Below are 112,942 nucleotides of genomic sequence, written 5' to 3' on the forward strand. Positions count from 1 at the left end.
CACGTTCATTTGAGGTTTCATGTTGGAAGACCCAAGGAAAACAAAATCCAATCCATGGTAAGATATCACCTGCCACCAACACCTTCAGACCCATCAAGTCTCGTTCTCAGCTCATGAGAGTCCCACACTTGACTCCCATGTGCCTCTTTCTGCTGATTCCCAGCTAATGCTAGACCTTGCACAAAGGCCTTGGAAGGCTATGGGATCTCTCTGGTGCTCCTAGGCACATGCTGAAGGAGATGGCTCTCCTGACAGCTGTGTGTCTATATGCTACATGTGCTCAGAGAGTGAGAGCACAGTTGGGGTGCTCTGCCAGGATGGAGGAACAAAAGCTGGTTACCAGGGGCCCATGCCCACTTGTAGATATGACCATTAGCTGCTGCTTGCCTCTGTCTGTCATATCATCTGACACCCACATGACTGACACTGTGTGACCCCATGCAAAGGCACACTAAGGAGAGTCACGTATCAAGGGGGAAGTAAGCTGAGAGCTCTGCATCTTATTCTAGCTCTCCCTGCATTATAATTCCAACACTAAAAAGTTGGACGAAGAACATGGAGGTTCCCTGATGAGCACACATACTAAATTGGCACTGTATTCTTCCTTAAAAAAGACAGCACATCAGCTTTAAACAACCTGCCCAGAAACCAAACCTCTAGGCTATTCATATCATGAATATCAGACATGAACAGTTGGACTCATTCTTTGCAACACAGACTGAAAGTCTAAAAAGGAAATAAAGGGCTTTGTGAGAGGGGCCAGTGCTGTCCCTTGTTGTGTTTTCGAAACCTCTGGTCATATCCTGCAGCTTGGCTTTACAGACAGTATCACCACCACATGCGGCAAAACAGAGGAACATAGGCAACCAGGCTTTTTGAGCAGGAGCTTCCGTTACCCAGTTACAGAGACAGCCGTCTGTCAGAAATCACCCTTGGGGCTGGGACATGGTGGCAACAGCTGTGAGGGGAGCTGTACAGAATGACTGATCACTCAAGAAGAACATATCTGTAAGCAGATCTTCCACTTCAGATTTGTACCTTGGATAGCAAACATTATTCAAAGGCAAGCACATGACAATAAAGCTCTGAGAAAAATTAGAACAGTTGCGTCCAAGGGCTACATTAACTGGTAGTTTTTCACATTAAGTTGTCTGTCATCAAAATAAAATCCAACATGCCTATCGCTGGAGGAGAACACCCTTCCACAGCAACAGATGCTGCTGCAGACGTAAGAGGACTAATGATATCCCAGCTCAGGAATACACACGGAAATTTGCAGGTGAATTATTTGACAGAAAAAAATGCATACAATGAGACTTGTTTGCTCAATTCTTTTAAAAGTTCTTTTACTCTGCAGTGGGAATAAAAGACTACAAAAATTGTCTCTTCTTAAAAACAGATCATTCCTTTTATACGGCTGTTCTTAACTGAATATACTTGTACAGTCTTCATGTCTACAGAATACATGTTTCTCAGATGAACTTTAAGTTTGACAAAAACCAACCCAGTTTTCATTTCAACCTGTCTTACCAACAGAGCTATCAACACTTTATCTCCAAGTAATGTACAATTCCTTTATTTGCTAACTTGGTATCTAGCAAGGCCACGTGCATTTTTTTTCAGCAAGATAATGCTTCAAATTACATTCGCTGTAGTAAATATGTTAGACATTGCTCACAGCAAAGCAGACACGGAAGAGAATGCAGATCCTTTCCAGCTGTAGCAATGACTTACTAACACCGGAAATAATGAAAAAAACAACCATAAATGCATGACTGAGAAGAGACTGCTCAACCAAACCAATTCATAGCAAAGCCCAAATGTCACAAAGTCCTCAGGTCAGGGCTGTACACACTGTAGGGGAGCCCTCTGACTTGGTGTCTTTACATTACGCTGGCAACAGTTCTAATACCAGAGGAGTGGATATTGCTACTTCTGGGTATGACAGGGATCACAGTGTTTATCACAGAGTAACAGAGATCTGTGCAGTTTGGAGTGTCAAAGGAAAAAATCTGCCACTAACCCAGCAGTGGAGAACTACTAATTTGGGACAATTTACACCCAGTAAGCTAGAGCAAACCTTATCCTCTCCTGAGCCACATGTACCAGAGTTCAGGAAGGAGGGACAGGCCATATACTGGTATGGGAGATGACCATAACAAAGAGAAAGCAACACCATGAAGGGCAGAAAATAAGAATTAAGAGATTCAGCCTGTGCCTATGCCTCCAGGAAGAACAGAGGTGCAGGGACCAGACAGGGCTAGGAAGGAGTACAGTACAGTCACTTAACCCTGGCTCTGCTGTGTCTATGTAAAGATCCACTAGGCTGTTGCAAGAAAAGCACAATCCTGAACTGGAAACAGCATCTGTAAGGAGCAACAATCATTTGCACTCTCTGTCCTGTTGCAGTATCTACTTCTACTCTGTTTTCTGTAAGCACATTTAAAAGGAAAAAAATTGTTCTTAATGTCTTATTTTTTGTAGCCATCCTTCCTTCCCAAAGAATGCCAAATGTCAATCTGATTGCCACTGTCTGTTTAAGGAATTTCCTGATCCCAGAAACTGATCCTTGAAGCCTGGACAAATCTTACTTTTCTGTGGCTTAGGACAAGATCTACCATCTTTCAACTCTGTTATAGTGCATAGGTGTATATGTGATGGGATATGTCCTGGCAGATTTTCTTGCTACAACAAGCTACCAAGACTGTAAATTGAGTGACCTGGCATCCCTGGGAATGCAAATCTCCCTGTCAGCCTCCTGCTTGCTAACAGACCTATGACCAAGACGCTGGCCTTACCCAGGAGCCTACACCAGCTGAAGGAAGGCACTTTCCAGGAGGCTCTACCTGACAGGACCTCACAAGCATAGCCAAATTTTACCTCTGGACATCCAAGTTCAGTAATTCCCAACAATCTCCTTTTTACTTCTTCCCTGTCAACTGCTCCTGCATGGTTCTTTCCTGCCTACTCTGATATAATGAGATCAGACTCCCAAATGAAAAAGCAGGACAAGTTTCCAGGCTGCAACTGGTTTTGTAATGCAGATGCTTCTCTCTGTAAGTACAGACAGCTCTGTGTTTTGCCAATGTGTCACACTGAAAACATCGTCCCTTGTCTAGACGCATTGCTGCTTTCAGACAGGTTCATCCATAGGAATAGCTATTCCTGTAGTGCCATCTCCTGGCTTATGGTGTAGGAACACAATAGCTGAAAATATTTTTTATATATGTTAAAAAACTTTACAGCAGGTTTGGACTATGGATCAATATAAAAAAAGCCACCCAAACCACAGACATTCTTTCAATGGATTTTGTACAATTCACTCCCAATAAAGTATTAGTTTAAAATGATGAAGGTTTGAAAAATATCTTCTGGTCCAATCTGCTTTGCAATTTGAGCCTTTTCAGCATTTGTTTTATTTCTCAACAAACATCAAGGTTCAAAATTTCCTTTTTGCTTAATTTTTTTGTGTCATCTTATGACTCCAGAGAGTAATTCCTGAGAGTTCAACAACATTACACAGGAAGTGAGGGAAGTATGTAAAACCCCAATTATGAGAACTGTATATCATTTTAACCCCATACTTAATAATGATTGGTAACATGTTATATTCTAGATATCAGATCTAGTTATCAGATCTCTGTAGCATATCTAGTCATATGTATCAGTTTTTAGGTCAGGGTATTGTTGGTAAAAGGAGCTCCTTTCTTGGTGAAAGATGCCCATTTATGGCTCAAAAATCTCCCAAAAGGGCTGACATGGGAGAGTATCCCCTGTCAAGACTATGCCCATGCAGCAGGGTGACCTCAGGGGCCAAAGGGATGAAGAACTACGAGCAGACTATTAAATCTTTATCCTTCTCCCCATCTCCAGTGGTTTGCTCTTCCTTAAAGTAACGCCTGCTCTGATATTGAGCCCCCCAAGATGTGAATAACTGAGTAAAACTTTGAGTGTTGTGGGTTTTTTAGTTGTTAATCAGCACAGTTTATGAGCATTGCAGTAACTGGAGGAAAGGTAATTCTGGCAGTGGGAGATTGTGACCACTGACTCAATGACCACCTACTCAAAATAAGACTCCAGACTAAAAGGGAGGGAAGAACTGCACATGAGGACTAATTTGCATGAGAAGTGAGAGATATAACTAGCAAATAGGGGGTTGAGTACTAATTAATAAAGAGGTTATGTAACAAAATGTATGCCCTTGTTAAAGACGATAGATAGTGTAAAGTGTTGATGAATGGGGAGCTAGCCTTTTATGGGTTACCACCTAGCCACCTACTTTGTGCAAACTAGAATAAAAAAAATAGAAATACCTTGCCTCTGTGTGTGAATTGGTGCTGTGCGATGGGTAACATTCAGAACAACACCTCCATCCTTTGGAAAGCCCCTGCACACGATAATCATAAACCGCCTAGTTTAGAGAACCAGCACTCAAAATAAAAAAGGAAAGTGTGAGAAACGAAGCCCACCCTTCTTTTTGGGTTTTTTTAAATGTAATAAGGGACAACAGGGGACAAAGGTCACTTAAAGCAAAATCACAGCACTGCGTGTGTGGCTCATAGCCAGAGGCACACACACACAAATTTCCCGTTTATATGCTTTAACATTATGCATATTTAATAAACCACAATGCATATGCATAGTTTTTCTGAGAACTAATTTACATTTCATTTTAGAAGGTAGTAACATAGTTCTTCCTCCGATCCACCTATTAGAGCATGCGTATTATGATCGTGAGGATCTTCAGGGGTCTTCTTCGACGAAGGCTCAGGTCTCCCTCACACCTTGAACTTTTCAATTTCGTCTTTGGAGCATGCACAGTCATGGTGGTCCTGGGTCTTTCTGGATCCAACCGGTTTAAATTCTTTACTTTGTGGCTAATTGGCTTCATTGTTGCCAACTCCTCATTAGTACATCCTGCTGCTTCCCTATCTAGCTATACTTGTCTATTCTTGAGATTATTCACCTGGCGAGTTTCCCTCTATTTAAACATTAAGCAATTAGTTAACCATATACTAGCTATTACATTGTATAGAAAGTTATAATTCAGGTTATATTGGTATCTTATAACTCAAGCTATATCAGCATCTTGTAACTTTGACCCCAGTTATAATGTTAACTAGTTAATACCCGCATAGCAAAGTTATTCTTAACATATTTGCACATGATATTTTCTAATGTATTCTAATACATAATATTTCTTACATTTTACTACCTGCGAAAGCCAATGCTATAACAGCTTTTTATCACAGAAAGAAAAAGGGAAAAAGAAAAAGCACACACACACACATACACCCCCCCCCCCCCCCCCCTAAAAAGCGTGCTAAATTATTTTGGTGAGCAGATTCTGCAAATCAAGACCCATTGACACCAGGAGGACCAGCCCCACGAAGGCAAAATAGCCAAAAGGCCCAGTGAGGGGCAGCCCTCAGGGGAGGGGGCTCAGGTTCCAGCCATGCCACCCCAGGGGATGACAGCCTCTTTCCTGAAGGCTCTGAAAGGAGGACGGAGCCATGGCCAGGAAGGTCGTCCCTCATGCCGGGTGCCATCACACGAGCTGCCTTCAGAGCACAACCCCTTCGTCCGGCTGTCACCTTTGCTCCCGCTCCACTCCATGACGTGATTGCAAAGCTACATTAGAAAATTATTAATGATACAGCTGTTTCACGATACTGCCGTCTCCAGCCCGGAAGAGATTTACAGCCGTAGGTGGGCGGGCACAGGGATAACTCGCGGGGCTCCAGCGGCAGTGCCGCCCCGTCCTGTCCCGCCCTGTCCCGTAAAATGGCGGCGTGGCTGCTCCGCCTGCGTGGTCTTCTGCGGGTCGCCGGCTCCAGACCCTTCTCTGCCCAGCCCAGGTGAGCGGGACCGGCCATGGTGGGCAGCGCTGGGGCGGAAGGCACCGATCCGTGAGGGTGGGTGAGCGCCCCTCAGCTTGGGTTCCGTAAAGAGCGGGGTGGATGTCTTTGCCCCCCTGCTTGGGGGGTATCTGTGTGCGGGCTGATGGGGCTGTCTGTGTGTGCTATCCATTCTGTGTGGATGTATGTACGCATCTCTGTGTGTGTTTGGACGGTGTGGATGCGTGTGGTCTGTATACGCGTAGCGGAGGGGTTACAGGTGCTATATGTGCACATACGCGTGTGTGTGTGTGTGTGTGCGCGGCCGTGCCCCCATCGCAGGAGACAGCTGGGGCTGGGCGAGCCCCCCGAGCCGCGCCGGCCCGGGAGCCCCAGCGCATCCACCCCCGTGATCTCCCGACCTTTGCTCCACTTCCCGGGGACAGCGAGTCCTGTGCTGGCAGCAGGTGACAGCCGGGCGTGTCCTTTCCCGGGCACCGCGTTCCCCCTTGGCAGCAGTGCTCGGGCTTGGGGGCTGGGGGGAGCAGAAAGGCAGGAGTGGGATCACACCTTCCCAGACCTTCGAGTTGTCTCTCCCAGGACTGTCGTTGAGAGTAAGGGAGTAGCCAGGCCTTTCCCTGTGTGACATGTGCAGCGTCAGCCACAATTAAACGGGTGGGCTTAAATGAAGCTCAACATCATCTTAGACAGCTTTAAAAATAAGGTAGAGCTTTTGAGAGAGTCACTGTGTGCCTAGCTTTGAGGGTACAAAATACTCAACCAGCAAGTTGCTGTATCCCATTTTTCCCAAATATTATTAGAAGTAAATATAGTCTGTTTCAGGGGGATTATTTCACTGGCAGAGCCTGAGTAACTACATGTGGTAGTAAATAAAGACTTGTGTCTCTACAGCAGAGTAAATAAGCGTAGGCTCAGCTGAGTTCTGTAGGACTACACACAGTTGATGTGCAGAGGAACTGAGAGATTAACAAAACAGTTTGAGAAAGGAAGAGCGAATGCCTCTTCCATGTACTCAGCTCTGTATTTAAAATTTCTGATGTTTCATGGCAATACAATAAAAGCAAGCCTTGAAGTACTATGTCATTCTTGATGTTCCAAACCCCTACAAAAGCTTTATAAACCCTTCTTTCTTATTTCATAATTATACTTTCCTTGTGTGGTTTCTATTACTGACATTTACCACTATTTCAGTTTTTATTTTTTTTGTTAAAGCATCATTTTGTTTTTACATATGTTTTCATTGGGGTAACTTTATTCTTTTACCTATATATGTATTGTTACTGATTTTAATTTATTTGAAGTGTTAAGGACAAACCAGCCTTGCTTTACCTCCATTAATAGACCGGTGGAGTGCAGTGTATGTTAGTTCTTTGTATTTATCATGGGTATCCTTGAGACCTAATGGTGTGCCAGAGTTGGGATGTGAACTATGTTTAGTAACATGGGTGTTTCTTCCCTTTTAAAAGGGTTATGCAAATAGGGTGCCTGTATCCTAACAGATGCATTAATTTGTCTTTTTTTAGTCCTCTGCAAACAGAACAGCATGGCACAAAGCGCCTGGAACCATCTTCTGCTAAGACTTTGACTGATATAGGCATTCGGAGGATCTTCTCATCAGAGCATGATATCTTCAGGGAGAGTGCCAGGAAGTTCTTTCAGGAAGAAGTACTGCCTTTTCACACAGAGTAAGATAACCTCTTAAACATTTTGGTTTGCCAATATTAATTTTTCCCCAAAATGCTTTTTGCAGTGTTACTCCTGATACAATAGGATATACAAATTTACCAAATTAAAACAAAGTCATGCATGAAGGAAAATCACACATAATCAAATTGAATGCATCCTTTGAGCTCCAGTGTATGTTATCTGGCGTCCTCAGCTTGGGCCCATGAGCAGACAAATGCAGTTTGAAGAGTTGCAGCAAAGTTTCCCTGCCTGTAGGATTAACTGACACGGATGCTTTTGGGAGAGTTGGTGGACAGTTCAGTTCCCACACTATTGGGAAATAGTTACTGAAAAAGGCTTTGATTATGTGTCTAGGTTACTGTCTCTTGCAGTAGATTTTGTAGCTACATACAAGTACATATAGCATGGTGAGGTGAATCATGTATTACCAAGAAACTTGCACAAAACCTCTCTGTTTGAATTTCTTTATTTTTTGTTTCTGTGGAAATATGTGCATTTTCTGTACAGGGTAGAGTTGTAATTCCACTGAACTAGAGCTGGAGGGTGATTTTAGCCGTTATTTTAGCCATATCCAATCACATTATAGTGGTGGATAGGAAAGAAATTAACTCAGGATATGGTTTTGAACCAAAAGTGTCAAGCTGTAGTAGTGTCTTAAGCAATTTCTAGTTTACTTGAAGTAAAAACAGCAAGTGGTACTGAAGGACTTATTCTGAAATTGCCCTGCTAGATAGGAATATCCTAATACAGCTCGTGTGTATCCACCAACAGCTGAGGTGCCTCAGTTGAGTGTATGAAGCATCATGACTGGGGCAAGAATGAGCAGCAGGAGGCTTACAGTAGGGTTGGTGACAGCTATTTTTTTTTTTATCCTCTAACAACCTCATAGTAGTATGCTTTTCCACTGTACAGTCATATTCTGTCCATAAAACCAGATGTTGTCCCTCATTTTGTGTTAGAAGGACTTTCAGGGCAGGTCTGTGTACATGTATTGGCTCTGCTTGAGGTTGCTGAAGATCCTATTTGCCGTCTTGCTGACACAACAACTTCTTAGGGAAGCTGAATCAAGTTGAACTTGTGTTCTTGCATCACTTCAATGACCAATGAACCACTCTGTTCTCACACTTCTGAAGTAAACAAGGAGGCTTCAGGCACAGTGTATTAATTGTCTGGGCTGAGATGAAGAGACAAATGTAGCATCAGTGAATGCAATTGTGGATTATTTTGAGGAGGAGAAGCTTTCATGCTGGGTGAAGTAGGGACAGGAATGTCCCTGAAAGTGGGGATCAGAGGCAAAGCAAAGATGGTAAAAAGAGATCTAAGACTTCCAGTGTAGGAGCAAAAGCTCTGTGAATCAGCTGAAATACTGGCACAGGTTGCCCAGAGAAACTGTGGCTGCCCCATCCCTGGGAGTGTCCAAGGCCAGATTGGATGGGGCTTGGAGCAACCTGGGCTAGTGAAACCCCTGCCCATGGTAAAGGGTCAGAACTGGGTGAGCTTTAAGGTCCCTTCCAATCCAAACCATTCTGCGTTTCTATGGTTCTGTTTTATATGTAGGATAAGATACTTGATTAAATGTAGGTAAACAGCTCTGATACAGCTCTGCTGCACACATGTGCATCAGAGGAAAGTCATTTACCATGTAATTTAAAAATTGTGGCATTAGAAAAAAAGAGCTTTAAAAAAAGAAAACGTGGAGCATTAATGACCATCCAACCTTCTATTGAGTTGACAAACCCCATAAAGAGGCACTAATTTTCCAAGAATAGATTATTGCTGTGGTGTTAAAGTTTGCAAACTATCAGCAGATAAGCCTCAACTATCTATTTACAGAAACTTGAAAGTATCTTAAAGCAGTAATTTACCAAGATACGGTACTGATTTGTAAGAAGTGCACAGAGACAGATTTTTATACAAAACTGACTAATATGGTATCATTTGATTCTGATAAAGCATTTTTCACTGGTAGAGTTTTCACTGGTGAAGTCTTTCACAAAAGATACTGATGTGTTATACTCATTTTGTATGTGGCTAAATGTACATTTGTAAATGGAATGTCAGGAGGATAAAGACCTGCCTGTGATGATCCAGATGGCTGGGGCTAAATTGCCTAAATCCCAGTCTGGTATAAGAGTCATAAGAAGTCTTAATGAAATCCTGTCAGGTTACACATTGGAAGCAGGAGTTCAAACTTGTTTTACAGTTGGTGTCTCTGTAGTGCCAGTGGCATCTGTGGACTTGAAGATGAGAAACTCTGTGATGAAGCTGCTGCTTCTTGGCTGTGACATATAGTTGTCTGTGTACCTTCACACTGTCTGTTGGTGTTCCAGTGTGAGGCAGCAGCCATGACAGATAAACAGTAGCATATGAGGCGTTCAGTGCTGGTTTTGTGTTCGTTTCGCAGATGGGAGAAGAATGGCCAGGTGAGCAGGGAGCTCTGGGAAAAAGCTGGACAGCAGGGTTTGCTGGGTGTTGCTATTGCTGAAAAACATGGAGGCATCGGAGCGGATATTCTCTCTTCAGCCATCGTCTGGGAGGAGCAGTGAGTACTGGATGCTTCAGGAAGAATTTCAGTGATCATATTGTTTGTGCCTGTATTTTTTTTCCATGAGTTATCCTCATTATGGACTACATTTGCTTACAGAAAATGACCTTATCTTTCCTGTGGAAAGGATGGTTTAGATATATGTAAATCCCTTGTGTTTTAAGTATTCTGGATCACTGTTCGAGTAACAAGTGTCATTGTGCTCCACTGGCTTTGTAACTCGGGAAAGCATTTTTATTTAGCCTTGTAGGTTATGTACCCATTTGGCTGTGAAATTACATTCTATAAATAATGGTAAAAGTGCCAGAAGATCTCTGAGACTTCTGTGTAGTGGGGTTTTCTTTGTTATTGGGTCTGTGTTGTAACAGTGCAAGTTCAGTGTTCAAATCTTGGTAGTACTTTTTTCTGAACTTCCCCCTTATTTTTTTTCCAGGATGTATGTTAACTGTACAGGCCCAGGGTTCAGCCTTCATTCAGATATTGTCATGCCCTACATTGCAAACTATGGCTCTGAAGAACAGATTAAACACTTTATCCCCCAAATGATTACAGGCAAGTGCATTGGAGCTATTGCCATGACAGAACCTGGGGCTGGCAGGTAAGCCAAATATTAAAACAATGGTCTTAACATTATTTGCTGTCTATTGATTTGTCAGTGAAAAACATTCTGAACCTCCTGGTTAGTTACTGTACGGACAAGACTATCCTGCATTATAGGTAAAACTCAAAAAACCTATTATGGATTACTTTATTACAGCTTTGTCATTTCAAGATAGTAGCTCAGAATCCGTTTCTGTGTTTGTCCTACTGTGGGCAATTATGCTTTGTATTTGCTTTTGCAGTCTGAGTTTATAGTTACCAACTTGCTTGTCCTGTGAACATACTTATGAAGCATAGTCAGTGTAAAAATAATATACATAGTGTGCCGGTTTGGCCAAATTTAGAAATTGAGAGAAGGCATGTTACAAACCACCCCTCTCCTCACCAGGTTCAGGAAAAAAAACTTTTACCTTGAAGGAAAGTGAAGGAGATAAAAACTATTTATTTAACAAACACACGGGAAAAGGAAAATAATGCTAAATAATGACACTTCTCGCTGTGGAGAGAAAACCTGGGAAAATTTCAGAGTCCTTCCGTTGTCTCTCTCTCTCCCCCTCCTTGGAGCTAGGATGGGGTGGTGGGCCCACCTCCAGGGCCAAGGCCTCGGTGGAAGGTCCTCCCAATGTATTCTGATGTTGAAACTGTCCAGCAGAGAAGAAGGGAAAAAATCGGAGTCCCAGGAAAACAAAGTTCAACTCTCTGGAGGAAAAGGAGCTGAAAACTGGCCGAAAGCTGGCTGGAAAAAAAACAAGCCAGGTGCTTGGCTCAGCTCTCGCTCTTCTCCCACAGCTGAATGCAGAGAGCCATCTCTATCTCTGTGTGACCTTGAACAAGCTGCTAACTGCTTTGAAGAAGTTTTGCTCAGTTTTTCCTTCCCCCTCTCAGGCTCAGTTTAAAGGCATAGAAAGGCACAAAATTAATTTCTGGGCATGGGGCAGTGATAGGGGATACATGTCATAAAGTCACCCTAAGACACATTGTTAAAGAAGGCTTGGCTTTACTATTAGCTTTTTCTGTGGAACAGAACACCTTGATTTTCTTTCCTCTGAATCCTTTCAGAGAAATGTTCCTCCTTGCCCTGCACCCAGTGTTTTAGAGTAGACACTGCTGATCTGACCAGTTTCCAAAAGAGAGAGGGACACATGAAGTGCAAAACCTGTTGGTGTCATGTTTCTACAAATGGTAGATGCTGCTCATGGCTTTTCACACAGCCTCCTGATCAGGATTGAGCCTGTTTAGAGGATGTGGTTTTGTGTGGCATTTATCATCTGAGGCATACTGGTGTAAGTGCATGCTGACCTGTTGATGTCAGTGCTTATTATTACACCACCTTCCACAAGCAGAGATGAGGAAATGGGACCTCACACGCCTGTATGGTTGCATAGATTTATCATCCTTTTCCACAGCATGCTTGTGGCTTCTGTTGCACTCAGCTATTTCATGATGTCTCACTATCCTCATCTGTTTTCACTGAGTCCATGCCTGGATGGTATAAGATCTATCTTATTTTGTACTGGATAGAATTCAATATACAAATTGCAGCTTCCAGAATGGTTTTTTGAAGGACCTTTTGAATTTCGTTGTAGTGACTTGCAGGGAATACGGACATATGCAAAAAAGGATGGAAGTGACTGGATTCTTAATGGGAGTAAGGTAAGTGCACTGACATACGTACTGCTCATAGGCTCTAGGAACTGAATGCATTTAGCTGAATGCAGCAGGATGTGCACCACTCTCAGCATCTCCTCGCAATCCTTTTGGTTTGGGGTTTTTGTGTGGGCTGTGTTGTGGGTGGGGTTTTTTGTTCCAGTTACTTTTTTAATAGTTCTTGAGATAGGTCTGTTTCAGGCAATTTACAAACTGATTTATGGAAGGGCTTGTATAGGCTCTTTTTGTAGTTTTTAAATAACCCTATTAAAAGGCTTATTTTCCCTTAAACTGTGAAGAAAAGGGGGAAAAATGTGCTGTGTAGTATGAGCAGGATGGTTGTTAGTAATGATGTTTAACAATAAAATATATACACTACTGCCATGAAATCTTCTGTGGCCTGAGTAAAAACTTGTGTTGCCACAATGCAAGCTGTGGAATCTTTGTTCAGGAGCTTGGTGGTCATGTTACAAAAAAAACAAAACAGCTGCATCAGATGCTCTGACTGTCTTGCCAAGCTGTGGCAAAGCACTCTTTGCATTACCATAATGAAAAACAAGAAGGCAGAAATAGTGTTGAAGTGGGAGTGTGGGTTCAACAGACCATTTTTTTAAAAGCTATGAAATGTCCTAATCTTTTTTACTGCTGTTGATAACATAGTACTGATAGAGACTTCTGGTCTTAGCAGAATTTCAGTGGTGAGAATGTGTGCAAGCAAATACATATGCATAGGTGCTAAAAAAGATGCTTATGCTGCTCATTTGAAGCCAAGCAGGACAGAAAGCTTTCTTTTGCTGGACTTAAGATAGATCCATTTGACAGGCTCATGAGTTGTTCTACAGGATCATAGCAAGCAGTTGTGACAAGAAGCATTGATAGTTTTGAGTGTTATGCCTCACTAATTTAATTTCTAGAAAAGAGAACCTCTGTGTTTATTTACATTTGATACTGTATTCCTTCTTTATCATGGGACAGACAAAAGAAACAAATCTGTGCATTCTTTAACTTCACACTTCCCCCCCTCACGATACTTCTCAAATTAATGTCTGCCTTGTTCCAACACACTTAATATCAAAAGCTTAAAATTCTTCTGGACACTTGAACCTTGCCTTTCAGTTCACCTGTGAAAGTGTCAATGTAATTTTTCTTTCTGCTACTTGGTGATCTCTTCTAACCTCTATCCACCTTGTTTTATATTGCCTTTTTTTACAGGTGTTCATCACTAATGGTTGGATGAGCGACGTAGTGATCGTGGTTGCAGTTACAGACCGGGAGGCCCGATCCCCTGCTCATGGGATCAGCCTTTTTCTGGTGGAAAATGGAACAAAAGGTTTCATCAAAGGACGCAAACTGAACAAAATTGGCCTGAAAGCTCAAGTGAGTTCATACAACCTCTAATGCAATAGAATCGGAGAAAGTCTAAACCCACTTAATGCCTGGCAACTGCTAAATAAATATAAGATGGAGCCATGGTGCTATTGTAGCTGTTAGACTTCAGAGCACAAACATGCAACATATGTATCCTGATTTTGCCTGTGGAAGTCTGAAGCATGTGATGTGCAAGGAGAGGCTGAGGAAGCTGAATGTGTTTACTTTGAAGAAGCCTGGAAGGACAGGATCTTACTTATGCCGTTAGCTATAGAGATGGTGGGGCCTGATTCTTCTTTGAGGAGCAGAGTGAAGGGGAGAGTGGCAAAGGAGACAAGTTACATTAAGGAAAATTCTTCGTAGGTAGTAGGGAAAAAAGTCCACCGGGAAAGAGAGTGGTTACTTGCACAGGGGCTGAGAGAGGTCCTGGAGCCTTCATCTTTTGAGCTTTGGAAAGCTTAACTAGACAAGGTCCTCAACTGATTGTTTTTCTGGAGCTGCTCTGAGTAGGATGTAAGCTAGATGACTTCTGGAGGATCCTTCCAGGCTAGATAATTTTGGGATTTCAAGTTAAAGTGCACAATAGCAAGAAAAAAATAGGACAAAATTAGTGTAATGAGATGAGAATGTCAGACTCTCAATTCTTGCATTTCAAATCCTCTTAGGACACAGCAGAGCTGTTTTTTGAAGATGTGCGGTTGCCAGCTAGTGCCTTGCTTGGAAAAGAAAACAAAGGATTCTACTATCTGATGGCAGAGCTCCCTCAGGTAAAAGGAATGTGAGTGTTTGCTGTCAGCAGGAAGAATACAGAGACAGGTTTTGTCATTAGTCCTGAAGTTTATGTATTGTGGTGAGCCACCTGGGTTGCCAAAGCAGGATGCATTTGTAACACCCCAAAACATTTCTGTGGGTTAAGCTCACAGGAGAAGTAGCAACCAGATTCTCAAGAGTCACAATTACATAGGTTTACTGGCAAAATATAGAAAATCAAGGAGCTTTGGTAAAAGATGTAGTGCAACATCCAACTAACATAGAAAGCACTTAGCATTAAATTAGTTGTTTTAACTTAGCGACATTTACACCCGTCCCATGTGTCATCACCCAAAATGTTCCATGGAAAGAGAATTAGAAGAAGAAAAGGAGAAAGATAGATAGGAAAAATACAGAAAACCACACATACAACTACCAGCTCCTGAGTTCCAGTGATGATGAGTGTCTTGGGGTGACTGTGTGATGTGTATCCCATATTGCTGGCCCATGCCCAGAAATTAATTTTGTGCCTTTCTGTGCATTTAAGCTGAGCCTGAGAGGGGGGAGGAAAACCTGAGCAAAACTTTTTCAAAGCAGTTTGCAGCTTGTTCAAGGTCACACAGAGAGAGAGACTTTTTTTTTTTTCAGCTGTGGCAACAGAGCGAGAGGGGGGAAGGTACCCGGCTTGCTTTTGGCCAGTTTTCAGCTCCTTTTTCTTTCTCTGGAGAGAGACGGAGAGTTTTGTTTTTCCTGGGACTTTGTTTTTTCTTTTTTTTCCCCTCTGCTGGACTGTTTCAACATCAGAATACATCAGGAGGAATTTCCACTGAGGCCTTGGCCCTGGAGGTGGGCCTATCACCCCATCCCAGCTCCAAGGAGGGGGAGAGAGAGACTCTGAAGTTTTCCCAGGTTTCTCTCAGCAGAGCGAGAGGTTTTGTTATTTAAGATTATTATCCTTTTCCTGTGTGTTTGTTAAATAAATAGTTTTTATCTCTTTCACTTTCCTTCGAGGAAAATTTATTTTTTCCCAAACCTGGTGGGGGAGGGCTGGTTGTAACCTGCCTTCTCTCAGAGGATATATTTCTAAATTTGGCCAAACCAGAACAATGAGGTAGAAACTCCAAGAGGCTGATAGGGTCAAGACATGCTCCCCTTGTGGTCAGCCTTTTAAACCCCAGAGCTACCCTGGCCCTCCTCCGATGGGACTTTAGTCACTCAGCCATTCAGGAGCTGGCTTAGGCAAGACTGGGGCACTGCCTCCAGTGTGCCACAGACGCTGAAGGGCTGGGATGCTCTAGGGCTGGGCTGGGGGTGTGGTGTGCAGAGCAGGGCACACCTCATCAGAGCAGGGCCCGACCTGCCCCCTTACCCCCACACGTGCATCCCAAAATGTCTTGAGGCATCAAGCTTTTCCAGTCTTTGACAGTCTTGTGTGCAATGTTTTGTTGATACTGCTGATTTTTAACTGAAGTACACAGTGCTAGGTGTAGAATTCTTTGGGCATTGCTAAAAATGTTGATATCCCAGCAGCTCAAAGCCAGATCTCTTAATCAACAGCCCAGCTATTGAAGAACCTGAGGGTAGTGTATTAAAAAGAACATACCACATATTTCTTGTGTACTTCTAGTTTGGAAGCACTTTGCTTAGTAAATTAAGTGCAGCTTGGACGTGTCTGATTCATTTGGCATTCTCTTCCAAGAAACAAGCACTGCTGTTCTAGCTCTTCTGCAAGTAGAAGCATATTAAAGTTACATGGAACTCTGTTCATTTAACAAAGTAAAGAAATTGTTTAGCTGCCAAAATACTTTGCCAGTTTACAACTTACTTTATGAAGTTTTGGGATTATTTGGGAGGACAAAGAGGCAATGTGGTTTTTCAAAATGTGTCTGTGCTTTTTCAAAGCTCTGATGTTGTATTTACCTCATTTGGTAGGGATCATGTTTTTTAATTTTATACTGTGAGTAAATAAAAAACCTGATCAAAGGAAATCTTTTACTGCTTTAAATAGATGCGTTCATGAACAGGTTCAATGCAATGCATCAGACTGTTTCAATTCTTCCAGAAACAATTGTTCTGCATGTAGTTTTTGTTTTTCACTGTGCAGTGAGGAAAGAAAAGCCAATTTTTGTAGGTTTTTTTTCCCCCTAGAGTTGAACTATTGAAATTGTTAAATAGTTGTATTAGTGTCCCTGGGTTAATTTACTCTTTTTACTGTTTCTATTCTTTTTTGCTTCTATTTCATGAGTTCTTTTACTCAGAGTTTGAATTAAAATGCAGGAGACTGGGAATTTCTTCAGACTTAGTTGTTTATTATATCTTATCTATAACACAGCTGCACAGAGTGTGCCTCCAAGGTAACAAGGTGGGAAAATGGCCATGAGTTCTAACTTCCAAGGCTTTTTAAGGTCTAAATTACCCAACCAAGTAACTTGCTTTTATTTATAATTCAATAACTAGCTGTTCACAACCCGCAGTGCGGGTTTTTTAATCCAACACCAGAACCCCTAGACTTGTGAAGAAGAAGGAGAAAGGAAGAAGAAGATCCACACCCAAAATCCTCCATATTGTTGCCTATATCCCCTAAACCTAATTTTTCTACACCTCTACATATTCTACCCAATGATATAACTTTTAATTACACAGCAACAACCACAGTGTTATCACACAATTTAGGGAGCCTTTCCCAGGGTTTCAGATCAAATACACTGTGCTTCTGAGGATCACTGCTTGCCAGCGCTGAAAGGCTGAAATTCTCAGAACCCGGGGTTCCAACACAGTTGTTGTTTAAGCTGAGTAGTGAAAGCCAATAATTGAAACAGAATCTGATGTGAATTTTTCAGTTGGTAAGATTCCTGTGGTCAATCTGTAACTATTTTTTGAGTCACTGTGATGCAATACTATCCCAGTAAAGACTTAAAAGTGAGCTTTAGACAGCAAGGCATTTGTCCCACTTGTTAATGTCAGTAATGCAGTATGTCTGGTTTGGTATTTTATGTGACTTCTGCTCCCACTCCCTTAATGAACAACACTGAACATCTGTGTCCTAATTGTGCATCTGATGCGGAGGAATGTAGAACTAACTCAACTGGATTCTGTAATTTGTGTTTCAAAAGGAAAGACTGCTAATTGCTGATATGGCTCTTGCTGGCTGTGAATTCATGTTTGAAGAAACAAGGAATTATGTGAAGCAAAGAAAAGCTTTTGGGAAGACAATTGCGCATTTGCAGGTGAGTTAGAACTGAGCCACTTGGGTACAAATTCTAGCGTGTGGTTGCTATACATCTGTGTATGTGAAATAGTTACTAAATGAAAATCACTGGGCTGTTTTGAAAGGATTATTTTCACAGGTTTCACTGTTGTATTGTGTCTGTTTTTTGCCTCCATGACCATCGTTCGTCTTTGAAATGCAAAAATAATAATTTTTAAAAAGCACCAGAGAAGCCTTAATGTTTGTGCTTTATAACTTGGGTAGGTAACCTCCCAGCAGCACTACTTCTGAGAGGGAAATAGGTAGCCAGGAAGTATACTGGCTCCTTGCTGCTGCTAAAGAGCAATTCCCTTGTTGATGTTAGGTTTGCATTTTACAGCCAGAGGTCCTAATCACAGGGTCCATCACACCTGCATGTATTTGTCTGTGCCTGGAATCCTGGGGACTGCCTGTGCAGGTATTGTGTTCCTCTGCACACAGAGCATTGCAAAAAAATTACTTTGGAGGTTGCTGGAGGTGGGGACTCCCAGGAGTGACCTTGCTGCCCGGGTGCTGTGGAGGTGTTTCATGAATGTTGTAATGAGAATCCTCGGACAGCAGCACTCTGGGTGTTTGTGTGACTGCATGTGAAACTGTTGGGTCATGCTCTGTGAGCAGAGCTCACTCCTGACAGGGGTAGGTAGTTGAGTTTTGAGATGTTTGTGCCTACAGTCTTTAGCTGCAGTCATAAAACATACATTGCTTTCCACAGGATTGCTATACTACAGTGTTCCTGACAATGACATTAACTGTTAGGGCTGAGGCAGGCCAAGTTCCTGCATATTTGGTTTTTAGGATAGAACTGACTCATATGGGCTAAAGATGTTGGCTGCCTCTTTTTTTTATATACTTTTGAAATTTTGATTTTTTTTTTTTTAATAACTAACAAAAAAAATCCATTTCTATGTCTTGAGACTTCGTTTGTCAAACTCAAATCTTTAGTTGTGAAGAACACCAGAACTGGAACTTTTAGAGGCTGGAATGCTAGGTATCCTTCAGGAGACTATGATCTTCATCTGTTTTTAAAGTTAACTTTCATGAATCCATAATTGCAGATGGAATTTAGTATGCACACTATGCTACTGTAAAGCAAAACAACTATATTTTAACTTTTTAATGTAGGTAGGGGATGCCTCCTATTTATAGTAGTTCACTGTGCAGAGATCTCCAAAATAATCTCCTTTTTTAGGCTAGGCTACCAGTAGGTGGACAGTAAATTTCATAAAGTATATTATTTTTGCCAAAATAATGAATTTCTGCATATCTCTTCAATTTTCTTTTTTTTTGTTGCTGATGACTCGAGTGTGCATATTATAAATAATCCCTTCCAATCAGAGCTCTGTCTTGGGCTAATTAATTTAGTCATGCCACATTACAGCATTTGCAATTAATTCTTTCCTTGTAGTAGTACACTGGTCCAGTATATTTATTGTCAAAGGAAGCAAGATTTTTTATATACATTTCTAGAACTGAAATAAGAAAGAACTTCTATTTGTGGGTGATGTTTTTATCCCCTCCCTACCAAAATTACAAGAAGGTGGTCGAATGCCTGCCTGGTCTGGTTTTACATAACCTTATGATGGATTTTACCTCTTCTCTGTAGACCTATTTTCCAATGTGACAGAACTCGGTGCTGAAAAACTTTCTGATAGTCTAAAAGTTATTTTATTTTTTGCTTCGGTCTCTTTGCATGTAGCTTAAACTCTGAAGAATACATAGAAAAAGCATTGAATAGATGGTTATGAATTGGGAAAATTCATGGCTCTACAGAGTGAAAGGATGTTCCTTCACAAGAGGGAGCCAAGAGTGACAGAGCACTCTGGGCCTCCTGCTCTTTAGGAATTTGTTTTCCCTTTTTCCTGTGCTTTTTCTCTTAATTTCGTGTTTTGAGTTGACCGTGAGAAATAAAGAGCAATCTAATTTTGTCTAATAGGACTGGTGAAGACATTATTATCTGGAAATAATGTCAAATAATCAAAATCTCTTTTGACATACAGAGCCAAAGTTGTTTGAAATAGTGATTTCTAACAGCAGTCCTTTCGGAAAATGCTGCATTTTCTACCTGAAGTATTAAACTGCACTATACTTCTTTCCTCTACCCTCTCTATCCACTTCCAAAACAAGACAGTACAGCACAAGTTGGCCGAAATAAAAACACAGATTTGTGTGGCCCGAGCTTTTATGGACAACTGTTTGCAGCTCCATGCAGATAAACGCCTGGACTCCGCAACAGCCTCTATGGCAAAGTATTGGTACGTGCTAACAGTCATCTAGAAGTGTTACTTGCATGTTCTTAACTCTAATGATGTGGTCAACAAAAATCACAGTTGCATTGAATACCAGGGTTGGTTAACCAGATCAATTTCAAAATAAAGGCATACTTTTAAAATAGGCTTCCATTAATAACAAGATCATGCCTCAGCTTTAGCTTAAGTAAAAGTGAGTGCTCCATTGGTATTTAGACAAAAATTTACATTTTACTGTTAGCAATTTGTTGTTGGGTGTTTTTTCTGTTTTCTTTGTTGTTTTTTTAATGGGGTATATGGCTTGGTTTGATTTCTTTAAAAGCAAAATGTGAATATTTGGAGCAAAATTTTAATATTTTTGAAGCTCTGTGATACTATTTCGTTAATGTTACTTAACAATAGCTGTTAGGCCCAGCCAGTTTTCAAAGCTATCTTGTTTTAGGAAGAAATAGTTGGCTATGGCTGTTGTTGTAACTGAGACTGAACAGTGTTTTCCTTTATTGTCCAGAACTTCTTTTCCCTCATCCTGTACTTGATGGTATTATTTGTTAACTTAGTTTTACGAGAGAAAAACAACTGGAAACATCTAAGATCATGGTACATGAATTTGTATAGTTTTAGCTTGTTGCAAAGATGGGAGTAAAAAAGCACATGAGACATGAGCAAAGACATTTATGGAAGATACACAGGTTTACAGTTTTTAGGCTTTTCAAAATAAGTATAGATGAAATGAGCAGAAATATTTACAATGGAAGGAAGGGTTTTGAGTGTTATTCCTGGCAGTGATTACCTAGAAGTACCCGGTACAGAGGCAGAGGCATTCAGTTTTGAGGAGGATGAAACAACTAATGCCAGCTGAGATATGCAGACTCACTTGCTCAACAAATTTCCCAAAGCAAGGCATTTGAAACACCCTCACTTTCCCAGCTGTTTACCATCATGATTTGTTGTGGATTTCCTCTTTCCCCAGTGGTGTCCCTGTGACCCTTCCATAAGACTCTCTTAAATGGCTTAGAAAATACTTGAATGTAGAATTGCTTTATTCCCCAATGTATTAGGAGATTCGGTCTAGTTTCATTTTCCTTCAAACCTTTTGTATAGCCAATGACTCAGGTTAGAGCTTTGAAAGATTTTAAAACCTGGTTTGTGCATCTCTTTTTTCATATCTGGAGAAAGGTCTGTAGGGTTGTTTTGGTCTGGTTTTTCTTGTGGTCAGAGGTTGTGTTACGTACCTAAAAGAACTTGAGAATATATTTGGGAAAGATAGTTGCAGTAACTCACTGCAGAATTAAAGTTGGCGTAATAAACAATAAGGATTTAACTGAATGAGGGGATGGTTTGGGGAAAACGCCATTATTCAACGAGAAGCAATTGACTTGTCATTTTCATTTCTTCTGTGCCCACTGAAAGCTGTACGGTTAGAAAGTGTTTTTTTTCATGAGTTCTAACTTCAGCTTGAGCTTCCAGTGCAGTTAAATTTTTTTTTGCTATTAAGTCCAAATTTTGCAGTCAACAAATGCTGTTGAAGAATTACAGTATGTTTTAGAATTGAAGGCTATAAAGTTTGTGGAAAATAAATTATGCCCAGGTGATCGTTATGCTCAAAGAGCATCCTGGTGTGTTGCTAATGGGAATGATGGGGGGGGAAGCCTGGTTTACTGTTAATTTCTGACAAAGCTGAGGGTTTTCGTAAGAAAAGAGACTGTATCAACTTGCTTCACAAAAGGATTCTCTTGGCCTATGAGAAAGGTAAACAAGCCTGTCTGTTTTGAAACCTTTCATTTTCTGAAAGCTGTCCCGTAAAGGGAACAAAACTTAAATGCATTAAATTGAACAGTATTTATTTCTTACTAATCATGTTATGGATTTGTCTCGTTAACATATCTTTATCTTTTGTAAGGTTTTGCAACATAATATCCTTCTAAAAGCAAATTTCCTTTTGGCCATTTAAGGTGTTCTGATCTCCAAAACAGCATAGCTACTCAGTGTGTACAAATGCATGGAGGATGGGGGTACATGTGGGAGTATCCAATTGCAAAGTAAGTGTAACATTTCAGATTGTATGATGAAAGATTACCAGCAAAGTCAAATGAGGCACTTCTTTATGTCTATGTGTCACTTGTTTAGTGTTAGTAGTGATTTACTGTTCCTTTTCTTATCATGTTTAATTGAAAGGGAATCTACTGTACAGATGTCTGCAGGAAAGCTTTGTTTTGATTCTCCAAATAACTCATAAGCTGTTCACCAATTTTTGTCTGTTTTTTTCACAAAAGAGAAGTTGTTTTTTTAGAAGAAAATGTTAATTGAAAAACAGAAGGAAAATTGTAAAAGTAGAAATGAGAGAGGAGCTAGTTTGTTTTATCTGAAATTAATTGCATATGTATGAAGAAAACATATTGATCAGATACTACTGAGTATCAAATTGTCAAATCAAGAGCATAACTGCCTACATTCAGCATTTTTATACCTTTTTAAATGAAAAAATTGAGAGATTTATATGTAGAAAAGGAATTTGTCATTCCCATTATTTTTTCTGACTTTATGAATTGAGGCATTTATGGAGCTTTTGTATATATCCTTGTGTATTATCTGTGAAGTTTGTGTATAAGCCATGTGACACACACTAAGTAGAGATTTTGGTACTGTTTTTATTAAAAAAAGAGGCAGTAATCTGACAGTAGAAATAGCACAAACAGGACTGCTGTGCCATTGTCATAAATGAGTAAGCTGATTTTTTAACTGAGTAGGTTTAGATTTTTTTTAAATTTTAAGTACATTAAGTATGAAATGTTGATTTAAAATAACTTGTTCCTCGATGTTTGGAATGAGTGTAATTTGTGAGTGTTCTGCACTGTCTTACACGAAGGCCAGTAAGCCCTATTCAGGGTGTCCCCCTGCTTGTCTGTGTGTACAGTATATAGATTTCCAGAGAATGCCACATTGCTCCTGGGCTGCTCTCTTGTATGATGAAGCAGAATGAAGGTGGAAAAGTTCTCTGTCATCGTCCTGTGTGTTGTCACCAGGAACAAGAGTTGGGAGTGGAGTAGTAGCAGGAGTCTGGGTTTATAGGGCTTTATTTTTTTGTTTAATTAGAGGCAATAGTGGAGACTTTACGCTGTAAGCAAACAGGGAAGAGACACTGACCCAGTTCCTGGTTTGGCACACAGCACCCTGGGAAGTTGTAATATTCTAGGTAGTTGAAGCTTCTTAGAAAATAAGAACTACTTTATCAATGGGAATAGTATACTTTGAAAAGAGGGGTCTCTAAAGATAAAACACTCTTTTTTTTTTTTTTTTAATTGTATGTTCATTCTAAGATGTTGTTTGTAATGTTTCCTTGTTTTGTTTTGTTTTTTTCCTCCCTCAGAGCTTTTGTGGATGCCCGTGTTCAGCCAATCTATGGTGGTACCAATGAAATAATGAAAGAACTTATTGCTAGAGACATTGTCAGTGACAAGTAGGGCAGATGCTTACTCCTTTGCAGAGTCTTGCAGAATCCTTTTATATATTAATCTATGGCATAAAATCAGACATCAGAATGTAAGTAAAATAAATGTGCTGTATCATGTTCTTTAAAGCAAGTGACACTTAAAGCATGTGTTAGTAGTAACAGTGTGCTCATATGCAGGATATCTAATATTTAACCAACTTAAATTTTAAATATCTTTGTAGAACGGAGTAATTCTCTGGGTGTCGAGAGTTCTGGTAGTGAAAGGCATTTTTAGGTCTGGAACGTTGGGGAGCTTGGTCTGCCAGACTTGAACCCATTGTGTTGAATCCAAACCTCGCTTTTCAGAACCAAATCTTGAGAGAAGCCCTATTCTTAACAAATAAACAAAATTAAATATTAATTTAAAGTAATTAATACTTAAATTAATATTTAATTTATAAATAACTTTGTATTTCCCCTTGACAAGTAGAACTTGACACTGTTACTGTTGCTGCCATACACCTGCTCGCTGTGCAGCAGCCACCTGCTGTGCAGCTGATGTCTATGTTTACATCTAACCTGGAATGCCTTATTTTAATTACTTTGGTCAAATAAACATAATAAAGCATTTCTATGCAATCTCATGCTTGTCTGCGGTTACTTCAAAGCCCGCGGGGGAAAGGGGTTTCTTCCTCTGTGCCCGTGTTCACTTCAGGGCGCTGAGGGGGAGTTCGGAGGGAGGGAATGTGGTGCAGGTGAACTTGAGGGGTTTTATTTGCTATAATAACTTGGAATGTATGTGTTTATGGTGTTTTTTTAGCTCTTTACCCATGCAGGGCGTTAAGAGTGAACCTGTCCGGAGCGGGGAGCGGCTGTGACCCCTCCCCTCCCACACGGCCTCGGCGCGGGCGGGCGGTGTCCTCGCGTCAGGCGGGGCCCCGCCAATGGCGGGTGGCCACGCCCCCGCAAGGGGCCACGCCCCTCGGCGCCCCGGATTGGCCGCGCTCCTCCCTCTGAGGAACGGGGGAGGCCCCGCCCCGTCGCGCTGTGCTTTAGCTGGGCGCGGACTCGTCTAGAGCGGCAGTGTGAGCCGCGGTGGGCGCGGGGCTGTGCGGGCTTGAGCGGCGGCGCCGGCGCCCCTGTGGAGATCCCGGCGGACGCGGAGGCAAGCGCGGGGCGCGGCGCGGCGGGGCGCCGTGAGGCAGCGGGGGCAGGGAGGGGCCGCGCGGCGGTTGGTTCCCGCGGCGGGAGTGGCGGGGGCGCATGCGCGGGGTGGGGGCGGGGTGGGGGGGTAACGGTCCCTGCGCGCGGCGAGGCGGGGCCGGCGGCTCTGAGGCGGGGGCGGGGCCCGCGCGCGTGCAGGGGCGGGGCCGCTCCGCGGCCGCCCCGCCTGTCCCACCCGGGATTTAAACACTGGATCGAAACTTCCCTCTGGTAATCAACGTGTGCCTACGGTGACATATTCCTTTGCCTCGGAGTAACCCTGGGCGAGACTTCTCGGACTGTGGACCGCTTACAGAGCTGGATACTTAAGACTGAAGTAGTTAGAAAAGCTCTGGGGAGCAGCTCAGAGTCAGGTCCTTCAACCTGCCCTGAGAGTTCTTCTGTGCTCCTGAGCTAGTCTTTCCATCCACTTTTCGCAAGCTTCCTGCTTCCAAAATGCTGAAGTATCTCTCCCCCCAAAAATGTAGCAGTGACTGAAGTATTCCGTACCTACCCCTCTCTAATGGGAAACAAATTAAAAATGGGAATTTTCAATTTCCAATTTGCAATGTGAGCCAATTTTAAAAAATCCAAATTATTAAAGTACGCCTTTTGTCAAAGGGTAAATACTTCCTTTTTGTGCTTATTTTTATAAAAAGGATATATTAAAAATTACATTGGATAAAGCCTGGTGGATGTACCAGCTCAGAAAGCAGTCTGTGTGCCCTAGGACTCTCCTGTATTGGTCCATGGTTTGAAATCCTGGGAAATGGTGTGAGCAGCTTAAAGTCGAGTTATCTTAATTAGTATCTTAAGAGCTGAGTGGGTCTCATTTAAGACCAGGTTTTATGGCCCTCTCTTCAAAGGCTGAAATTCAAAAGTATCAGGGAAATGTTGATATGGACTTTACTATGGATCAGAAAGTTTTGCAGATTTTTATGTTAGAGACATATGTATGACCTGCTTACAGAGGCATCTGTTGTACTACGAAAAGTGTTTAACATATATTAAAAATTACTTCAGATGTTGCTTTGCAAATATGCTGCTATAGACTGAACAAGAACTAGTTGTTGATGTGGTAGTAAACTTGGAAATTATATCGATTTTCTGTTCAGAAGCAGATCTGAACAAGGAGGAAAACACGCCTGTTGAGAGATTTTAATGAGTCATGGATTTTAAGATAAATTAATGCTAATGAGTTCCACTTGAAATGACTCCTTGGTGATGTTTTTTATGATTGAAACTTCGGGTGGTCTGTCTTAAATGGAGTTCTCTTAGTGTTCAGGGAGAGATCCTCTTTGGGTCGGGGGGTTGTGCTGTTTTTTGGTGGTGTTTTTTTTTCAGATAGGAGGACTTTGTGCTTATATCTTCTGAGGTGTACAAAACACTGGAGTTGCAGTTTTATGTGGATAGTTGTGCCTGCACAGTGAGCGCTACTGAAAGTTGAGACTCCCCACATAATCCTGTTTGCGTTTATGGGGTTTTTTCCAAGCTATTAATAGAACAAAATACTAAAATGCTTAAATACACATCATGAGTAACTGGTCTGCTTTTGAAGTGAAAACAAAAGCTGCCTGCTGAAATGATCTTTTTTTTCTCTCTTAAAGGCTAGGCCCAGGTGTATTAAATATGGACTTCTTTCCTTTTTCTTTCATACTACTAAGCAGGACATGCCCAGTGGGACCAATATCCTTTTTGTGGTCGTTGCTCCAGACTTTTCCATGAGAAAATGCAGACTATGCTATTGAGCTGTTCTTGCTATTCTCAGAAATCACTATGATCCTGTAGATTTTCTGAAAATTGGGAGCGGTAGTTAAAGCCTGAGGGATGCCTCCCAGGCAAGGCTTGAAGAAGCTGGCCAGGGTCAGATCCTGTCCAGTGCACTTAGCTGAGGCAGTGCCACAGTGGTGCCTGTCTGCCAGAGCACTTTATTTTTGTCCAGTGGTTATCAGGAAGGCTGCCCAGGAGGAGCTGGGGATTACAGGACAAACAGCACAAAGCAGTAGGAAACCAGGTTTTGGCAGTTGTGTTGTAGTTTGGTTTTGTAGCTGCCCTCTCTTCTGCAGGTTTTCTCTAAGAGACCTTAAAACAGGTTGAAATACAGTATTTTTGAGCATTCTTGCTGAGATTAGTTTTGGGTGTTTCACCAGAGGCTGTCTGCTGTTAGGGACTTTGCTTTGCTTTTGAAATGCCATCTAGGCAAGGAATAAACAGTGGAAGTTGGCTTATCTGAAACACTGTTAATCTGTGAATAAACTGGAAACCGCCATATTAATTTGAAATGTTGTTTCTAGGTTTCTGAGTTTCAAAACAAAAAGAAATAATAAATGTAAAAATCTCCTCCTGGTCTCGAGGAATCTCATTATTAAGAAGAAAATTTCAGCTGTTTATGATGAGGAAAGATGACTCAATATACAAGGAGAGAAGGTTGCTACACAGGAGCCTTAAAAAGCTCATGCAAGTGGAGTTTTATTGTCATTGGAAACTAAAAAATCATAAACAAAAAAATCCACTAAAAGACAAAGCAATCCTCCCCCCAAGCAAAAATCCCCCAAAACATTGTCTGCACTGTTGTGTAACCAAAGTGATAGTGTTATGCAAGGGGGAGAAGAATCAAAAAGTGAAAGGACTATAAACAAAAGCTGGGAGATTGAGGGAATGCCACCCTGTGTGCTGGGTTGTGGCTGGGTTTTGTTGTGTTTCTTTTAATAGGGTGCTGCTAATCACCAACATGAAGACACTAGTTTCAGGATTTAGGCAAATTCCATTGAGGTAAGTCTAGCTGGGGAAGGGTATAATGCAGAAGTGTCAAGGGAAATCAGCAGAGGGAGAGGAGAGGCAGAGGAGCAGGAGTCAGTGGGGGATTAGGAACCTGTAGATGCAGTGGTAAAAGGGAGCAGGGTGCAGGTCGGGCTGTCGTAAACTGCAATTTCCAGCTATATCCTCCTGGGTAATTAAGGCATTAGGGGAGGATAAGCATAAAGTCACTTTAAACATCAGTTGCTCTACTGTGTATGTCTGGTACTTGTTTCTTCCCTTCCCCAGTACTTACTTAGTGTCAGTTTTTCTTTTTACAGTACTTTTCAGTCTTTCAAGTGGAGTGTTTATTCAGCAGATGAAAAGCGAACTGTTATCCCATTTAGCAGCATTTCAGTTGTTCTGGTTTTGAAACCTCAAGTAATACACAATGTAAAAAAATCCATTAAATGGTTTTCCTATGACAAAAAAGCTTTTCCCAGAAAGAAAATACTCTTCCAGTATACCATTTTGCAGTACTTGTCTTCCCTCCCTATTTGCCTTTATTTTTTTCTCCCCTTGAAGGTAGTAGGTTTTGCTCTCAAACTCACTTCCCATATAGGTGGAGTGAAATTATTTTTGCAGCTTTCTGCCAAAATGAAATAAAATGTGTCAAAATGTAAATTGTAAAATTCTTGTCAAGCCAAGTACTTTTACTCAAATCTGTTTATAATTTTTTTGCAGCTGATATTTGTTTTGCTCCTGTACCTATGACGTGTGTGTGTGTGTGTGTGTGTGTGTGTTTGTGTGTGTGTGTGGGAGAACTTCTTAGAGAAATGCCAAGGGCTGGAGACTCTGGCAGTACCAGCTTTTATAAGGTCTTTTTGATGTCACTGTAACGAGATAAGCACTCCAGAATGTCTCACGCTGACTTCAGGGCAGAAACATTGTATGAAATTTCCAAGTTGCTGCGTAAGGAGTTAATTGGGTGATTTCCCTCTTCAAAAGCATTTTACTTATTTTTAACCATGTTGTAGAGCATCCTCTGTCAGGCACTCCAAATTAGTTAGTGATTTATCAAAATGCTCTTTAGTGCAATATTTGTGTTCCACATAAGAGGACTTTGATTTCTTCACCTCTTTCCCCTAGAAAAGTTAAAAAGAAGTCCCCCAGACAAAAAAAAAAAGTTAATAATTTGCTAATAGTATTCATTGAAATTTTGGAAATTTGGAACTGTACCAAAAGGGTGTGTGGTATTTGAGGGAATGTGATCAAGTTAAAACACAGCACTTTAAAGTTTTGTGCTACCAGTTCTTTGAGTAACCTCCATCTTCATACAGGTATGTGATGCACATCTCCAAACTACTTTTTTGCTTGAACAGCATCCACTGTGTGTGGATGTTTCCTGGGTTTCAGGAATAGCAACCTGTGCCTGTTAAACCACTCACACTAAGGGAGGTGGATGGTAAAGTTGGAAGTTATAAGCAAATTGCTAAGTGCATGTAGATACCAGGCTGATGATGCTCTTCTTGGAGAGCTTCTTGGAATTCCTAGGGAGAGGTCAAACACAGGGACTCCTGAGCTTACATTAACCCCGCAGCAGAACTGTTCAGTTCTCTCCCCTTGTGTTTTAGCCATGCAAAATTTCTCTGACTTGCTATTAGTTATTTGCCGTATGTTAGGGGCAGGGAGGCATTGGTGTCTGAATCCATACTCCTTTGGATTTACAAATTCACAGGCCTGCTAGCTTTTACAGGAGGAAAGACACAAGTCAGCCAGGTGCTGAGAGCATCGCTGAGTCACCAGAGCCTTTAGGGTTTGGAGCTCCAGTTCTCAGCAGTGCATTTCCCTGTCTGATCCTAGAACGGGCTTCTTCCTGAACAGCTGTCCACTGGGAGGGCTTTGTGCTGAGCTCCTCTGTAGGCTGAAGTTATTGGCTTATTTATAAAGGTTAAAATCCTGTGGATTTTAGTGGTATCACTTAGGATTAGCAGTAGGACCACCAAACCTGGTGCCAGTGATGCTAGGAAGGTGATGTACAGAGATGAAAACCTCATGGTTGAAGTACACATGGAGCAATGAAAGGTGAATAAAGCATACAGAGAGTGGTAAGGCAGTACTGGAGCATGTGGCTCTCTGTGTTTTGCTTCCCATTTTGAGGGTTAAGGATCAAGTATCCAAACTGGTATTTCTCAGCTCCCTAGGTTTCCACATCTCACTTTAATATTTGCACTTTCAGTGTAAAAAAATCCGTAGTTATAATCAAGCTAAGGCTTCAGACAGATTTTTTCTTACGGTCCATATGTGGCAGTCTCAGAATCATTGACCCCTTGTGGGGATCTGTGTACTGAAAATTACTGAGCTAGGCAGTTGCTGTGGAGCTCAAGGAAACTGGAGACATTAAAAGGAAGGCAGTGAAAGTGCTGCTCAGCTAGTACATGGTTCAACAGAATTTACTGTGGCATTACTGTGCTGCACTCACTTTTGCTACTGCTCTCTTACTGTTTCTGGTTTTTTCTCTAGCTTCTTAATGAAGAACTGACAGGAACTTATCTTTCAGGCTTCTGCAAGCCATGTTCAATTAAATCATTCATTGGGTTTACTTAACCATCTCCTAAACAAAGCTGTAAGTACTGTGGAAGTGATTCCTGTGTGATATGCTGTGAAATAGATACAGTATAACTTGGCAGCATAGCTGCTGACAAGAAGGGGTAAAGGTTGACATTGGTCTTTTGATCCCAGAGTCTGGGAACCCTTTGTTAATTGGCAAGCCACAAGCAAAAGGATTGTAATGGAGAACTGTCTTTTCTCAAAAAAAGACATTATGAAAAAAGATACTATGAAAAATACTCTGTATGTTACACAGACAGTGCCTGATGAATAAAGAGTGGGATATGAAGGCTCAGGAAAGAACTCTTTTTTGGTAGGAAACTTCAGAACTTAGAGTTTCTGTTTTGAAAGCATTAGCATTGTTGATTGTTTCCTAATGTGTATTTATAAGAATATATCATAATTAATCAAATGCTTGCTTTATATAGATTTAGAGTAAATATGTTTCTCTCAATAGTGCCGGTCACGTTGTTCATGGCCATGTTTTTCAGTTTAGGCCAGGTTAGATGACAGACCTGAACTTTTTGGGTCTTATTTCTCAGACTAATAGGATCAAAAATGAAATCAGATATGAACAGTTATTCCCCTGAGATGTAAAGGCTTTCATTGCACATGGATCAGCCTCTGAATGAAATAAAAAAAAAACAGCCGAGAGAGTGTTCTTGTTTGACTTGGGAGGCAACATAGTCTGTGTTCTTTAGATAATGTTCTTTTTTATGGAATCTCTGAATGATGTTGAAATGTTGAAAGAATGAAATGTCTGACAGAGTTGTTGTATTTGTATTGTGTCATGAAAATGAGAAAATTTACATGGCCCATGTTATTTTCAGGTTTGCTGTAAACTACCTGTCATAGCTATAATGACACCAGCCCTCAGAGAGGCAACAACAAAAGGTCATGGTATCCACTTGTCACCTTCTTTGTCCTCTAGAGCTATGGAGTCTGATACAGCTTTGTGCATGGAAAATTCCAGAGCAGTGGAAGAGAAGATAAAAGAGGACTCCATCACACAGATTACTTGCTCAGTCCTGGGGTTCCCCACTGCTGAGCCCAACCTCAGGAATGATATCTTCCGTGTACAGCATTTTGGTTCCCCACCATCCTCCAAGTGCTATCAGTCTGTCTTGTTAATGAGTACAAATTCTGCGTTTAGCAACAAAACTGGTAAGCAAAAGAAAGCAGGAGAGCCCAGCTGCTCCAAGATGAGAAAAACATTACATAATGGTGCTGACACATCATTTGGTCAGATTAGTCATTCAGAACCAGAGCAACAGGTCAAAGGGGCAACGTTTTCAGAGACCACATCTCCGAACTTGGCAGGGATGCAGAGACTTTCAGGTTCAAGTGTAATTGAATCCAGTAATGCAGAAGAAATGCAGCTTTTAAATGGTAAATGGTACAAGAAGAATGGGGTTTTGGGTAGGGCTTTGGAAGTCTGCACTGAAACAATAAAAGGGGATTTATTACACCAAATTCTTCATGGGCCTTCAGAAGGGATTTTGAGCTGCACCCAGGAGGAGGTGTATGCTCGTTTACTCCAGTGTGTCACTAAGCAACAAATGGAAATCAGTCGCGCCAAACGAACTCAGAAGCGTTTACAAATGCTCCTGGCAAAACATGTTATCAAACACTGTGATCAGCAGCTGAAATGCTTTGTGAAACATCAGCTTCAGAGAATGAAGGTTTTCCATGAGCCAACTAGATTTTTGAGCAATAGCTCCCTCAGATGCACTGAAGGTTGGCCAGAAAACAGCACAAGTACTTCAAAGCGTAGTTCAAGTGTGGACGTACAGAACGGAGTTAGTGTTGCACCAGGTGAAATCCGTGGGTTTGCACTTTCTACTGGAGGGCTGCTGTCTCGTGTGGAGAAGGACCTGGACTCTGATGCAACATGTAGCAGCTCAGATGAAGATGGTGAGGAACAGACTGTAAGAACAACTGTGGAAGCGTAAGTGTTAAATTCCTGCTTAGACTCATGTACTTCTTACTTATAAATCAGGATGGAAGGGTCTAGACCTAGAGATTCCATCTTGTGTGAATGACTTTGTCCAGTAGATAGTGTTGCTGAAACCAGCAAGACTGACAGTGTGAGCTAGATTTGGCAAAAAGTAAGAACTTCTAATTAATGCATTTAAGGAGCAGTTGCTTAATTAGATTGCGGAGAACTAGAGTTTGTACTGCACTCTATCAATTTGCATTACATCAATACTGCTAATACTCAAATGGTGCTGTAAATCAAATAGTAATAGCTGTAAATACTTCGGTCCAGAATGAAAATAATATTAATTTTTCTCTGGAGTTATTACACATTAGTTAATGTTAGGATCTTGAAATCCAGTATGATGTGATAAAGAGGAAAAATTCAAAATGGTCATCTGATGCAGGTATCAAACCATCCAGTATTTGGTTGTTGGTATATTGAAAAAGTTTGGTTCTTTAACTTTTAATTTTTAAAATGTTAATTTACTTAGTGAGGTCACTCTGCAGCTATAAATGTAGCTAGCAGTGGTGTTTTTATTGTTGCTGGTATCTTTTTCAAGAAGAACCAGAGGGAAATTCATATCATTAACTAATAGTGTCTTGAGTTGGCAGGAATCCTGTCAATACAAATCACTGTGGCTTTGAGAATCAGTGGTAGGTAAGAGGAGATAGTAAAATTGCTTTCTGATGATGGTACAACCTTCTTTCTTTTTCTTTTTTTACCTCTACCTTGCTACACTATTAACACAATCTCTTCAGTCAAGAAATTTTAGAAAGCAGTGAAAAGATGGCTGCTTTCCTCTTCCCAAAGCTGGAGAAAAGAGCATGTCTTAAGCTTTGTTGGGATGTAATAGTCAGGACTGTGATACACAGAAGAGAGCTGCGCACAAATGCAGCAGCGTGGTAGGAGCTTTGTGACACCCACATTTCTGGTGGGTTCTTACAGATAGTCAGGACAAGGTTTGTGTTTACACAAAACTTTCCTTATACCCTCTGCTGTTAGAGGTTGTCTAGAAAAAATAAATTAAAAAATACTTTAAAACACTTACTTCCAGTTCCTGAAAAGCATAATGCTCAGAAGAAATCAAGTAAGCTTCTGAAACTGAAAGAGCTGTGCCCTGTTACGTGTTTATAGCTTCAGTCCCGCAAGGCTGTGTTCTGCTAAGCTCTGTAGGTCTGAAAAACAGAGGAGAAAAGGTTTTCATTTTCTTTTACATATTGTCAGAATGGTAAATACTGTGCTGAAGTCCAGCCAAAGCATAATGACTTGCCAACTAAGTTAGGATCACCTTAAATATTTGAGTTTTCAAATTACTCTTTTGAAATATTTTGATGAAAAACATAATTTGGGCTCTTCCCCAGCATAGAAGAATCCACTTTCCTCTCCTCCTTCTGAGTAATAGCTCTGCCTCTAGGAGATTGTGATTACATGAACTGAAGAGGAAAACTCCTGAGAAATTCTTAATTCTTGAAGGGTAGTGGATAATGTAAAACTTGGACCAAAGTTTTGTGTGATGGTTTTCTCTTTTCTTCCTGCCAGGGACACTTGAATTTCTAACTCTGCCTGCCAGTCCTTTGCCTTTATTCCTTCTTGTGGCTTTTGGGGTTCCTTAAGTTATCTTTCCACTTAAGGCTTACTCAGTTTGCTTTGTTGCACTGATGAAAAAGTCCACAGAGGATTATTAAGAGCAAACCTATCACCTTTGGCTCAGGAAATCCCCAAGCTGCTATTGCTGGCAGCTGGGGGAATGTTCAGGAGAAGCACTGCTCCCTCCATGCCTGCACTCTTGTCACAGTGTTATCTCAGCTACTGCTAAAAGGCAGGAGAACTGGGTAGATGATCTGTAGTCTGACTCAGTGTGGCCCTTTATTTTGGGTTGTTTGTTCTTCTCCCTCCTTCTTCCAGCAGCAACGGCCTTGCTGCACTGGTAGGGAAAGAATCACTGGCGTTCGAGGTGTGCTGCTGGGCCAGCAAGCTCAGAGTTAAAAGTACTGCCTGATTTAAGCAAAAGACTTGTCTGTGTGCCTAGACTAAGGCAGTGCTTGAATTAACACTGCATTGAGGACAGGCTGTCTCTTAGTTGAATTTATCATTATCTTCAGCTCAATGTTTTTCTTTTATTTCTCCAACCTTCCTAAGATTTGCCTTTGTGGCTAAAATGCTGCCCTTTTCCTTTGAGGTAACAAAGGTAAATCAGTTTTTCACCAGTTCAGCTGATGAGATTTGCTGGTTCCTGAGCCTTGCCACTTTAAGGCCATTTGGATTGCCTTTCATCTGGGCAAAAGAAACAAAATTACTATCCATTTTTATTTCTGCTAAGTAGACTTACATGCTTTGAAATGCCTTTCTCTCCTCAGGAATTGGTTCTAAGTGCTTTCCAGAAACAATGGGATCATATAGGTGAGAGAATACTCATTTCCTCACCTGTGTGGAAATACTTATTTTTCATAGTGAGGACTTTTACTCTGAATTCCTCTGTGATATTCTTCATAATACTTAACTGTAGATACTATAAGGTTCAAGTAATGTAGTGATGAATGAAAAGAATGTTTTGGTTTTGCCTTATCTCAGTATACTGACTGCATTTAACTTGAGGGTATAATCATGCTTGTGTCATGACTGTGGTGTTTTTCATCCTTTTTGTGGCGGGGGGAGGTCTCAAAATGTGCAAGGCAGGGAGGAACCTGCAGTTAACTATGTCTACCTGAGAACAGTGTGTTTCCCATCAGGAGGGAGAAATTGATTCCAGCTCCAATTCCTCATGCTAGTTGAAAATCCTGGAGTTATTTTTAGCATTTTGAACCTGTTTATTCTCATTATCCTGAAAAGAGCTTTTCCCAATGAGTGTTGACATAAGCTCTTCTGAGCTGTATCTCAATGCTTTGTGGCTCAAGTAAGATTGTCTTTATCCTTCTATTTCAATACCTTTGTTGTTTAGTTGCAAATAGCTATTGTAAGATATTTAAACCATTGCTTCTACATTCCATAGATTCTGTCCTCAAGATGAGATCCTTGGTCTGCTGTTGAAGGCAATTCACAGTATTACCGAACTTCTCCAATGCCTAGAGTAATTGGAAAGGCTCATCCCATTTCAAGAGCTTAATCAAATAATATTTTATTCTTTTGAGTGTCTACTAAAAAGAAATATGAAAAAACAGTTGCCTGTCTTTAGGGCCTTTGTCATTTTGCTGTTACTGTCAGCTCATGAATGTCTTTAACCTGTCAGTTGTCATAGAACCACATTTCCAGCAGTAATTTTTGGTGTATTTTAGTACCATTCCATCATTTAGGCATAGGAAAATCCCACTACCCAGGGAATGTGTTAGTCCTTCTCGGTAGTTTCTCAAAGGCAGCTGTTTGGTGCTGCTCGCTGGCTCCCTGTTAGGTGTTAGAAACCAGAGCAGACAGTGCCCAAGGAAGGTGACACAAAGCTGACCATTAGTAATTCCTTCAGGGATTCATAACTAACACTTGATATGCAACATAGACAACATTTCACCAGCTGAATTTACTTGAAACCTGTTGATCTTTGTGGCTCATGATGATGAAAGATTATACACAGAAATAGTCATAGATTTCAAAGAAACACAGGTCCACTCTGGGAGCAGTGCGTATCCTGCTAGGCCAACTCCACATTCTTACGGATGTATTTTGTGTCTTTTCCTGATGTAGTAAGAAGTACAATGTACCACAAAGAACTCTGATGCTCAAGTGGTCATTTGGGAAGCCTTTAAAGTTGCAGAGTGCAGATCTTTTCTTCTACGTACACTACATATGTGATATTCCAGAATCAAAAGATACATCACTGTGGTTCTTTGAAGAAACAGCTGCTCACTCCATTAAACAGTAATACCTGCACCTAATCGATTAGACAGAAAAACTGCTTGCAGTAGATTTTTCTGCAAAATCAGTAGCTCTTTCTACTCATGCAAAGTCCTGTGCCTCGTTTTCCCAGTTCTCCTTTCCCTATCCAAATATAATCCTTTTGCATCATTTGGTAGGATTTTTCCCTCTGAAATGTTTTCATGCTTTTTCCTCTGATTTCTGAAAGACATGTTTTACTGATTATCCTCCAGCAACCTCACACCTGACAAAGACACACTGTTACATCTTTCCATGGCCACAGGGTTTATTGTGCCTGGAAACTTTCATCATGAATGTGGAGAGATAGTAAATCTTTCTCATTTTTTTTTCTCTCCTTTATTTTTTCCCCCTTAGATTGATAGTTGGAAAGAGAAGATGGGAAATCTGCTTTTAGTACAAACATGTGATGGGGAGCAGAGAAAACACAGGAAGGAAGAAAACATTGTGACTAGTGTCTCCAGTCTAATCTGTTTGTTCTAGATGATTTTCCATTTTTCCTAGCATTTTTTCCTGTGGCTGACTGAGCAACATCAATGCAGTTCTGCAGGCCTGGATATATACAGTACTGCTTAAAGGACAGGGTTTATTGCAAGTCTTCGAGCCGTGTTATAAAGGGAGGCTGTTTGTTTTTGCAAAGGTCAGGTCCTAATTTTCCACACTGAGCTGTAATTTCACTTCATACCTGATATGAGAACTGAATTATGAGTTTGGAAAGGGGAGGAGGAGCGTCTGCCAGGACTAAATACTGCTCTTAAGCACAAACTCCAACTTGTTTCCTGGTTTTAAGACCTTTTTAGTTTATAAGTCCAGGAAATGTCTTATTTGCATAGAAGATTAGTATGAGGGCTTTTGAATAAGTTTAAATTCATTGGTGTTAATAATATGCTGATTTAAGAATGTTTTATATGTTGTTTTTTCAAGAATTCCATTTTCTTGAAATGGAAAGGCTCCTATCACTAGGATGTGAGAGGACCATGAAAGAAAAGATAGCTTTACATTACCTTCTGTTTTAACTCTAAGGATACATGTATTATTTCAGAATATATTTAACCTCACTTGGCTGAGTTTCTCTAAAATGGATTTAAAACTTCTTTAGGGTTTCATATGCATTTGCTGTTTTGCTTTAGAGATCTCATGTGCAGCAATAAAAACTTGTTGTTGAGCAAGACTTTGTTCTCACAATACCAGAGTAATGTTCTTGTGAGTGGGGATCCTGATTTCTAACCTGTAATTACGTTAATGTTTTTGCAGCTGCTGAAGGCAGACTGAAAGGTTTTAGTGAAGGGCAGAAGGTTTGACAGGTTTCAACCTGCAAGGGAAACTTTGGAGCTGGGAATGTCCAATCTGTTAAGTTAGATGGGTGTTGAACTCAAATAAAAACTTGGCAGTACTCATCTTAATAACTGTTTAATACACAGTCAAGATGGTGTAGTAGCGTAGCATATCTAATAAGCAGGCACATGTGTATACATATGTAACCTTCTCTGCTTAATTAAATTGGAGACAAGAAGTTGGTTCTTGATGTCAACTGCTGATTAATCAGTGGTTTATGGCTAGCTTTTTTCTTTCACTAGGCTGTGAAATGTGTTTGTTTTAATTAAAAGATTTGTTTACAAACAACAATGAACTGTCTTTATAACTTCTTGTAAAGCAAGGGCACTGTTATTTTGGTTTATAGCTAACACTGATTTTGTGAGAATACACTTCAAAGTTATACATCCAGTGCCTTTGAAAATCAGCATACGTGGGCCCCTGATAGAGGAAATTATTTAAATGCTTTCATTTTTACATGAAGTAAAAAGTGTGCATAAAGACTTCCCAAAGTAGGAATGCTCTCCTATAACAGAATTTCATTCATACTACTAAATATGGGTTAGGAATGTGATGTTAGATGTTGGATTTAAATATATTGACCTGTGCTCTTTTTTACTGAAACGGCTGTAAATTATTTTCTTTTCATCCACACACATTGCCTAGCTCTTGTGAGACAAAAGAAGTATTCTGTTTGGGAATTTAAATCAATTCAATTTTCAATTAGCAAACTTCTAACTTCTGATTGTGGTGTTGGAAAAAAAAATAAACCTGGAGGTCTAAGTTTGAATATATGTGGACTATAAACTCCCTTTCTTCCCAGCCCATGAGGTAGACTGAGCAGCAGTAAAACTCAGTGAAATTCAATCACAGGCTCCTACAAAACACCCGAATACCAAACTGTTCAAACCTACATTCATTATACTCCCCACACCATGTCCCTGCTGACTGAATTGCGGGGTTTAACCTCAGAAAGACCTCCATCCTTGCCCTGTGAAGCAGACAGCCAAGTTCTCTGTGGTTCCTCCTCTATTCACAGCACAGCACACCTGCAGCAACTGGATTTCTCGTGTACCACGGTATCTCATGTTCTCAGCGCAGGTGCTGGGGTCCCTGCTGGGGCCATGCTGCTGCAGGATCCCCGCCCAGAGGTTTCATAGTCAGCACAGCCCCTCTGCACCTTCCTTTGTGTCAGGCCTGAAGTGGGACCCCTGTCAGATGTGCCCAACTGCCCTACCAGCCGGAGGAGCACTCTGCTAGCTCTCCCATTAGCCCCTTCCCCACAGCACTCCCCACGTAAGGCACATTCCCAGAGGTGGAACATGGATGGCAGTGTGTGGTGGTACCTTTGCTTCTGCTCCTGCTCCTTCTCACCTGATTTCTCTGTCATGGACTTCCCCACCTACCACAGCCCCTCCTGACTCTCCTGGCAGTCCCTGCTGGGACAGTTTTGTACTGCTTCTCTCAGGCTACAACCCCTCCACTACCAAAAGCCTGCTGCTCACTTCAGTGTATCTGGCATGAACCTTCCTGGTTCAACTGTTAGTTGTCCAAGATGTTTCAAAAAAGAGTATGGCTCTTACACATTTTTCATTGGAATCTGATACTATATATGTGTGTGTATATATATATGTGTACTGATTTATAAGATGGAGTTGGACCTTATATGAAAACCATACCCATCTTTTCCTTGTAAGAATATAAATACAAATTTTGGAATAAACTTCAGTGGCTGGACAGCATTGATAAGCTGCTTGTGTATAATGTTCCATTTGCACAAATCTTTAAAGGAGTGTATTTTGTAAGTTCTGCCTTATTTTGTGTTGAGCATGGGCTACAGATGTAGCACTACTTAGTTTCGTTTTGAAGGGCAGTTGTGTCACACTTAGAGAGAAATTCTAGGCCTGTGTTCTTGGTGTTTTGTTGTTAATCTATCCATGTTGTGCCATTTCAAAGGCAAGAAGAGAAGCTTGTTTCTCGGCAGCCCTGCTGTTCTTGAAGTTTCTTTCTCTGCATTTTAGCACTACCTGCTTCTCTGCTTCACATTGGACTGATGTACAGCATACTGGGGTGCTGAAGCAGACAGTAGAATCTTAAAAATTATTATTAAAGTATTTTTAACAAAATTGGCAGATAACTCAATTTACAGCATGATTGGGGTTTTTTTATTTTATTAAGAGGAAATGCTGCTGGTTGTTTACCTTTTGCAGGTTTTTACTTCCTGGACGGTTAATATTCTGACTGACTCCACCTTCACTAACCCGTTTGGCCTTTTATAATTAACACAGCTCTAAAGAATTAAGTAAACAGAAGTGGAGATGAAAAGCACGTACCAGGTTGTGAAGCCGGCCAGTGGAAAGATTCAACACTCTAAAAGATCCTTTAAGAAGCTGAATATTTAATTTATTCTGTCCACGAATGGAGTTAACAATTCAGTGCAAGTTTAACAATTCAGTTTCTAATATAAAACAGCAGCGGTAGTGTGATTCTTTGCAGGGACCCAGGCAAATACTGGCTGTGGTATCTCATCAGTCTGGAGGATGTCATTTCTTAGATGAGGGAGCATACAGAGAGCACCAGTGAAATTCTTATTAAATCTTTCCCTTGCCTAGGGTATCTGAGCACAGAGACTTTTCCTTTTCATATTTTCAGTTTTCTTCTGCAGCCTTTTTTTCTGAATATCAGTTTTCCTCTTCTACCCACTGTCCCTTCTCATTTTGTGGAAGATATAAAAATTTGATTCCATTGCTACTTAATTCCTTGCTACTTAATTTTTTTCCCCCATGAATTTTCTCTTCAAGAGAAAAATCACAGCTATGGTTGATAATTTCAGGTGTTAGTGCATAAATTCCTCAGGCCTGATGGCATAGCAGAAATGTTCAGCTGGATACAGTTTTTTGGTTTGGGAAGATTAAGATGTGTATTATGTGTTGGTATCAACATGCGTTAATGGATTCAATTCTGAAAGTATGAAATGGCTTCAATGTGTTAGAGATGGTGGGACCAAGCATGGGTGCCAGAAATTGTTGTGATAAGCAGTTGCTGGATGTCTGTAGATGTTAGGGATAACTGTAACCCATGTTTTGGGAAGCTGTCTAGTGTTCCAGAGGAAAATGTCTGCCAGATAAAAGTTTCTGTTAAACACCAAAGGAGATAGCGACCTAGAAGGCTCCAGAAGAATGACCTGGCTGCAGATCTTCATAGAGGTTGCAAGCTAATTTTGAGCACCAGAGAAATTCTCTTGACTGACTTTTTTTGAGTCGGAGTGGGGCACGGGGGGTGCATAGCTTGGTTTGGTGTTGGTTATCCCAAAACAGCAGCATATTGCTCCGGCATAGTCTGAGCAAAGGCTGAGCAGGAACTGCCACAGTAAATAGTGGTTTTTTGTGTAATGTTGATCAGCTGTAATACTAGAGGAAAGATTTTGTTACAGTTTGTTTTAATCTTTTTTGCACTCAGGAATGCATAGAAGAGACTGCATTCATAAAACAGCACACACTGGCATTTTTAGTTATGTAGTTATTATGGGTTTAACAGTTAACTGATCCAGGGGAATTAATACTTCAACAGCAACTGAAGTTCATCCTGAAAACAAACATTATGTAGGTGTGCTGGAAGAATTAGTCCTTGAGAAAGCATTTACGGGTCATTTCATAGTTGCACATATTTGTTCAGCCATTACAAGTGTTGGAGGTTTTGGTTGGGAGTGGGCATGCACTTTTATCTCATAAGGAAAATCTAGATAAGGTTATCTAAAATATGAGCAGATCTGAATTCACCTAATTAGAGTATTTTATATCATCTTCTAGTCTTCATAGGTAATCTCTCACTGTCAGTGTCTGCAGAGAGAAGAAAAGTGGACATGCTGAAGATCTCCACCATGTTGACCAAAGCTATGAGAAGCCCTGGGCCCACATTAGTGGCTTGCAAGAAAATGCTTGTCTTCAGGACAGTCACTTTTCGAGCTTTAACATGTGTAGTCAGAGAACTGACTCTAATGCTGGTGTAAAATTAGGGGCAGCTGAGGAGGTTCACAGCTATCAATTCCAGTCCTGGAGGAACTCCCACCACACTAGTGTGCTGTGGAGCATTTGTGATAGAGCCATGTGGAGAATATTTTGTATTTTTGTACAACTGACTGAGTGTCTCAAGAGAATTGGGGGATGACTGGTTTTTTCTCAGTGTTTCATGAAGTTCATGGTGAGTCATATGATGTCTGGATGGAATTTAAAGACTTGAAAACCATCTGATTTCTTTTTGCTTTTCAGTTTCTGGAGATCAGTCCTTCATAAAAGCAATAAACTTCTGCCATTGTTTTCAGTGACTCCCACTAAGGAGGGTGATTGGCTCTTCATCCTGAGGGTAGAGTCACTCTGTGGTTTATGAGCTGCTTCTTGCTCCCAAGTGCTTCACTGCTATGTGATTAGCAATAGGCCTCTGTTAGCCCGGGAGCTCCCCACAAGATATGTGCCAGCAGGGATGTGGTAGAGGTCACTTTAGGATTGTATCATCTGAAAACTCGATGCCAGAGCAATGTGGATTAAACTGAAGGGAACATCACCTAGCAGAAAGAGCAAAATACCCCAATATACCCCAAAATACCCCAGACTGAGCGGAAATGTAAGTGTGAGATGATGTCAGGAACAACTGCTGTTCTTATGTTTAATGAAGAATTTTGGAATTGGAGGATTGTTTTTCCCACCCACACTATGTGAGTGCCTTGCTCTCTGGCTTGCATGCATTTAAGAGTGTTGTTACGTGAAAATGTTGGTGTTTTTAAAGCCTTTTGAAAGGTGACTGTTATGGGTTGGCAAATGTGGGTTTTGAGTTTTGATGTGGGTCTGTTGCAAGCATGCTCCTTTCCTGTTTAGCAGGAAGCATCCTGCCATTGTCCCTGCAGACATGTCATGGTAGGGCATGTTACTTGTTCTCACTGGGAGTTACAAAGGTGGAAGGCTTTAGTTTCCTTTTAATTTTCAGCGTATAAGATACTTGTGGAGAATCTTGCCATGGTCACAGGGCTGCACACTCTAAAATACTCTTTCCTGTGCTCATCATACTTTCTTGAACCAACCTTCCTGGATACTTACTATCAATCCTAGGTTCTGTGTATTTTGTGCCTTTTAAACACCACTGTGTTTCTCCATCATTTATGAAATGTTTTCAGGCTTTTTGTTTTGTTTGCTTATAAAAATAAAATATGCCTTTAAGGTTTAAATTCCATCTCTTCTCCTTTCCTGTTACCAAAATACACACAAACCCTAAACAGCAGTGTGTGTAGCACAGCAATTTTATCTTGGTCAGGAGTTCCCTTTTGCACTCAGCTAGGTTGCCTGCATCTGTTTTTTTGGCACAGGCTGATCTTAGCTATTGGGAAAACATAAATCTCACCCAAAACACAATGGAAGCACTGGAAATACTTCTGAGGGTCCTGTTGTGTTCTGCAATGTTGGTTTGGTTATGTAAAAACAGGGTTTGTTCTCAGTGTTTCTCTTTGGGGGAAGGTGAGAGTGCTACAGGGTTCTTCTGTGTGTTCTGTCCTTAGGTCATGGCTGAAAACTTACTTCAGTTCCAGCAACAGTACCAACTGTAATAGCAGTACTTAGTGGTCTTTACTTGCCTCTTCAGTCTCAGCAGAAGCAAGTAGGTTTGATGAAATGCTTACACTGCCTCTGCTGTTGCTGATGATCCCCAGCTGAATTCTTTTCCTTTCTTTGGGATGCCCCAGTACAGCGTGAATGTCTGCTCCTAGTTACATTTTTGATCATACTTTGTCTGCATTTGTGTATGTGCTCCTTGTGCGTTGTTTGTTCTTCTGCATTTCTTTTTTTTCCTTCTCTTGCAAGTTGTGCAGGATTGACCTGCAGTCGAACCAAAATAGAAATGCAGGAGGGTATTTCACATGGAAATAAGTTTTGCCCCTAATGCAATTCCAGCATGTTTTTGTAGGGCAGTTTAAGTGAGATGTTTTATTCATACAAAATCAGCATTGCTCTGTTTTCTTCCAATTCTAATAGTCCTTCATGAATGTAGATCATCTGCAGATTTAGAGTCATTGCAAGAGCAGTAAGTTTATATGCAAATTTAATATTCCACTGTACTACAGTACTAAACATGAGAAACTTTCCCAGTGTAGCATGGTTTATACTGAGCTGCCAGCAGAAGAATGATTTTGGAATTCCTGTGGAGGATGTATGATCTTTGAGTCAAAAGCACAGAAACCAAGTAAAGATGCTTTGCAAAAGGAGCACACAGGAAGCACAACAGACAGAAAGAAACGTCTTTTTTCTTGTCTCATTCCCAACAGAAAACAAGAGCAGGAGCTTATACTTTAGCACCTGCTTCTGACTTCCTCCTTCAGGCCTGGTTATTTTTATAACTGTTTGTGGTTGGTTTTTTGGTTGTTTTTTTTTTTTTCTTCTCTGGGTTTGCAGAATTAATGAATTCACTGGAGCCACATTAAAACAATGTCCTTTTACTGAGTGAATGTTAAGCTTTACTGTCTGGCATCCCAGGAACAGATTTACTGGTTTGAGTTTTGTTTCAGGTTGGTTTTTTTTGTTGTTAATGCGGAAATAGGTTATCATTTGTCCCTTGAGCAACCATCCTACTTTGCATGCAAACAGCTCACTTTAGGAGTGTGAGGATAGTTCATAACGATTTTATCTCTCTTAGGAGTTACAAGCTTTACTAAAAGATTTCTAGAGGAATAGACTTACAGCAAAAGATGGTAAAAAATAATGCAAGATCAAACAAATAGGAGTGAAAGGGATGGGAACAGAGTTCAGCAATGCTTCTGTCAGTTATCCTGTCTGCAATGCATCAAAGCTGGGAAGGGGATATAGACTTAAACTTGCTGCAGTCATGCTGCCCCTGAAGTTAAAATTAACCAGGAGCAACTCTAATCCATGTCACCGTGTAGCTGCCCAAGTCTTTGAGCAGGCACTGGCCTTGGGGCAGCCTGGGCTGGCAAGACAGAGAAACTAAAACTGCTTCCTTTGGCCTGAGCATAAAATGTTTGTGCTTAGTTAGGTGGAAACCTTTCCTTAGAGTGGGACCTAAGGACATTGTTACACTCTGTAATTAAATGCTGTTATTTTAATTATGTAATAGAATTTAAAGCCTTAAGAAATACTTGCATAGTGTTTTAGAATGAAACAAAAATGTACTTAACAGTGAATGCAGTTGATTCAAGATTAAATACTGTGTTTAAGGGGAAAAAAATGCAAACATTTTTTAAAAATAACTTGTGATATAACTTTGCAGAGGATTCTGGTATGTGTAAGACGGTAATGTACAGAGGTTACAGCATTTAACATTCCTTCTGCTGTCAGCTGTGGTTCAATATTGGTTGTGGATTCCCTTATGCCACACTGATTTCATGCAGTGTAGGTGACATAAGACCAGTTCTGGCCCTTTCCATTCTGCTTCTTGTTTCCCAGCTGTGTACAGGACACCTTACTTTTTTCCTCATTTCCTTCCCACTCCTCCTCAGTCTGTTTGAGGGTAGCTCCCCTTTCTCCCCAAACTGTTGCATCTAGCTTGGGAGGTGAATCTGTCCGTGTAATTTATTTCCTTTCACCTTGGCTTTGTTTTTACAGTGTCCTGGTTTGCGGGGTTTCATCATTCATTTGTTCATTTGCCTTTTGAGAAAGGAGCAGAAATAAACACCTCAGTACTGCTGTTGGGTTTTTCTCAGTTATCCTCTTTATTCCTCTTTAACTTGTTTTTTGTTAAAATTATTAACTAAGGGATTTTTATAGACTCATTAAGCAGCTCTTTCTTAGGAGTGGCTTTTTGCCAGACCAGGGTCCTGAGACAAATCTTAACTATTCCAGCCACCACGGTTGTGTGAACACATTAAAATTAAAAACTTTGAATTCAGATTCCCTCCCTTTCCCTGCAAAGTGTATTTTATGATTTCCAGGAGCGCAAACGTGCAAAAGTTGTCCATCCCAGAGAAGTTCTTGTTAGGAAGGCCTGGTTGGAGCATAAGTAATTGTGACTCTTTACTCTTCACTGGTATTAATGGGAAGATAAAGAGAAATAAAAAGAGGTCAGAAAATAGATTTTCACAAGATGACTTCATATGCCTTTTTTTCTTAGGAGACAATTATGAATAGAATATGTAAAATGTAAGTAATTTATTATTATATATATTTACAGAGTTCTTTGAGTTCTTTTTGATAGTAATCCACATTGCTTCCTCATAGAATTTGGATTTAAATAGGGTGTTTCAATCTCCATAATTTTGTATGTTCATTTTTTTTGTGTACAAGAGAGTTTAAACTGGTGATAAATTATGTGGGAAGATAATTTATGTTAAAAAGGGAGAGGATTATGTATTTTAGAGGTGACCTAACAGACACTGTGTTTATTCTTACTATTTATGATAGCTAAACTAAACTGAAAGTTCTGAAATTTTGAGTTATATTATGTTTTATAATATTAGCCTTGAAAATATTAGGATTCTCAAATTTGATGATTCCCTGCTCATGCCAGGACATGTCTAGCATCTTCTGCAGGGGGCTGTATTACCTTTCTTTGTTGTTAAGGTAGTTGACACAAAATTCTGCATGAAACAATTGCACTTGTATAATGTTCCTATGCCAGATCATAGCATCTGCTATTTCTTGTATCTTTTGTGATACTTCAGTGCTCTTCATTGCCTGGGGAACAGGAGATCATGTATTCTGCATGTGCACAGTGTCATCAAGGATCTAGATCTAGTAATTATCCCAATAACTTGAGGAAAAGCACTTCTTTTCTAGAAGTTTAATTTTTGTTTTTACAGTTCTTCTAAGTTAGCTGTGGCAAACTACTTGACAGCTTCACTGGGGAAAAAAACACTGACACTGAACCGTGCCATAAATCAAATCCCTCCTGATGGGAGAGAATTTTCTATAAGTCCTTGCAAATATTCTCGGCACTCTGGGTTCCTACAAACACAAGTTACTTTCTGTAAATGAATAAACAATCTCAGTTAATGGTAGGATAATAGTGGAAGTTGTATACTAAAATATTGCATTGTTTTTTCTGTGTTGCTTAAATTTATGGGATATCAAGATTGTTTGTTGCATGGTATGGTTTCATCATTAATTTCTTTACTATGTAGGTTGAGTAATGTTTGCTACCAGTGATGAATTTAGCATAATAAAATGAAGGTGTTCACAATGTCAAGTACCAGGAGGCATATTTTTTGTATTACAAAAAGCATCTATTTTGAACAGCAGTAAGAGTGACTTGACTATACTAAACTGACACAGATATTTATAAAACAGCTTGAATAAAAGAAATTTAAACTACTTAGTTGGGTGTTTTTGGGCAATGACCTGATATCTAGCTGGTCATTGCTGGCTGATGTTTTATTAGATTCCAGTTGTTAGCAAACAATATTTGTCAAAGCTTGTGGGAGCAAGTGTGGTGTAAGAGTTTGGATTCTTGCTGGTGGAGTTACTGGAATTCTTTACACATCTGTAATCAGCCTTAACTGATATAGTTTGGTAGTTTATCCAGCGCTGAGTTTTATAATCCAGAACACAAAACTAGCTTAGTGTGGGAATAACCAGTGAGCATGGATTGTACTGGTTTGGGCAAGTTCTGTTGCTACAGAAATAAGCTGATGTGAAACTGGATGGGTATAATCAGATATCTTCTGAAAGCAACTGAGATGCTTGCAACATGAGGCAGAGCAGCTGTGAGAAATGTTTTTGTGCAAATGTGGTTATCTTTATTTTTGGACTAACCAGCATTTTGTCTTCACAGCAGCTATACTTCTGAATCGAAGTGGCTTGCAGACAGAGCTAGAATTGGCAGCCGTTGGACATGGCTTCAAGCCCAGATTTCAGAACTAGAATACAAAATTCAACAGCTAACTGACCTTCACAGGCGAATACGTGCCACCAAGGTATTATCTGTAACCTCATAAATCAGGTTTTCGAATCATCTTTTACAGTGTTTCTCGTAATATTTATGTCTTTGGTTTCTTGTTGCTGTTCTTTGTTTTGCCCTAGACTTCTTGTGTCTGTGCAGGCTATCACCTGCAGAGTTTAATGGGAAAGACATCAGGAACTAAAAACTGTTGTACCTTAAAGGCACCAGTATAGGACTGTGATTTGGGGACTCTTACCTTTGTATCTGTGATAGTGACTTTGTTAGTGGCTTTCAGGGGCCCAGCACACAGTACTGCATTTATCACACTGGTTTTTCCCTCTGCAGGAGAGGTGAGATTTCCTTTTCAGGTGGGATGGTTGGTTATTTATTCATTTTTGTGTTTTGGGCTTTCAGGGCTTTTTTGTTACTTGCAGTGCATGTTTATTCTGAGGATTAGATGGTTAATGTTTGTACAGCACTTTGAACAGGTCAAGGATTAATAATTACTAAAATTCCAATGTGTGTAATTCATGTACTAGTTTTTGTAAATTGAACTGGCTGGACAGTGGGAAAGTGACATTCCTAAACCATTAGTAATCTAGCTATCAATTTAATGGGTTCCCCAGGTCGTTCTCACATAAAAGAACCCAAACCTGTGTGAGGTGGCGTGATAGTGAGGGGTTTTAGAGCAGGGCTCTTTGACTCTTCATCAATGAGCCTCATGTAGGTTTTCTGGTCTGTGTTGGTGTCAGATTAGCACAACTGAGAAGAGTAAGGAGATGCTTCAGAGTTTATGTGGCTGAACATAAGACTTAGAGGGAGTTTAAAAGGAGAAGAAAATCACCTCAGAGAGCATTTCCCTCTGAACACATAAAGAAAAATTATTCTGTCTTCTCCTTTTGCCTGCAGAGCTCTTCTTTTCATATCCAGCTTGTCCCCAGTCAGGTTTTTCTTTACAAAGAAATGAAAAACCTTTGTTTAAGGGTCTGTGAAAGGAGATTTTGTATTTTGGTGAAGGGTGAGAACACCTATGTTTTGGTGTTGTCCTAAATACTAGATACACACACACTCTTATACACAAAAGCTGTCAGCCTTTATGATGGTGTAGGTCAGATGAGCTACAGAAGACTGAGAAATAAGAGGAAAAACATTCTTTTAGTCATGCATTATCTTAGCATAAGGTGGTATGTTGGTTTGGAGCCAAGTCATCTTCCTGGTGGAGATTGTTAGTGACATTCCTTTCTGAAACTCCATGCCTATTTTACCAGCTGTGGTATTTAGTGTTTGGCATTGTCTCCCTTAGTAAAGGCAGGCACCTATTTTCTTCAGATGGGATTTTTTTTTTGTGTGTGTGTACATGTTTATATTATACCAGTGCAGCAGCTACAGAAGGACATGTGGGCTGATAGAAGAGCTCTTTGTTTTCATTTAGTGGCTGCAAAGGAGTTACACAATATCATTAGAATTTGTATGCTGTTTAATGGTTTTAGAGTGGTTTTGATGTGTTTTGAGTGGAAAAAAATGTGATTCATAGCCAGGGAACAAGGATTTCAAGCAAAATGGCACTCCTTGAGCACCGTAATGCAATAGGAAGGGAGATGAGTAACTTGCGGTCTGTTTCCTGGCCTACGACATTGTGCCTTCACCATCTCTACACACACAGAAGTAGCGCCTCTGGATCTTTGAGAGTCCTTTCATTTAAAAAAAAAAATCTGTATCTGCAAAACAAAACCATTCCATTTGGGGAGGAAGGCAGTCATTGCCAAAACCTACTGATTGTAACTCATTTAACTTGTAATATAGTCCGTATTAGTCTTCTAATTATTTACTCTTCATCTTCTGTACCTATTCCATCTCTCCCTTTCCATATGCTCTGTCAATTTTCCTCTTCCTTTTCTGCTTTCCTCTTTCCATGCTCGGTAAACAGGTTTCTAAAACTTCCAAAAATAAAAGTCCATTGGAAGCATGTGTGTGTATGTCCCTCTTTTCAACACTTTTAATGTGTGTCTTCCCATTCCTCTGACCTCAGAATTTGGGTTTTAGACTTTTTAGACTCTCTGTGGTCATGACCTATGATCTTTTTACTAAAACGACCTAAAGATTCTAAGTTCTAAAAGAGTCTAAAGCTGTTGAGGTAGCTTGTCCTCCTGCTGTGGCACACAAAAATTAGTTCTCTACTTGAATTTCCTTGAATATATTGCCTGTAGTATGCTACTGGTCTGGATTTGTGTCCATCTGCTGTAAATGGAAAAGTGCAGATGATGATATATGTGGAAAATCTAGTATTGACTTGATGGACATTCAGAATCTCAGTGCACTTTTTAGGCATTAAACCAAGTTTTCAAGCACCTTTGTTTATTTTTAGAGAGTATCTTTGTTCTCAGCATTGAATTTAAAATTCAAACAGTGGAATAAGTTAGGCACAATGAGAGCAAGACAATTTCACTTTTTCTCCTAGTCTCCTCTTTGAAGTCTCTTTGAGACTTGCTTTTATGTTTTAAGGCCAGTTGCTGCTGAGGCAGAAGTAAAGGTCTTGCTGAAACTACAGGACCCTTAGTTTTCACAGCCACAACCTAGGTGAAGTCTGTCTTGCTTAAAGAAATAGCAATACAGCTTTCTTGTGTTCACATTATGACAGTCTTCCTTGTTCTTTGATTGAGTGAAATATTGTCATTAGAAAGATTTGAGGCAGTATTATAATAATCCCATTATTTTAATATCTGCTTGATATTTGAGTAACTGTTAATACTTAAAAGCAAGTAAGTTCTTTCCTTTTCTCTTTGGAAAAAGCCTGGAGAAGTTTGATAGCCTTTTCTGGTATTACATTTATTTGCTCAAGATAATGACAAACCAAGGAACTATTTGAGGACTGGGTTTGACTGTCACAAGGTCATTTTTGCTTTTATTTTGTTTAACATTTTAAGTTCTTAAACCAACTGATACATTACCTAGGGTTGTACTAGACACTTCTATTTTACTAATCTGTCATGTGGAAAACACAGTAGGGGTATCATTTTCCTAGTTCCATTTATGAAACACTGTTATTTCCCTACCATATAAAGTTGTATTTATCTTATTAGGTGGCGTTCTAGATGGTACACTGCATCTGATACCATATTTGTGCAGATGGTCTTGAAAAGCATACATTTAGTAAAGTTACTTCTAATTATGAAACTCTAAAAATGCTCACCTTAAAAAAATCGGTTATTAAATTGTAAAAGGCTTTTGCTTATAATTGTATAATTTCTGCTACATAAAAAAAACAGCCTTGATGTTTTGCATAGAACATGGATAGGAATAAGAGACATAGAGCACTTTAAAATGACTCCAGCAAAATTTATTGACTGCAAAGACTAAAACCAAGTTCAGATCAAAGGGTGGTCATTTCTTAGAGAGTCTAAAAAGTCTAAAACCTCCTCTTAAATCAGCAGGCAAATGATCATATAATATTCTAATAAGTATGAATTTCTGGTTCAATTTTGACACAGATGTTTAAGCAGTAGTATAACACTGGAGTGATTGCTGTTACAGGAAGTAGCGTAATTGATGCAGCTTTTTACTAAACAAAATGCGTACTATTTCCCTATTTTAACTGCAAAGTGCTCGAAAATTGTTGGGAGGATTTAAGAGGGATGTGCCAGGTTTGACTGCCCCTTAAAAATTACTTAGGAGGGTTAATCTGTTATCGACCAACTGTGTTCAATTGCTGTTGTCTAGGGGATGGTGGTCTTAGAAGAATTCCCGTTTCCAAAAGACATTTTGAAGAAACAAATACAATTGACAGACCAAGAAGCTTTATTAAGTGCCACAGGGAGTTCGCAAGCTGCCATTGAGAGACAGGATTCTTTGCCAGAACACGACTTTGAAATGTCACCCAGCAGTCCTACTCTGCTTTTACGAAACATAGAAAAACAGGTAAAGTAAAACAAAACTGAGTTGTCAGTGAAGCCAAATGACTGACTTCAGAAATAGGGAGGTTCCATGGTGATGACTTCCAAAAAGAAAGATATTTTGCAGTCCTGGGAGTGGGTGCTGATTAATTGAAGGGTTTAAATTAACTACACTGTACATCAGGTTTACAAATTAACCTCTTATTTCTGACGTGTCTGTGTTACTGCTTTGTTTCCCTCCAAGTGGACACCTAACAGCCTCTAAGAACCATCCACAAACCCGCCCCTGCTTTATAGTCTGGGTCAGTGTAGTTTCCACAGGTTGTTTCAGGAAATACTTAATGTGAGACGAAAGAGTAAAAGCCCAAACAGAACACAGTTGTTCATCTGCCTTTTCAAACATTGTAGGACTCTGGTTTGGAGCTGAGGAGTTCCAGGTACTTATCAGGTACTGTGGAGGCATAGTTGCGAGCAGAGTTTCACTTCACAGTGTGCAGAATGGCTGTTTCCATGGTTGATTCCAGGAAATACGATTCCAGCAGGGTTTTCTTTTGCTTGAAAGTACATAAAGGATGTGATAGGATCACATTGCTGAAGGAGATACTGAAAATTTGTTTTTCAGAATGTATTTATGCAGTTTGTGTAAAACTAACCTGACAAAGCCACTGTGGGGCATTAATTTGTTGCTCTGCTGCTCTACATAAATTCCTGGTCATACACACATTTTTAAAAGGGTTAAAAGTAGTAGCATTAAGTACTAGTGCCTGTTCCTGAATCTCTGTGCCAATTTTTCTTATTCGATAGTCATACTTTCCTGTTCTTAAAATGCTTCCCCTCGTTGATAAATCTTATCCATCACAGGAAGGACTGAGGAAGCAATGTAACAGGAAATTTACATGCCTAGTGCTGGCAATTGCATAAAGTAACCCAAAGAGCATTTTTAGAATGTGGTTAATGGCCCCTCTTTAAGTGGTGGCTTGGAGAATTAAACACACTTTTGAGTAAGACTTTTGACAATTAAAGTGATAGTGGTCTGTTTCCTGGTCCCCAAGTAGCCACAAACTTGGTCCAAGGGGTGCAGTAACTTTGATGATCTGAAAATTACTTGGAAATAAAGACTAACACATCGAACACAACACATTGGATTTCTTCCCTTTTACACCACTAAAAGCTTTGGGATTTGATTTCCTTTTTGACTACCAGTTCTGTTCTTAACTCTTGAAAGTCTGCGTTTCTTGTTCAGTGTCAGGAGCAACAATGCTGCAGCCTGAAGTACATCTACAGATATTCCCACAGAATTCTTCAGTCCACTGTTAAAGTATTTCTTTGTTAAAAATAAGTAATTTTGCTTGTGAACCAAAAGGAAAGTCATATAGACTAAAAGTGACTAAGGCTGGCAATTTTTATTAATACGGTTTTCAAGTCCTTTTCATAGCTACATGTATGTTTCTCCTTGTGTTTTGGAAGTCTACCTTTATTTTACCATGCTCTTACATTGAGTAGAGACTGCTCTTTACAGAATGAATTCTGTTGAGATTTTTAAATCAGTCTGCTAACTAGTTTACTGGCATCTTGTTTGCTTTGTCCAGTCCTTTTATAATTGACTTGCTATTTCTGTTCTGTAATATCCATCCCTGAATTTTTCATTCTGATGTGAAGTTTTTACCTGAGTACATCACTTAAATGTTAACAAAAAATATGTGATTTGTAACAAAACAGAAAAAAAATTCTTCCTATTTCTGCTTAAATGAAAAATGTAGATGTAAAATCAAAGTGTAAAGAAAACTTACTGAGTAACCTTTAGCAATTCATGTTTTAAACAATCTTAGTTCTGAATGAAAATCCAACAAAGTAATACAAAAGGTTTGTTTGGGGTTTTTTTTAAAATGAATATGCCGTTTCAGATCCATTTAATTTCTGTTCAGTGTGCAGAACACAGTTTCCTCTAAGCATTTATTGTGAGAATAGCCTTTAAGGTCTGACATTTAAAACAAAAAATCATTGTGAAATGTTTTTTTGGAGACAGTCCACAATTCATTGCTTTGTAAGGCGTAGTTCTTAGTCTTAACAAATTGGCACATGTGTTTCATTTGTTTTGGGTCAGTTTTGAAAGTCAGGGTGTTTTGCAGGAGGAGGGGGTGCTGGTTGCGTCTTGTTGCTATTTTTGAGGATACCAGAAGATTTTATCCATTCTGTCTGTCAGTAGAATAGTCCTCATGTAGTTACACTTCCTTTTATAAAAACACCTTTGTCAAACTACAGTAAGCAATTAAGAGGATTCTTCTAAGAACAAAAATACTTTGAGCGAATAAAATGTATGATGAATAGACAGTTGACCTTTTTTTCCCCCCATTGAAATGTTTGTCAAGTGACCAGTTAGCAGCTCTGCCTGCAGCTGTTGTAATATCAGCTATAAAGTGTTCTGTTTCCTATTTTTCTTTTAAAGACCTTTGGTCACAATACTAAGGTCACTAATGTATTTGGGGTACTACTTCAAATGTATAAACAATGTTCAGGGTTGTGTTGGTGTTTTATTTGGGCTTTGGTAGAGTTGAACATAATAATTGTGAAAGTAAAACCATGCCAACACGGTTATTCACAGGAAGAAACTAAATATGATTATTCCATGATGTATGGGACTGAAATCCTAAGTAGGAAAACAAGAACCCAGGAACTTTGAGCTGTTGAGTCTGGATAAAAGTCTGACTACCTTTAATTTTTATTTTTTTTCCAGAGTGCACAACTAAGTGAAATCATCAGCAGCCTAATTGCTCCACTCAGTCTGTCTCCAGCTTCTTCATCTCTTTCATCCAAGACCTGTAGACACAGACAGTTGGTCAATGGCATCTCCTTCAGGTTGGTGACAGTGTGGTAGTTGTTTTTTTTTTTTCCGATAATAACTTGCAGTAAAGTTATCTATATGGAACTAATAATCATTACAATATTAAATAGGAAAAGAGAACTGCTTTCTGCAGGCTTCAAGAGAAATTAAGTCTTGATTGTAAGGTTGAAAATAGTAGGGCTTTGTGTTGTTCCTAAAGATACCATAAAAGTATAGCCACTGCAACTACATTTAAGTACTGGGAAGATGGATCTGTGAAGTAGTGAAAGAATATAGGAACACATGTCTTCTGATTGAGACAATGCATTCTGTCATAACAAATGCAGCTTTATTTCTGGAAAACTGACAAACTAGATTAGTAGGATATGTAAGCAATGTTAGCAATGTTGCATGTCTCAGCAGGGGTCAGTGTCGGGGTGGTAACTTCATTAATTTTGAGCAGATCAGTCGTCAGTAGAAAGCCAAGTTTAACTTTGCCACCTACATTTTCAGGAATTTGGAGATATCATTTCCCATTCAAGGTATTTTGTTCTGGATGGACACACCTTCCAGGATGACTGTAGGTTAAAACTAACATTTTAGAAAAATGTTTCTCAGTGCTAGTCCATACTACTTAGTAAATCCACCTTTTATTCAAAGATTTTAAATACAGTACAGGCTGTAGTAAGTATTAGTTTCAGAACAACGTTAAGGTAATTGACTACAGCTACAAAAGATCTAGGTATGCTGGATATTTCTCCTGAATTACTTGTAATGCGATTTTTGAGGATGTTGTTATTCACAGGTCTTAATTAAGATCAGGTGGATGAAGAAACTGTTCCCAAGAGCTGGGGTGTTTATGGCAGAATGTGCAGCAGAACATAATTCCCTGGCTTTCGACTTCAAGAAGAGCTGTCCACACCGTCTGTTTCAGCTTTGCTGCAGAGGTTGTAGCCTCCCACAAAGAGATTATAATGAGCAGCTTGGATGGGCAGCTTCTTTAGCTGCCGTCTGTTCCACAGTGGTTGTGTGATTCTGCCCTAAATTGAAGGGGTCCTGGCATGTAACATCCCTGTTCCTGATGTATCAGTTGTTTATAGATGATATAGGAGAGAATCAGAAGGTTCCTGTCAGATGTGGACTAAAAACAGCCCTGAAATAGGAGTTGCTAACAGAGATGGGTATGTGGAAAAAGAGAGTAATTTAGGCCGTGTCTTAAATCTGACTTTTTCAGAGACAGATGAGGAAGAATTCCTACTTTTAAAAATGTTTTTGGGAGTTATGAAGTTAACTTCATGATGAGAGACTCTAATGGTGTAACTTCAAGCCAATTCTCTTCTTATTTATTAGGCACTGTCCAAAGTTAGTCTTTCCATTTCATGAGTAACACGTTGTTTGCTCATGGACCGCTCTCTAATGTTCTAAGGTTGGTTGTTTTCTACTCATGACCTAAAAAAGTCCAAAGAAAAATGTTAGGACTTGGAAGATTTTCTCAGTACTGTAACACTAAACTGGAGTTTGGCAAGTTAGGTGTTGGAATCTGAGAGACTTTAGGGCTTTCTAGATGCTTTCTTAAACATGAGTTAAACAGTTAATTTCAATTTTTCACTGCTTATGAAGTGTTTTGAAATCTGCAAATAAATACTGTTCATTAAAGATTCATGAAATTGAGTAGTTATCATGAGAATCCTGCAGGGAAATTCACCGCCTCCTACTTCTTGGGGTTTTTTGAGCATGTTCAGGGGTTTGGTGATATCTTGTTGTTGTAGTAGCCGCGTATTCAATCAGTTGAATTAACTTAATAGTTAATTATTAACTTACGTGCTGCAGTTAACTTAATTCTTGGCTGCTTCTCCCCTTGCTTTTTCTAAAACTCACTCTGACTATGTTCAGTATTTCAGAAAGCAGAAATCAAAATCAAATGGAAAATAAGGGGGTTTTTTTGTTTTTGCGAGGGGGAAGAAACAGATGATTGCAATTTTCACTTACGTAAGTTCTTGAAATTAGTTGTAGGCTGTTGATGTGAAAAACACGATAGTCCATGTTTAAAGTAGGTTTAAGCATGAGATGCTTTGGAGCTGGTAATTGTGGGGTTGCAGTACAGCTGATTACGTTGGCTGTTCGCAGTGGAAGTGGAGGTGCACGTACAGTTCTGGTTGACTGAATATAGGTAACCTTGAATTGCCATTTGTCAAGGCCTAATTACATTAGTGCCTTCCTTTTTTTTTGTGGCTTTTCCTTTCAGTTGAATTTAGGTGCCAAGATTAGCCCAAAGCATTGCATGAAGGTAGATGCTCATAGAAGCAGTTCCCTAAGCTAGTGATACCCACTTTCTTGTGAGGGGAGGGGAAGGAAAAATTGATTACTTCAGGACAAATAGTGCCTGTCTGACGGCTTCCTGTGCAGGCATGCATCTGGAAGTAAGGTCAAAAGCAAGAAAGGAAAACTAGGAGCTTTGAAAGGAGCATTCTAGCAAATTCATTACTTTCACATCTGGCTATGGTTCATTTTGTTCTTCTGTAGAATCACATTTTGAAAACCATTCAGACTAAGATCAAACTAAATGGGTAACTCAAAGCTTGATTAGGAAACCTTTTAAACAAGTGGCAGGAAAACCACAGTGCCATGTACAGGAGCTCCAGGCCACAAAGATGAGATCTGTCTTCATCTGAAACTAAAGCGGTGCATTGCTGCAAGGCACCGGAAGGTAAATAGAGCAGATGTCAGAGACTGCAGAGAAATTACCAAGGGCCTGGGCAGACCACCAGAACAAAGGCAGGAATCACAGGAGTTGAGGAGCCAGGCTGAGGAGCTTTTTATTCTAATTTATCTGTCCAAGTTGTCTCTCACATAAGAGGTATGTGGAAATCCACAAGTTGAGCTTGGGACCATCTGACTTGGAAAATGTTTTTGAGAATTCAGAGGAAGTATTTTAAGAAATCTTTTTCATGGACTGTAAGCCTTGTATTTCTTTCTCAAGCCTTAAAAATGTAGTGTTAACATTAAGAATGTCATGCCTCAGTATTTTGGGCTTTTTCTTGGCACTTACTGATATGTTCCTTAAAATACTTTGTACCATCCCTCTTTAATTAGCATGTTATTTTCATGTGTCTGTGTTGCTTGTTGGATTGTATTGATGTGTCAGAAAGACAGCTCAAATTCAAGCCCGTAAAGCCTTGTTACCACTCCAGCATAGCATGGGATGGTGTTTAATCACACTTCCATAACAAGCCCTTTTATTTAATAAAAATGTACCATTAAAAGAATACCACCTATCAAAAAAAAATGTATAATGGCCTTGTAATAAATCTACTTTCATGTTCTACTGTGTCACAACCTACTAATAAAACTGTGACTAGTCATAAGGCAAAATAATCATTCGTGCAGGTAGATGACCTGTTACAAACCAAGGCCAAAATACCCTGTGTAGTTGCAGTGCTCAGACAGTTCAGAGTTGTGATCAAGGTTTTCAGTATTGTAAAAATAAAAGCACACTTGAGTGCTTTTTGCAGGAAGCCTTCAACTTTGCAGGCAGATGTTGCTACAGCAACAAAATAAAATCAGGAATACCTATAACAGGGAAGTTCATTCTTCCTATTGAGTCATTCCCACCCAAATAGGAGAGTGTTTTAAATTCTTACCTTGTGGTATTGCCTCTTCTGGTCACCAGACAGGCTGTAGGTTGGTGAGAATTGGTGTGAGGTTGTTCTACACATACGCATAGGGGCATCTACTGCTCTTGGCCACATCTTTGCACTTGATTTTGACTCTCTACACTTGAAGTGTGTAGAGTTCCTAATTTTGATACAAATGCTTCATGGGGAGTTGCAACCCCTATGCTGAATGATCACTGGTTTGTAAATCTTTACTTAGGTTTCAGTTCTTGAGCAAAACCAGAAAATCTTGAAAGTATAAGGACAGAACTCTAGGTCTCCTTTGCATTAGCGTGACTGCTGTCTTGAATGGAGCGTCAGTTTGAAGAGAAATATTAATGTAACTTGAAACTCATATGTGTTAAAAATGTTAGAGAATTCTTGAATTTGTAAAAAACAACACTCGATATATGCTTGAAGGCTTAACTTCATTTTGACATTTGTTTCCATGAGCAGAAGGGTAAACAAGAATGATAAACTCCCTTTTCTGACCTGACACAGAAGTAATCAACTAGCAAACAAAGCACATACACAATTTTCTGAAACAGCGTACTAAAACATCTTGGTGTTTATAAAATTCTCTTAGAATTAGATAGCTAATGCTAATCAGTGTGTAAAATCTTGGCCTGTGCATGTGGAGCATATTTAACATTTTGTATTTCCTTTCCTCATTATTCATGAAACTGCAGAGCTTCAGACAACAGAGAGGTATCCTCTTCAGGCAGCTGGTTGCTTGATCGTCAGCACATCAAGAAAAGAAGAAGAGACAGGACAAGACTCAGATCTGTCTCTGTGAATAATGTGAGCACATCTGCCCGAACAAGGCCACTTCATAGTTTCCAGAAGAGGAAGCTCTACAGAATGCATGGTGCCTGTCACTGGAATCAGCAGGTAGGCCCTTGCCTCTCTGTTTGGGAGAGAAAACCAAAGAGTCCAGCTGCTTGAGTCAGCATGTGTCTTGTCTGGTGGGCCAGAGGAATAGTGCATGCTGTGCTGGTTATTTGTTGCGTTCAGGAACCATAGAGTGTGTGCGGCATCGGTACTGGATGTGTCTGCAGGAGCTCAGAGTTAATGAGTTGAACATAAAAATTAAAGATAGCTCAGAGTCCTGCTTATCAAATCAGTTTGTTGTATGGCTGTCTTTAAAGTCCTTGTACAATCTAAGAGACAACTTGAGAGTTCTTTGGGAGGCCTGACTGCTGAAGAGACAGGCTACAGTGTAAAGCATCTGCCTCCTTGTTTTCAGAATATTTGTTTTAGCTACAGGAAAGTTTACACAGCTGGTGGCACATAGTTTTCTAGAAAATTGAATTGCAGTATCTTAATCTTGTTTCCATTTTTGCTGTCTCTGATTAATTATATTGCCTTTTTCATGACACTTTAAGAATGCTTTAATACTCTCAGAATTTTCTGCATTACAGAGGAAGTAAAATGGAAAAAAACACATCGTTGTGCAGAGCAAGGGTATCTGCTTGCATCTGATTTTAATAGCATATTGCTGGTGAGAATATATAATGAGTTTAGCTGTGGTACTTAACAGTCTAATTTGGGAGCAGAGACAGTATGAACTCATTCTTCAGAGCAGTGTTAATCCCAAGAAGTTTTAATCTCTTGATTTTACTTGGCCTTTTTAAAAGTAAGTGTAGTATTGAGGGAATCTCCATATCTCCTCAGCTAACTATCTAGGATCTACTAAGTGTGCCAGTGGTCTGGGGAGCAACTTCCTGTGCAAGGATGTTCTGTACTGATTCAGCATTCTCTGCAAAATGGCAGAAGCATCCTAGTTTTAGCAAGATACTTTATTGGAAAACTGTCCAATTTCTTACTAGTTTAAGTTCCTAGCTTCCCTGCAGTGGGGCTTAAAGACTTTGCAGCCTGCCTGGAAAGTTTGGGCCAGGGGTATGGGGGTGGAGAGTGAGTCTGGGAGCTCTATCTTCTCCTAGGTACGTAGCCTTTTCATCTTGCTTGCATTGACCAAGGAGACTGTTACGGACTTGGACTTAATGTTTCCCATTCAATCCTGTCACAGAGGTCGGCGGCCTTGTGCTGTGGCTGATGCCTCTAATTGCTTCTTGCAGCTGTGGAGAGGGCTCCTTAGCAAGAGACTGACTCCAGGACCTTCCCTTCCTTCTACTTAAACATGAAGGGTTTTCACTCCAGATGCAGTTTCTAAATAACAGGCCTTTCTGGAAGCCTCTGTCTTGCAGGCTCAAGTATTTCATATTTCTACAAGCACTGCCTATGTCCCTGTGTTCTGAGAAGTGGGCCAGAGTTAGTGAATATCAGAGAATATCAGTAAAGGCTTATGAACAGAAACTCCATTTCTGTAGCCTGACAGCAGGACTTCAAGGCAGAATTTACATTTTTACCTTCAACCAGCCATAGGGCTAAGCAGCTCTGCATGCTTGATAGTTTACCTTGACTTGTAGGCTGCAAAGAAAAATTTATAATTAACCTTTGGCTGCAGACTGCAAGAAAAAAGTATGTTTTTAAGTTACTAGTTAAGGCTTCAAGTACTGGAGCTGGTGCAACTGCGTGTCTGCTCCATGCTCTTGATATCTCTGGTACTGGATTACCTTATATTAATCCAGCTTCAGTGCCTTTGTACCAAAAGTGCAGAGATGTCCCAAAGACAGTGGGGTAAAACATCCCTGTATGCTGTTTATGCTTACCGCAGCTCTCAGCTCAAAAGCCTTGTTTAGACTCTGCTTTTGAATGTCCTTTCCATGGAGAAGTTAACCAAGAGGCAATGTGGAGAACTACATCATGGGCTACAGAGAGATTCTGTAGCTCTTGTTCCTTGAGAAAACAAGAGATGATGGCAGCAATCAAGTTGTCAGCTTCGGTCTTTTTTTCATGGAAGTGCCAAACTCAATTAACTTTTGCAAATTAAGGTAAAGCAGGGAACAAAGCCTCTCACACAGTGTTGATTAAAAACAGAGGATCAGGGATTCTGCTGGGGAAGTAAGTGACAAAATTAGACTAGACATTTCCAGCACATACTGACAATCAAGCCTAAGTGGGTATTGAGGTTTTGAATTAAGAGTCATCAGCCATGTATCATTTCATTCAACAAATCTTAGAAATTCTAACAGGCCCTGTCACTTTCTTAGTCCTGCACTTGATACACTTGGTTACCCAGCTGTTGATGAGATTGCTCATCCTGTAATGAAAGAGCACTGGCCATCAGCCCAGGCTGGCTTAGGCAGATGTCTAAGAGTAAGGATGCAAAATGGGGAATGGCTTCTGGGATTGATATCTAGTTTTCTCTGAAAATGCATTTATATTCCCCAGAGTAATCCAGCGAATTTCCTCTGGTTTTTCACAGAAAAAATAAGTAACCTCTTAGCACATGGAAAATAGTTGGATTTTTAATGTATTAGTGTGCCTTTTCTAGCAAGTGCCTCTCCCATATTTCCTCAGATTTGACATATTTATATAACCCCTGGTACCACAATCTGTGAGGACCCCCATTTCCTTAAGGTCACTGGCCTGAAAACAAGCTGGAAGTCTTGCAGCAGATGTGGAGTTATCAGATTCCAGCTTGCCAGAATCAGAGGAGAAAACTGAATCTTCTGAGTGTTGCAGCTCCTGGTGGTGCCTGGTTTGAACAGCCAGCAAGCAGTGCCTGGCAGTGCTGAGGGAATATGCTGCTGTGCAGAGTAATTTGAGCAAGATGGTGACTAAAGAACTATGACCAGAGAATCACAGCAAAATGCAGGCCTCTATGTGTGGAACATTGAGAAATGCTGGGATAGCTTTGAGGAATTTGCAGTTGGGTTTTCATTCTGAGGACTGGTTGTAGCCTTTATGCATCTGAACGGAATTCAGAGTGTCATCCCTCACATCTCTTCAGATTCATTTGAGAAGCTCATTCTGCCCCCTCACCCCCTTAACATCCATGTTAGGAAAAGTAAAGTATGAAACTGTGAACTGCTATGCAATCTGTCGGTTCATAAGGTCACTGGGAAGACAGCCACATTTTTTCTCTTATCTACTGCCATGCTACATACATTTACAATGAGTATTTATGACCTAGTACCCTCTCATTGCCTGTGGAGAGATGCCCTATTATTGTCCTCTACTTTGCTGTTTCTTTTCTGAAGAGGACTACACCTTCCCCTGCTCTGCTAGTTAAATAATGCCTACACAGGGTAGTATGTAAAAGAAAATACAGAAGTCTGTGAAACTCTAGAAGATTTTCCAGACTGACAAGATAGACCGCAGATAAATAAAACAGGATGCAGGGTGTTTGGTTTATGTGTCACCATCCAATATCCTCAGGAACTTTGAAACATCCTTTGGGGCCAAATCTGCTCGTCCCCTAATTCAGAATGACTAAGTACCACAAGATAATCCCTGAGTCATCATTTGGGCCTGGAATCTGTTTTGTATCTTTCTTCTTTGTCTAAATAGCTTGGTGAGAGCTTAGGCCATTTCTTGATTGTGAGTCATGCACAACAAACCCTCGGATTGCAGTCTGTGCTTCAGTCTAGAGGACATGACTGTAGTGGTGCATTTCTTCAGCATGATGTTTGAATGAGTGATAAAACTTGCATGCAGGACAGCACAAAGAAGTAAGCTGCAGGTGTGTTTGGTAGGAGAAGACAATGTTTGCAGCTGGGAGTTGGAAGTTTGAGAGTGCTGTCTTCAAAATGTTGCATCTGCCCCTCATTTGTGTTGTTACAGCTGGCAAGTCAAAACCTCTGGGTCGTTGTCTCCTCCTATAAAATGTGTGTAATGTAGTTTTAATGCTAAGAAAGAAGGTCAAAAGTATCTAAACATTAAAACCGAGAAAGTCTGTAAGTAGCAAATCGGTGTCAGGACTGTAAGACAGAAATACCTATTGAATCATTTCTTGGTGGTTGTTGCATTTGTAACTGCCTTCCTCCCCCACCCCAGATTCTCCAGTCTAATGCCTGGTGTTTCTGCAAATGCTTTTCCTATAGTGAGGAAAACTGTAGCTCTGTCTCCTGCTATTTTTTTGTCTGCACTTGAAGGAACTAAATTATCTGTGACATACTAAAAGTTCTAAAAGCAGACAAGTGTCATACTAGTCAGAAGCTCTCAGAGGTCTTTGCTTAGCTGACATGCCCTGATGTTTTCTTTTTTGCTATTTTATCTGTGTGACTTGCTGCAGGATTTTTTTAATAACAAGGAGTTTGTTTTGCCAGTATATTTTGTTAGTTTCACATTTAACATCCTAACAAATGATACTAATTCCACTTTTTTCAAGTCATGTTTTGCCAAGAGATGTCATTGAGGCTATGTAGACTTGTAATCTATAAAAACTTTATACAGCTCTAAATAAAGGTAAGAGACAATAGAGCAGTGAGATTGGAGTACTGTCAATTTTGCTCCTGTCTCGTTTTTTGCAGAGTTGTAGAGCATGGTGGTGTTTTTTAATCTGAAAATTCTCATTGTATTTGTATCCCCACCTGCTGGAGAAAGAGTTGGTTGTGGGGACTGAGGCATGTGGTGAAAACAGTATTCAAATTTGCAAAGGTGCCAGCACCCTGAAAGTTGGGAATTGAGGTGCAAAAGCTTACATTTTGGACACCACAAGCAAACAGTTGGTATAATGTTGCCAACTCTTGCAGTTGCATATTGCCACATTTTCTTCTTTGCAGTCTCAACTTGGAGTTAAGTAAGAGCAGAAGAGTATCTGTTTATATTTCATGGTTTGAAAAAAAAAGGGGGGAAAAAAAGTGAGTGCTTGTCCAGAAGGCTCTGAAAGGAGACAGGAGAAAAGTATTTAAATTCTAGGGTAGAGCTTCTTATTTTGATTTAAATCTCATGCTGGTTCTATGATTTTTGTGTTCAGAAGCATTCCCAGTGCGTGCCTAGTGCCTGTGGTACTTTTTGTTGATGCCACTTGATAAATACAAGTGGGTCTTTCCCCCAGTCTTGTTAATTTTCAGGCTTTTGGAAAGAATGTGTATATATTTTTACATTTACATATATATATATATATATATATATATATATATATATATATATATATATATATGCACACACATATAATTTGTATTATATCCATGCATAGCCTTTATCTTACTTGCTAAATGTCTGCTATTTGCTAGGGGTCTGTACCTGGGAGGAAAGTAGTTGCATTGACCAGAGTCTACTGGTTGTCATCCTCTTCTTTGTTAACCCTAGATACTGGCTCCATCACCTGCTTCAGCATAGTTTCCTGGCATTGCTGACTTTTGAAAAAACATTGTTTGGTTGCCAAGTCTCCTGCAAACTGGTTCAATGCAAGTGGTGTGGTACCTCTGTGGATATGTCAGTCTTGTGGTCTGGGGAGGAGAACCCCATGGTTACCAAGTTTGTAAGTGAAAATAGTAGTTGATGAAATTGCTACTTTAACCCTGGAAGTTAAAAAATAAGGCCTTCTGTTAGTTAAAAATCAATGAGACCTGAGTGGGAAAAGAAGTTCTCATATGCATTCAGCTATTCTGAATATATGACAAGGGAGGGAGGAAGGAAGGAAGGAAGGATGGACAACTCTAGCTTTGCAATTCTGTGATAGTTCCAGCAGAACTAGATCCATCCTCTCTGAGGTTTGTGGCAAGCCAATAAGCCTGTGAATTCTTTTTTCTTCAGAATGAAAAACCTTCATGCTTTCCACAGTCCTACACCTTTAGCTTAGTGACATTTCTGTAGTGTTTTACTGATCACATCTACTCTTAATTTCTGCATGGTGTTTTTGAGAAGATATCCCTGTGGATTAACATATCTTTCTTTCTTTTGGTTTAACTGGTCAAAGATTGAGCACTAACCTTGATTTTTCAATTGATTTTCTAGTTGAACAAAACATCTTTGTTTCAGGATGTAGAAGACAGCATGCACTTCTACAGAACAGGTGAAAGTCCCATTGGCTTATTGCAGGATTAAAGAAACTAAACTCCATGTATACTTAGGAGAGGTGGGTGATCTCCCAGAACAGTAGCAGCTATCACTCCTTGTAGGACACTGAGCAAAAAATCTGAATTTGGGACAACATGGATGTGAGTAAGTTTTCATTAGTGTTTTATGAAACTCCACTTTCTCTTCCTGGAAAAAAATTGGTCTCTGCCATAGGATCTGCCACTGACAGCTTTAGAGGGGCCAGAGGCAGATAAATTTGTTTATGTCCTGGGGCAGCTTGCATGCCTGTACCTGAAGTGCATGGGAAAGGTCTGTCCATTTGGCTGCTAGAAAAACTTCATCTGGAAGGGAGAGCCTGACATACGGCAGGGGTGTGTGTACAAGCACCATCTGTTGTGCACCTTCCCATGTAGGGATGTCTTAGATGCTTTGCGCACCTTCTCTCCCACTACTTGGTAATAAGAAAGTCCTGGGGGCTTTCAGATTAACCTTTCACTGTCTGTGTATTGTGTGTTGCCCAAAAGCGCTCTGTGCTTAAGACCTGCACATTTACCTTGTGAAACACAAGGTTTCATGGAACTGTATGTTCTGCCAGAGGGAAATAGCTCTGCTCTGAGCAGGTTGTTGAGTCCAGAAGAGGGAGGCCATGGAGAAGTGGGCTGTCCTAAAGGCAGATGCTAAAGCACTGAGGCAAGCAGGCTGCTCTATTAGTTGGATCTGTACCACAGGATTAAAAGTTGGTGTCTTTGGTGTTCAAAGGGGAGTTGTCAGCCACCCCACACAGAGGTTCTCTTGAATCCTATAATTAAATCTCGGCAGTTTACTTGGCTACCCATTTACTGAAGAACTTAATGAAGAAGTTTTTAATATTGACGAAGATAACTCTTCTTTGATATTGCTAAAAACTTTTGAGAGTGTGTTTGTAGAGAGCATAAATGCATTTTTCCTTGCTTTTTTGGGCTTAATAAGAGTAATCACAAGCAGATGTGACAGGTATTCAGCACAGTGTATTTGAGTTAATTTAATTAACTTACTGGATTTGCACACAGTGGCATAATTGAACTGTGGCTCTCTGTACTGTTACACTTGGGCATGTTTCCAAAAATGTGTTACGATCCAGTATAAACCCAGAAAAGCAAAGAAAGCTAAGTCTGTGTGCATAAACCGGGAAGAACTTAGAAGGTTCAAAATATTCCCAGAAACTAGATTAAATGTTAATGATTAAACAAGATTAAATGTTGTTGCCAAAAAATTGATGTATTTTATTTAATAATAGAGAGGCAAAGAGAAAGAAAGAGAAAAGAAAGAAAGAAAGTGAGAAAGAAGTGGGGATGGGGGGACAGGGAGAGGTGACAGGGGTTAGGTGGAAGCATATCACCCATCCGAGGGTCCCAGTGATGTCTCATTGCTCACCTCCATCTGCTCTGCTGGTGGTGAGGGTCCCATGTCGCCGCCATGGCCACGCCGCCACACCACACACCGCCACACCACACACCGCCACACCACACACCGCCACACCACATGCCAAAGAGTACAGAATCCCGTGGATTAATGCACACTTTGGGCCAGGTGGGAACGCCCACATGTCTCTCTTGCAGGGGCTAGCCTGACGCTGTCCCTTGCAACACTGAGGGTCTGTTACATCATCTCTGGTGCTCTGGTGCTGGGTCTGGGGACCCCTTTGAGGGGGGCCCCTTTGATGGGCCATGTCACCCCTTTCTGCTGTGGATAAGCTTTCCCCTCCCCGGGTGAGGGCCCCTCAGCTGGGCTCCTCTGCACAGTGGAGGATGGGCAGTCACTGCACCTCTGACCAGAGGCTTTTCCAAGATACCCAAAGCCTCTACTCCCTCCACCCTTTGGTGCAGGGGGTCTGTGTGAGCCTGGCAGCTGACAGTCCTGGGGCTGTGGTCCCCACCTTGGAGGTGTTAAGTCTGTGCTTTGTGAATGTCCCCAGCCCTGAGTTGTTACTTTATCTTATCTTCATCAGCGAGAGGTGTAAGGCCTCAGTCAGGGCCCCATTCGGGGTGCAGCAGTCTTCTCTGCAGCTTTTTTAATACAATTTTAAAAGCCCTTTAAGAAAATGTTTAAGTCATAAACTATAATATTTCAATCTCTGACAATCCACTCTGTGACTTAAACTGTTCTTCCAATGTTTCTTCAGTTTATGGGTTGCCCATGGTGGGTGATATGTATAGTGGTTAGTAAGAGAAAAGATGGAAGAAGAAGTGGTAATGCAAGTAATACAATAGTTATTCTAATCATCAAAAATGTAAATTCAATTGCAATCATTAATCCAATGCTTATTAGTAAGTGCATTCCACCCTGTGAACTCAAAGATAAGTTTTCTTTATTGGATAGTGGGTGTGAGGGATTCCCCAACATGGTATTTCTTGGATGTTGACTTAATATGTTTTGAAATTGATCATAGAGATACACAGTGGGTTTTAATTTTTAAATTCCTTTGGGGGGGGGGGTATCCCCGCTATTAACCTGTATCAATCAGTCGCGTTTCCAGGGGATCTTCAGCTCCAGTAATATAATTACACCCTGGAACAAATGTGAATGTGTTTGTTGAAGATGTGTGCTTTTGCATACTTGAAGGCTGAAAAATAGGTTTTTTCCTTGACGTGTTCACATACAGTTGGAAGAATTTCATTGGTGGTATTCTTGTTCTGCTGGGTAAGTCTATGAAAATATTAACTTTTATCACATCACAGCCACACAAAATATAAAAACATTTTCATACAAAAGATTTTCATGCAAACACATTTTTACATCAGGGCTTTGTTCCATTTTTCAGGGGTAAATTATAGCAATAATTTAATGTTGTAATTTAATTTTGACACAAAACAGAAACTGTAATTTTGTTATTGGTGGGGTTAAAAAAAAACCAACAACAACAAAAAAAAGAAATTAATTCTCCTTTAAATTTAGTTGTATAACTCTAAGGAACTTTTCTTCTTTTGAACTTCAGTAGCATGATTAAAAGAAGTGAGGTAGAATTAAAATGTTCTTGGATATAGGAAACTTAACAGTACATTAAAGATGTTTAAGTGGGTTTGAGAGTTGGTAGAAGATTGGTTTTTATTTTGTCTTATAATCTGTTAGGATTCTTTAGTTCACTAATTGATAACTCTTGAAGAAAAGAGAAAAAAAATAGCCAAATTATAATGATTCCAAGGTAGAATTGGGAAAGTCAATACATATATGTATGATTTCATATATGTATATATTCTTGTACCAACTTTCAAAAAAAAAAAAAAAAAAATTATACATTCATAAGACTTTTTGCCACACTATCTTGGCAAAAGAACTCAAACTTAACAATATATAAAATCAAATTGATTTCCTTGCAATGCAAACACAAACAAATTACAAACATTAACAAATTAATTGACAAGGCAAGCAGTCAGGATGACAATTTAAAAGTTGCATTGGTTCTCACACAGCTCTATCTCATCTGTTGGTAGGTTCCTATAAAAGAAAAGTAAAAATTCGGCCTACTACAGACTGATACGAAAGAAAACAAAAACTTCTTGTAGTTATTACAAAGTCACAGAACTTTAAGTGAAGAGGTGGTTATCACATCTAGGTGTGAATCTGCTGCTTGCAGTTTTGCTATTCCCAAATTCATTCTCTTTTTCTTCAATGCAGGGATGTTTGGAATTCCTAGAAAGAGAAAAGAAGCTACCCAGGCAAAATATGGCTGTGTAAAACAAGTTGTTAACTGCATCAAATTATGCAATTTTGGTGTTCACCCAGTCTTTTTAGTGTTTTCACTGCATTTTATTGACTGGATTCCAATTTACTGGGTTTAAGGCCAGATTTTGATTTTTCAGTAGCCATACAGATACAGTTTCAGTAGTAGTTTTCTGACCCTTGCCAGTTTTAATTCAGGGTCTACATGCTACTTTAGACCACATTTCAGAAAATGTTACAGGTTCAAAACCTCACAGTTTTTTCCCCTGTAAAATTCTCTCTTATTTGCATTCCAAAGCTTTCTTTGGACATGACAACCAAGTTCAGTGATGGCTCTGCCAGCAGCCTCTTTTAACTCTCGACCTTCTAGCAGAGCAGAGAATTTAAACAACAATGACCACTTGGATGTTACAGAAACCATTTCAGTGCACAGACCATCCCTGCAGAAGATGACCTGGCACTAAATTCATTCAACAAAGGAAACAAAGCTTGTGCACGATATTTTACGTAATGACAGAAGTCGGAGTGATCTTTCCCAGAGGGTGCCCAGTGTAAAGCGAATTTTCAAAAGTCTCACTCCTTACTCCAGAAAGGCGCCTCTTAAACAAAACCAAATAAAGTTACAAACACTGGAGTAGTCTCTCTCAAAGGGCACCCCTTATAAAATATTTTCCAAGGTCCTACTCCTTACACCTGGAGAGCACCTAGTGTTTACCAAAGTTACAAGTTGCAAAGTTAAAAATCTCAGTTACAAGTCACAAAGTTACCTTCCAATTTCCAAGGTCTTTCACCTCCGGAGTACCAATTTCCCAGACCTTGGGCTTCGGGAGCACCATTTTAGCACAGGTACATGTGAAAACACACAAGCAAACAAATAAAAAAGTAAGAGAGGGTAAGAAAGGTAGAGAGGTGTTAGGAAATGTAGAAAGGTACCTTGTTTTGTTTTTTTTTTAAATGATCAATCATAAGAATTAGCAATTCATTAATTTTTTGGAAACAACACTCTCGTTTTAAGGGAATCCTGTCCGTGACACCAATTAAAAATGTTACAATCCTGTTTAAACCCAGAAAAGCAAAGAAAGCTAAGTCTCTGTGCATAGACCGGAAAGAATTTAGAAGGTTCAAAATATTCCCAGAAACGAGATTAAAACCAAACGAGATTAAATGCTGATGCCAAAATTTGATGTATTTTATTTAATAATAAAAAGGGAAAGAGAAGGAAAGAGAAAAGAAAGAAAGTGAGAAAGAAGTGTGCATGGGGGGATGGGGGGACAGGGAGAGGTGACAGGGGTTAGGTGGAAGCATATCACCCATCCGAGGGTCCCAGTGATGTCTCATTGCTCACCTCCATCTGCTCTGCTGGTGGTGAGGGTCCCATGTCGCCGCCATGGCCACGCCGCCACACCACACACCGCCACACCACACACCGCCACACCACATGCCAAAGAGTACAGAATCCCGTGGATTAATGCACACTTTGGGCCAGGTGGGAACGCCCACATGTCTCTCTTGCAGGGGCTAGCCTGACGCTGTCCCTTGCAACACTGAGGGTCTGTTGCATCATCTCTGGTGCTCTGGTGCTGGGTCTGGGGACCCCTTTGAGGGGGGCCCCTTTGATGGGCCATGTCACCCCTTTCTGCTGTGGATAAGCTTTCCCCTCCCCGGGTGAGGGCCCCTCAGCTGGGCTCCTCTGCACAGTGGAGGATGGGCAGTCACTGCACCTCTGACCAGAGGCTTTTCCAAGATACCCAAAGCCTCTACTCCCTCCACCCTTTGGTGCAGGGGGTCTGTGTGAGCCTGGCAGCTGACAGTCCTGGGGCTGTGGTCCCCACCTTGGAGGTGTTAAGTCTGTGCTTTGTGAATGTCCCCAGCCCTGAGTTGTTACTTTATCTTATCTTCATCAGCGAGAGGTGTAAGGCCTCAGTCAGGGCCCCATTCGGGGTGCAGCAGTCTTCTCTGCAGCTTTTTTAATACAATTTTAAAAGTCCTTTAAGGAAATGTTTAAGTCATAAACTATAGTATTTCAATCTCTGACAAAATGTAGGAGTTTTAGTGATCAGTAGCTGAAACCATGAATTGAGGATTTACTTCACAATTTTTAAACTGGGAGCACAGAACATTTTTCCTTTCAGTTATGGCTTGCTTCATAGACTCACACTTTTTCTCTGCAGGAGGATGGAATGGTCAGTAGAGTTCAGCCTTCTGACCCTTCAAAACAGAGGCATGAGCCAATTGTGCTTTGTCTAATGCATCAGTCTGTCACAAGCAAGCACAAGAAGTGTTTTGAATATCAAAATTAATTGCTCTCTATGTTTTCTGTAACCCAGTAAAACAGTACTAAGGGGGAAAAATCCAAGTTCAAAATTCATAATACTCCAGAAAATTAGATTCTGTTGGTTGACACCATTCCGTTTCATAAGTTTAAACCAGAGCTGCTATTTTAGTTGAATATTTAAAACTTGCACACTCCTCACTTCCTTTTAAATACAGTGAATTTTCTCTAATACAATGAATTTTATGTAATATTATTCTTCATATCTGTTTGAGCTCAGGAAGCATGAGGTTTTGTATTTCAGTAATTAAGAAAAATGTTTCAGGAGATGTATGAGGTGTAGTATAGCAAGGGGAAAGGGGACGATTGATAAGAGTTTTGTAATCTCTCTTGCTTTCTTAAGGGTTGGCATCGTGGTTGGGTTTGCTGTAGAGGTCTGTCTCCTAAAAGCTGTGTGCCATGATGTTCCTGTGTCATTGCCATGGCTGAATGGATATATATGTAGGCTTGTTTTCAGTTGGATTTTGTTGGATTTTTTTGTTGCTATGTTAAAATTTCAATAATTGACTACTGTAAAAGGCAGTTGGTTTGTAGATTGTGTTCTATTTGGAATTGGAAGCAGGGAGAGTTTAGTTTTCCAGTAAACAATTCTTCCATCTTATTTCAATAAAAGTTGAAGCACTTTGAGTAAAATGCTTTCATTCCAGTGCTAAGAGCTTCTGAAATTTTTTCATCAAGAGTTGATTAAGTCAATATTTCTGACGAACAACTTGATTTCACTAATTCAGCATTTTCCATTGGAAAACTACTCCGTCAGAAATTTAAACCAGATCCAGTAGCTAGGAACACAGACACTGACAAATTTCTTAGCTTTTTTCCCTAGTAGCTTCACAGGCATTTAAATAAAATTGCTCTTCCTTCTATGAATTCTGTATTTTCTTTTGGATTAAAAACTTGTATTAATGAAAGATTTCATTACTTATGTGTGGATGCCAGAGCATTCAAGGCACAAATTCAGGCATTAGGTTTTGTAATTCCCACCACAGGCAAGGTGAAGAAAAGAATTTTCCATTTACTGATATTGGCAAATGGATTTTAATATAGTTTCAAAATGGATTGTGACTGTGAGGTTGTTTGACTATGTATGCATGTTTTCGAGCAGGCTCAGCTTTAAGCTATTATCTAGATGTGTTTGGGGCTAAAGTGAATTAAAGCAAGGAAAAGGGAGTAAGGACTTGTAGTGGGTTTGGTTCAAAATATCCATTACTTACTTATTTTCCTTTTGTGAGATAAGAATGAGGAGAAAGCAAAGCAGGCACAAACCTTAAACAGTTGCAGTACAAAGAAAAAGAATTAAAAGTAAAGAGAAATAACAAGAAATTAAAGCAAACCCCCTCCCCCTTTCCAGCACTTTCCTCCTTTTACCCAACTCACACAAAGGGTAACAGAACATGGGATGTTAGTTAGTGTTACAGTTCTTGATAAGTCTCTTTCATATGCTTAAGGAAAAAAGGGTTTTCTTCAGCTGCACATGGTTCCCAAACTGCCACCGACAGCAGACCCGCCCAGAAAGAAACAATCTGCTGTGGTGTAAGACGTCTCTTCCATGAAAATCTCACAGTCCCTTCACACTGCCAAACACAGGCTATCACAGGGGATTATTAATCTTTTTAAGGATGAGTTGCTTTGGCCTGAACACAAAGGCTTTTTTTTTTCGTCACAAGTCTCTAAAAAACCTCTCACTGCTTCTATGTAGCCTGGCATAGGCACTCGTCACAATTTTCACGAGCCACACGTGAATTTTTCATCCCCCCATGTACTTCAAATGGATTAAAGAGACAAACAGTTTGTGATATTACAGTTTCTTACCGCGGCATGCAAGAAGTTTGTTAAGCTACGCACGAGAATCGCGGCACCGCCCTCTTTTTCTCCCATCGCCACGTTCAGCTTCGTCTCGTGTGACTCGCTTTCTCTTTCTCTCTGACTCTGAAGCTGCCATGTTGAAGAGCGTTCTTGTTCTGGCTTTACAGTGGAGAAAGCCTCGCTCCCTGTGTGCTGCTGGCTGCACGGTGTCCTCTTCAGTTCAGCGTGAGGTGTGCTGGCTGCAGACAGGAGGCTATGCCGGCTCTGCCGGCTCCACATGGAGGAGGAGAGGGACCCGCCGGTCCCAGGAAGCCACGCCAGATGGATTTAGCTCTGTGGCAGTCCATGGCTGGTTTTAGCTGCCTGCGGCTCTGGGACAGTTCCCCCCGCCCCACTGACCCAGGGTCCGTGCCACGGCGTGGTAGGGCGGCAGGGGCCCCGGCCCGGCCCGGCGGGGCCTGGAGGCTCGGAGCCCCCCCCCACCTTCCAGCAGGCAAGCTCAAACGAAAGGAAATTCCCGCCTTTCCGTGCGGTTTAAATATGTAAATTGTGAGAAGCGTCATTAGTCTAAAAGACTGTCCATCAGGTCAGGTTCAACCCACTACAGGACTAAAGAGCTGGATGCCAGAATGTCTTGGTCTTATCTATATGCTTTATAGGTAATTTTACTCGTTAGTTTTGGGGAATTTCTTTTTAAAGAATGAGTGAGAGATTTATTTACTGTAATGCGGATTCACTTTTGTAAAAAAAGACAGGCAGAAGAAGTGTTGTTGCAGCTTAAAGAGTAGAGATTTTAGTAAGTTACTTCATTTCTAAAATCCAAATATCAAGAGGAAATATGCTTTTGTGCATTTTTGAAAAGCAAGCCCTTAGTGCACTGAGGTAGAGCAACTACCTAAAAGCTCTTTAAGCTTTAATGTAGTGATCCATATAATGGGAAACATTAAGTTTGCTTTAGCATTTATCCCTCTAGTAATTCCAAACACAGGACTCAGTTCTGCCAACACGTCGTGGGTGTTTAAAGTTTAACAGATGAAAAGTCCCATGTATCTGTCACAGGAAAATAACATTAATTTGAAGGAGTCCTGGGCTAGAAAAGAATTCTTTCCAAGCTAAGTTAAAAGTACTTGTGCATACACCTGTGGATGGAGATCAAGGTGGATTTAGGACTGTTAATGTTTTCCTGGAGAAAAAGAAGTTAAATACAAGAACCTCCCCCACCATCACTGTGTTCTCTGCTCTAGCATCATAACATGCTTACTTGATTTTAGTAGTTCCTGAGATAGAGTACCAACACAGGGAACTTACCAACTGAGAAGAAAGGAAGAGATAGAAAGGAGAACTTCTTAATGTAATGTTTTCTGAGATAATGTGGGTTGTGAATATTGATGCCATGTGACAGAAGGACTGCTTTCACTAAGTGGAGGGGATTTTATGTGGTAGATACAATCACTGCATCACTAATGCATGAATGGCAGTGCTAAAGTGCAGCCTGGAGTATTTCAGGCAGGAGAAAGAGTTTTCTTAGATTCGGAAAGCAGAAGTACAGAAAATACAAGTAATGTTCTTTGATAGTCTTACCTTTGATGCTACATGTTTACATAAAAAGTCACAAGAAAATGTCATATTAATTCTTACAGATTTTTATACTGGAACTGTTTGCCGGGGGATGATAAATGTGATTGTTGGCACAGTGATAGGCTTGAGACCCTTGAAGTACTCCAGTGTCCCTATGTCTCCCTCCCCATTTGCAGGATCTGCAGTATTTGGCAAAATATTAGAGACTTATAAAAGCCTTAAAAAATGTTAGTATCTTTGGGTTACTACCACAAATATCCAGTAAGAAAGTAGCTTATGCAACATTATTTCCCTGAAGTACTTTTTGTACCACGTTCTGAAGCACAGACTACTATTTGCTGCTGTCTTGTATCATCACATTCAATTCTTTCCTTCAGTCTTCCAGAGCTCAGCATGGACTCTGCTGCTTATTCCTGTCCATTTTCACCCTGCCTTTTGCCTCAGTCCTGCTACCTCACATCTACCAGTTCTGTGCCATCCATCCTTTTACCTTCCATACTTTAACAAGCCTTGCAGCCAAGCAGCTAAATTAATCTTTCTTTCTAGTACTTCCTGTTTACTACCTATTAATCAATTCTTAATGCATCCCTCTCCATGTTTATTGCTGTGTATCTTGTTTTGTTGCTTATCTGATGTTTAAATTATAACAAGGTAAAGACTTTACCTTTTTGGTTTGTGGAAGTACACACTGTGCTCAAAATGTTCAGTATAGTTTCTTGCATTAAAGTGTGTGAGCTCAAGGTGTCTAGAGATACTGATACTAAGAATCTTACTACGGGGATAAATGAACAAGACCTCTCTATTTAGTCTGGTGTTAGGTTTGTTTGTGCATTTGTATCATGCCTGTTATCCTGGAATCAGATTTTAAGGGGTGTTTGTTTGTCATTAGATAGAGCAAAATAATGATTGGAAACAGTTAGATTTTATCTGGAAGCTTTGACAGCTGTTCCTAATTGAAGGAGCAGTTTGTATTCTTTGTATTGTGCACTGTTGTCCATAAGAAGTGAAGTAAGTCATATTTAGACTATCTGAAGATTGTCAGAATATTCTTCCCGTTCACATATTAAAGAGTGTCGCTCACTGAGTTGTTGGTTTGTTTTTTCCTCTTCTGGTCTAATTTGAAGGATGTGAGTAAAGGAAAAGTTAACCTTTATTTCTGTGTATTCTTGCAGACTTTGCCATCTAGAGATACCTCCTTTCCGTATAAAACTCAGTTGCCATATGTGGTGCCAGCCTCCACTTTCAGCAGCAGTGAGTACAGCACAGAATCTAAAATCCTAGATTATGTGCAAGAGCTGGACTCTTCCTTCCATCCAGTCTTATCCTTCCCTTCAGGTAAGTAGTGCCATGGCTCTTAACAGAGTGGTTGTGCTTGTGACAGCTATAGAGGTTATGGACTAACATGTCTTTTCAATTATTTTTAGGACTTAGTTCTCTTAACAGAAAGCTTCACACTGACAAAATACGTGAGTTTAGACTGAATGAAAATCTTGACTTGATCCTGACTTTTGAAAAACACACCTTCTAGGTTTCCCATACCAGCAGTATGCATACAGCCTTGAAAGACTGGTCAGAAAAAAGGTGTGCTTTGGGTGTTTCATGGTGTCTCTAATTCAGTCAGTGTTAGTTCTTTAGAGATGGTGCTTTTGCCAACACACCACCATACCATGGTTGTGTTGTTTTCATAAGTAAGTTTCTTTCTGTTCAGGCCCTTTGGACTAGGTCTAAAAATCTTTATTTAGGTTTTCTAATTATTTTTGTGATAGCCTTTTTGATTATCTTTGAAGTTTTATGCTTTCTTGTCATCTGATTTTTTAGTCTTTTTGGACAGTAATGTAGATGATGTTGTCTGTGACTCAGCCCTAAAATTAGTGCAGGTGCAACTTGACAGTACTTGGTACTTGAAAATAACAGCCTAAATGCTGTTATCAGCAGAAGGGATTGAATTTTTGTGGGATTTTTTTTTTGTTTTAGGAAAAATCTATTTCCAGGTAATTACTGGCCAGTACAGGAATTATGCTGTTCTGGGGGGCTTCTTTGCCACAAAATCATTCTGAAGATGAGGCTGGGACTGCCATGAAATTGTTTGAATCTTTAATCAAACCCGCTGTCTTCCCAGAATGACAGTGTAGAGACTTGCAGCCTATATTGGGAAGTCAGGAATTAACTTAAGGCTTGGTTTTGGAGAACTTGTCACTGGCCTGTAGAGAAGACCCACGTGTGGACAGGAAATCCAGAGAAAGCCTCAGCTCTGGCAGTTTGCATCCCATGTATGGGTTAAAGAGGAGATTCTTGTAGGAGCAGATAGGAGAAATGGAACACTCATTCCAAGAGTGCAACAGCAAACATCTCAGTCAGTAGAACTCTATTGTGATAAGAAAAACATGACCTAAATCTTTCTTCCTTTACACACACTCTCTATCGCTTCCCCTGTGACTCTGACCCCAGCAGGACCCCAGGAGTTTAGACATCTGTTCAACGACAGTCTGTGCCCCTTGTGTTCGTTCTTACCTCGGGAGACTGGGGTGTGTAGCAAGAATATTGACCTTTTGTTTTCTCAAAAAAAACTTTGTCATCATAAAAAACCTAAAAAGCTTTGGACTGTGCTGTGGCTACTGTTGGACACTTTGCCAGGATGAAGGAGGAAGACTGTTTTTAGCTTCGTGCCAGTATCAGGGACATATTTCTCAAGGAATATCCATTCTCTTTTCCAGGAGCCTTGCTAATAATAGTTGAGACAGGGAAATAGTACAAGACCAACCTACTATGTCCTGTTCAAGTGCAGTCCTCACTTTTGAAGGAGGCTAGATTCATGCTTTACTTTGTGTACTTTGCTGTCTCTACCTCCTCATGAAGACTAGTCTATTTGACATTTTCTTTCATGTGAAAGAATTATTGTGAATAAATGCATGGTAGAAATTTTCCAAGTTGTAGCCTGATGCCATTTCATGTTTTCTTTGCAGCTTTCTTGGTTATCCCCTTCCAGAGCAATAACTTCTCTTAAAATACTGCTTGTGCTCTGCCCACATCCTTATATATAAAAATTGTCTGCAGAGTAAAAGTAAAGGGTTTTGCATTCGCTTTCTCTGTGTGTTAAAATACATTGTTGGCATTTGTTTCATTTTGGAACTCTGGGAGTTTGATGATTTTTTTTTTGTGTGCCAGGAGGAATTCAAGTTCAAGATTCAGATGCAATTCTCTCACCTTGTTTTTTCATGTGGTTTGCTTTAAAGGTGAATCATAATTTGCAGACAATCTAGTATATAGTGCAGTGGGACTGGCTCACTAGTGTAGTCCCTTCTGGAAGCATAGTTGTCCCTATGTCCAAGTCTTCCTTTCACAGTTTCCAGATTACCAAGGATCTTGCCTAAAGATACGTCAGTGGTTGCAGCATCCCTTTAACATAACAGCACCTCCTTCAACTTGTACCTTGATAACTGGAAAATTGTAGTTTGTATCTAAGAAGTATGGGTTTCTGGTATTTTGCACCTAATCTGTGGATTGATTGATGCAAGTACTCCTGCCCTTTCTACTAAGATACAGGAGGACGTAATAAAAATTCTCTCAGTCAACCAGGTGGTATCCCAGGTTAAAAAAAAAAAACAACCAAAAAAAAAACCCCAACAAAATAGGAGAAATGTTTTGGTTCTCTCTTTACTTAAATGTTGTGACTAATATAGATTTCAGACCTTCTTTGTTTTACTTGGGAGTAGGAAACACAGCAAAAACCTTGAGGTGTTGTGACAAAACAATCAAGTTAGATCCATATAAAATTGAAAAAAATTGTTATTTTTATTTAGCAAAATATGTTGCAAGTTTTTGTCCTGGCACGTCCTGAAGGCACATGAAGCTAAGACTGTGTATAAATATATGTAGTTTAATGCCCACCCTTGGGCCCTGCCCACCATCCTCTTCTCATTCTGAATGTACTAGCTGTCAAGCCTACTTCTTACATTGACACTTTTTTCAACTAAATTTCTCTTCATTCTTGTAATTTTTTTTCCAGAAAGGCTGTTCAGAGAGAGACTTTTTTTTCTTAAAAGCCTTCCTGCCTTACAACAGGGGGTAAATTCCTTTACTTGAAATGTTTTTCAGGCTAATTCTGCATTAGAACTCCCACGCCCTGCTGTAGACTTTTCCAGGGAGACGGAGAAGGAATGTACGTTAAAAATACCTATAGGCTCCCAGCAGTAACAATTTCCAAAAGCATTAATTGAATCCAAAAAGCTGACCTGAAGCCTCTTCACATTACAGGAAAAGTGCACTGTGTGCTCTTTGCTGTGCTGGGTTTTGTGCAGGAGCTGGTCAAGAGGGAAGACCCGAGTCTTACTCTCACTCAGCATCCTCCAGAGTGTGTTTCAGTCCTTAGCAATATTGCTCACAGATTATATTGAATGTGTTGGGTGAATCAGTGCCTAGACCTCTAGTGATGTTGCATAATTCATTGGCTCAGAGGTTGCCATCTTTCTAATAGAGACCTTATTCCTTTGGATTTCTGTTTTTTTGATTAGATATTCCCCTTCACATATACTTTGAAACATTATTAAGGAAGGATGACATCAAAGGAGAACCTGCTGATGCCTCATCTTTGGGAGGGGAGTTTAAAGTATCTGCTGACAATGGTATGTAAAGCAAAATATTTTAGTATTTGCAAGGCCGTTTTTCATTCATTCGTCAGTATTTTCTGCTGTGAAGTTATAAACTTGTCACAAAGCAGGTTATCGGAGAAGGTAGCTTTAGGTGGAAGAGGAGTCTCTTCTCAGACCACAGTGTCAGGTTCTCTTTTATTGCACTGAGGTGATCCCACCAGAGCTGTAGGAGGACACTACAAATGGGGGGAGTTTGGACCAGGTGCCTGACTGCAGTCCTGTTACTATTTGGATTCCTATCAGAAGTTTGGGAGTTTTTCCATTATAAATAGTTCAGCAGTTGGGATTTCCTATAAATTGTACCGACGAAAAGTAATTTCTCAACTTGATACGTGCTTTTTCTGTTACAGACCAAAATCCACATGTTTCTGTCAAACAATGGAGCAGTGGCTGTTTGTCTAATTCCAAATCTCAGTCAGTGTTAGGAACACCTGACCAGCTGTCAGAAGGAAGAAAGAAAAGGCATCTAAGTGAAACAGCAGTAGGTAAGAGAAAAATAGTATTGTAAGAGGGCACTACATCTTTTAAAATATGTACTGTATGAATACCACTGGGCTCTGAGAATTAATTTTAAGTTATCTCCAAAAAGGATACTTACGAAACTTAGGAAGAAATGGACTTAGAACATCATGAAAATAACTTGCTATTTTAAAGCATAGTAATCATCTTCATAAATGTACATACAGAATGAGACAAGCTTCTTGTATTTTATTTTTGGAGTACTCTTAAAGGAAACTGCTCAGCAGTCCAGCTGTGTTCTTCTAATACTGGGTGTCATTCTCAATACGAAAAGGGTTTTTTTTACAGTAGTCAATGAAATAGACTGAATTACAGAGTTACCTGTTAAATCATATGCCCAATGAAACATTTACTATTTGTGGCATCTTTGGTCCACTATATTTAATTCATTGTGTACTGTCATTTGTGGTTCTGGATCCCTTCCAGACTGTTAAGAGGACTTGAGGATAGCCAGTTATTACTGTGTTTTTACCCTTGTTGCCTTTCTATTTTAAGCCACTGAATCTCTACTTCAGCACTTGGTAAATTAATAGGAAGGGCCCTGAAATTCTGTAGAATAATGTGATAATGTAAGGATAAAAAATTTAGCTTACCACTGCAAAGATAAATGCCATCTTACCTTTCCAAGCTGTTAGAATGTAAAGCCTGACAGATGCTGTTACAGATTCATTTATGTAACTTGTGGAAAACCTTTGGACAAATTCTTCACAAGACATTTGAAGAAAATAAGTCACTGAGGAAGAGGGGAAACCATATCAGTTTAAAATTTCTCTTAGGAAAGAATTAAAAGGTATAAATGATCAGTTAACATTGTGGAAAAATAAACTGCTGGTGCATATCCAGGCAAAACTGATAGTGTAATCTTTCACTAGAGGTGAAGATACAGGAATTACTACAGAGATTAATTAATAAAAAATTATGATCTAGGATTAAAACAAACCCCAAACCCCACAATCCCAAACCAAGACCACCCAATTAATTAGAAAGTTTTAGTACAGAATAAAAGCTGTTCAGGGGTGCACAGAAAACTGCCTTGGATTTAGATGAGGGTTGTCCATTGAATCCTTCCCCTTGTGCGGTACAGCCCTGCCTTTGCTGTACAGGCTTCTCTTACACTCTGCCTGTCTCCAACAGGGTGCTGTGCCCTATCCCCTTTCACCACCAGTGATCCTGTTTTCCATGCCACCCACTCCCCTGACCACTTGCTGGTCCTCAAGATGTGGATGCTGACACAGTGTTTCTCAGTTTGTGTAAGTGTAGTCATGAACACTGAGATCAACAACTGGAATTACTTGGGAGCACTAGTAAGAGAGAAAACATCTTGCTATAAACTTTTTGAAGTTACCGTTAGTCTTCTGACAGTTGTATTCAGTTTTTTTATAAATGGAACCAAAAAAGCAGTCTTTTATCATGAGGATCATAGTCTCCCAATGCCAGAAAACTGTTCTGTGGTGCATTCATGAGTAAGGAGCACAAGTTCTAGCTTATTAGTCCTATTGGTGTAGTACTACATATTTATTCCTAATTTGGGCTCTGTCTAGGAGAATTTATCTGTGAGGAAGGTCAGCCTAATGAACAAGGCCAAAAACAAAAGCTGTGTTGCCAGGGAGACAGGAGTTCATGACCTTGACCCAGCCTGCAATACAGTCTTTAGGATCAGTCTTACCTCTTTTTCCATGTTGGAATACACTCATTCTTTTTGTTTGTTGGTATATTAAATCTGAGTTCTCCTTTCTTACTGGAAATTAAGATACAGAAGGAAAGCAGAACAGGTGGTTAAATTCTGAATCTTAAATGCTGCTTATGCTGGAACTGAATGGGAGTAAACAGGAATTACAATTTGTCTGGAGCAGCAAATCAGAAGAAACCGCTATTGGTTTGGAGATCTAAACTGATTTTGTTTGTTACTCTTGTTGCCAGAATTATATTTTTAAGGAAAAAATAGGGAAAACTTGTGAGATGCACCCCAACTAGAGAAGTGCTGCTGGGGAACAGTGGGCATCTAAGTCAGATTGCAGTTGCTGTGTTGTTAGTCTATGACAGCTCCTGAAAAAGAGTCAGGATTTGCCCATATGAAGCCGGTTCCATGAGAAGAAATCCTTCGTAGAATAAGAGGGATGAGTTTTGTGGAACAACAATGACAGGATAAATAGCAAGTGTTCATTTAGATGGCTTTTTTAGTATCCAGTAAATGGTAAGTGGCTCACTGTGGGCTTCTAGAAATGACTTTACTATAATGGATGGAAAAATATCTGCAGTCTAATAGCCAACAGCTGGTATGTCTTGTTTATTGCTATTTTTTTGACAGGTGAAAGTAGCACTCAGTTTGAGACATTCTCCTTCCACCATGCAGAGCCTGAGTCCCACAACAGTTTTGCTCCCACGAGCAGTGTCAGTGCCATGTCTCGGCCCACTCATAGCACTTCATCACAGGTAAATCAAAAATATGTCACTGTCTCAACTGAAATACCAACACAGAGTTGTGCAAATTAATCCAAAGCCATACATCTTTTACATCTGATTCAGTGTCACATGACAATGCATTTTTACAGGGAATTAAGTGGATTACATTAACTAATTGATTCCAGATTGAGTATGTGGTGTTTCTAAAACAGATACTCGCTGTAAAAGACTTTTGCAGATCATATAACTGGAGTGTAAGTTTGATTTATTGGCATTTTGCCTTTCTTTTTTTATTTTTCCCCAAATTTCATTAAATACACCATGATTTATGTTCCCAGTTTTACACTGGGAACAATTTATGTACACAATTCTAGGGCTCTTATGGCCCTTTCTGTTGGTGCAGCTATAGAAAATGGCCTCATTTTATATATAAAATATATATAAATAGAGTCACAGAATTTGTTACGTCTCAGTTTCCCTATTTAAAACTCTTTGAGCAGAAATACAGGCAAAGTCCCTGGTATATAGATTTGCTGAGGAGCAGCAGAACTCTGGCTCAGTGAAGTCCCTGCAAAAACACACTGTTTTACTGGAATTCATGGAAAATTCACAACAATATTCAGATTTAGGTCCCGTGGTTTTGCTAGGCCTGGTGGTATACTGGTGCCCTATAAGTTGTCATGTTTTAATGCAGAGTTGAGTTTAAATGTGCATTCCACATAGTTCAGACAACACACACTCCTTTATTCCCTTGAGTCAACCATCATCAAAGAACAGAAAAATTATTACTTTAATGGAAACAGACTGTTCTAAATTTCAGGCTTTCTCCTTGTGAAGTTCTAATGTTTCTCTGCTAGCATGTATTTCCTATGATTTGAGCTGATGTTCTCTTGTGTTGATTCTATTATTCAGCACAACTCCAGGAGGAGGTTGAGAAGTGAGAGCTCCTATGATATAGACAACATTGTTATTCCCATGTCGCTGGTAGCACCATCAAAGTTGGAGAAACTACAGTACAAAGAAATCCTTACTCCAAGGTTTGTTCACAACCTCCTTAATTGCAAAGACATGAAAATGAACATGAGAACATTAACTAAGAATACAATTAACATGGAGTTAGAAAATGTTATAATATTAAGATGATCTTTCATGCACTTGGGTTTTTATCTGTGCACTTCAGCTCATGTGACTGAAGTGGTGGGAACACTGGATAGCTGATAGCACAGTAAATAGTCTGAAATACACAGGGGTGTGGCAGATGCACAGACTGGCTAAAAATAGAAGTGGATTTATATAATCTTAATTGTAGTTAGGGCCTTTAGTATAACATCAGGCTGACAAGCGCTGAATGGTTGTTTGGAGATTGCTGTCCTTTTTTGTGTATTCATAAGAAAGTAGTAAACTATTTTCAGTGAATTAAACAGAAATGGATTTAGCATATTTTTTTAAAAATTTAGCCATTCTGATGCAGTAGAATAAGTTTATTTCTTTTCATACAGTGTAGGCCTTTAATCCATTATTCTAGAGACCTTTTTTTCCTTTGTTTTAGAAAGAGAACATCTCTAGATCTCAAAAGCAGGGTAATTGGTCTCCTCTGCTTACTTCAGTGTCTTAGTAGCACATTGCCTGAAGTGCTAAATATACTTGTTCTGTTCTTTAAATCCATAATACATATTTGCTTTTTAATTGTCTTTTAAGTTGAAAAATATTATTACAACTGTATTGGATATCTTAAAGACTGTGTTAGGAAAAGGAAAGGTTAGATACCAAGTTGGAAAAGAAGAATACAAATTTCAGCCATCTGTTATCCGCACCTTAAACTTAATTTGATTTTCCTTGTCTTATTTCTAGCTGGAGAGTTGTTAAACTTCAACCTTTAGAAAAATCGCAAACAGATGAAGAAGAGGTAGGCTGTATTTTAATTAAACTACAAGGTTTATTTAAAATAGATACAATATATAATTGGGGTAATTGGTACATACTTTCTGAAATCACTGACTTCATACAAGTCCCAGTAAATTTCAAGTTTCAAAAATAAAGTATTAAGTATCAGATTGTGAAAATGTGTCTTATCCATACAGTGGAAGATAGAAATGCAAGTATACCATTAATATTCCTGGTTCATTGTTTGCCTGGCTCTTCCGTCCCTTGCCACTGCGCAGTCAGCACTCCCAAAGGGTCCCTTGGGTCAGGCTCTGCCACCGTGCTCCTGAGCACTGTAATGCTGCCTCTTCCAGTGTGACTGTCTTCTGGGGCCACCTGCTACAGTGCAGGTGCAGTGCTGTCCTTCCCTCCCATCCTCTCCTTCCATGGCCAGTTCCTATGGCATGTTGCTCTTCAAATGGTAATTAGGCATCTTGCCTGTGGGTCCAGCAAGTTTCCGCAGTATTTGTTTTCCTGCAACCCTCCTGTTGGGAGCAAACTTTTCTGCATTGTCAGGAACAACATAACCTTCAGCATTTCCTGCCTGCCTGTTGAGCTACATTTGCACATCATGGGCTACTTTTGCTTCCTCCAGACATAAGAATCTACCTTTTTCTTCAGGGAATGTCCATGGATTTTGCAGCTGGGGGTCCCTTTCTCCCCTAATCAGGGGTTTGAGGCATTTCCTAACCTCGGGGTGAATATATCAGCAGGTCTGGTCTCCAGGCTGATTTTCTGTCCTTCAATCTTTTTGCGGCTACTTTTCCAGAAATCTCTCAGGTGTCCTTTGGACATCTCTAATCTCCCTCCAGTCTCTGCCACTATCACCAATTGTAACTGTAGGACTTGTATTCCTGCCTTTATCCACAATATCTGTTCTTGAGCTGCTATTTGAGAGAATTTCTACAGCAGGAGTTTAGTTGCCATAGCCGCAGAAAAAGATGGCATTAGGTAGCAGTGCAGAAGGTTACATTAAACTCAATAAACAAATCATTATGTCACTCCTTTGGGATAGAAAATATACTCTCCACAAAGGCACAAGCTTCCTCAGAGGTTTACTAGGTCTGTAGCTACCTGCTCCAGAACCTTTCCTTTAGGAGAGCATCATGGTCTCAGTGCCTTACCTGGTGTAGTTGCACTTACTTGGCAGCATACTCTTGGGCTGGAAGGAAGAGAAAAGCTTACTCTGTCCCTGCCTTTTCCAATGCAATTGAGAAATTCTTGTGAAATCTGTGGTCAAATTTATGTCACTTCCACCCACCGGCTTCTGGGTTAGTACCATCCCAGCTAGCAGGAAACGTGCCTGTTCTTCTTTTTAACAAGAAGGTCAAATTCCACACACAGGAGAACTCTCCTGCAAGGATATTTAATTAAACCATTTGGAGAACAACTAATAAAGGTAGCAAGGGCACACTACCCCTTGAGCATCTACTGTTCACTGCTCTCTTTGTCCTGGTATCTGGGGGGCAGTGAAGAATTTCAAGTGATTTTCATTCAGGGCTTCAAGACTTGCTTGCTTGAACTCAGTGGATTTCTTGTTTAGATTTCAGATCCCATAAAGATTGTCTCGTGCTTTTAATGTATTTTGCTGAAGGGACTTCAAGGTCTCTCTCTGAAGCTCATGGGCTAATGGCTGAATTAGTAGCCTTCCCAGCACATTTGTGTTTGGCATGACTCTCAATCCTGTGTGATTCATCCTCTGGCCAGGAAATAACTTAACAATGCAGCAGCTTTGCCTCCCGCTGTGGCCCACTGCTTCTGTATCATCTGTCAGCTGCTGGGTAGAATGAGGAGGAGAGATACTGGACAAGAGAAAAATGCTAAAGATCTTGTTTGTGTAAATTATCCTTTGCCAATTTCCCCCTTTCTTTTGGGATCATGTTAATTAGTTTGGATGTTTTTCAGAGCACTGAGAAAAGGTGATTGATCATAATTCTTCAACTTCCTTTAGCTTTGAGCCGAGTTACATTTGCTACTGAGTAAAAAGACACGAGGAAACAGCACCATCACCTGTTGGCATTTTCTGCACTCATGCAGACACTCTTGAAATCACTCCATGTGCTAAAGTCAAGGCAAGCTTCAGTAGGTCATTCATCTAACACAAGGGAAGGCAAAATATACTTTTTGCTTTTATATAAAATGCTCTTTTTCTTTATTTCACTGCATAGCAGCCTATGCTGGTGTTGGAAATGACACAATTTAAAAATTTTTTTGTGGTACTACATAATCGTTTCTTTACTTCTCTATATTCTGCATAGCTAAATTTAAAACTTCAGAGTTGTCCTTGTGTCAAGCAGTAGTCAGGAATTTCGGCCACTGGATAACCTCCTCCTCCTCCTCCTTCTTCGTCTTCTTCTGTCTTCTTTTTCATCGTCTTCTTCATTGTCGTCTTCATCATCTTCTTCTACATCATCTTCTTCATTGCCTTCTTCTTCTTCTTCTTCTTCATTGCCTTCGTCTTCTTTGTCTTCCTTGTCTTCTTCTTCTTCTGTCTTCTTCATTTAGAGGCTTTCAATGCAACAACCCGTATCCACGCAATAGACCTGCACCCAACATTTACTAAGTTACAAAAAAATGCGGGGTCCCCAATCTGTCATGTTCTACATGAGCCGCACTTCAAGGATGGAATCTCAGCACTTGCTGGGAGTCAGGCATATTCACTGTTTCTTTGAGAACAAAAAGCTTACCTTTTGTGGGTGCATTTTTGTTTCTGGAAATTTTGCCCTATAAGAACAAAATTGGCAATGCAAAAGTTAACCTCCTATCAATGTCTGCTCTATTACTTGCTCTAAAAATACTTTCTGAAAATAGAACATTTGAGTTTCCTGGTTTGCATGTATGAATTTGCAGTCTTACTGCTTTAAGGCATGGGAGGGTGTGGCACAGGTTTTCCTGTGTTGTTTTGATTTGTTTTGTCCAGGTTAAAGTTTCTGGAAAGGCACAGTTGTAACATTCAAGTTTATTTTGTAGTAGTTTTAGTAATGACAAGTTCTTTGGAGTAATTCCTTGTGCAATTAGTTTTGTATAAGTGTTTTCATGGCCTATGACTCAGAGTTTCCTGTGGAGCCAAAGAGTGAAACACAGATTTTGTTGTTTTGAGAACCTTTCAGAGATATTCCTGGTGCTATTCAACATTAATGCACAGTGTATTGTAGTGTCATGGGGGGATCCAGAGCTTATTTTTCTTTGGGTGAAATCATTAGACATGCCTCACAAACAGGCCTTTCCCATAGTCTTTTCTCTCAACATCACTGCCAGATCCATCCACTGAGGAATGACACTTCCTTTGTCCTTTTTCAAACTAACCTTAGTGAGGAAAAATCACCAAATTTCTCCTGTTACAGAACTTTAAATTAACCTAAAGTTGTTAGAGGAAATACATAAAGCATTACAAAGCTGGGGAGCGGCAGAGGCTGTACTGAACCAAGAAGCGAGACCTTTTATCTGACAACATGAAATTTTTATCCATAGAACAGAGAATAATTTTTAAATAAGAAAATTTAGTGTTCAAAAGAATAGGGTAAACTCATTTTAAATAAACAAGTGGTTAAATCTGCCATCACCAGCTATGGAAAACAAACGAGGCTTATTTCTGTATTTTTCAAAACTCTTTACTTGGAGAGGAATGTGGACTTTGATTTTTGAATGAAAGCTTGTTTAAAATGAAATTTCTTCCCAGCATGGTAAGTTTTGGCAATTTGCTAAGAAAAGCATTTTAAAATTCTTAAGGTTTTTTTTAAATTATCTTTTGTTTCTACTCCAAAGGAAATCAGAGCACAGAAAAATCCTGAATTTTCCCCAAGGGAATAACACTTTTGTAGTTCATAAAATTCTCACTTTCTTGCTATACATCATTGACCTTGGAAAGACAAAATGTGAACTGAGATGTAGCCCCATTTGGATGCTCTCCAAGTGACAGAGCTGGTGAATTTGAGAGAGAGGAGGAAGCCCATTAAGTTCACTTGCATGAAAGGAAACCAGCAGCTAACAAAGTGATTTGTGTTTAACATAAATAAATAAAAGCAATGAAGGAGCCTTCAGCAAGGAGTGATGAGATGAGCAAACAAAGCAGCCTGTTTGTCTGAAGGCTCTTGTCGAGTGCTGGGCTGAGGAGGACCTGGGCAGCCACAGTTCTACAAATAGGTCTTGTGTCTGATTCCAACCAAAATGAAGCCTTTGGGATCATATTGATTGGTTGTGATACTTTGCCATTGTACTTTTTGCCAGTGACTGTGAACCACCTTGGTGCTAAGAGACTTGATTCGGGGATGACTTCCACAGAAACATGACAAAGTGGAGCAGTGCCAGTGTCTTGATGGCACTAACTGGCACTGCAGCAAGGACCGTGCATTTGGTTCTCTATTTTGTAGGCTCAATTGGATGATTAATGGTGTTACTTGTACAACACCACTGAGGATTTTGCTTTAGAAAAAGAAATGCAGTTTATTTTCCATGACCCTCCAATTATTAGCACGATTCTTATCTAGGACTGATCTGGCAGTGCATCTTCACAGCTCCTGTGATCAGGAATTGTTCTTTCCAAGAATTTCTCAGCTTTTGAGTTAGGACTAGCTGGCATAAACTCCATGGCTGCAGCACCCAAATGCTCCTGCCAACCTCAGCTTTTTAGGTGAACTTTGAATGGTTTGGAGCACTTTGAAACAACTGTGAGCTGTACTGGAGGGGTCCAGCCAAGAGCTTCCCCTGCCATCGGGGAGCGAGGGGGAGGGATGGCAAAGTGCTCCTCGGCCAGCCCTGGCTAAGGAACAAACTTCCTGGTGTGTTGCCGTTGGAGAAACACAGATGGTACTTTCACAGTGAAGGTCGGGTGCAATAGTTACATCTTTTACCTAAAAAGCTGGCTCTTGCTTTACTATGAGCGGGTAAAGTACTTGCATTAAGGCTGGTTTAAGCTGTACTGGGGGTCATGGGTAAGAAATAGTCTCTTCAAAGCAGAAGCCATTTTCTGCTTGGTTTCGCAGCAGGAATGTGGCACCTCAGGTTCGCCGACTTCCTCTCTGTGGAGTTATCAAAGTCCTTGGTGATCTCAAACCTATTTCTCAGTGCTTAAAGAGCACCTGGCAAATCCTGCTGCCTCCCAGCCTCCTCCTAAAGCAATCTCTGGAAACTGTTGGAATTTTTGCTTGTCTTTATTATGTACTTCTAACACTGCCTTGATTTGCAAATGAATACCTGTCCTCTTAATTTTCTGCCTCTCACCGTAGAGAAAAATGTGTTAGTTGCATGGAGGGCATGTAATTTCTATATGCATTCAGATCAACCACAGACATGTAAAGAAATAAAGCTAATATGACAGCATTCCATACACCAGAGCTCTCGTAAACTGAATGCATGTAAGTGTGCCTTTGTAGTGCAAGCATGCATTGTGTTGCCTCTTCTTGTTTGTTGAATAGACCTTTGCAGAATTATATACAATACTGGCTGGTGTTGTTTTTAGTGATGCTTATGACAGCACAGCTCTCCCTGTGTCTCATTACAGATAGAAGACCTGTCAGACAAAGCTTTTTCCTTGCGTCACACAAAGTACGAAGAAAGAGAGCGTGCGAGGTGGTCACTCTGGGAGCAGAGCCGCTGGCCCAGGAGGAACAGCAGGCAGGTGTATTGGCTTTGATAAGAGCCTTCCTATTGAACCTGGTGTGGGTTGTAGTACAGCAGTGTCAGAAATGCTGTCACAGAGAAATTTGAAAATGAGGGCACCATTCATTAATTAACTCATCAGGGACAGTACCAGGTATGTTTGACTTAGTGTCTGGAAAGGGAAGGCAGTGCTGAGGCATGCATACTTACAGAAATTGGGCATGTTAGCGACCTGGCATAACTAAACAAATACCTTCCTCCCTCACTGAACACAGAACTCTGCTAGACTGTGCCACTCCCAGTTACTATGACTTTAGCCACCCAGTGTATCAAGAGTCCTTCTTCCCTTGCCTGACTCAGATGAAACTCCACAGTGTTCAAAGATGTGTTACTGAAGGGTTCTGGGCTTTGCCAGGGGCCTTACACTTAGAAGGTCACTGTGTTCATTCTCACAGGCTTGCCATCTGGTGCAGAACTCATCAGATTTAAATAGAACCATTAAAAGTCTTGCAAAAAGTAGTGTATATCAGAACAAATGTCATAAAGCTGCATTTGCAGTTTGGCCCTGAGACAATGATTCCCATAAATCACTTCACAGTCTGCCAGGACAAAAAGCAGCCTACAAATGTTGGGATAACTTTTTCTGCTACTTATCATATGCTTGTGTCTACTCTTGGCTGAAAGTGAACCATGACACTAGGAATAAATAGTCAAAGATAGCTTTTTTTAATGCAGGATAAAACTAGAGCTAAGCCATATTGAGGAATTCTATTAAGCAATTTTGAACATAAACCTCACAACTTCAGAAAGTGCACTGAAAAGTAAAAAGTTCTGTATGTGCCTTAATTTTGAAACTGTGAACTCCTTGGTAAAATCTTAGTGCTGCTTGAATTCAGAAGTAAACTGCTCATTGACATGAGCAAGGTTAAGCTTCCACCTGGCATTTCAGAGGCATGCCACTATTTCATATCTAGTTTAAATTTCTGTTAGAAGTAGATCAAAATTTTTAATCTTACTACATTTTTGATTGCTTTGGACTTGAGTCCAGAGCAGAAGTGATAAGGGAGAGCCCAAGGACTTGTGTCTCAAGTTGCACTGGCACAGTGCTGACAGTGCAGTTTGGAGCCCCCCCACTGGCTCCAGTGGGTGATGCTGCTCTCCCGAGTGGAACAGCCTGTAGCTCACTGATTCCTCTTGTCCAAAATCACAGCTCTGGTGAGCATGTGGAGCAAGATGCAGGAGTGGGACCAGTTACTAGCTGTCTGCAGCCAGAGTGTGCCTGTCCCACCCATTTTTATCCACTTAGTTCCTCCACATAGTGCTTTGCTTTGGCTCCAGACAACAAGGTTGTCAAGAACCACACCAGTTTTCCTCTGCTCTTTTGGTTTAAACAAGCAGATGGAGGCAGCGTGTATGAAGAAAAGAAAATGTGAACTGCTCATGGCAATGTGAAAGGGCAGGGAGTAGCTCTTAAAACTCATTTCTAATTCTGCACTAGATCTTACAGCAAAAATGCTGATGGTCGACACAGCCAGGACTCGGTGCAGAAAGACCATTGCGCTGCTGACCCTGCTCCTGTCCCAACTTTGGAAGCCCACAGCTCTGTTTGTTCAGGGATGGCACCACTCTGCAGGGAGAGCCAGGAAGAGAAGGTGGGTGCTTCCAATAGCTTCCAGGTCTGGTCAGTTCTTCAGTGACAACAAAGAAACCTGAAGATACTCTCCTGTCTCACTGATCAGAATCTCAGGCTGTCACCTTAGTTAATGTGCACTGAACGTAGTACTCCTGTTTAGAACTATATTACTGTGCTTTGTAAATTAATGCCAGATCTGTCAACAGGTGAAAGTTTCATTGCTCAGTACACATGGCACATGTTTTTGAGGCAAGTATGGAAGGACTGAGTTCAGGCTGGGGTTTTTTCAGGGGTGTTGGCCAAGGTTCCAGACAGGCCTGGTCATTAGGGGGTCAGGTATCCTGATGGTCTGGCATTGTGGAAAAGAGTTTCTTGCCTGTTCAAGGGTAGGTCTATTATTAGTTCAAAACCTTATGCAGCCAGCTTACATCTTGGTGCCTAGCAGTGTTGTATTCTTTATCTGAAGAGCCCTGCAAACACTGTAAAGAAAGACAATTGTTTGTTACTTGATAGGAGATGATTCTGTACAGAGTTAATCAGTTCAGACTCAACTGAAATCCCTTTTTATCCTCTATACCCTTTTCCCACCTCACTCCTACTCTTCCTTTCAGTCTGGACTGTGGGAACTTCGAGTCTTTCCACTAAAAGATGAAGAGGTAGAAGCTTTACTGTGCCAAGATCAAGTAACAAATCAGCCTGAAGTGTCAACTGCAGCTTTCCCCAGTGACTCTCCCTGCACTCCAGGCACACCCACTGCTTTGCCAGACAATGGCTATCCACCAAGAAGACAATCTACCCAGGAGTCAGAAGACTGCAAAAGCGTTTGCCTGGGAAGCAACAGTACAAGAAAACAAAGGTGACAGGGAATAATGTGGTTCATTAAGAAAGCCAATTAAGGTGGAGAGAAGTGTAAGGTAAAATTTCTCGTTCATACAGCATATGACAGCACAATTCAAAACCTTTATGTTAGCTGCATATAATATATTTTCTTTCTTGCTTTGTAACAGGCAGGATAAATCCCAAAGACAACACTTTCTTCTTCCTGAACCCCAAGAGAAAGTAATTCTTTCAAGCTGGAAGTCTAATATTCCCAGTGTTGGGAGTGGGAGCACATAAATCGCTGGCACCATTCACTTTCTGTTGTCATATTGCCACATTTGTCAATAATCATCCTTTACTGTTTGTTTGTTTTCAAATGCATATCTGGTTCAAGTGGACTCTGGTGCACCAGGAGATGCTGCCTACCTTATCCAACAACTTCAGCTGAACACAGAAAAACTACTTGAAAATAGTGGGGATAAACGATAGCTTCAGATGATTTTGTCTGGCATGACCATGGGGCAAAAACCTAACTGCATGTGTAAGGTAAGGGTAGGTGAGAACCAGCAGTTCAAACCAGGGGATCTGGAAGCCTTGCATCTAGCTTAAGTCGTGTAGTCGGCTCTCAGTAGTGCCAGGGCATGTTTCATATTGATGTCCTCAAGCAATAAGGTAGGAGTAGCCCGCTGCATTGCCATAGTCAATGTATCTGACACCTGGAAAGAAGTGTCTCTGCTTTGGGCCTGTGGGGAGGGAGAGACACGAAGAAAGAGGGGTCAAGTCAAATCAGTGACACACCCCATGGAATACTGTGCTTTGGCTCATCTTACTTCCTTAGTCCTTTGGTAGCTAATGAGGCTCATAATACTTTGCTTTAATATGTTAAAGTCTTGTTCCAATTTCTGTACAGTGCCTTGTAAGAGTCTAGTAAGTATGCCAACATTTGGTGACTAGCTGGAAAGGAAAAGATGATTGATGTCTTGAAGAGCAATAAAAAAAAAAGCCCCAAAGCTTTCCATTGTGATTCTGGATAGATTTTTCATTTCCCAGTGTATTCACAGTGAGAAAACAAAAGCAAGTTGTTTAAACTTGCATCTAAATAGCATAGCTTGGAATGTATCTGCAATCCCAAGAGGTATTAACAGAGATTAAACATTGAATGTATGTATAATCCATCAACAGGCAGTTTTTCTGTGTAGGACAGTTGAAGCCAATTTAATAGGAGTCTGTTTTTTGTGCAGTTTTCTTCCATGTGTAATATCTGGAATGGCACTGGACAGATGACCCAGCTTTAGTGTCAATTTATTTTTTTGGTAAAATGACAGGAAATACACACTGGGCATATGAAAACAGTTCAGTAAAGTTTCAACACTACGACCTATTGCTACATTGTAGTTTATTGCACATTCTGATTATTTTTTAAAACACTTTTTTAACACTGGTTTGTCTTAAACTTGAATCTTGCCTCAATGTCTGATACAATCTCTGATGCAAGGTTGTTTTTTTAATTAAAAGTTATTTCTATATATGTTGTATATAGTCTGAATTTGATGGCTTTTTAGAAGTGAAGAAGTACCAGCAATACTTCCTCTTGGCACAGAGCCCTGCTTGGCCTACAAACCCTCTGCACCTTTGCTGTGGTACTGATGCTCCACTGATGCTGTGAGGCCAAGGGCCCCCTCAGTGCCTCCATACAGAGCAGTGTGTTGCCCTCTCTCTTGCCCTGCATGTGCATCTGCTTCCAGGAAAAAAGTGTCTGAAAGGTTCATGTCTCAGATGTTTTGCAAGTCTTTTCCATACCCTTATCTACTCCTTAGGAAGCCTGATCTGACCAGCTCTCACTCAGCTTTGTTGTAAGGTATGGGCTTCCTTTGTTGTCTGATATCTGGGGCAGAGGGAAGAATTCTTGCACTTAGGAGAGGGGACAGACTAAGTAAACCAGCCAGCCAGGCCAGCTGCCTTCCATGTCCTGAGAGTGCTGCCAGGAAATGGAAATACAATCCAGTTTACGGGAGGGTTTTTCTTTACTGGAGGGTGGAAACAGAAGGGTGTTAATAAGGAGGCCAAAGACCCCCTGTGTCATAGGAGCTGGGTTACCCCAGTTTGGTTAGCCTGGGATACTGCAGAGCATCGCTGCAGTGCAGTTCAGGTCCCAGCTGCGGTGCCAAACCATCATGTGGCTGTGGGGTCAGCCCTGGAGTGGGCTAAAGCAGCTGCTGGGTACCTTGCCCACTACAGGGGCTGTAGAGGCAGGTAGTGGCCCAAGCAAGGGGAACCATGGTTGCTGTGTCCTCTCTTGTATGTTCTTACCAGCCCTTGTGGGAACTTGCTAGTGCTTCATGAGACACCAATAAAAAGGGTAGTTAGGCTGAGCAGGCACAACAGAAGCAAAACATCTGTTTGGTCATTACCCCCGTCCACCTCTGGCAGAAATCTTTTCTCCAACAGCTGCTTCTCAGCTGGCTAGGCCTGTGACAGCAAACTGTGGCTGCTGGAGCACCGTGCCAGAGCTGTTTCTCCTCCCACGGTGCCAGCACAGGGCTGTTACGTGCAGTGGTGGTGCACAGGACTCTGCCATCAGTTGAGCAGGACATGTGCGTGTGGCAGGCAGAATCCAGTGGGAAGGGGGGCCAGGAACAGGCTGCATTTCCCCCATCACCTGCCCGCCTCCAGCATCCCTCCATCTGGCAGGGCCAGGTGGGCAGTGCTGTGGGCACATGGCAAGTGAGATGCTTCTCAAGAAGCTGCAGACTTGTGCCCTGCCTTCTCTGTCTCCACTCTGTGTCTTGGCTCCAGACAGGGAGGCACCTGATTTTTCAGCAGCCCCATTTCAGTACTGGGACAGGGTTAGAAAACTTGCTAAAACTTGCTGAACTCAACTTGGCTCCAGGACCAGCCGTCTCCTTTCATTTCTCCCTATACTGCATGCAGCTGGAATCAGCACTGGTACTCTGGTTTACTGCTTGCAGCCCATGTCCTGGCACAGCTGGGCTCCCACCTCCATACAGTTCAGTTTTGCATGAATGCTGGCGTAATGAGGAAGCTATACCTGTTGTGGGAACGGGCTGAGGGCCAGGCTCATCCTTGAAGCCGTAAAATGTGCAGAATCCCCTACTTATTTTCTTTCCTTTTCAAAGTTTTAAAAAGAAAATAAAACCCCCAACAAAACCCAACCTCTCTTTGGCTGTTAAGATGTGGAACAGCTGTTAGTGCTGCTCCTACTGCTGTGGCTGAAGGTATTACAAAGACTGACTGTGAAATACCAAGTTAAAACATAATGCAGAAAGCCCCCCCCACACATGAAAGTGTTTGCAGCTGCACAAAGCCATTTCCCATGTACTTTATTTACCATGTTCAATCGAGGCATTTTTACTAAGCTCTGTGTGTGTCTCCTGCAGTCTTTTATCTCACTCAGGGCTGTGGGCTGTACCACCCTGTGCAGCACATGTGCAAGCCCAGCATGACTCGGCTCCGAGTTGTTTTCATCCCATTTTCCAGTTTAGACAGACCTGTGCTGTCAGATCACTCTGGACCACTCTAGACCACGTGCCTCAATACCACAGGCTGTGCTCTCCCTTGTTGCTGAAACCTTATCAGAGGATTGCAACATCTAATGGACCTGGGGTTTATTCTGCCCTGGGGAGACCATGCAACTAGCTCTCTGGGTTTTCGTGTCAGCACTCAGTTCCAATCCAGCAACTCAGGGCTTTTTACTGAGTACAGGACAACAGCCCCCAGACAGATCACTGTAAACGTACAGAGGTGACAAATTGAAACAGTCTTAAGCATTAAAGAACAAGAATCATTCATTACTGTTGATTTCATGGACGTGGTCACTAACAGATTTGACCTTAGATGTGTAAAAGCTGCTGCAGCAGGAGTCACTTGCATAAACCCACATTGGTGGGATTCAGACAGAAGGAAGCAATTAAGTAATTTTACTTTGTGGGTGTAACGTCTTGCCCACAAGACTCCTAACCCAAGAGTCAATGCAGGTGCAAATTTACCATCTTTAAAACAATTACAAAATGACTACAACCTATGAACAGAGAAAATACTGTACGGTTCCACAAAGCCTAGTACCATCAATTAACTAGCACAACTTGGCTGTCGCCCCCAAATTAATTAGGAAAAAAGCAGAAATAGTTTGATTACCCTTTCAATCCAGCTTACACTCAACTGCAGGAAGTTAGTATACTAGAGCTGTTGTCCTACAGCTTTCAACAGCATGAAAAGCCAGACTCCACTACCATTTTTGTAGCAGCTGGTGGCTGTCCAGCTTGCATTTTAGCTACCAGAGCTGTGACTGTTTGTCCATGCATACATTAAACTCTATGCTGGTTCTTTCCAGAAGCACAGATAAGCTACTCTAACACACACCCAACAGCTCTTGGGACTATAGCCTTTCATGGCCAAGCTTGCTTTGGCAAGCCTCTTCTGAAGTATCTCTCAGTACAACAGGTCCAGACAGCTCCATTTTTCTTTTGCTAGTTCCCAAAGAGCGCTGCAAGTGGAAACAGGAAGCAACAATGTTTGTTCACCTAATTAACCATGCAGAAAAAAGTGGCAGTTCAGCCATTTCAGACACTTGTCTAGTGTCTGAACTAGCCTTAGCTCCTCCTGCTTAGCAAGGGCAGTGGCTCTCACTCTGGGGCACCTCGCAGGTCTTGGGCTCAGAAGGGCTGCACCAGCTCTAGCACTGCCTCAGCAGCTGCCAGGTGACACCTGCCTAGCTGCAGCTGCTTAGCCTCCTGGCCTGGCCCCCCAGGGCAGCAGACTGTTTGCAACCCTTCTGTAATTGCAACTTAAAAGGAAAAATACCACACAGAATACCATGAAATATTTAAGAGTCAACAATCCTAATCGTAGCCATGGGAGACCTAAAAATGGCCTGCTTGGTCTTCTCTAGTGCACTGTAACCTTTCACATGCCCAAACAGGCCAGGCGCGGACACAGCAAATTGAAGGACTGATAACTATTTGGTTCCACAAGCTGTTTTACAGACCCATCTCCAGGCATTTCAACCTATGTATCTCTTCAGCAGATACCATTTCTGTATGTTACCATCTTAATCACTTACTCAGACATATGTACAAACCAAGGAGACTGTGAGGCAAGATTAAGGTTTTGTTATCTGAAGAATATTAAAGCAACATTCTTCTGAGGAATTCCATCACTTCCAAGAATTTCAGACACAGCTGTCTTAACTGGCTGTTTGAAAGGTAAATGAGAAGATACTCCCCACTTTGTGATCTGGTAAAGATGCTGCACTGACTGATTTGATGCTTGACTTCTGTAGGCCAAATACTTCCAATGCAATAGAGACAAAGGACAGGAACACTTCTACCATCACTGGGATTTTTTTTTAGCCCTCTTAAGCTGCATTTTCCTCGAACTTACTCCCAAAGCCACTCATTTGTGACAGTCAGCTTAAAAGAACTTACCACACCAAGGAAGGGGTGTTTAATGCAGTAGTGGAAAAGTTTTGTAGGAATGCACAGATCAAATGACAAATACAGGCAGCAGAAGGCAGTTTGATTAAGAGTCTTCCACAAGAGAGATTCTTGTGGCGATGCTACACTCTTCTAGCAAGCAACAAACTGACTGTAGTTCAATCCAGTCAGCATTGTTGGAGGTTCTGCCACAAAATTAGCCTCCACAAAATCAAGAGACAGGTTCAAACCACTGAAAGACAGCAAGAATGTTTCCCACTGCTGCTTGCTTCATTGCAGTGAAGGAATGATTCCTCTGTTCCAGCAGCAAGAAGTTTCTGTAGTTGGTGTTCATCCAGCCCTCCCTTATGCAGGAGAAAAGGGTTCTCCTGCGTGCCCAGAGCCTTCTGGAACACGGCTTGGGCAGGTCTCATCGATCCAGAGTGCGTTTCTGGGCTGCTTCTGAACACACATTCCTGAGGAGGTTGATCACAGACCTCGGGTCTGCGCTCTTCATAATAGCACTGCCAGACACAATCATATTAGCACCTGCCTGGAAGACATCAAACACCTGCTTAGTCACACGGAACAGAGCCACTGCCTACAGCTTGCCTGTAAAACACTGGAGGTGGTTGTGAATTCTGGGCTGGTGTGCAAACAAGTGGGACACACATGACACACCCCTAACTACAACCCCAAGTCAAGTTCAGAAAACACAGCTCTTCCCCAAATACGTAATTTCTTCATCACATTGCTTCTATTTACACCAACATAAAAGAAACAAAGTTCTCTAGCTTAGGGCAGGCTACAATAGCCACTATTAAAAAAAGATTAGACCTCAAAGAGATTTTGATATCAAATGTGTTTTACAGCTCCCTCTGAAAACTAAAAATTTCTCCTAAGCTTTATTTTCTGGGTGTTGATAAGTCTCTCAGCACAGTGACTGAGAATGCTGCTCTGTTGCAACCTCTTACCTCTGCGCACTTATGGATGGTGTCAGGCCCAACTCCTCCATCCACTTCTATATCCAAGGAGGGAAACTGTGTCCTCAGCCACTGAACCTGAGGAACCAGATAAAAAGGCAGGCACTGAGATCCACATGAGCTGCCACCCTACAGCTCACACATCTAGACAAGGTTTATCTACTTCACTACTATACTTCCTACTGTTAATTAGCTTTTAGCTCAATAAATAATGAAAGAGAAACATAGTTTACCTTTGGCATCATGTCTTCCATAAATTTCTGTCCTCCGAACCCAGGTTCTACCGTCATCACCAAAGCCATGTCTATCTGATTGGCCCAAGGTGCCAAGTGTTCAACTGTAGTGCCAGGCTTGATGGCCAAGCCAACCTGCAGGAAGGGAAGCCAAATCCAAGTGCACCTTAGGATTCGTGCACCTCAGGGCAAGACTGGCCTGAGCTCAGTGTGGATTCCTAAGAAAATAATTACGTGTCTGTGTAATGGTAGGAAGAAAAGGCTTCTTTATTTAAAAATTCCAGATTTTCTTCACTAAAATTGAAGACTAACTTCATGCACAGTGTGTTAGGGCTGCATGTGCCAACCCCTGACCACCTGAAGTGGAAACAATGAGTTTTTCATAAAATCGTGGAATCAAAATATCTTGAGTTGGAAGGGATCTACAAGGCACATCAAGGCCAACTTCCGGCCTTGCACAGACATCCCACCAGTCCCACCCTGTACCTGACAGCGGTGTCAAAACGTTCCTGGAGCTCTGGCAGCCTTGGGGCGTGACCATTCCCTGGGGAGCCTGTCCAGCGCCCAACCACCCTCTGGGGGAAGAACCTTTTCCTTATATCTTGCCCAAACCTCCCCTGACACAGTTACAGGTCGTTCCCTCGGGTCCTGTCACTGGTCACCACAGAGAACCTGCCAGCAAGGCAGTTGTTAGTTAAGCAGAGCACAGTGTGTACTCCCCTCACCTTCATCCCATTCTCCCGAATGTCCTTTATCAGTGCCCCGGGATTGCCCGTCGCTTCTAGATGGAAAGTGTACTGGTTTGCTCCAGCAACTGCCATGGGCTTCACCCACTGCTCTGGCGTGGCCACCATCATGTGCATGTCTGGAAGAGGAGAGCGAGCGGGCAGTGGGGCTGAGTTCCGCTGCCGGAGGGGCAGCGCCCCGCAGCCCCCGGCCCTTACCGAAGAAGGGCTCCTGGCCCAGCCGCTTGCGCAGGCACTCCACGACGGGGTGGCCGAAGGTGATGTTCGGGACGAAGTGTCTTGGGGCCGAAGAGAGAGACGCGCCCGCCCACAGGTTACACCCCGGGCCGGCCGGGAGGGGAGAGGCAGGCCGTTCCGGCCGCTCCCCCGGCCCTGCCGCTCCCGCCCGCCCCCGGCATTACCCGTCCATTACATCCAGGTGCAGGTAGTCGGCCCCGCAGTCCAGCATACGGCTGCACTCAGAGCCCAGCGCCGCCAGGTCGCTATTAAGGATGGAGGGACCGATCCGACAACCCGACGCCATCGCTGCTGCCGCGGCTCCTGCCGGGACAGAGGGAGGGCCGGCCGGGCAGTGGGAGGGCCGGGGCGGTGCCCTCGCCATCTTGGGGCCGCGGCTCCGCCCGCGCTGACGCGGCATAAACGGCTCTGGCAGTGCTGGCCTGGTCGTGTCCTGGGGCCCAAACTGCCGGAAATAATAATAATAATAATAATAATAATAATAATAATAATAATAATAATAATAATAATAACTCTTCTGTAAGTGACCTTAAGTTTCCAAGAGAGTGTATTTTGTCTCCCCCAAAGCACAGTTCCAGCCTCACGCCGGGTAGAGCCACTGCCACAGCCCGTTCCCGCGGCACCCCCCACGCCAGGCCTGGGAGCAGATGGGAAAACTTCTAACAATCGCTGTCGGTATCCCGGAACAAAACCACGCATCGAAGTCCTTCGGAGCCCAAGAGACCGACCGTGTTACACAAAAGATTCAAACACAGAAGAACTCTGTCCGTTTCCATCTTTCCTTTGTATTTAATCCTCGGGACAACGTTTGCATAAAATGCTGAGGCAACAGAACTGACTTGACACATGGACAAGACGGGCACAGCCGGACATTGCTGAACACGACATGCACTTAAGGCGTCTAATACTATGTAAAGCAGCATCGTTTGTCTTCACAGCAGAAATACACCAGTTCTGGTACAGAGATACTGGAGGAAAGCACAGACCAGCTAAAGTACTTTGTATGCCACTCATCAGGACGGCATTAAATGCAACTGGTACTACAGTAGAACAAACACACGGGAAGTTAGGCTGATGGGCTGACTTGTCTGTGCCATTTCTCAGCAATCATCCCACAAAACCAAAGCCAGCTGCCCAGCCACCTGGATAAAACTAAATTACAGATTACATCATTTATAAGATGCATTGATTTCTAGTAGGGTAGACATTAAAAAGAGGCATTTTGGTCCTTGCTATGGCTTTCTACTGTGGATTCAGCTGTGACAGTGGAAACTTGAAAGTTATTATATACACTGAATTAAATGAAGTAAATCAAGTTATTTTGTCATCTCTAGAGTACTGTGGGAAGGCCTCTACTTTTCGTTAAGGAAGATGCTTCCTCATTTTCAGCAGAAAAGGTCACTATAAACTGCACCATGAATTCTGTATGTGTTGTGTCCCAGCCGTTTACTCAGCTCATGTCTGAGGCTTTCCTCCCCCTCAGACTGCCAGTGACCAAGCCTACCTTGGACGTGAAAATGAAGCTGTGGGTTTTTTTCTCATTTGTGCATCAGTGTTAATAATAAAACTTAACATCTGGAATTTAGCAATTCTTGGAGTGACATTTGAGCTAGGAGCTAATCTAAAGCAGCATCCTACAGGTAGCTGGCACATGCTCCAGTGCACTAAGGAGATAATAAGCAGTACAGCATGTTTTGGTCAGCAGAGGAAACAGTTTGTCATCCAGGACATCCATGGGGACACTGTCACTTCCATCTAAACACCCATCTTACAAGACCAGGTACCCTTTGGAGCTGCATTAGAGCACCACCTGTACATTATACAGCCCCATATATGTGGGGGCTATAGGTGGTGTAGTATAAAAATAGTTGCCTTTTCAGGCCTGCTTTTTCCCAAGATATGCTGAGATTCTCCATCTCTCACCAACAGAGTGGTAGCAGAGCATGCTCAGCACCTGGGAGAAAGATGGCCTTTGCTCTCTTCAGAGGTTTAACGTGAGCGAGTTCCCTGCCCAGACTGGTGTGCACAGCTCCTGTCAAATGGGAGCATTTGGCAAATGCCAGGCAGTGCAGCCTAAGGCTCCGTGGGCTTCGCAGGCTGAAACCTGCTGTCAGGTGTGTGGTTAATTGTCAAAGCCCTAGGAAAACCTGTGTGCTGCACTAGAGCAGCAAGGCAGCTGTGCGTAGGGCAGTACTTCAACAGCTATTTCAGAGCCGGTGAGGAGTCCTTTCTTTGGAGATGGCTAGAAGGATATAATTTCCCTCCTTAGTAAGGCTGGTTTATGATGTGTGTGTCCAAACTGCAATCCCTCAGGAGCCATAGTAGTAATTAGTGCATTTTAGATACTTTCAGGATGATCCAAAACACCTTCCTCTGCACAATAATGACACAATTATGAACTCCAGTTAGTCTAACATGAGCCAAAAAAGGCAGTGTATGATTCCCAAGGGTATCTTTGGGCATTGCTGATGATTTCATGGTTTGTTTCACAGCTGTTTTGCAGTTTGCCCATCAGCAGCTAATGGCTAAATTCCCATTTCAGTGTAATTCCATGATGCTGCAGCAAAACCTGTAACTCAGCTGTGACTTCAGCTGATTCCCCCCAGGGGCCTTCACCTTCTGTAAGTGTTACATACATTTAACTAATACTTGCAGCCATGAACATTATATACATAAAATGGGAGCTTTTAAAATACAATCTCAGCATGCCAAAAATAGATTTCATCAAGTTTCTGCCCTGCAATATCCATCTTTTGTTTACAATGTACATATGTATTTATATATATATAGGAACACAAAAATACCATATATAAATACTTACTTTAAATTCCTCTAAGTACATCCAATGACATCAGTGGAGCACCTGCTTGCGTCCACCCATTCCGGATGCGGTTTCTCAGGGTTTTTTTTAAGCTGCGGAGATGAATAGCTCAGTACATTAAAGCAGGTCAGTTTGGGCTATTTGTACCACCTGCAGACCACTCAGCCCCTGCCCATCTGTGTCTGTGCATAGCACATGCATTCCTGCTTACGGTATATACTGTATTTAGTTTTACAGAGCAAATATTTCTGTAGCACAAGAGCAGTATTTTACAGGGTGGAATGGAGCTAACATACAAAAGTAAACTCAACTGAAGTCTGCAGTGCCAAAAAAGAAAGTCTAATTGCTTTATGGTGCTTATCATTGCTCTGCAAGTTAGAAACAATGGTCCCAGGCTTGAGAAAATCAAGCTTTAGATTGGTACTTTCTGTCAGTGTTTTCACTGTTTTTTCAAGGTTTAAGAGCCTTGGATTCAGCTACATAGCTGTCCTCTCCAAAACACTACAAAATTAAATCTTGGGCACAGTCTCAGGAGAGAGTTCTCTGTCTCGCACAGTCCAACAGTCCATTACCCAGTGAGGCTGCTGATCACAGTACATGGCTGTCAGATAAGGGCTCTATGGACCACGTTTGCCTACACACCCCTCTCCTGAGAATTCTGTACAAATTCTCGGTTCCTGTGGTCCTGCCCTGAACTGAAATAAATCTCACAAACAGAAATTTGCCACTCTATATAGAGCAACTGGCTGATAGCTATTTCCTGCTTTTGGATCATAAAGTGCTCTTGTTTTAATTAGTTACTATTTAGCAGGGAACTCTAAGGAAAGGTACACGTTTCCTTCCTCTTCCCACTACTGTACTTCCCCAAGAGTTAAACATGAGATTCATCTAGATCGACATCCGTCTCCCCGAGCTCCACATGTGTGAAGCTGAAGTGAGTGGCCAGCAAAGGATTTTCCATTCCGTGGAAAATTTCCATGTCCTCACTGATGTGCAGGACAGTGTCCCCATGCTGCAGCAAGCTGGTGGTCTCGAGGCCAGCGTAGTCCTCATTGTCAGAGAGCTGGGTGGGTGGGGTGCCCTGTGCTGTTGTTGGCCAGGACTCCAAGCCCTCCTCTTTTTCCTTCTCCTTCTCAGCAGAGAGGGCCTCGCTCTGCAGTTGAGGAGAGCTGGTGGTCAGGCTCAGAGAAAGCAGGAGGGAGAGGGGCAAAAAAAGGAAAGGAAGGTCTATAAAGTATTTTCTCATTCAGATACACATTTTACCATAAAGAACTAGGCACTTGCAGATTATAAATACCTTAAAATTATACCTTAACAATTATATATTTTTGCTGGTGAATCAAATTTACAACAATGATCAGAAAGGTTATCTGATTTGAGTCATTAACACTTTCTCATTTCATCTTTTTTAGCGTATGCCTTCAAACTGGGTGTAGGTTTAGATTAGATATAGAAAAAATTCTTTACTGTGAGGATAGTGAGGCACTAGAAAAGGTTTCCCAGAGAAGCTGTGGATGCCCCATCCCTGGAAGTGTTCAAGGCCAGGCTGGATGGGGCTTGGAGCAACCTGGTTTAGTGGAAGGTGTCCCTGCACATGGCAGGGGGTGGAATGAGTCCAAACCATTCTGTGATTCATTCTATGATTCTGAAGACAGAGATCATTCATTTGTTCATTTGGCAAAGGACATAACCTCAAAAGACAATGGATATCTGGGCATATAAAAGTGATCTCAATGTCACTGATGTGTTAAAGGGATGACTGGGATTGTCCCTGCACCATCCTCGGTCGGGTCCAACACAGAAAAATGTTGGACAAGCAGTTTCTTTCACAATGTGATGCTTTTGCTAAAACAGTCCTGAGGCTTTGATGGATTCCTTCCTTAAGGAGGCATCTCTGAGGAGCAAGCTGTGAAAACCTGTTAAGGACAGCTTGCCTTGGTGATTCGGTCCAGAAGGACACTGTATAAAATGGGAAGATGGAAAGGGAAGATGCAGAAAATATATTTTCAAATTAAGAATTGTTGCACAGATCTGGAAGGGAATGGCTTTACAGAAGCAGGGGGCTGGACAGCAAACAGGGTAAAGAACAGACACACAGGAGAGTTTGCTGTCTTCACTCTCCTGCCAGCTTTCATTACAGTGCTGTAATGAATCTGGTGCTTCCCCGTGCCTGGGATGGAGCAGTGGAGGAACACAGGCTACAAACCCACCAGTCACGTTACCTGGCTGTGGAGATCAGCTACAACGGTGGCAGGTGAGGAAGTCAGCACAGGTTTGCTGAGGGGCTCCTGCTGGCTGGTGGCCTGGGGGCTGCTGTGGCTGCAGCCCGGCTGCTGTACCGGCGGGTCCACAGCACAGGTTGGGGGTGCCTCAGGCTGGACTTCCGTGAATGTCACCGACCGCTTCTGCTCCACTGAGGGTACAAAGCCCAGAAAACTGAGGGTTAAAATTTGGGGAAAAAACACAAGAAAAGAAGAGAGAGAATCCCTGGAGTTTTTACAACTAAGACAGGATTCATCCAATTTTTATATAAGCTGTCTAATTGGCATCTAATCTAAAAGCCTTTTACCTTGGGCTTCCACTACAGCCACAGCAAGACTCTGGGATCACCTGAAGTCTAGCCAGCACACCTATCCTTGTCATGGTTTGGTGAGAAAAATACCACCCATAACATCTATCCATTCCAGAAGGATACACTGAGTTCAATCCCATGTGAGTTAGGCACTTCTGCCCTCAAATAAAAAACTGGCATGCAAAAAGATAGAATTGCCCAAGGTTTTGCAGAACATCTGAGAAAAGAAAGTGCAGCAGATAGCCCCTCATTCCTGCAGACTAAGTCCACTAGCCAGGAGTAACAGAAGAGCACAGAGTAAAGACAGACTAAAATCCTAACAGTAAAACTGATATTCCTGTTCCTGCTCTTAATTATTTTTGGCTACCTTTTATGTTTCAAACATCTCCAGCAGTACTGTTGCCCCAGCACAGTCCTGCTGAGCAGTTAGAAACCCAGGAAGTTCACAAGTAACCTTTGCTCTTCCAGATGTTTCCTCCAAAGCTCACTCCAGATGGTACAGAATACAGCCACCTGCTCAGCTTGGCAGTGCTGACTCCTGGAAACATACAGCACAGACTGAAGCAGTCCTACATTCATTTCCATATACAATCCTTAAAGCTCTGCACTGCTAAGCTTATGATGGGACATTTCCTTCTTTCTACTACTCAATAGCATACTCCAAACTTGCACATCTGGAGGTTTTGGATAAGGCATCCTGACTAGAGGAAACCCATCCCCTAAGCTCTCCACAACTCCTGGAAACAAGGTAATTCATTGTCCATATCCTGTTTGACCTTGAACGCCTCTGGAGAAACCATCAAAGTGTTTTGAGGGAGTGGATTTCTGGTAGGATATCCACGTACTAGGAAGAAGTATAGAGCTCCTGGAATTTCACTTTAATATAAGCTAGTAACAACCTGCTATTCCTTTAAGCTAAAACCACAGCCTTTTCTACTTTCCAGTGTGGAGTGCTGGTTTTGGAAATGCAGCATTGCCCTACCACAAGGTTTTGGCTTTGGCTGGATGCTCCGTCGTGTGGTTGAAAGTCGAGCTCCGTGCCGGCTCCGAGGTTCGGTTTGAGTTTTCTGACGTGACAGCAGTGGTCGTCGAAGCTAAACATTGGAAGAGAGAGTTAGGCTAATGTATGTTCACATATTGCACAGCTTCTTCTCTGAAAGGAGAACAGATCATCGCTGTCTGTACCTCTAGATGTCCATTCACTCTACTTTTAGCAGATGCGTGTTTTAAGGTTTCCATGGATCAGACATTTCCTTCATATGAACCTCTGGGCTTTGTGCCTTTTCAGTTTCAACACTGAATGTAATGCAGTGCAGGTTGCGTAACCATCATTTAATAATAAGAAAAAAGCCTGCAGAGGACAAGATCGAGGAATTTAAAACAAAGGGTACCTCCTCTCTTAGGGATTTGTCTGGCTTCACAGCTATGATTTGTGCTATGGTTCCTGCTAAGTCAAGGGACTGCACTAGTATAGCAAAAATTAGGTAGAAGGGACACATCACATCCACATACCTTGTGCAAACAGCCACATACAAGAAAAGCCAAACCAAATCACACAGCAAGAGAGAAGTTTTGTTTACTGCCTGTGTCCTCACCTGCCGTAGGCCTCTCTTCCGCCCCAGGGGCTGCTGCAGAAGGAGGTTCTGTTGTCCTGGCTCGCTCTGCACACTTCCCACCCTGTTAGATGTTGACAGCATTAGGCCAAGCACAGAAGCACACTGCATAACTAGTACGTTTCCTGGCAGTTGGGACTAAAATAAATACATAAATAATAGATCGACCAACCACTAATGGCACAGTCACTTCAAAGAGCAGCACTATCTTTGAAGGACGGGAGGAGACATGTCTGTTGGGTTGTGGCTTCTGGGGCTTAGGAAAGGGTGGGAGGTGGAGTCATGGCATTCAGGACTTGGCCACACACAGGTAGCATCCTGTTGCTGCCTGCTCTGAGCTTCCCCTCCCCCTCCCAAAGACACGTGCTCCTGCCCATGTGCTCTGAGCTCCTTTGTTCTAAGCGCGGGCAAAACCAAATGTAACTCAAACTCTTTAGCAGTGTCTGATTGGCCGGTCACCCCGGGTCCGCCCCCAGTTCGCCCCTTTCCCCTTCTCCGCATAAAAGAGACGGTCCTCTCTTAGCTCAGCTACCTTCCTGTGAACATCTCGGGTTGTCTGTCTCATTTGAAAGCTTCTAACTGCAGGAAATTGAGCGGGCAGGGAGCTATATTTCTCCCTCTTTGCTTCTGCTGATGGTATTTGCTTTGCAGCTGATACAGGTACCGATTTAGAGCTACTAAAGTGCTAGATCGCCCGTGCTGCTTCTCTGGGCTGCTCGAGGCTTTCTAAGGCATTGAAATACAAGCGCTAGCCGGTATAAAGCTGAAAAGATACCTTCCACAGCATCCAAATATAAATAACTGCAGATTTCAGTTTTCAGTCATTGATTGATGCATCCCACTGGGCAGCACTCACTTCTCTGCATCCTTTGCCACATCAGCGAAGGCAGGAACATCAGCTTCCTAGCTCAAAAGCCTTCTTGTTTGCTTTTCCTTTTTTCAAGGACAATGTCGTAAAAGCTATTGTTTTTCTTCCCAAATAAGACTCCATGGCCTCATCACAATTTTGTCATCTGGTTTTAATTTCAATTTAAGTCAACAAACAAAAAGCAAACACAAAGTGACAAAGGATCCATTCACATAATGGATGCATGAGTTATGTGAACAAGGCCCCACACTCAACACTTGCAGCCTTAAGTATTTTTGTGGCTAACAAACAAAAGAGACAAGTAAATGAAAATTAGAGGTAGATAGACAGATAGATAGATAAATACAGCTTTTTGGTTTTTAATATATTGGCACAAAATATCTGAGAACCTGCAGTAGAAGAAACTTTAGCAATAAAACATACTCGGCTATGTACCACCTCATACTACCATTCAACTGACCATTCAATCTACTTAATATAGAAATACCATCCTCCCCTCATTTTTATGCACTGTATTACTCTGTACATTTACTGGACATTTAGCAGTCATAAAACACTTTAGTTGAACAAACTGTGAGAGACTTCTGACTACAATAGTCACTAAGTCACTAACATTTAAGATAGACTTCTTTTAACTCAGGCAGCTGCTTTTTTAGGCCAGACTGGAATCCACTGAGCAACATGTCCTATTGAAGCAACTTCCAGCTATATCTCGTCTACACACTGTTGAAGATTCAGTATTGCAATCCATTTTGTCTTTGGTTTGCATTAATCTAAAGGAAAACAACATTCTTTTTCTAGATACTTCTCTTGGAGCTTCCTGGAGTTTGTCAGTACCACCAACAGAATGAAGGTTAATCACCTGACCACACAGGGGTAGAAGAAGACAAACCTAGGAACATGGTCAGACAAGACATGGAGGATATCTGTGGAGAGGCTTAAAAAGCTCTGTCTCCTGAGCAGCTCATTCTTCACTTTGGCAGAAGTTACCAATTGTCCTTAGAAGGTCTGGCGGAACAGAACATGGAGAGTTTCCTGCTCTGCTTTGGGGCTGTTGGGGTTTAGGATTTTTCCTTTTGTTTCTTTCTCTCATGGAATTTTGTCCCATCTGTCGCTAGGATACCATAAGGACCGATACTTAGGAGAGACAAAAGTTTCCACTAGAAAGGTGCGGCTGGCCACTCTCTTAACTGGGGGTTTCTCTTGGAGGGGCAGAGATACCAGGAGAATTGGGCTGGGGGAAAAGGGGCTAGGCACAGCTCCTTGCTTTCTTGCTCTTTCGGCTTCGGAGGAGGACGGCCGAGCTGCTGCTTGTGGGGGTGGGGGGAGGCGGCAGGGATTCACTGCTGCTGCCAGAGCCCAGCCCTGTCCTGTTTTTCCTACCCCAGGTGAGCCTTTGCTCGTGAGAGCAGCCATTTAACTGGGACCTTACTGGAACCCTGTCTCACTGGAAAGGACCCTTGCCATCTGCTCAGGTGCCTCAGGGGAAGACTGGGACCCTGACCCCCTCCCCCTTCCCGGAGGGCACGTCTTCCCGGCTGCCTGTGGCAGCTGCTGTGGAGGAGCCCAGCTGCCACTGCCCAGCTCTGCTGCTTTCTGCCACTGCCTCGGGCTTTTTTCGCTGCACTCTAACACACCCCCCCTGCCTGCTGGGACACCTCACGGCCCCTGCTACACCTGCAGAGTGTCTGCTACCTCTTGCTTGCTACTCCGGGTGAGCCTGCCCTGCTATTCCAGCGGCTGCTCCAAGGTTCCTGCTGCAGCCCATGTTTGCCATCCAGCCCATCCGCCATCACCACGTGACAGGAGATGCAGCCGAGCCTGCGCCACAGCGCCCCCTGTAGGTGCGGGGGAACCATTGCACCCCGCCCGCCCGGCCGGGAGCCACCAGCGCCCCCGCTGGCAGTGACCAGAACTGCACCAGAACTGCCTGACAGCTGAGAGAGGCTGGCACTGGGTCTGTGGGTTTGTTTGTTGTTGCTGCCGTTGTGGTTGTTTGTCTGCCTTGTTATACATACATACATACTAGTAAAGAACTGTTATTCCTTTTCCCATATCGTTTTCTGGAAGCCCCTTAATTTCAAAATTATTATAATTTGGAGGGAAGGGGGTCATATTCTCCATTCCAAAGGAGGTTCCCGCCTCCCTTGGCAGACACCTGTCTTTCAAACCAAGACAGAGGCCAAGTTTGGTTACCTGATCTGAAAATCTTATTCCTTCCTCCCATTCATTTAAACTAAGGCCAGACTTTGCACTGAACCATATCCATGTTTCTGTCACTTCTGCAGGGGAGACAGTGGGCAACTTCAAGAAGAGAGACATCTTGGGACCCTGAAGCTGTTTATCTTTTGATTGACAGACTACAGCCTAATAATCCTGGGCATGCCCTCAGCAATTTTACCTCAGCTGCACTGCCTTGGAAAAAGAGAAAAAGCTTCAGCAAGCTCAAAGCCAGAACAAACAAGATATATTTGAGTCCCTTTCTTCCTCAGACAGGTCTTCCAAAAGAAATCAACAGTCCCTGGAACATAAGGCTTTTCCATAGGATATTGACATGCTTTACATACCATGCATCCTAAACACCACACAAACACCTGCCTAGGGATAAGCAGAGCCCTCAGAGTTAGCTCCAAGTTAGTAAGACTATGTTCTTGACCCAGACATTGACTGCAGCACATATGACTGGTAAGTCCAAAAGCATCACTTCATTCCTTATTAAAGCAAAGAGACTGCACTTAAATTAGTCTTTATATTTGTGATCCAGACTACCTGAAGTTACAGCTTGGAGAATTTCCTTAATCTTCTGCTTCTAGGATTACATAAAACTTATTCTTCTGAATTTCCAGAAGTTTTTACAGTGGTTACCAATGTGTGAATGAAGTAGGAATTAGCTGGAGAAGTTCTTGGGAAAAAAATTCTACTAGAGTAGCTTTGAGAATACTGTTACGATTTCTGAGGAAGGAAAGGTAACTCTTAGTTCTGTGAGTAAGGAGACATTAATGTCTGTAGCAGAAAGACTGCAATTATATTCAGTACAAAACTGTTTACAGTGCTGAAACAAACTCACTTCACATGTGATATGAAAACACTTGAAAAAGTCATTAGATATGGACTGTGTGAGGGCACAGAGGCTATACACAACGTAAAAACTATTCCCATGCACTGAAGACAAACAATAGGTGAGCAAAAAAAGGCTGGACTTCGTGTCTTCCTGTTGGAGTCTGGGATTTTCAGCCTGGCTTAATAACATAAGTGAAATGAGTTAAGTGAGCTGGTGGACGTTTACTTCCAGTACTGAATCATTACACAAACTGGTATAATCTGGGATGATCTTACAAGATGAAATTGCAGATACCTATTGCAGGGAAATGGTGGACCTGAGAGCAGCTGAGTTTTGCAGAGCTGCCTGTGCACAACACAGTCCTGCTGTGGCTGTCTTTTTGCTCTGTATCCCCACATTTTGAAGAAGGAAAGCAAGAGAGAGAGAATCATAAAGACCACAAATTTCAGAAAAGTGACTGAATTTTCAGATACAAGCTTTCTCTTCATGAGGGTTTGTGAGGGGTTTTTTTCACACCAAAGAACAGAACTACCAATCTTGTTTCTGTGAAAACGAGCATGGCATGTCTCTCCTTGTTTACCAGACCTGACCAGGAATATACTGTTTTTCTGACAGCCTGTGGGACCCAGCCAAGGAACACTGAATCAGATGCCATTTCAGCTGACAGTACATTTCCTCCCCATGGCAATGTGAAATGTGATCTATAAGAGTAGTTTTTCTAAAGGACATAATCTAGATTTATTTGGGAATAGGAAACAAGATTTTTTTTCCTGCCCAATGCTCTCTGTCGCTCCCTGAGTATCTCTGTCAGGGATTTATTTGCACAATAATGTTACTCCCATTATGTAGGGCAGAGGTGAGCCAAAGATCAAACCAACCCAAGTTTATGGATGCATGTTACCAGTGCTACAAGGAATGACAGTGCAGTCACACAGTGGGGGCCAAAACAAACTTTGTCAGGTTGGCTCAGGAATTAAAAGAAAATGCTCAGGAATTAAAAGAAAACCATATCACGCAGCCAAAAAAAAAAACAAAAAAGGTAAAGAAGAAAGAAGAAAACAAAACAGAGACAAAGGAAGCAACGAGTTTAAATGTCCATTAAAAAGATGTACATGCTTGCCACAGCATCATGGTAGAGCATATACACTTTGTGTCCCTAGACATATGAATGAGATGGTTGGTGGACTAAGGCAGCAGAAAATGGGTTAAATATATTGTATTTCCAGACACATCCCAGCCCAGTTAGCATTAAATCTGCTGCTGCAATTGCCCTGGCAATACGGATTCAATCTGATTTTTCCTATTAGGAACCATTAAGCTAGGATAGGCACAAACATTACAGGGAAATGTGTTTGTGCAGCAAATTTCCATTACAATGGTTTCACCTTCTTCCTTTCTGATTTGGGAAAATATCCTGTCCTCTCAGATTATAACCACAACAGATCACGATGCTCCTCAGCCCTGTACTCCAAGCTGTCTGAGCATTTCAGTGCTCTCCCCTTCCTGCCTTCCCTGCTTTTCTTCAAGGCTGGGTCTAATTGCTATAGAACAAAGGGAAACAGATGTTATTCTTTTTTGTATTTGTCACCATTTGTTTATTTAAGACTACTACCTTCCAAAAGGGTCTAGTCCCTAGTAAATACTGTTTACTTCTTTATCTTGGTTATGATTAAATACCAGCTTTTGAATTCAGAAGGTGATCCTTAAAAGTTATTGTGTGGCAGCCAAAATCAAAGTTACATAAGAAAAACTGAAGCCTGCTTTATTCAAAACTAATGTTCCTGAATCTAAAAGCAAATTAACTCTGCCCTATAATCCCCACAGCACAATAAGCTTCTACAACATCTGCTTTACTACTGCTGTCCTTTAGAGGAGGAATCCAATTTTCACATTTAACAATGCAGTTGAAACATCTTTTTCTCCTCACAGACATCTAACCTAATTTTTTTAGACACATTTGCAGTGTCTTCATTCCTTCTTAAGGCTTCTTGAGGTTTTGCAGCCTGTCCTTAAGACATTAGTGCCCGCTCCTTGAAAAGGATAATAAACCTCAGCAGAACTGACTCCCAAGTACATCTGCTCACCCATTTCCTCTGTACCCTAGAGCAGGGTGGAGGATAGTGTCCTGGTCCCTGGAGAAAATTTTTGTGACAGGAATTAGTAGGAACCCATTGTGCAGCTGATTACATTTCAGGGTTCAAAATAAATTATTGTGTTTGAACACGTTCATTGACTTAGGTGTCTCATAGTGCTCAGCCTCACCACCATAATTAGGAGCGGCTAGCCCCTACTTAACAAGATCAAAACATTTCAGAATCAACACTGATGTAACTGAGTATCAGGTCATTATGGCCTTAACTCAGACACAGACCTTCCCCTGTGTCCTCTTCCTCAACTGTAGTGAGTTTTTAGTGCTGCTAAAGGGACAACATGGAAGTTCTTTGATTGAATGATTTCTCTTCAGCTCTTTAGCCCAGATGACCATGCAATCTTACATTGTCACAAAACCAGGTAACAATACTCCTGCCTCTGCCAAGAAGCTGGTGTCTTTTCCTAACTGATCAGAGACTGGTCTGCCAGAGAAGGGTTCACACACACGAAGGACACCATGTTGCATGGAATGAGCTCAGTGGTAGCACCGACGATAAACTCTCCTTTTGTCAACTGAAGAGAGTGAACAAACGAACACAGCAGCCTGTCCCCATCCCAAAAAGCCACTACCAACATTGAAACCCAAGCTAATGAAACAGAAACCATTCACACAAACGCCTCTCAACATATCCACTACTTCCACTGGTGCAGGAATGAAATAGCTAGTTACCCTCTGTGTTGCCAATGTATGGGGCTGTGTTCTCCTGGGAGGAAACAGATGCTCTTGGGACTAACAACAACTCTCCAGCCTCAAGAGGATGGGTTGAGAGGTGGAAGCGCAGCAGCAGGGCAGGGAGAATGATTAACATGACTGATCTGGGTATTAAAGGTGCAGCCTTCCCTTGTAAGTTCCCTCCTGACCCATTTGTATTTGTTCCCCTGTCTTTTGGTACTGGGGAACAACTAGACCTGAACTGCAGCACTAACAGAGCCATTTTAGAGATGTATTTATGTCATCCACCTGCAAGATTTCTAAGTTGTCATTTGAGAATTGAAAATGCTTTGCAAAAATAATGAGAATTATTGTAAAGCACCCACAAAACACTATATTCCACAGGACTGACCATAATTAGTTTTATC

At 41.3% G+C, this 112,942-nt stretch overlaps 4 protein-coding genes across 10 annotated transcripts; 2 read left to right on the top strand and 2 right to left on the bottom strand.

Annotated features, from left to right (window-relative positions):
* Positions 1–5,736: 5,736 nt before the first annotated feature.
* ACADL (acyl-CoA dehydrogenase long chain) lies at positions 5,737–24,021 on the top strand. The gene is made up of 11 exons (XM_069021795.1): positions 5,737–5,858; positions 7,382–7,543; positions 9,949–10,086; positions 10,523–10,687; positions 12,276–12,342; positions 13,549–13,713; positions 14,370–14,471; positions 17,568–17,681; positions 19,826–19,953; positions 21,900–21,986; positions 23,315–24,021. The coding sequence occupies exons 1-11, from the start codon at positions 5,785–5,787 to the stop codon at positions 23,406–23,408; spliced, it is 1,296 nt and encodes a 431-aa protein (XP_068877896.1). The 5' UTR covers positions 5,737–5,784; the 3' UTR covers positions 23,409–24,021.
* Positions 24,022–24,424: 403 nt separating this feature from the next.
* On the top strand, positions 24,425–92,680 carry KANSL1L (KAT8 regulatory NSL complex subunit 1 like). 7 transcript variants are annotated; one of them, XM_069021803.1, is made up of 16 exons: positions 24,425–24,542; positions 30,757–31,874; positions 46,848–46,989; positions 50,673–50,870; positions 53,580–53,701; positions 58,009–58,210; positions 74,774–74,936; positions 78,113–78,223; positions 78,601–78,735; positions 81,078–81,202; positions 82,085–82,209; positions 83,024–83,078; positions 88,596–88,708; positions 90,192–90,345; positions 90,938–91,240; positions 91,334–92,680. In XM_069021803.1, the coding sequence occupies exons 2-15, from the start codon at positions 30,787–30,789 to the stop codon at positions 91,184–91,186; spliced, it is 2,982 nt and encodes a 993-aa protein (XP_068877904.1). In that variant the 5' UTR covers positions 24,425–24,542; positions 30,757–30,786; the 3' UTR covers positions 91,187–91,240; positions 91,334–92,680. The 7 variants fall into 7 exon arrangements, with proteins under 7 accessions (XP_068877904.1, XP_068877902.1, XP_068877900.1 ...); XM_069021801.1 differs by having other exon boundaries at positions 24,460–24,542; positions 30,858–31,874; XM_069021799.1 differs by having other exon boundaries at positions 24,465–24,542; positions 83,024–83,073; positions 88,594–88,708.
* Positions 92,681–96,575: 3,895 nt separating this feature from the next.
* RPE (ribulose-5-phosphate-3-epimerase) lies at positions 96,576–99,100 on the bottom strand. Its single transcript, XM_069021804.1, has 6 exons — positions 98,941–99,100; positions 98,738–98,817; positions 98,519–98,658; positions 97,794–97,928; positions 97,552–97,638; positions 96,576–97,130 (listed from the first exon to the last, which is right to left on the bottom strand). Exons 1-6 carry the CDS (start codon positions 99,060–99,062, stop codon positions 97,008–97,010), a joined length of 687 nt encoding a protein of 228 aa, XP_068877905.1. The 5' UTR covers positions 99,063–99,100; the 3' UTR covers positions 96,576–97,007.
* A 3,368-nt stretch (positions 99,101–102,468) lies between these two features.
* LOC138113296 (protein unc-80 homolog) lies at positions 102,469–105,988 on the bottom strand. The gene is made up of 4 exons (XM_069021456.1): positions 105,765–105,988; positions 105,152–105,263; positions 103,820–104,010; positions 102,469–102,750 (listed from the first exon to the last, which is right to left on the bottom strand). The coding sequence occupies exons 1-4, from the start codon at positions 105,891–105,893 to the stop codon at positions 102,469–102,471; spliced, it is 714 nt and encodes a 237-aa protein (XP_068877557.1). The 5' UTR covers positions 105,894–105,988.
* Positions 105,989–112,942: the final 6,954 nt, after the last annotated feature.

The sequence above is a fragment of the Aphelocoma coerulescens genome, chromosome 7 (genome assembly GCF_041296385.1).
Source record: "Aphelocoma coerulescens isolate FSJ_1873_10779 chromosome 7, UR_Acoe_1.0, whole genome shotgun sequence".
Lineage (NCBI taxonomy): Eukaryota > Metazoa > Chordata > Aves > Passeriformes > Corvidae > Aphelocoma > Aphelocoma coerulescens.

What these genes read in the sequence shown, in the direction of transcription:
- KANSL1L (XM_069021803.1), top strand. Translation starts at nt 30,787, where the DNA reads ATGACACCAGCCCTCAGAGAGGCAACAACAAAAGGTCATGGTATCCAC. An exon ending in TCTAAGTGAAACAGCAGTAG is followed by an intron (nt 78,736 to 81,077) that starts GTAAGAGAAAAA and finishes TTTTTTTGACAG; the next exon opens with GTGAAAGTAGCACTCAGTTT. An exon ending in AAAGAAATCCTTACTCCAAG is followed by an intron (nt 82,210 to 83,023) that starts GTTTGTTCACAA and finishes TCTTATTTCTAG; the next exon opens with CTGGAGAGTTGTTAAACTTC.
- LOC138113296 (XM_069021456.1), bottom strand. Translation starts at nt 105,893, where the DNA reads ATGCAGTGTGCTTCTGTGCTTGGCCTAATGCTGTCAACATCTAACAGG. An exon ending in GGAAGAGAGGCCTACGGCAG is followed by an intron (nt 105,264 to 105,764) that starts GTGAGGACACAG and finishes TCCAATGTTTAG; the next exon opens with CTTCGACGACCACTGCTGTC. An exon ending in GCCAAAGCCAAAACCTTGTG is followed by an intron (nt 104,011 to 105,151) that starts GTAGGGCAATGC and finishes TTGTACCCTCAG; the next exon opens with TGGAGCAGAAGCGGTCGGTG.
- ACADL (XM_069021795.1), top strand. Translation starts at nt 5,785, where the DNA reads ATGGCGGCGTGGCTGCTCCGCCTGCGTGGTCTTCTGCGGGTCGCCGGC. An exon ending in GTACTGCCTTTTCACACAGA is followed by an intron (nt 7,544 to 9,948) that starts GTAAGATAACCT and finishes TTCGTTTCGCAG; the next exon opens with ATGGGAGAAGAATGGCCAGG. An exon ending in AAATTGGCCTGAAAGCTCAA is followed by an intron (nt 13,714 to 14,369) that starts GTGAGTTCATAC and finishes AAATCCTCTTAG; the next exon opens with GACACAGCAGAGCTGTTTTT.
- RPE (XM_069021804.1), bottom strand. Translation starts at nt 99,062, where the DNA reads ATGGCGTCGGGTTGTCGGATCGGTCCCTCCATCCTTAATAGCGACCTG. An exon ending in CACCTGGATGTAATGGACGG is followed by an intron (nt 98,818 to 98,940) that starts GTAATGCCGGGG and finishes TTCGGCCCCAAG; the next exon opens with ACACTTCGTCCCGAACATCA. An exon ending in CCATCCATAAGTGCGCAGAG is followed by an intron (nt 97,131 to 97,551) that starts GTAAGAGGTTGC and finishes GATGTCTTCCAG; the next exon opens with GCAGGTGCTAATATGATTGT.